Genomic DNA, 144,179 nt, shown 5'->3' on the forward strand with positions numbered 1-144,179 from the left:
TCCCTCACACACACTTTTCCCTTTAAATAATCATATATTTTGTTTTTCTCCCATATTTTACTTACGCTTTTCATCAATTCATATTTCATCGAAAGTCGAAAAAAATTCAAAACCAACAATCTACACACAAAAATAAAATAAAAATCAACAATTATAAAATTCCATCCAACGAGCATGTAACACGTCACCCAGTGCACAACACCTTTTTATAGCCCACCGTACTGGATAGCATGTAACTATCACGACCCAATAGACTCGGCGACTCTATGATTTCCGCTATGGGAATGATGCTCTCATTCACGTGGTATGAAGTTACATAGAGAAGCCCTATATAAGTATAAATCAACCGTTATAGTTATTTTTTGATTTTAATGCATTTATTCCATTATCACGATTGATTTATATTTAGACGGTTGAGATTCTTTTACAAAATTTACATTTAAATGTTTGAAATCTTTTCACAATCTGAACGGTTGAGATCCTTTCATAGGATCTAATATAAATGGGAAAAATGTTTGTCATTTTAAATGACACAAAGTTATGTCATTTTTAATAAAACTACGTTATTTTGGTAAGTTTTTACATTCTCTCTCCTCCATTTTCTTTTTATTTCTAATTTTATAAATTAGAGAAAATGAATAAACACACCAAAACGACATAGTTTCATTAAAAATGACATAAAGTTGTGTCATTTAAAATGACTAAAACTAAACCCAATATAAATATACTATTGAGATCATTCTATAATTTAAACGGCTGAGATCCTTTAACATTACCTAGTATAAATATCAAAGTATGCATTTCCATTTCCCTAGTTATAACCACGCATGTATCTTCTCTAATTCTCCGAGTGGTTTTTGTGGCAGCACAATGCGCATTCTCATCCTTCGTTTTCTGACGGTTTAGGAGTTTGGACTCTTGGCTTTACTCTACATTGCTTGCATGATCAGAATGCTTTTCTGTTTTCTCGGGAAAATATATATAATCCGCTGAGTTTCCGTGTTGTTCAAGGGAAAGGTAACATGCTGTTGATCAAAGTTTTATCGCTTTCGCTGCTCTTACTCTTCTTTGAACTTTTCTTCTGAAGATTCTCCTTCGCCAAATAGCTCTTGAGCTACATGCATTTTCGTTTCCTTTGTTTGATTGTGTATGCAAAACCTCTTTCATTTTTTCTTTCTTTCTTTTATTTTAGTTTCGATTATATCTAATCATTTCGCTTATCAGAAGAACCGAATAATTTTTTAGATGAATGATTTTGGAGTGAATGTGATGCAGGGATGAAGTTTGTTTTGTTATACTTTTTTCTCCCTGAGAAAAATATAATTTCTCATTTTTCATTTTTTTTTATATTTTTATATTTTATTTTTTATGTATATATATTATTTTTTTATTATTTATTTTTTTGTCAGCTAAACGTAAAAAGTTTGAGATTAAAGAAATGATGACGTTGTTATCGAACAATTATATAATATTTATAAAATTGAATAAGGATTATAAAATGTTTTATAATAATCTATAATTTTGTTTAATTTGATTTTGTAAATTAAATAATTTTTACTTTATATAAAAGAATTTATTAGCCGTTTTCTTCTCTTCTAGAAACGCCGTCTCTGTTTTCGAAAAAAAAGAAAAAAGAAACCCCGTCTCAAACCGCGATAATGGTGGTTTGAACCAAATTCTTTTTTCTTTTTACTGTTAGAGAGGTTAGTAATTGTATGGATTGTGCTGGTTTTTGGGGTTTCGTTTTGAGGGGAAATACGTAGCTTCAAACAAAGCAATTTACGGTTACAAGTATAGCACCTTACTGTTTGAAAACGGAACAAATTTTGGTTACAAAAGAGGTGAACCTCCTTGTTGGGGTGGGAAAGAGTGAGATAAAGTGCAGTGAGAGCACCAGTTAAGTTGGCTCAATGGGTAGGATCCAATATCACAAAAAGTTGTTGGGTTTGTCTCCAGTTGCAGACTGGATATTCATTGGAAGGTTATTTGTAAGTATCACTTTAAGTCTCTTTGTTAAGACTTGCCCCAATCTACCTCTCCTGCCCTAAAATTTTACATTCCAAAAAAAAAAAAAAAGCAGTGGAAACAATTTATGAAGAATTTGATTCTAGGATCAATATACATTCTGCCATATCTTACTATATATTGGTTTCTGGAGTTCTGAATCCGAATTTTGAAACCTTTATTTAACTGCTTACTGCAATATATCACTTTGGCACCACTCTTCCGTTGTTTTAATGCAGAACTTGGTCATGAATTGATTTCTGAAGGTACATAAATGCTTTGTTGTAGGACACTTTAAGATATTTTGGTGGATGGAAGCATCGAAAAATTGGGTAAGGCTCTTCTAAATAGGTTTGTCTTTAAAGTGAACAATTAAGGATATATTCTCCCTTGGATTTTAGTGGGTCAAAATCACGAGGTACTTTATATTAAATCGGATGAATCCATTCTCGTGCACTTTAAAGACAGACAAACTTTAAAAAGAGCTTTTTGCCGAAAAAAAAGATGTTCATTAGAGGACTTGACAGATTGGGAGACTAGTAATCAAAATAAGAGATATTTCATAACATTCTAACTACCATGAGTTTTTAACAAAACTCAAATGCAAAAGCTACCAAAAAAGGCCTCTAAGGTAGGCCTTCATATTTGAAGTGTCTAGAATGGCATTGTGTTTAATTTAGTAGCAAATAATAAAAAAAAAACCTTAACAGCAAAATGTTGTGGATTGACTTGACTGAAGTCATGTCAGGTCATTGGGATGGGCAACCAATCTGTACCCAAATGTACCATAGAAATTTGATGTTATTTTGTTTTTTTAAATTCAAGTGTAGCAATGTGTACATCCTGGATACTATATGGGTATGATAGCAATGTAGGAGTAGAATGCATCTTAGGTTCCCTGATTATGTTTTCTTAGATATTTCCAAATCTTTGATTGACATAAATGGAAATGACATGAATGCAAAATGTTGCTATTTTGTATTTCCTTGTATTTATTTTGTTAACATATCTAAATTGAATTATATTGTGCATTTGGAATTTGTTGCTAGTGGGAAAGCTTTCTTCTACAAAGCATGGTTTGCACTTTTTAATTTTTATTTTATTTTATGCAAATACAAATTGAAATAATGCAATAATTAGAATAATATTTTATAAACTTATAATGTTGCTATTTGTATTTCCTTGTATTTATTTTACTAATATATTTAAATTGAATTATACTGTGCATATCAGACTTTGTTGCTTGTGGTAAAGCTTTCTTCTACAAAGCATGTTTTGCACTTTTTACTTTCTTTTTCTTTCTTTTTTAATTTTTTTGAATTTTATGCAAATACGAACGAAAATACTGCAATAATTAAAATAATGACTTTTTTAAACTAATGCTAACTTTTAAAAAATTGATTCTCTCTTTCAATTAAAGATTTGTGCTTTTATGCTAATTCTATACTGATTTTATATGTTACACCATGTCATATCCTGTAATTTAAAAAATTTAATGTGACTTCATATCCCGTATGACATCCATGTCTCGTATCGCATCCGTGGCCCATGTTGTTTTCATGCTTCCTAGGCTTTCTTGTACATCTGATTGGCATGGTAACTAGCAAGCACTGTAGTTGTATCAATCAAAGGTGCGAGCTTGGTTGTGGTGTCATAGTTTAAGGAATTGTTCTTGTTCTTTTTGCAAGCCAAGGTATTGTGACTAGGGTTGGCATTTTGGATTGACATGATACTATACGAATCTGACATAAACACGAATATACTCAACATGAACACAACACAAATTTTAATTCGAGTCAAAATCTTCAATACGAATACAACCTGCAAATTTTGCGGGTTGACACGACACAACGCGAAAAGCACAAGTACAGCTACAATTACAACTTTACAAGGTCAAAATGGTAATTAATCAAAAAATGCAGGTCAAATTCGTGTTTGCAGGTTGATACGCGACACAATACGAATTTTTGCATGTTATATTTTGCCAACATGAGCACGATATGAATTTAAATATGGATCAACTCGAGCACGAATTTTCGTGTCGTGTTGTCACCCCTAATTGTGACAATCACCGAGCCTTTTTGTCTCATTGAAGGCCAAGGTCTGAGGGGTCTTACAATCTATTTATCCCGAACTTGTTTTGGTAAATCCTATTCATTTGAGTTTGTGCAAGACTCATGTCAGTTTGCTTCTTCCTGTTCCTCTTGCTTTTTATTACTTCCTTCTCCTTTGCCTTAAAACGCACTTTGAATTTATTGAATGACATTAGAACATTGATCCCTAACTACGATGCTGGGAAAAGCCTTACAAAAAAAAAAAAACACAGATTTATTTAGTATGTAAGAATTGGAGCACTTTGCTTAAAATGATAGTGTGTGATTCCTCCTATCAACAATTTCCCTTGGTAGAAAATCTGTAAGTACTACTTTTAACCCTCACCAAGACTAATGACTCGCCCTTGCCTTGGAACGCAGTGGCCTAGCCTTCTCCTAGTCTTTTACTTCTCAAAAATGTGTTTTTCCTTTAATTCTCACGTTAATTGTTATTCTGTTTTCTATGTAGAAAGTTGCTAAAATCATGATATTTCAGTGCAGTAGTATTAGATCAACATATATCAATTCACTGAAATAACACCTTAAATTTGTATTATCTTTGATATCATATGTACAGCATATTGAGAAAGATGTCACCTAGCATCTTGTCCTTATTCCTATTCTTTGATGTTTTTCTTTATTTTTATTCTCATATAAATTCTGTTCTAAAATTCTGATAGTAATGTATTTGCTTTTGTTTGTTCTACAATAACTTTCTTTTGAATGCATGGAACCTCTCTAAGGTGTTGTATTCTTATCTCATTTTGCTATATGCAGGAAAAAAAGGTTAATTACCGAGGCATATAAAGTTCAAGTTGATAGTGAGTTTTGGTAGAAGACCATTTGGAGGAGCACAAAGTCTTGCGTAGATGTTGCTGCTTTGTTAGTATTGAATTGTGCGACAAATACATTTGGAACTATCATGGCTCTTAATCCAAGAGTTACTAAGGCCTTCGATGCTATGGGGGCCTTAGGAATTTCTTGTGAAGAGGTGAAGCCAGTGTTGAAAAATTTGTTAAAAGTGTACAATGGAAAGTGGGAACTTATTGAAGAAGACAATTATCGGACACTAATAGACTCATATTTTGAGTTGAAGGAAGATAAGGTCTCTCTAAACATCTTTAACTGTTACAAGCTTATTTATATTTTTAAACACTGATTTGATCAGTTGTCCTTTCAATTGCATGTGTTTTATGCTTATTGACTCTTATTTCTTTTGTCCTTATCTTCCTATAGGGAAGATGAGTTTGCAAGCGAATATTTGCAATTAGTATTTTTTCATTAGTATTTGCAATTGTTTCATTTGAATCTACATGAATCAACTTTGTTCCCTTTTATTTTTCTTTTCTACTTTTTTGCGAATATTCTGTTGTTGATGCCTTGTAACGTTGTTTCTAATAGCTAGTGGAAAGTAAGAGAAAAGCTCCAATAACTTGTCATGATGAAGAAAGACCGACACACAAACTGCACTTGGTAGATGGAGGTGACCAGGTTTCATCAAAAGACTGCTCAAGACAAGCATTGTCTGTAGAAGACAACGCAGTACCTCGGAAGACTATTAAACAGAAAATCAGTAAACCATCTCAAACTTCCATGGGAGATATGAAGCCCAAAACCAGTTCACAAGCATTGCAGACAAGGTTGGGTGAGGTAGAAATGATCTCAAATTTACCTTGCATGGCTGTTACCAATAGAAAATTGTATCCTAAGAAAGCTTCATCTGCCGTGCACTGTGAAAACCCAATTGATGGACCTAGCTCTTCTCATGTCCAGAGGAGAAATTTGTCAAGTGATCATTATCAGGAGGTTGTGACACCAAAAATTAAGAAACCTAAGTTACTTCTTGGACCTAATTCAACCAGTTACAGAGGTAATCATGACAGCCATATAATTAATCTCTTTCATTATTTTTTTATACATCAACCATGATCAAACTTTCTTCTTTCAATTTAAGTCCTGAAATGTATCCCTTTTTTCTAATTTTTTTCTCAGCATAAAAGATAAGAGTGGATATCTAGAAAGGACAGATTTGTGTTTGAGAGATATAAGATAAAACCATTGAAGGCTCATCGCTTACCAGCTTGAGCTTTTAGGTGTAATGATTGCTTAACAATTTGTAATATCAATGCTACCTATATTTCTGCAAAGATTAAAAAAAAATGTCAAACCCTCAAAAGTTAGGCTAAACAAAAAATTAGAATTGAAAAGAGAAACTGTGCTCAATTATGATTATCATAATAATAGAATGTTCGATAACCTGTAATAGAAGCCTTAAGCACATTTTTATATGTCGTTAATTAACCCTAAAAACATAATTAAAATAAAAATACAAAATTATAAAAATGTCATTGGAATAATTTTTTTTTTATTAAAAATCCATTTTAACAACTCCGAAATGCAAACAAATAAAAAAAATTGCTATCATGCACGGTGCACACACTGTTGAGATATATATATAAAATCATTAATGTAGCCTCACCCAACAGCTTAGGTTTTTGGGTTGAATTGGTTCTTTACACACACAAATGATTTTAAGCCAATCTGTGTTTATTACTTATAAACCATAACTATATTATATTCTATCAACTCAAGACATTCTGCTACTGTCTCAGAAAGGCACATGATATTGTACACTTTTTGTTTAAAGTTTTTTCAATATAACTGTTGTTTAGTGAATTTTTACTGGTTTTCTATAGGCCCTTCTCATGCTTCAAATGGAAATCTTTGTGTCAAATCTCTTCATCAGGATATGCACAAGAAAGATAATAACCCAGCATGCAATAATAACACCCGAACCTATAAGGATGGTATTAATATTGCTTCTTCGCCTTTTGGAGAAGTTAAAATTTCATTAAACTGTGATGCTGCCTTGGGACAACCAAACTTCCATATTCCTAATTTGGATTCTGTTATGAGGTCCATGGATGAGAAATACCTGAGTTCTTGCAACACTGTTGAGTCCCAACTTTCTATGGTGAAGTTATTAGATGATTTATGTGAAAGTTATTTGAAGATGGGCTTGAATTTAAATCGAAATGGATCAAATCTTGTGTATGCCAATTCACACAACACGGCATGTCTACCACAACAATTTACTGAAGATGAAAAGAATTCCTTTCATTTTCTCAGTGACATAACAAAGGGTTCAGAAAATGTTAAAATATCATTATTATATGAAATTGGAAGTGAGGACTTGCCAAAGTTTAATTACATACCATATAATATAATATATCAAAGTGCTAATGTAAATATTTCACTTGCTCGGATTGCGGATGAGGGTTGCTGTTCTGATTGTTCAGGCAACTGTCTTTCGTTATCATTTCCTTGTGCATGTGCTCAAGAAACTGGTGGAGAATTTGCTTACACTCCACAAGGTTTGTTGAAAGAAGAATTTTTAACAATTTGTATGTCTATGAAAAATGATCCAAAAGACGAACATTTTGTGTATTGCCAAGAATGCCCACTGGAGAGGTCTAAGAATGGGATCGTGCTTGAACCTTGCAAGGGGCATCTGGTTAGGAAGTTTATAAAGGAATGCTGGAGGAAATGTGGATGTGACATGCAGTGTGGAAACCGGGTAGTGCAACGAGGTTTAAGATGTAAATTGCAGGTAAACTATTCTCTTAATAATCTTGCAATTTATTTGATGAGAGGTTTCTTTCCTTTCATTAATTTTATTTGTTAGGGCTGTTATATGATGTTATAGCAAGTAAGAATCATGTTTAGGAAAAAAAGTTCTGATGTCTTGTTAGTTGTGATTTGATTCTTTCTTTATTATTATTTTTTGATAGCTTATATGTAATGAAGATATCTTAATCAGTACTTTTCTCTTGACGTGCTGAAGATGTCATCTTTTACCGTTTAAATGTCAGACTAATTAGACTAAATGAATTTAAGTTTGCGGAGGTCATCATCTTGTTGAATCAAACTTCCTATTTATTTTTTGAATCACTACAGTACTTAGATTCTATTAGTGCTTCAACTGTCAATTTACTCACCTTGTTGCAAGTGCCCACATTTTATTTAACAAATCCTGCAAAATGTTTATTTGTTACATTTATGTTTTACTAGTACCAGCCTTTATTTTACAGCTATTCTTGACTCGAGAAGGAAAGGGCTGGGGCCTTAGAACACTAGAAGATTTGCCCAAGGGATGCTTTGTATGTGAATATGCTGGGGAAATATTAACCAATACAGAATTATATGAAAGGACTATGCAGAATAGTGGCAATGACAGACATACATATCCTGTAACCCTTGATGCAGACTGGGGCTCAGAAGGGGTGTTAAAGGATGAGGAGGCACTATGCTTAGACGCAACATATAATGGAAATGTTGCAAGGTTTATCAATCATAGGTACTTCTTAAAATTCAATAACCATATTTTCTAATCAAGATAAAATCAAGCTAGTCCAATTACCTTTTGGCCGAAATTGGACCAGCTCAATCACTTCAGGCCAAAATTCTAATATGTTCAGTTTTTTGTGTCAATATCTACTGTCTTCTTTCTCTCTTTTTATGTTGAACAATCAAGCTAGAAGATAGAACTATTTTTGATAATTCCAAGGTCAATATATGATGGAATTGATAAGGATCATAGAGAGAACTATGAAACCGCTTTTATATGTTTGTCATTGTGATGGACTTTTGTTGTTCCTTTTATGTCAGAGGACATCAGAGTCCAACATTTTTTTTTCCTTCTTTTCTTTCGTTTACATGCAAGAGTGCCAGACTCCATTACTTGTGTCATTTATTCTTTCTCCTTCTCTTTGATTCATCATTACATATGTTCTTTATTTTTTTCCTTTCCTTTTCATCTATCAATTTCTAATATGGTTTCTGTGTTCATGATTCCAGATGCATTGACGCAAATCTGATAGACATTCCTGTTGAAGTGGAGACTCCTGATCGCCACTATTATCATGTAAGAATGTGGTTGATTTTATATTCATAGATTTCCATTTTAACAGGTTAATTTACTTAAATTGATGGCAGACTGTGAAAATCAACTTTTGGGCATATATTTATAGTTTGTTTTGTTCCTCTTCTGTAGCTTGCCCTCTTTACCAACAGAGAAGTTAAAGCATATGAGGAGTTGACATGGGTAAGCGGGTTGGACCAATCCAAGATATTTTGCTTTTTATATATTTTATCTACAAACGTTAATTTTAATTGGTTACTTTCAATTGGTTTGCAAAGCATTTTTTGTTTGTGCAAATAGGATTTTCTAGTGTTGACTCCTTAATGTTCTGCGATAAAAAGTCTATGAAGGTGTTTTGTACAGTAAACGTATCTTTATTCTCAAGTATATTGGACACATTGGTATAAATGGCCCAATTGAAAAAAGGAAACATGGATGATCCCATGTTTGATATGTAATTAAAAATTATCAAAGAAATGACACAGCTGATAATTTATGATGTTGGTAAAGGCTTAAACTTGGAGTTGCTATGCAAAGCCTGCAATTTTTATGGAATCATATGCCTGTAAGCATCTTAAATGCAGTGTTATAATCCTATACTTAACACACAAGATACAGGCATGTAACTCAAGTATGTATGCCTTGACGAAGATGATAGTGTACTAAACACCTAAGTTGAACTTTGTACTTGTCAGAAGTTTCTGTGAAGTTGTTTAAGTTTCCTCAAGACTTTGAGAAATTATTTGCATAGTGTACTAAACACCTAAGTTGAACTTTGTACTTATCAGAAGTTTCTGTGAAGTTGTTTGAGTTTCCTCAAGACTTTGAGAAATTATTTGCAGGATTATGGTATTGACTTTGATGATCATGACCATCCTATTAAAGCATTTCAATGTTGTTGTGGAAGTGGCTTGTGCCGTGATAAGAAACAAAAAGGTCAGTAAGATAATTTGGTCTTAATCATGCAATCCCATGTTAGAATTTAACCTTTTTCCTTTTTCTAATGTATTTTCTCGTTGTTATTCTTTTTCAAAGAGTGGTTGTATATATGGTTTTAAAATCACAAATATGGTTTTAAAATCACAAATATGGTAGATTGAAATTTTCCCATTATCCGTTTTAGTTGTTGGATTTAGATGTAAATTCAATGTTAATTGTCCATTTATGTGACCATCTGTAAATATAAATTATTTCTTTTGGAATTGTGAGATTGCTAGGCAGTTGTGGGGTAGATTGATTTTGTCATCCCTTTCTTTAGATTTTATTGTCTGCCTGTTTTTGGGACTTTGGGATAATAGAGGAAAAGCGGGTGTGGAGTTGCACTTTTGTTCTGGCAAGTTGTGGCATTTGGTTAGGCAAGAATTTTTAGATGGTGGACTTTATAGCAGTAAACCTTCCTTGGATTTAATAGTTTTCCTGGCTTCTTTTGTGGTTTTATGCACATAATTTAAGGATGTTTTATTTTCAAATTTGTAAAGGGTTTATATGAGCTCTTTTGATCTAATTTTTTTAATTATTTCTTCTTGTAGAGTTCCTGATCCTCCTGTTCTGCATTCTTAACAATTTCCTCTTTTATTAAAAAATTATTATTCTCTTTCTTTTGTTGCTCCTGCAGGAATATAGAGTTGTAGAGTCTAGGAAACTTGTAAACGAAACACCTAACTTTCCAAAACAAATCGGTTGCTTGGTAGTTAAGAGATACTGCTCTAGCAATAGATTTTTAATTTGAAAATAGGGATATAATTTAACTTTTTTTAACCTTTTTAACCACTCCCCAAAGTGTGGGGGTGAGAGCAATCTTTGTACGCAACCTTATTGCAAAGAGGCTGTTTTTTGGATTTGAATCCGTGATCTTTCAGTCACAAAGAAACAGTTTCAATAGGGATATAATATTATGATTAATTTTTAGAGATAAAAAAAAAGTGATATGTAAAGGCAAATGTAATAATGACTGCAAAAAGGGTATGGGCTTTTATATGAGGTAATTGTCGTTTACATAGCTTTGATCATGCAAATAGGTGGAGTTTGCTTTAGTCGTTTGACAGGCATACCCATAATTTTCCTGTTCTATTTGTAAATTACTTGTGACATGCTTACAGTGTTTAATTTTTTTGGACAGGAACTAGATCAATGAAAACTAAAAAACTCAAGGTTAAGGAGACACATGCATCCAGGAGTAGAAGTTGATATTTTGATTGCTTTTTATTTTATTTTTTCACCCATCGGTTATTTGCATAGAGTAGGCAATCAATATTGGGAAAAGTTCATAAACTCCCCTGTAATTTACTCTTTTATCATTTATACCCCTATGTTTTTTTTTATCAATTATTTCCTGTGTTTTTTTTCATCCAAGTCCACCTACAACACTATTAGTAATAAGATTAACTTGTTTATTTTACCCTTATTTCATGTCCAGGGTTTTGTTTATCACAAATAAAATTTGACCCTAGAAATAATAATGATGACAAAGTGTACTTGATTATGACTAGAAAAAATAACATGTAATTCCAACAAAGCTCGACACAGTTGGTAGATGGTTGGATCTCTTAAGTATGCTGACAGGGGTTAGATACTTGACTGTGTATGAAAAAGTTTTGATGGTAGAGGCAAAATTCACGTCGGTGATCTTTATGCCTCGAAAGGATTAAATCTTGAAGAAAATTCACAGAGGTAATTTATAGTTAGAAGTGACCAAATGAATGAAATCACATTAACTATAAAAAAAAAAAAAACAATCATAGTGCAATGGCCCCAACATTAATATACAAATTAAGGTCTCTTTATCTTTTCCCTCTTATCTATATAATTTAATATTAATATTATATTATGAGAAACGATTTTTATACACTATATTTTTTATATAATTTCTTATACTTTTTTATATTTAAAAATGAAAAAAATATTGAATATATATATAGGTATATGAAAAAATATTTTTCTTGTCATTTGTGGTGAAGTTATCTCTTATAATTTTAAAACTATGTCGCTGTCGTTGTGAGGGTTGATAGAATTAATAAATGTTGTTTTGGTAACTTTGTTTGTTTTTTATTAATTTTTTTTACTAAAATATTCTTTATTAATTCTTCCAACCCCCAAAACAGTATAGTTTTGGGGTTGTAAGAGATAGGAGAAACGATAAACTCATATACATACATATATATGTATATAAGTGGGATCAACGATCAAGATTGAGAGTGTAATTATATTTTTAGTTATACTATATGGGGAATAATCCGTTTATAATTTTTTTTACAAATTACACTAAGTATGACCGGTTGACAGGTCATACATAGTGTAATTTGCAAGAGTTTGTAAACAAAAAATTTGTAAATATAACCTTTCTATATATATATATATATAACTAAAAGTATAGTATAAAATTTAAGAAAATAATATAAGTGATGTGTAAATAATATTGTTATAATAACATAAAAAGAATAAGACGATAGTTGCCTATGTTGCACTGACACGGGACACGATACGACATGTCGATATATTAATTCTAAAAAATGTTATATTTAAACACATTTAATATTTTTAATATATGTAATATAGTTTATATTTAATACATATAACAGCCCATAATAAATCGTATAATCAATCAAATATTCAAATTTTATAACATTAATATAAAGAAAAAATAATTTTTCATGCTTTTCATGTGATATTTCGTAAGTGAAAATATTTGATTTATAAATTAATTTTTTATGTTTAGTTAAAAAGATAAAATAAAATAAAATAAAATTCGGATCTAAAAAAAGTGTCAGAAAACATTGACTTTGTGTCTGAGCGTTGGTCGCTTGTCGAGACACACAATTTTTATAAAAATATGTGTATTGGTGCTTCTTAGATAGTTGCTTGCCAAACAATTTGGAATTGGTTCAAGAATAATAAAAGAAATATCTCTTTGTTTAAAAGTGATTATATTCAAAATTTCGAATTTAACCTTTTTGTGATTTTTTTTAGGGATGTTATGTATATTTTGTGAAACATTTGAACAGGACAGTGTACATGATTGTTCTTCGTGTCTTTATAATTCACCTAAACTTGGCTTATTTATTGCTGGTTCCCAAATTTTTATATCAAATTAATTAACAAGTAAAATAAGAATAAAATAGGCAAGTTAGTTCAATTATTAACAGTGTTAAAGATGAATTTGGATGAAGTAACACATGGGATAATTGATAAGAAAAAAAGTATAGGAATATAAGTGATAAAAAAGTAAATCATAAAATAATTTATGAACTTTTTCCATCAATATTTTCAAGCGATTTATTATTCTTGCAGTCGCTGTAAATGGCAGTCACGTAGATGAGATTTTGTGACAAATTTTTTTTTTTTGGAGTTACCCAATCCTAATTATCTTTTTGAGACGAGTTGGCTCCCTCTGGTATCCCCACGAGCTTCGACTCTTTGAGCCGGCTATGGGACTAATCCGGAGTGCGGGAGAACAGTGATGGCTAAAGGTTCAACCCCCTCCCCAAGAATGCATTCAGCGGGAATCGAACACATATCCAACCCCACTAACTCAGCGCCAAGTTACCAACTGAGCTGCACCCATTGGGTATTTTTGTGACAAATTTATGATAGGAATTCTTGTATACTTCACAAATTTTCGAACAAACTTTTTTAGCAAGTTTTGAGCTGGGAAAATAAAGTTAGGAATGTGAATATCTCTTGGATTACTTATATGTTAAATCCGTAGGGGATATTTGGTAGAGGAAATTTTGTTTTTATTTGGGAATCTCAATTTTCAGAAATATAATTTTTACATTCAATTTACGATAATATCTGAAAATTAAAAATTTAAAAAAATTCAATTTCCCGAGAATCTCCAAGAATCTCGCGTACCAAACGAGCCCTATATACTCTTTTTCTTTCTGGTAAAGTATGTTTTGTATCTTATTTTTATTTTTTATGGATTCTACAAATTATTCAGTTTCTTATTTTGATACACGGTACATGAAATATTATGTTACATGATATTTCTACACACACAATTGAAATGAGAGAAAAGAAAGGAGAAAGAAGAGAGAAAAGTCAAAAGAATAGGCCATATACAATTGTGTGTATAGAAATATGTAACATGATATTTGATTTATGGTTTGATGTAATAAGGCAAAGCCCGAGTAAGAAACAAATGAACAAAACAAGGCCAACAAATTCAGATGCAAGCTCCATCAGCTTGAGTTTTAATGTATCTTCATTAGTTATGATATTCATACAGAGGGAGGATATTCTTACTACTCACATTTTCTACTACTAACTTACTACCTATCTAATCACCATTGAATCAAAGAGAGAGAATGTTAAAAAGTTTTTGAAAAAGGAGAAAATGTTGATCCAATGGTGATTTGATAGGTAGTGAGTTGGTAGTAGAAAATTTTGGTAGTAAGAATATCCCTCTTCGTTCATATAACGTAAACCATTCAATAGTAATGAATTACCTACTGAATAATGCATACCTTTTAGATGACTACTGAAATTATTAATTTGTAAGCCATGATCAATACGAGAACTTTTTCAACTCTATGGATGTACTATGTTTTCGATACATCTTCTCACGAAATATAAAATGTGTTTTACTTTCATCAAATTATTAATAAATAATTTATTTTAAGAGAAAGTTATATGTACTACTATTTTTTTTAGTAGGCTATAAGGGAAAAGTCCAGAAAAAAAAGAAAGACGAAAAGAGATAAAACTACTCTATCCTATACCCCTAGGCAGAGTACCAGTTCTGCAGTCAGCTTGAAGAAGAGTAACAAGAGACCGAGGGGTTCCTGAAGAACGTGACAATCTACAGCTCTGGATAAAGCCTCCTTTGCTAACAAGTCTGCGCATGCATTATAGGAACGTGATGTGATGTGTAGCTGAGCTTAACTATCCGGTCTCTACTCAGCCAAGCTCGAATACGAGTCACCAAATGAGATAGCTTGCTGCGAGTCCCCTTCGATTATAACATTATTGAGGTCGTGCTGCCAGGCCCCTTCGATTATAACATTATTGAGGTCGTGCTGCCAGGCTAGCTCAAGAACTTTAAGGATATATCTCCCAGAGCTCAGCTATAAAGGGCTCACATCTACCAATAAAGCATATAAAACCACCTTTCCATTCCCCATTATGGTCCCTTGCTAGCCCCCCACGGGAAGCTCTTCCATTGTTTTGAGCAACTGCCGCATCAACATTAATCTTCATCCAACCCATCGGTGGGGGGATCCAGCCAACGAGCTGGTTGCCCGTTGGTGTATCTGTCGGTGGACTGAGTTATCCTTTTCAGTTGTATATACTACTATTTTAGTCTTATTATTCTTACTACTTGATTAGTTATCGTCAGATCAATTTAAAATCAACTTTAATAAATTTTTTCTATTTTTTAACCGTGGATTTCAAATTAAATTAACTGTAACTAACCAGGTAGTAAGAGTAGTAAGCCTTATTTTGTCTGGACGACAGAGATGTCTAGTTTAAAGACTAGTGTATTTATGTTGGATTGATTACTCTCTCTAAGATATCTATGAATAAATCACTATAAACCACTGATAACAGCATTAGCTAATGGGGAGATGTATGTGCACAATGATAACATATAGTTCAAGAGAGAGATTACCCATACTTACGGGTGTTAACAGGCCGGGCCGAGCTGAACTTTGGTCTTAAAAAGTTAAGTCTGTGTTTAAATGTGTCAGCATGACCAAACTCGTTACCTGTTATAAATATAATTATAGGTTTGTGGCCTGGTTTATTTACAAAAAAAAAAAAGCTTGGTTTAGCCTGTTTAAAAAAAATAAGACAACAAAAATTTATCCAAACAGAATATATAATCAACAACACTAGTAATTTCATAAATATTCACAAATTCATTGTATACCCAAACAACATAATATAGAACAAAATCGTTTAAAAAGTTTGTTTAACCAAAAAAATAGGATGAAATGGATTGAGGAGAAAGAGAGGGCTATTACAAGTAGTATGGAAAATATAAAATATAAATAAAAAATAATATATTAGGCCAGCCCGATAGGCTCTAAGGCCGAGCTTTTGAATTGGAGCCTAAAGCCTTTTTATTAAACGAGCTTTTATACAAGTTCAAGCCTGATGCCAACAATCAATTTTAGACATGTAAGCTCAGATCTTCACTAGTCGAGTCAAAGACCCCTGGTTCGTTTAGCACCCCTACTCATACTTATAAACCTTACCGCTTATTTATAGAGTATTACCTAGTTATTGAGCTTTTGGACCTTTATTGACCAAAATCCAATTGTATAGCTGTCATGATAGAATCATTATTAATGACTTTTCTTTATTATTACCTTTATTGGACTTTCTAGTCTTTATCAGGTTCATAACAAACTTAAATTAATAGTAACTATAACCGTTTCCTTCTATTTTAACATCAATTGAGAAAGTGATTTGACAAAAAATAAATAAAATAAAACATGTATCATATTGTGAATAGAAGATATTTTGAAAATTTAGTACATCGATAATACTAAATAAATTTTCGATCAGTACATGCTGCAAAGGCTGCATTTATTATTTTTTCAAGTTGGGGAACTAGAAGTATATCTCTTCCATGGGTTAATGATACTATCATTGTTAAGGTCGAAGAAGGTTGTATGTTATTATCCTCGTGGCCCAATGTGTCATTTATGAGATGTTTGCTAAAGGAAAATTTGTTTTTTACACGAAAATCACGATTTTTCAGGAATACGGTGGGAAAATGAGTTTTACGAAAAATGTTATAAAAAAAAGTTATTTAATAGAACAAAATATTTCTGAGAATATTGAGTTAATTTTTTTGATGCTATGTTTGGTTGTGTTAAATTTTTTCTTGCCATGGAAATCCTAGAATACAATCCTCTGGATGGTATTCTTGGATAGTATTTTCAGAAAATTTTATAGACAATAAAATCTTGGGAAAATCAAATTTTCAGAATTTTTTTTTAGAAATCTCATACTAAACGTGAGTAAATAAAATTATCACCCTTAATTTCTCAGGAATTCTAAAAAAAAAAAATTCTACCAAATGCCCCCTTAATGTCAAGACAGCCGAGCCTCACGACAAATTTTAAGTGGAACGGATGTAGGTTCATCTGTCCAAAAATAAATAAATTTATAAGACTTATATGATAATACAAATTAAAAGTTGGGTTTAAATGATTTTTTCTTTAAAAAAAAAGAATACCCAAATCAATGTTATTAAAACCAGCCTAAATAGGCCAGTTTGACTCGGAAACCGGTGTACCGGTTAAGAAGCTGAGCCGAGTAGCACATTCAATCGGTTATGTATGTGAACCGTTGCGAACCGGTTAACTCGGCCGGTTTCTAGAAAACCAGTGACCTGATCCATTATTAAAAGCTGCTCATCTTTTCGAGAGATGCTAACAAACAGAAGTTATCCTGTGCCTGTGTCAGAAGGTTTATAAAGAGCTAGTTTTTTCACATTTTGGTCGATATGGATAACGCTGAATAAATCTGGCGAGACAAACCACCAGTAAACACTGCAACTTTCTACCTTTTCTGGTATGGAAATATAAGCTATCATTGGGTTCCACAAGTATCGTTATATGCTGGAAAATGGATTCTTGAGCTAATGCCCGTTGAAGCAAGATTGCATGAGCATTTTCTATTTTGCTTTCATCTCATATGATATGAGAATGAGATTGTTAATTGGAGTAAATACGTATTTCGTTTTTTAACAAAAGCAGAAGAATTACCGTAAGCGTTACTAGAATTTCATTGATGGGTTTAATTGCATTTAGCCACTTACTGGTTGATCTTGTTATTGGGATTGAAGTATATTATTTTAGAAACAGAAAACAGAAAGAGAGAGTGAAAATTCATATTGTTATTCATTGCATCAGAGCTTTACATGTGAGTGTTGTTATATACACATTCCTACTGAAGGTGGAAAGAAAGAAATGAGAGATAAGTTTGTTACAACTGAATCCAACGTGGCACCTTATACAAGGTTCTAGAATAAAAAATGAAAATATATGGTAATACTCCCCCTCAAGATGGAGAGTAGATATTGAAAACTCCCATCTTGGAAAGAAGTGAATGAAAAGGAGTAGGAGGTAAAGCCTTAGTGAGCAAGTCTGCAAGCTGGCTGGAAGAAGGGACATGAAATGTGCGTAGAGTTCCTTTATGAATGTGCTCCCGTACAAGATGACAATCAATATCAATATGCTTTGTGCGCTCATGAAACACAGAATTTGCAGCAATATGAAGGGCAGCCTTACTGTCACAGAACAGATGTGCAGGACCAGTATGAGCAACATGTAAATCACGTAATAAGGAGAGAAGCCACAACAATTCACAAGTAGTAACAGCCATGGATCTGTATTCCGCCTCAGCCGAAGACCGGGAAATAGTATTTTGCTTCTTGGACTTCCAAGAGATTAAAGAATTACCAAGAAAAACACAAAAACCGGATGTAGACTTGCGGCTATCAGGGCAAGAAGCCCAATCAGAATCACAAAAAGCATTTAATTGCAAAGAAGATGAAGATGAGAAAAAAACACCTTGCCCAACAGTGGATTTGAGATAAGCTAAAACACGATAAACAGCATGTAAATGAGGAATCCTTGGTGATGACATGAATTGACTTAGGTGATTCACCACATAGCAGAGGTCAGGCCGAGATACAGTAAGATAGAGCAGTTGACCAATCAGTCTACAGTATTGCTTTGGATCAGGCAGCAGGTCACCTTTATGCAGGGATAGTTTAAGATTAATATCCATAGGTGTGGTATGCGGTTTGCAGCCGAGTTGCCCTGAATCCTGTAAAATTTGTAAGGCATATTTGCGTTGACAAAGAGAAATGCCCTTTGGAGAACGAGCTATCTCCAATCCAAGAAAATACTTGAGAGCTCCAAGATTTTTGAGTTTAAATTTGCTGTCCAAAACAGAAGTTAACTGCTGCAACTCAGAGGAATCATTAGAAACAACAAGGATATCATCAACATAAACCAACAGGGCAACAAAGAGAGTATCATTCTTCTTGACAAATAAAGAATTTTCAGACTGAGATTGTGTAAAACCAAGAGAAAGAACAGTGTTGGAAAATTTGGCAAACCATTGCCTAGAAGCTTGCTTCAAACCATAAAGAGACTTAGTGAGACGGCAAACAGCATTAGGAGGCAACTCCCCCTTACTAGAATATCCAGGAGGAATTGTCATATATACCTCCTCAAGTAAATCCCCATGCAAAAAAGCATTGTTGACATCCAATTGGAGGAGATGCCAATTATTTATAGCAGCAAGAGCAAGGAGTAATCTGACAGTAGTAATCTTGGCCACAGGAGAAAATGTATCAAAGAAATCAATACCTTCTTGTTGCTTAAAACCTTGAGCAACAAGTCTAGCCTTGAAACGTTCAAGAGAGCCATCTGAATGGTATTTGACACGATAGACCCATTTACAACCTACAACAGGTTTACCAGGAGGCAGTGAAGTAATATGCCAAGTGTTATTAACCTCAAGAGCATGGATTTCAGCACGCATAGCAGTAGTCCACTCGGGTAATTGGGAGGCTTCAGTGTATGTGGTAGGTTCAAAATGTTGAGAAATGGCATTAACAAAGGCTAGGTGTGGTGGGGTTAAGTGATCATAAGAAAGATGATTGGAAATAGGATGAGCTGTGGAGGAAGAGCAAACATAATCCTGAAGGTAGGGAGGTGGTTTAGGCATACGAGTTGGTTTGGATGGTAAAGGGGCAGGTTGTATAGTAGAAGAATAATGGGGAAAAGCAGGGAAAAAAGGTTCTGTTTGTTTGGAAGAGGCAAAAGGAAAAATTGTTTCTGAAAATTGGACATCCCTGGAGATAATGATACGGTTGGAATGAAGATCCAAAAGTTTGTAACCTTTATAGCCAGTAGGATAGCCAATGAACACAGCAGGTAAGGATCTTGGGGAAAATTTATGACGGGTTCTGGACAAGGTGGAGTAATGGCAAAGACACCCAAAAACTCTAAGGTGATCATATTTAGGAGACTTGTGACAAAGAAGTTCAAAAGGGGTTTTATTGTGTAAAAGTGGAGATGGGGTTCGGTTAATGAGATAGATGGATGTGAGGACACACTCAGGCCAATATATCAAAGGTATGTTGGATTGAAAATGCAAGGCTCTTGCTACATTGAGGATATGCTGGTGTTTCCTTTCCACAACTGAATTCTGTTGTGGTTTATCAACACAGGAATGAAAAATTTGGAGACCTTTGGATGAGAAGAAATCAGATAAGTGAAATTCTGGGGCATTGTCACAACGGATTGATTTAATTGGAAGGTTGTACTGTGTGAGCATGAGTGTATAAAACTGAGGAAAAACAGTATGAAAATCAGACTTTTGTTTCAAAAAATAACACCAAGTAAATCGGGTAGCATCATCTACCAAGGTCAAAAAATATTTATAACCATCAACTGAATGAACATGAAAAGGACCCCAGATATCACAATGGATCAAATCAAAAGAAAACTTAGACATTTTGGGATTCAGTATAAAAGGAAATCTTCTTTGTTTAGCAATTGGACAAATCAAGCAAGGAGAAGAGACACAATTGTTATCAGTAAAATGTAAATCTTGTTTCATTGAATGCAAAATGGGATGAGACAAATGACCAAGTCGAAAATGCCAAACAACAGAAGAAGGCATACCAACAGTGGAACAAAGGGATGGGGGGACATTAAAATGGGAAAAAGATAAAGCATCTAAAACATAAAGACCACCAAGTCTCTTAGCAGTCCCAATCACTTTGGCCGATGAAAGGTCCTGAAGAGAACAAGAGGAAGAAAAAAAATTAGCAACAATGGAAGAGTCTCGAGTGAGTGCACTGATGGATAGAAGATTAAATGAAAAAGAAGGTACATATAAGACATTATGTAGTATAATGGAAGGGGAAAGTTTGATGCTACCAATAGATTGAACAAAAACAGAAGTATTGTTGGGTAAAGAAACAACTGAATCAGATGTGTGAGGTGGTGAAATGAAAAATTGAGGTGTGCATGTGACATGATGTGTAGCACCCGTGTCCAGAACCCAAGAGGTCAAAGGAAACGAAGGAGAACACCTACCGCTGAAGCTGGCAACAGAAGGAGAAGCTTCGGTGGCAGGTGGCAGTGTCGTGAAGGATGGGGATGAGGATGACGGAACGGTAGGTGGGAGAAGACTTAAGAGATGGTTGTATTGAGAGGAAGTCAACGTGGGATTAGGTAACTCAGCTATAGTGGGATTAGGGGAGTTAAAAATAGCATGGGCTGATGGAGTTAGTGGATTGGGCCGCACAAACTTGGGCTTGTACCCAGGGGGAAATCCATGAAGCTTAAAACACTTCTCCCTTGTGTGACCAGAATTGTGACAGTAAGTGCACTGAGGGCGAGATCTGCGAAACGGAGCAGAGGATATGGCAGCCATTGGAGCAGAACCAGGAATCGGGGATGAAGCCACAGCAGATGCAGAGTTAAGCAAAGGGGAATCAGGTAACACCGGCAGAGGGCACGTAATTTGACGTTGCCTTTCCTCCTGAAGCACGAGAGAGAAGATCCTTGATAATTGTGGAAGGGGCTCCATGAGCAAAATTTGAGCCCGAACAGAGGAGAAAGAATCGTTCAGTCCCATCAAAAATTGGAGAGCATGATCCTGTTGGTGAGAAGCTGAAATCAGGCGTGAAGCACCACAAGTACAGGCAGGAATGGGAGAGTAATCCTGGAATTCGTCCCAAAGAATCTTAAGACGTGTGTAATATCCATTAACATCAAGACTACCCTGAGTAAGAGACGCTATCTGTTGCTTCAACTGAAATATTTTTGGACCATTGGCTTGAAGAAAACGGTTACGAAGATCCGTCCATATTTCGGATGCAGATGAAAAATAGAGAAGACTGTCAGAAATATCCTTCGAGACAGAGTTCAAGATCCAAGATGTTACCATGGAGTTACAACGATTCCATGACTGAAATAAGAGATCATCAGAAACAGGGCGCGGAAGGGAACCATCAACGAAAAACAATTTGTTTTTCGCTGATAATGCAATCATCATAGCACGGCTCCATGAATGAAAATTAGATCCAAGAAGAACATGAGAAACGAGAGTGAGACCAGGATGATCACCACTGCTCAAAAAATAAGGACTACTTGAATCCTCCATGGATACAGAGGAAGAAGAAGCAGAAGATGTAGTAGCTGGACGAGAACCAGCAGCAGTATTGTTAGTATTAGAGCCACGAGCCATGGAGAAGGCAAGGGCGAAACGTCTACTGATACCATATTATTTTAGAAACAGAAAACAGAAAGAGAGAGTGAAAATTCATATTGTTATTCATTGCATCAGAGCTTTACATGTGAGTGTTGTTATATACACATTCCTACTGAAGGTGGAAAGAAAGAAATGAGAAATAAGTTTGTTACAACTGAATCCAATGTGGCACCTTATACAAGGTTCTAGAATAAAAAATGAAAATATATGGTAATGATAAACTTAAAGGCGATGGGATTTTATGGTTTGAAGATAAGGGATTCGAAATTGAGGTATTTTGATTTTGACTTTTACTTTGAGGATCTACGTGATGGGGTTTGAGGAGGATCTGTTTCAATTTTAAAGTTTATATAAGGATATGACTAAAAAATGTTGTATCTGACAAAAATGAAAGAAAGCGAAAAAGTATCTCACAAACCCATAGACGATACAGCTTGAATAAGGTTGAATCATGTGTGATTTATTATTTTTTATAAGGATAAGATATTGTGACATCTAAGTTATGTTACACTCATGTGACACCCAGTCAATCTCACCGTTAGATCGTTTATGTTGATCCAACGGTTATATTTATTTTCATCTTTGTATGGTCATGATTTCCCAAATTTAATATTTTATATTTATTTCTACCTTTGTATGGTTATGATTTCCCATATTTAATGCTTTCACTTTAAATTTGGGAAATCATGACCATACAAAGATGGAAATAAATATAACCGTTAGATCAACATAAGCGATCTAACGGTGAGATTGACTGGGTGTCACATGGGCGTAACATAACTTGGGTGTCACAATATCCTATCCCTTTTTTATATTAAAATATTAATTGATATATTTTTTTACAAGTATTTGAATATGTTTATAATATAAAGGCTTCGTTTTTTCTACAGTTACTGTAGATAAGTTATCTGCAGTAAGTCAATACGACGTCATTTTGGGGTGAAAATCATGGTATTTTTGTAATTTTAATTTATTTCAGGGTTATAATAGTCTTTATATTTATAATTTTTTAAGATTTCAATACCAAAACGAAGTCATTTTGGAAATAAATGCAGATAACTTATCTGCATTAACTGCAGAAACATTTTTCCCTAATATAAATTATAGATTTATATATATTTATCGGGTAATACGATTGAACTAATAATCTATTGATTAAATCAGTAATCGAATGACTCAGTCAATACCTTAACCGAGTCAAAGATGAAGCCGAATTTAATAACATTTGACACAAATTGGTGCATCAAAAATTTGTCCCAAGCCTCGAAGCATATCTGAACAAAAATTCTCAACCTAGAAATGCAATCATTAAATTTTAAAGAACCCCATTAATTTTTTGTTGTTGTGTCCTTAATTGGATGGCATCATGTACAGATTGTCCAAACTATAATTTTCCTACTATCAATTATTAATATAATATAATTATGTATTCTCCAAAATACATCAAAAACTATTTTATTTTCTCTCTTCAAAAATATTTCAGAAATTATTGACTGAAAAATAATAATAAATTGATAATAAAAACATTTGATAATAGAATATCCTACCTCAAAAAAAAAATGAGTTTTATTATTCTCCTTTATTGTAGAGAGAAAATAAGTGGGTCCCACCATTATAAAAAAAAAATAAAAATAAAAATAATGAGGTGCAGAAATCGAAGTGAGAGAGTAAGAGATAAATAATCTTATGTACAATAAGAGTAATATTTTCCAAAAAAAATATATTACAAGGTTTGAGTTGTTTGGTCTCCAAGTCCTCAGGGACCTTCCTCTCGGCGGTTATTGGTTCCTTCTAGGACCTCGTGGGATGCTTGTAATGTTGCTATCAGTACTATCTCTTTTTAAGGTACCAATGGGAATGAAGTTGGATGAAATTAATCAAAGGTTTTGCTTTGCTGAGTCACATGCCTTTTTATCATGGTTATGACTTTTCGAAAAGTTGCTTTCTATGGCCCTGAATCTGGATAGAGAAGCCTTACGAAGAAAGATGCCTAACAAATTCGTAGGGATTCGCGTGCTTAACTACTTAGTGCTTGTTTGGATATTCTTTTTTAAACTAGAAACTATTTCTAAGCATAAGTTACGCTAAATAAGTTTTGAGAAAAACTCTTATAACAAAAAACTCTTTTTTTTACAATGAAGAAAAAAGCTGAAAACTAAAAGCTCTTAGGATGAGTTTTTTTTTTAAGCTCTTATCTGTTTTTCTTGAATTATGTGTTTTTTTTTAAAATAAAGAGTGATAAAGATAGAGAGAGATAATTTTCTTGAAATATATGATTTTAAGTAATTTTCAAGCTAAAATTTTTATATAATTTCCAAACAGCTTTTAGTTTCCTTTTTTAAGTTCTTATTTTTAACTTTAGTTTATAAGAGCTTCTAGCTTAAAAATAAGAGAATCCAAACAAACTTTTAGTCCAATGAATCTTTTTCCACATTGTTTTGATCTGATTTTGACACATGAATTGTTTGCAATTGTGCTTACATCCATTCATATAAATAATATTTTCTTACTTTAGTATAAAAACCACAAATTATGGATATATTTTAAGAGTTGATAATGAAAGATTATCTTTTAATCTGAATCAATTTGTTCAGCTTTGACAAACCTTCAAATACGATTATTCATTGACGAATTCTTCCTCTCTCTTTTTTCCTCACAAGGAAGCGATAGGTTAATAATAGAGTGAAGGGTGATTTTAGTAAGTATAACGTTATATGTATCGTAATTGGGTTTTTGAAAAACTAGGAATAAGGAATATTCGAAGGAACTCTTATTCAACATATACAGTGTAAGGGGAACTTTCACAGGTAATAAATAGTAAAATTATAATACTAATAGCAAAGGTGGAAATAGAGTACTGGTACGCTAGTTATAATCATTGTTTCCATTCATTTTCGTAGAAGCGCGACCGTAAACTTCACAAAAGAATATACATGATTACAATTTGGACTTTTGTCCAAGTTCATTTCATAACATCAGCAGCCTTTCAAAATCACTAGCAGCCAACATGTATAGTAATACTGATACGTTTAACCTAACCCCATTCATTTCGTCAATTTTATAGATTTGAACCCAATCCAATTACTTTCAATTAATAACAGGCTTAAGATTTAATTAATATGACATTTTAATTAAATTTTTAATTAAAACATTATGAATAGTAAATTATAAAATTTAAAAGATAAAAAATTAAAATTAATATATATATATATATATATATATATATTTGATTTCCTAAGACATCCTTCAGCCGACAACTGAAGACTAATCCTTTCGAGGCGAGAGATCACATTAGGTGGATAAACCTCTCTCAACAAAGTCTTTTTTCATACGCACGGCCAGGAATCGAATCCTGTCAGCATATTTAAACAACCTATGTATCTATATTTTTTTGTGGTAAAATATGTTTCATGATTATCCTCAGCCTTATATAGCAGAGTCAACAAGTTCTAAATTGCTCAACAATCATTGGAACCCCATCATCAGACGGTCCAGATTGAACATTTTGTTGTGCGTGAGGTAGAGCACAACATTTTATATTTTCTCTTATATTTTGCGAAAGAGAATTTCCCACTAAAATCCAATCATAAATGCAAAAGGGGTAGCCTTCGTACGTCCTCTCGTTGGTTTCATGGGACGACAATCCCCAAAACGTATTTTGCATTAAAACTGCTGTTCCTCGTCTTCTGCATTCTTCCTTTCAGGTTCGATCACGGTTTGGTTTTTTCTCAATTCAATTCTGATTTATAGTTAATCTGTTTTGTCTATCCATCCACACTCTGCTTATTAAAGTTTGCAAATTTTTGTAATTCTGTTAGTGGGTTTGATATTTTCTTCTCTGATTTGAATTGAAACGATTACAGTGATGGGGGTCTAAGCAAAAAAAAGCGTCTTGTGTGGTTGGTTCTTTCTCTTTTAATTCGTGATTGAAAAGAGCTTAGTCTGCTTCTTCTGCTGTTTTTTTTCACACGGTGACACTGTCAAGGTTTCGTTTCTTAGTATTATTATTATAATTATTATTATTTAATTTGGGTAGGTGAGGGGGAGTGTGTTGGTGCTGCGGATACCTTGTTCTTCATAGGTGGTGTTTAAGATGGTGATTGCGTAGGGAAAGGTAAATTCCAATTTGATGTCACTTGTGAAATTGGTCAACTTACCCCTCCTTTACCCCGCTCTCCGTTATGGCTTTCACTCTCTAATTTGTATTTTGCAGTTTTGCGTTGACTTTGGTTATGTGAACAGTTAAAAATCAATGTTGTTACACTGCTGCATTCACCTGCATATTTTGGCCTGTTACCATAACTCTTAGGAATATATTATACTCACAAGCATTACTTCTACTGTTTTCTGGTGCTTTTGTAACTTAACTATTTTCTTCTCAGAGGCACCGCAAGCTTAGACGCTTGACTATTGAGATACAAACAAATGACCAATGGAATTACTGTATACTTTGTCTAGTCTCTCATTAATTAATGGTTGAGTCGTTGACATACAACCTACTTTTCATATTGTAATCAGGTCAGACAAAGCTGATTGATTCACTTTGAAGCCTCCAGAGCTATGTCTTCATCATTTCCTGTTCTTCCCTCTTCGTCAGTGTTGGCTGCCTCAATAAATTCCAACATCAGAAGTGTTGGACACATGTTTTCAACCCCTGCTGAATGCCATGATGACATCCCTTTGTCCTGTGTTTCAGAAAAAAATTCTACAACATTCATTTCTCACCCTCAAGAAAGTGATGATATATCCTGGGGACCCGATCCGTTTCAGGATATCCTTCAGTTTCCTGATCATGTTACCGTACAGAATGATCACGTGGAATATAGTGCTTCTTACATGTCTGGTGATGATACCAAAACAACTGATTACCGGGAGTGGGTTGATCAGTTAATGTCAGTTGAGGATTCTCTTCAGCCAAATTGGGGTCAACTTCTCGGTGATGATAATTTAGTAGAACCTAAATTAAAGGTTTGTTTCTTAAGCTGATTTGATATAATGCTGAAAGGTCTTAAAATGCTTGTTCTTACTTGTGAAGTTCACTAGAACATGTAGGTGGCTTCCCATGCCTGTATATGGTCCAAGGACCATGATTTTCCTATATGAACAAGTTGCTATGCAGATGAAAAAGTCAATTAGTATGTCTATAACTCTCTGTAACTATCCAGTTATGGGCATAATCATAAAGCTTGCCATGCAGTTCTCTTATCTTATTTTCCCCTTTCATCCACCACCCTGCATGGGGAGGATGTTTTGGTTCATTTAGTTGCTAGGTTCTTTTTTCAATTTGATTCATTACCATATGCACGTGAGTATGTTTATATAGTCAATTCCCTCTTCGTTCTCACCCTGTACATGTTTCTTAATTAGTTGAAATCTACTATTATTTTGCAATGTAACTTCTTTGCCACGATCTTTTATTTATTTATCTTAGTGTATAAGGTGCAGAAATGTATCCTTCTTTCTTGATGCAGGACACTCAGGTTTCACAGCAGCGGCAGCTTGTACCATCTAGAGAAGTTAATGATCTTCCCATCTCAGTATCGACTGCACCACAAAATAAGCCAAGAATGCGTTGGACTCCTGAACTTCATGAAGCCTTTGTGGAAGCAGTCACTCAGCTTGGTGGTAGTGAGAGTATGTTCAGTTCTCCATAATTTTGTACTTCTTAACATTCTGACTAGCAGAAATATTTCAGGCTTTTGTTTCTTGTCATCTTATGGTGTTAACATGCAGAGGCTACTCCAAAGGGTGTCTTGAATCTGATGAAAGTTGAGAGCCTTACCATCTATCATGTGAAAAGCCACCTACAGGTACATTTTTTATTTTTCTCCTTTTTCACTGGCTTGTCTTTGATATATATATTTGTCTACACTAAATAGCCCTTTTGTGGGTGTGTTTATTTAATCTAAGGTATCTGAATTATTTGTTCTTGTAATTCCAGAAGTATAGAACTGCCAGATGCAAACCTGAGTCATCAGAAGGTATGTGTAAGTTTACATAGCAATTCTACTGTTCATATAACCAGGTTTTCTTATTAATTATATTTATGGTTTATGAGGCTTTTTAAGTCCTCACCCCCTAAAGTTTTAGGAAACATGTTTTGTTTGCGATATAAATAGATCTTTTTGCATGCTTATGTGTTCAATGTTCTTTTCTCTTATTCTCTTTAAGGTTTTATTGCACGTAATAGACACATAATTATGCACCCCTTTTTTTCCAGTAAATCTGAGAATAATAGTGTGAATGACTTTTTCTTCCCTACTTGCAGGAATTCCTGAGAAAAAATTGACTTCAATTGAAGAAATGAAGTCTCTAGACTTAAAAACGTGAGTTCCCCCGTTTAGGTAGAATTTTTTGATTATTCCGTTGATTGTTCGTTTTTGCTGCTGTGGATCATCTCTTGCTGCATGCATAGAGCAGAGTGTAATGTTTGTTCCATGAGAACTGTAGACATAACCATGGCTATGATACAGTTCTCATTTCCAATATGTTCCATTTGCTTTAATTGCATTGAAGTGAATAATTAATGCTCAGAAACATACTTTGGGTTGTGGCTGCAGGACTAAGGGGATTACTGAAGCATTGCAGTTGCAGATGGAACTCCAAAAGCGGCTGCACGAACAGCTTGAGGTACTGTGTTAGTACTCAAGATTCTCTGTCTTTACCATGTAATCCTGGGGTGGAGGAGTTTTGTTTATGTTCCCCTTTTTTGTAAGGAAGATGACAACAGGGAAGCTGTAAGTTTTGTAATGTTCTGATATTATAAATATCATGCAGATTCAAAGAGAGTTGCAGATTCAAATTGAAAAACAAGGGAAGCGTCTTGAGATGATGTTTGAGAAACAGGTCAAATTTGACGAGCCTTCTGCTCCACTATCAAACGTAGTGCTACCTTCTCCTCCAGTTGGCAATTTAGAGACCTCAGATGAAGGTCATGAAAATTTTGGAATCAACAGTAGCACTCCAGAAACCATGCCTGGAGAAAGTTCCCAGGTTGCAAGCACAGAGCAAAAGGAAGATGATGCTAAAGTTACTGAAGAACATGAGCTGGGAGATGAGCAATTTGCTGCACCACCCACAAAACGGTTGAAGAGTTTATGAAAACAGAATAACTCTCTAGTTTATAAGGGCAGCTAGTGTTTCTGCTTCTTGAGATAATATGCTGGAATTTCCCTTTCTGCTAATGACTATGGATTGTTTCCTTAATCAGTGATTTGGTTTCGAGTTTCTATTTCTGATCCTTGGTTTGGAGTAAGTTTTGCAGTGGGAAATTTCACTCTAGATATTTGTTGTATATATTTTCTTGGAAGGGAATATTTAGACACCGTGGAACTTCTTGAAATAGCATTGGATCCAGGGTTGTTTCAACTAGATGATTAGAATATTGTACAAGGTTTGACAAACTGCTGAATGAAGTTTAGAAAATCTTTTCATCCATCGTTATTTATTTCTTTTGTTGTGCTATTGCTGGAGTTAGTTTGATGTAAACAAATGGGGTTAATATGTCCCCTTTGTAAGCCCTTGCTTTAGTTATTGAACTTTTTGTATATTGAGACTTGAGAATTCAGATGGACGTGAGGATCATTTTGGCTCAGACACGGGACGATTTCAGCAGGAGGGGAAGAGAAATTTACAGAAATTGGCAAAAGCATGAATCATAAGGCATAATAACTTTGTCATTTTGGGCCTCACAGTTTGGTATGTCACAAAATGGAGCAAAGTCTTCAATTCTCGTCAAACCACTCAGTAGAATTAGAATTTGCCAAAATAGACTCCAAAACTGGATTCGTAGCACCCAAAAATCATAAAATGGACTACCTATGTTGTAGGAAAACTTGTCGGAATATTCCTTGGTTACCAAAATATTCCCTAACAGAATATTCTCCCGGTCAATGCAATATCCCCTAACAGAATATTCTCTAGTTGATAGAATATTCTCTTGTTAATGGAATATTCCTTAATTGACTGAATATTTCTTGGTCTGCTGGAATATTCTTGCTGAATATTCCTTTGTGAGTTGGAATATTCTTTTCGCATACGTTCAACCTCCATTTAAGTCAATTGACCAATCAAAATAATCCTCTCAACGAGTTGAACAAAACCCGAAGAGTTTCACCTTGTGAAATTGGCTGAAATTTCTAGGATCTTGACCGAAAGATTAGGGTTGCAGTATTTTCAAACTCAGATCTTGTCAAATCCTTCCGTCGAAATAGGAAAATGATTATTCCTATGAGTTTTTCTTGATGAGATCTTCAAATAGACACCTTATTCATTCATACAAAATTACTACTTCGAAATTATTAGAGGTTATGAGTTTAAGATAGAAGAGTTTAGAAATATTTGAAAATATTACAACAGCTTAGAAAAAATCCTAGAATTAATGTAAATTATTGAGCTCCATTCCATATGAACCCAAATATCCTTTCTATGGCTCATTGAATTTATATTTAAGACATATTATTTAAACTATATTATTAATGTAAAGATGTTACTTGCATTAGATTATTAAGAGCAAAGTTATATTTACAAATTTTTGTTTACAAATTAAAATATGTACAAACACTTGAACATGTATTCCCCCAAATAAAAATAAATAGTGTAACTTGTAATAAAAAAATTTTATGGAGAAAAATGTTTGTCATTTTAAATGACACGAATTTGTGTCATTTTTAATGAAACTACGTCGTTTCTGTAAATTTTTACATTATCTCTCCTCTAATTTTTTAATTTTTAATTTTATAAATTAGAGAAAATGACAAAACACATAAAACGACGTAGTTTCATTAAAAATGACACAAAATTGTATCATTTAAAATGAAAAACACTAAACCCAAATTTATAAATAGAAGTTATCCCTATTATTATTAGGAAAAAGTGTGTATAATTTTGAAGGATGTAAAGTTGTGTCATTTTAATAGAGAGAAAGAGATAGATAAAGGAGGAGATAGAGTTGACAAAAAAAAAATAAAGTTGTGGATCTCACCTCTTTGTGAGAGTGAAAGGATATAAGTTGTGTAATTTAAAAGTATAGACACTTTTCCCTTATTATTAATGTATATCCAACGGGTTTCACAGCAGCGGGAGCATGTAGCATCCAGAGAAGTTAATGCTCTTCCTAATTCAGTATAGACTGCTCCACAAACGAAGCCAAGAATGCGTTGGACTCCTGAACTTCATGAATCCTTCGTGGAAGCAGTCAATCAGCTTGGTGGTAGTGAGAGTATGTTTACTTCTCCATAATTTTGTACTTCTTGGCATTCTCACTAGCAGAGATATTTCAGGTTTTTGTTTCTTCTCATCATCATCTTATGATGTTAACATGCAGAGGCTACTCCAAAGGGTCTCTTGAACCTGATGAAAGTTGAGGGCCTTAACGTCTATCATGTTAAAAGCCACCTGCAGGTACATTTTTACTTTTCTTCTTTTTAACTGAATAGCTCTTTTGTCGGTGTGTTTGTTTAATCAAAGGTTTATGAATTATTTGTTCTTGTAATTTCAGAAGTATAGATATGCTAGATGCAAACCTGAGTCATCAGAAGGTATGTGTAAGTTTACATAGCAGTTCTAATGTTCATATAACCCAGGTTTTCTTCTTAATTACATAGCTCTTTTTGCATGCTTCTTTATGTGTTTTATGTTCTTTTCTCCTATTCTCTTCAAGGTTTCATCGCACATGATAAGCACATGAGAATGCACCTTTTTTTGTAAATCTGAGAATAATAGTGTGAATGAATTTTTCTTCCCAACTTGCAGGAATTCGTAAGAAAAAATTGACTTCAACTGAAGAAATGAACTCTCTAGACTTAAAAACGTGAGTTCCCCCCTTTATGGAGTTTTTTTTTCCTTATTGCGCTGATTGTTCTTTTTTGTTGGTCTGGATCATCTCTTGCTGCATGCGTAGGGAAGAGTGTAATGTTCATTCCATGTAACTTTTCTTGATTATCATATATTTGAATTTAAGTGTTAGAGAATAGTATAAACCATTAAAAAACTCTCACTCATCAGCTTAATCTTTTGGGTTAGATTGGTTATTTACATGGTATCAGAGCCTTGTGTCCCGGATTTGATCCTCATCGCATCCACTTTCTCTTATGGAATTTCTTAGCATAGGTAGATGAGCCTGTGCATTGTCCATCCTTCAAGCCCAATGAGCTTTCATGTAAGGGGGCATGTTTGAGAATAATATAAACCATTAAAAAGCCCTCACCCACCATGTTAAACTTTTGGGTTGAATTGATCTTTACATTAAGACATAACCTGATACAGATGTGTGCTAAAAACTAAAAACTGGCCTAGTCAGATCCAATGTTCACTATGGCTATGATATTTACAGTTCTAATTTCCAATATGTTCCATTTGCTTTAATTGCATTGAACTGATTGAAGTGAATAATTAATGCTCAGAAACATACTTTGGATTGTGGCTGCAGGAGTAAGGGGATTTGTGAAGCATTGCAGTTGCAGATGGAACTCCAAAAGCGGATGAACGAACAGCTTGAGGTACTTTATTAGTACCTTAAATTCTGTCTTTACCGTGTAATTTTCCTGCAGTGGAGGAGTTTTGTTTGTTTCCCCTCTTTTGTAAGGAAGATGGCAACAGGGAAGCTGTAAGTTTTGTAATGTTCTGATGTTATAAATGTCATGCAGATTCAAAGAGAGGTGCAGATTCAAATTGAAAACCAGGGGAAGCGTCTTCGAATGATGTTTGAGAAACAGATCAAATTGGAGGAGCCTTCTGCTCCACTATCAAACGTAGTGTTACCTTCTCCTCCACTTGGCAATGTAGAAACCTCAAATGAAGGTCATGAAAAATTTGGAATCAACAGTAGCACTCCAGAAACCATGCCTGGAGAAAGTTCCCAGGTTGCAAGCACAAAGCAAAAGGAAGATGTTGCTAAAGTAACTGATGAACATGAGCTGGGAGATAACCAATTTGCTGCACCACCCACAAAACGGGTGAAGAGTTGATGAAAGCCTTATAATTTTGTAGCTTATAAAGGCATGTAGTGTTTCTGCTCCTAGAGATAATATCCTGGAATTACCTTTTCTGCTTATGACTATGGATGGTTTCCTTAATCAGTGATTAGGGGTAAGTTTTGCAGTGGGAAATTTCACTCTGGATGTTTGTTGTACATATTCTTGGAATGGAATATTTAGACACCGTGGAACTTTTTGAAATGGCGTTGGATCCAGGGATGTTTCAACTAGATGATTAGAAAGGTTCAACAGACTGCTGAATGATGTTTAGAAAATCTTTTCCTGCATTGTTTTATTTTTTTTGTGGGGGGTGCTATTGTTGGAGTTAGTTTGATGCAAAAAATGGGGTTAATTTGTCCTCCTTTGTAAAGGCTTTAGTTATTGAACTTCTTGTACATTGAGACTTGTTTGATTGGATGTGAGCTGCCTCACCAATATTTATTATTTTCTTCTCCGATAGAGCACTCAAATTCAAGGAAAATATAAATAGACTTAGAAACTCTAAGCAAAAGCTATTCATAGACTCAAGCCCAAACTATTAAGTATCGCGGTTCCGTGGACATTTGGCTCTCCCGGACCTCGTTGCTTTTACTGCATCCCGCTAAGAAGAGGATCAAGTTAAAGAAACTGGCACAATATGACCTTGTCATTTTTGGGCGTCAGAGTTTGGTATGTTACAAAACCTGCTTCTAGTTCTAGAGACCACTGTACTTGAAGCCCTTCTTTTTCTTCTTAAGAGGTATGATAGACCGTGTGATTCAGTACTTGTCATGCTCCAATTGCTACCATGGGCGCATTCAAATATTTTATTATTTTGTTGATGACAATTCTCACTATAGTTGGATGTATCTGGCTCAATAGTATCATCTATTTTGGTCGAAGTGATATTTACTTGATCGTTTAGAAAGATCAAAATCTAAGAATGATAATGCTTGAGAATAAGAACTGGCCCTTTTTAACCATTGATAATAGAATTTCATATAATCGTCTTACTTGGTACTCTTATTCTCGGTGTTCCTGAAAATTATGTTACCAAACACAATTGACATAAATTGTTTGTTTTATTCACACTCATCTTAAACTATTCAAGTTGCTACCAATTTACCAAACGCATTGAAAGTTTGAAACTAATTGTTTTTTGGGGCAAGATATACTTACCAAGGTGCACTTACCTAGACTGGTTATTGCACGTGTCTCCAAAATCAAATTTTCTCTGCGCATAGCGATGTTTATGCGGAGATGTTAGACAGTAACAGTAATGTGTCATAAATAATTTTTCTTTCAATATATTTGATATATTTTACATATTGTACAGTTGTCAACTTGTCATAGTACATTTTCTCCATTACTATAATTTAACAAAGGTGATATGTGTATATATTTATAATCTCTATACTACACATGACTTAATGCATAAAAAATTCATTATTTTTTTGGTAAATTTAGAAAAAGTCAGAAATAGATTAAAAAATACAAACATAATAAACGCGCTGACTATGGAGTCGTTTTTTTAACCCTTTATAAGGATTGTATCGAGATCACAATTAAAAATAAAATAAAATGAAAAGGAAAAAGAAATCGAAGTGACGGAAAATTTTAATATGGTTCCAGATCATATTAATTTTTTGTGCTTCCTCTCATATAATTTTTTTATTTTATCCTTATTTTTTTATTTGTTTTTTCATTTTACCCTCTTATTTAACTAAGGAAGCATATCCTCTACGACCACACAATTAATACTCCGAAGTGACATGCAACTTCTTTATCGAGCAGAACTCATTTGTACTCGTGTGAAATTTGATGAACATTTATATCGAGATACAATAACTTTTTTTAATAACATAAGTACATAACTTAATAAAACATTATTATATAAAATTAGGAAAAAAATATATATCATTTTAAAGAATACAAAATTGTATCATTTTAAATGAAAAAAAGAGATAAATCATGAAAGAGAATGTGTTAGAAAGAAAAATTAACTCTTTCTTAGAACAATGATTGTTTAAAGGGAAAAAGATGTGTCATTTTAAATGACACATCTTATATCTTTTTACTCTCACAAAGAGATGAGACCCACATCTTTCAAACTCTTTCTCTCCACTCTCTCATTCATGATTTATCTCTTTCTCTCATTTAAAATGACACAATTTTATATCATTTAAAATGATACACACTTTTTCCTTGTTTAAGTATATTGACATTTTAGGAATAACTTAAATGTGATCGAATTGAGAGAATCTCAAATATAACTCCCCCATATTGTTTGCAACAATATTATAGCTAACTAATATAATTTTTTATTCTATTATACTTGAAAAATTTTATTACATTATTAATAATTTGAAAAAAAAGTATTTTGCTTGATATATATATATATATATAAGAATTATGCACTATCTATTAAATAAATTAAGAGTCATCAAATAAGAAAAACTATAAGGTAGCTAATTTCAAAGAATTTACTTTATATTAGCATAATATATATAGTGGCGGAGCTAGCAAAATTAATGAGGTAGGGCCAAAAAAATTTAACTGGTGTTAATTATTAAATTTTATCCCATCAACTTGGCTATAGTTATTTATCCATATTTAAAATATGGCTAATTTTTAAAAGTTACAAATATATATATATATATATATATATATATATATATATATATATATAATTCAATAAATATATGCATGATTTACTTAATAGCTTTTTAATTTTTGGCAAGTCAATTTATTTAATATGCCGTTCCTTTCACATATTAAACAACTAATTGGATTAAAATCATCATGTGCTAATTCGAGTGGAAGGGTCCAGTAGCTTAAATATATAAATTTGAAATTGATATAGGAATATCAAATTTATATCGGAATTTATATGTATGAAAAAAATATAATTTATATTTATGAAAAAGAATAATTCGACTGCAAAACTGGTCACCGGCCGGCCAGATAACCCAAAGAATCAGTAGATCTAAGAATTGGTCAAACCAATCTAAAATGGGTGGCGAAAAATCAGTTTAAACTAGTTTTTTGTTTTTATTAATTTTTTATTCAACTGTTTTTTTAACAAACAAAGACTCACATATTATTATTATTATTTAATTTTTTAATTATTAAATTTTTTTATCTTACCGGATATAGACAGTATAGTCGTGACTTATTCGATTCTAAAATCAATGGAAAACATTATTGGAAGCAGTCATTGCCTTTCCCATTGATATGGAGTGGAGAGATTAATATATATAAGTTCTCTCAACAACATGGAAAAAAAATTGATTATATTAAAAATGAAAAGGAATCTTTTGACAGAAAAGGTAAGGGGAAAAAAATCTTTAATGTTTAAATAATCCAGGGTTAGTTTTAAATTAACTTAGAAACTATATTCGATTGCAGTGCACAGGGTGGGTGGGGTGGTGATAAAAGTTGGGATAACAACAAAAGAACTATATATATGGATCAGGATAACAGGAGAGATCAAGAGAAAACTGAGGTACTTTCTATGTTACGTAATAAATCAACAGTCATGATTTTATTATTTCTTATTTTAATTTTTTTTCTCTCATTTCTCATTATTTTTGATTTGTTCATAAATAAATAGAATTATCATACATTGATATAACATAATTGAACATTCATTTACATGTTTAATTAGGATGGTTAGTTAGTTTTGTAATTATAAGACTTACATTGAATTTAGTTCTTTTTGGGATTAGAGTGAGGAATAAAAATTAAGCTAACATAATTTTCACAAATTTAGGAACTAATTTGAACACATAAATATTTTGTGAGATAAAACTACGAGCGAAGAATATTCAAGAACTAGATTACTAGTTTATTGGGAGGAAAATACTTACAATCTATTATGTATTATTACTAATATTTCATTTAGGATTCATTTATTTTTAAGTATAAAATGATCAGATATGCAATAAACTCGTCCATAAATTCACGCTAGAAGATTCACATGAATTATTGGGAAAATCAAATATGCAGATAAGCGCAGGACTTACTAATTCTCGTAGAAAATATCAAGTAATTATATGTGACTATCAATGTTGTTAAAATTGAAATTTTAAGTAAAATTGAAAGGAGATTAAAAAATCGTAAAATATAAAATCATAATATAAAAAAATTATAAAAATATAAAAACGTTTGAAATATTGATAAAATTGTTTTGATGAAAAATTCATAAAAATGTAAAATCACAATAATAAATTGAGATTTTAACAATCATTGTGACGATTGTATATCTATTAACGTTGTAATTATATTATGTGAGGGGTGCTTAGCATTGGTATTAACTGTTAAATAAAAGTGTTTTTAAAAAATATAAGTTGTATATAACATTATTCTTCCATAACTCACATACTTTACGTCATCCAATTTATATGTGAATTACACATTATTTGTAAATAATATCGCTCTATTTATTATTATGTGAGGCGTAGATAGCATTAAATTCTCATACACTACATCGTTGACAAAAGGTTTTAATTTTAGTTATTAATGATCATTTATTAATGTTATTATCACTCTGGGTCATCATCACACCTTTTGTAACATGTCTTAACCAGATACCAATTTCCACTAAGCATTTCCCTCACCTAAAAAAATAGCCTTTCATTAACTATGACTGATTAGGAAAAAAATAATTAAAAACGGTGATCCGAAAGATTATGACCTCTTGATTCACTGCGAACTCGGTTAGTACTTGTTTTCCCTATTTTAGAATAATTATTTTTAATGTTTCTAATTATTTTTTGAAAAAAATAATAAAATTATTTTTCTGTTAATATTATTTATGATTTTATCTAATAAAGATATTAAAATTTAAAATTTAACTTCAACAAAAGAAGTCACGTAGGTAACAGTAAACAATGTACGAAGATCTAAAAGGAGGGATTATTTACTGTGATCCGGAATCATCATTTTTTAGGTGATCCCTTAATGTAAATGTAAAGATAAAAATAAAAAAGAGAAAAATTAACAAGAGTAAAAAAAAAAGAAAAAATTGATGTTACGAGAAAGAGCATCGAATTATTAAGTAGTCGTAGAGCATAAAAAATATTACCGTAAAAGGGATATCCATTTGCTTATCCACCAATTCAGCAAATAAATTACAACAACTTTCGCATCTCTAATCTCCAACTCCATTGACATTCCATTTCCCAATAAGAAAAGACCAAACCCTCCAACCAATAATTATTATTTCTAAACACCACACCACACTCACCTCTCTCCGTTTCTCTTACATTACACCACTTTATCCTTAGCCCACGTGTCTAACACAATGGCAATTATTTGACACGAGTTGCTCACTCGCCGCAAATGAGAGTATGCTTAACATTGACATGCCCTCCCATCAATGGATTTGGATTGTTGTTCAAAGCTTTGCCTTACTACCTGCTTAGGGAAGAGTGTTTCTGCTTTCTACTTTTAGGTGGCATCATTTTTCGGGTTTAACGATTCTGTTGATAGATAGATTTATCTTCTAGCCTATATAAAAAGTATATATAATTATGAATTAGTCTTTTCTTATTTTACCCAAGATTCTCGTGTTATATATATAATTAAAATATTCGTTCTTGCAAATAAATTATTTGCAGTAAGTTCAATATAACATCGTTTTGGAACTGAAATTATGGTATTTTTGAAATTTTAATTTATTTCAGGGTTACAATAGTCTTTATATTTATAATTTTTTAAGATTTCAATATCAAAACGACGTCGTTTTAGAAATAGCAGATAACTTATCTGCATTAACTGCAGAAATATTTTTTCCATAATTAAAAGGTAGGTCTCATTTTTATATTTTATCTTTTCACTTTTTTGTAGATTCCACTTATATATTGAGGATGTAGCATGAAAAAAATTTATAATGTAAAATGAAAAAATTAATCCCCTGTATTTATGTGAGATTATATGAATAGAAGATTTTTTTTACGTATATTTATATACGTATATGATATAATTTTATCTTTTGTAATATAAAAAATTATTTTTAAATTTATAAAATGTGCGTTATACTATTTCATTTTTTAATTAAATCAACATGGCTTAAAACGAGACTACGGAGAAGTAGATATTCCCGTTTAACAATTTCAAAGAATAAGTTATCAAGATGAAGCTAGATGAAATGATTCCAAAATAGTTAAAAATTCGTGAATCAAGAATAAAAAATACGTGAATCATCACCATTAGTAAAAAGAGTACAAATGAATACAGTTCCTTACAATGCTGATCTTTTGATAAGATAAAAAAGCTCATGTCAATGTGGTGTATCGCAGTAAGTCCAATTCTTCAAGTATTCATTTAAAAACCTCAATGAAGGTAGTAGCTGTTGGGATTTCAAATCAATATACAGATGTTGTGAATAATATAATTATTGGTGAAATCAAAGAATATTATAAGTTATAACTACTAAACCAAGCGTGAAAGTCTTTCTTTACTCCTTCGATTTCATCATTTATAAAGAAGATTTATTTTAGAGAATTTGTGGGATTGCTGACACAAGTGTTTGTGGAATCTTTCTATTTCAGACTTTTTTTAAGTATTTCAACTCTTCCCTAAAGTAATCTATTTATGAATATAAAAGAAACAAAAGGAAAGTAAGTGATTAAAAAAAAAACACACATGTAGTTAAACGATAAAATAATTTACTTATCATTCATATGATTAAAATAGATAACTTATACAATTCTTTCATCGTATTTAGGTGAATTTGAAAGAAAAAAAATACCATAAAAAACAAATGATTAAAAAAGATAATGGATAAATGATGGTAGAGTAAGCCCTTTAACTTTACTCTAAAAAAATGTTGATGGATAGGCACAGACAACTCATCATGGAATTTTAATTTTTTTTTTCTCACAAATTTTTCTCTGTTGACATTACTACTAATAATATGGTATTCTCTGAAGTGTATTTGTTTATTTAAATTAACAAAGAAAGCAAGCATGGTATGGGTTGGAAAGTTTATGGCTTGTTCTTTCTCCATATTAATGATCACAAATAACAATATTCAAGTCACAACAAGTGGACTGATTCCTTTCTTTTCGGCAGTGAAAACTGAAAATTGAAAATTGAAAATTGAAAATTTCAACTTGAAATAAAAGAAACATAATTGAGCTCGGATTTTTGTTCAATGACAGATAGACATATATATAAAGAGGGGACCACAGATAAAGAGAATATATATATGTGGCAACTGCACCAGATGATCATCTTCTCAATTGGTAGCCACCACCACAGTTATATTCACTGCAACCCCTTCACGTTTCTCAAGTTGTTTTGTTCTGTTCCTTAGCACAAAGGTACTTAACCTGTGTCGTTCCTTTCTTTGTGTGTTTTGCCGGGCAAAATGTCCTATCCTTTTATACCCTTTTTCAAATTTATTTATCATTTCTAATTATAATGTATAGTATTATATTAATATATTATATAAGGTCAGATAAAAAAATGTGTTACTGTTTTTGAGAGGTTCTGGTAAAGCTGTTTCCACATATTCTTATCTTCTTCTTCACTTATTATAACTTTTGTCTTTTTCCTCGCATGTGTGTTGTGTCTTTTTGGTGATGCTTTTCTCTTCCACCTTGCAGTTGCTAGTCTTTTCATAACCAGTCATCAAGGTCATGGCTACCCTTTCCTTCCTTGACAAGGCTTTATTCTTTTCATAACAGTTTTCAAGATTTTTAATTTTAGTCTTTTTTTCTTTTTTCTTTTTTGTGATTAGCTTCAAATGATTAGGAAAGGTTAGACCTTCCTCTGCTTCCAAACTTAAATGACTACCCCATCATTGTATCTCTTTCTTTTTTCTTTTTTGTTGCTATTTTAGTATTAATATTAGTGTGATATGATAATTGTTCAATTGTCAAGAAAACATGTGAATTGTAGGTTTTACCAATTTAATGCAAAATATTTATAACGCATTTTCTTGCTGGTATTCAGATTTCTTTTTATGTCCCTGTGTCCTTTTCTAACTCACTTTCTCTGTTTGAGTGTAGCTTTGATAAATTCTGATGGAAACTTATCATTAATTTTACAGTTGCAAGGATGACAGGGATGGCCCACCAAAGTGTTTAAGGGGACAGGTGCAAATAATTGTGTGATATTTGAGGTTTCTCTGTCCAAAGAGTAGTTTGAGGACTCACAAGTTGAATCTGTGTAACTGTGGATCAGTCACGAGTTTGTAATAGGCTACTAGTCCATGAGGAAAAGGGTCATTCAAGAAGCTTTTTGAATAAAGAATCAAGTGTTTGTTGTAAGATAAAAGTGAAAATGGAGACGCTGAATCATAAGTCTATTGAGAGAGTGGTTTCGCAGAGAGCACTGCAAATGGGTAGTTCATTTCCATGTCAAATTTGTGTGGTGGGATTTCTATGTGGAGTCTGCCTCACCTCTTTGTTCTTGGCTGCTTTGACTTCCTTTGGCACCTTTCAGTTTGGTCCTATTTCATTTTCAACCATGTCAATGGCTAATTCATCAGGGAATTCAACTTCTCATCATAATATCGGTGAGTCAATTTCCTCGTCCTTTGTTTCAACCATTTCATATTTATTCTTTTATTTCTATTTTCTATTAGGAAATGGGGTTCTGGATTCAAGGTGCTTCTGCCTCTTTTACCATTTGACTTTTATTTCATTGATGGAACATGGCCATTTCAAGAACCAATTTTATCTCCCCTTTCTTTTCTTGAAGAAAAAGAATCAGAGTTTATCATGAGTTCCTACTATCTTTTTTTTCAAAGTCTTGGTGTATTCTAGGACGTTTATCCATGAAGTAAACTTGATGAGAACGAGTTAAGCTTGTGCATGAAGCAACTTGAATGATACTTTAATTACTTGCTTTACGTTAAGCACACTCTTATGATCATTCTTTTTGACTTTGACTGCATTTGCCAGAGGATAGTATTAGGGAGAAAGAGAGAGTAAACACATTGTTTTGCATAATTAGTATTACATTATTACAATCTTGTAGTCACTAAATATTTTATAGTACAACGATGCACGTAGAACTGATCACAATGATATTTAGTAACGCAGTAATCAATCTGGTTATTATGGGTGGATTAAATTAAATTAATGATGGAACGTGTTTTCTTTTGTTTTCTTAGGTATGGTTACACGTACGGACTGCAATTTGAAGCTTAAGGAAACTAAGAGATTATGGGATTTGAAGAGCAGTAGAGAGCAAGATAATAGTGACAAAGTCTCATTGCTTTATTCAGCTTGGAGTGCTGTGTTAAATAAATCTACAACTGGGGCAAATGAGTACTTGCAAGAACATGGCATCAACGGGTCAGGTTTGCCTAATGCCCCGCATTTTGAAAACTGCAAGGTGAAAACACAGCTATATGGCCATCTTGATAAGCGTACAGGAAATGAGAGCTTCCCTCCATGGACAATTTGGAAGGGTTTTTTACAGAAGCTCCCTGTTGCTGCATCCAATGAGGAGATCAAAAATTTTAGGCAGCAGGCTGTAACTGAGGGGGCTTATCCACCCTGGGTGTGTTCTTAATTACTTCTTCCCTATTTTGACTCACCATGAATTATTATTTAACTAACAAACATGAATTGTTTAGGTGGTACCAATAATTGATTTATTGTTACCTCCAAATATGCTAGTAAAGTGACTTTAGTTTCCATAACAATCACCTTTTCATAACCCATTATAGTTTTTTGTAGTTTTTTGTTTCTTAAATCCATATCTTTTTCTGAGGGAAGCTAATTAAAGTAGTATTCTCTTCACTAGATTTTCCCTGGTTAAAAACTAAACCCTTTTTTGTTTGAATGCATTATTCCAACATTTACGATATAATTATTAACGGAAAGAACAGCTTATAGATGCTTAAGGAAAATTTATGATCTTCAGTAGAACATAAAAATGACATTTACAATGTTCATGTTTAAAAAAAAAGGTGGAATATTGCAATTATTGGCTGGTTTTTATATAGAAACGTTTGCAGATTGCAGGATCTGATGAAGAGAACTATCCCTTGACTAGAAAAGTGCAGCGTGACATATGGATCCATCAGCATCCTTTAGACTGTAGCAACCCGGATGTCAAGTTCCTTGTTGTTGATTGGGAGAGATTATCTGGATTTGGTATTGGGGCTCAGATTGCTGGGATGTGTGGACTTCTTGCTATTGCAATCAGCGAAGAAAGAGTCCTTGTCACTAACTATTATAACAGGGCTGATCATGACGGTTGCAAAGGTATAACTTCTGTGAGAAAAATCATTCATTACTTACTGTGAATCTGTGTTGAATTCAGTTTTTTAACAACTTATGTACAATGTGAACATCTGTTCTCAATAAGAATAACCTTCAAACATTATGAAAACTAATGTTACTGTTGAGATATATAAAACCATTAATGTAGCCTCACCCAACAGCTTAAGCTTTTGGGTTGAATTGGTTCTTTACATGGTATCAGAGCTTCAGTGACCATGAGGTCACGAGTTCGATCCTCACCGCCCCCACTTGTGGAATTAAATAAAAAAAAAAGCACAAAAAGATAAACCAAAAATTGGGTCTGTGCAATATCCACACTTCAAGCCCAAGGGGCTCTTGTATGAGGAGGTGTATTAGAGAATAATAGAGATCATTAGAAAGGCCCTCACCCAACACCTTAAAGTTTTGGGTTGAAGTGGTTCTTTATGAATCTGATGATGATGATGCTACAAGTGGGAACTCTTCTTTATGCAGGGTCTTCCCGGTCTAGTTGGAGTTGTTACTTCTTTCCAGAAACATCCCTAGAATGCCGTCAGCGTGCATTTGAACTTATGAAAAGTGAAGAGGCAAGGAGTAAAGGAATTCTGACCACAAAAGAAAATTATACATCCAGGCATATATGGGCTGGAACAACTCCTAGGTAACCTCTCACAATTGCAAACAGATATTTATGATTGCTTCCATAATAAGAACCTAAAGGTATAGAAGTTTTATTCTTCCAATGTCAATATATACTGAAGGAAATGGGGGCTTCCATGGAATTATTTGCAACCTACAACTGATATAAATGGGAGTCTGGTGACATCTCATAGAAAAATGGATAGACGGTGGTGGAGAGCACAGGTACTTATTGGACTTGCCAAAAAAAGAGTTATGACATCATTTTAGAAATAGTTCATGATTTAATGTTGTTGCCATAAATATTGTTTTCAGGCTGTACGCTACTTAATGAGGTTCCCAACTGAATACACATGCAATTTAATGAATGAGGCCCGCCATGCTGCCTTTGGAAAACTAGCTGCAAAAATGGTTCTTGAAAGTCTTGCTGGAGACTGGCCCAAGGTAGTTGTTAACTTTCCTCTATTATTCTTATTGGACATTAGAGAATTAAGAGTAGACGTGTATTCTAGCCATGCTTTGCATCTAACCACTAATGGGAAGAGTGAAAATTGGTCCTATTAAAAAATCTACCTAATTTTCCCCTCAAGATAGTTTGCTTGGATGGTTTGATAAATGCAACAGTAGTATTAGATTTTCGTTAGGTTAAAATGTATTTTTGTCCCTATACAATATACTCATTTTTAATTTGGTCCTTATACAAAAAGAAGTTTTAATTTTAATTCCTTTATATATTTAGACACATTCCTTTTTAGTTTTATACTCTCCATATGTAGATTTTATAACAATATCTATTAGAGATTTAGGGTTATAAGCAACTTATAAGTATCAAAAATATATTTAAAAACCTTTGTCATTAAAGTTGGTCTTGAACTTGGATTCATGAAAAAAAAAAGAAAAAAAATTCTTTTGCTCCTTTGCTTCAGGAAAGTAGTGACAAGCCAAGGTCTGATATTGATGAATATGTGTGGTCCAATCACAAGCCATGGGTCCCTAGGCCTCTACTAAGCATGCATGTAAGGATGGGAGACAAAGCATGTGAAATGAAGGTGGCTGAATTTGAAGAATACATGAAGCTTGCTGATCGAACCAGGAAGCACTTCCCAAACCTTAATAGCATTTGGCTGTCCACTGAGATGCAGGTACTGCATATGTTGTCTTAGTTTTAGCTTTCTTAAAAAAAATAAAAATCACTCCTCGTTAAACCCGACTAGCGAGTGTGGGGTGGAGATAATCCTTGTACGCAGCCTTACTCTTGCATAATTGCAAAGAGGCCGTTTCCTGGATTCGAATCTCATGACCTTTTAGTCATGAAAGAACAGCTTTAGCTCCGGTTCGCCCCCTTTAGTTTCAGCTTTCTTATTGCTAATTATTTTTTAGTCATCTTTTAGATGATAGCTTTATTAAGATTCTAATTTGATTCAGGAAGTGATCAACAAAACCAGAGAATATTCTCACTGGAACTTTTACTATACAATGGTAAGGCGTCAAGTTAGGACTAATATGTCAATGGCAGAATATGAAGCCAGCCTGGGTAGGGAGACAAGCACAAATTATCCACTAGTTAATTTCTTGATGGCTGCTGATTCTGATTTCTTTGTTGGGGCATTGGGTTCTACTTGGTCCTTCCTTATAGATGGAATGAGAAATACTGGGGGAAAGGTAATGGCTGGGTACTTGAGTGTCAACAAGGACAGATTTTGGTAGGGTCATCATGTCATGTCTGTAAATTAGATCATTGGTAACTACGATAGTAACATGATTCTTTGTATGTATAATTATTGTACATATTCCAAAACCCCCAAAAATAAAACAGCACAATCTCTAATTCAAAGAGTGATGATAGAATCAAAATACTCGGACCTTGTTCTTCGAGTCCATTATTTTTTTGCCTGGTTCCTTTTGTTCTATTTCATGGGGAGTTCCTTTGTAATTCATCAAAGGCTTTAGGTAGGAATTATTCCATCTTCAAATTTCGCTGTTAAGGATAACAGTGGGCGTGTGTTCTAAGTGATTTAAGCTTGAGCTACATTCAAATTATCCAAATTCTATAACTAATACATACCTTATTCCATCCGAAATTTTTGAAATTCCTACTATGTCTAACACCAAATATATTAATTACATATTTTTTTATGCATGACAACTCCCAAAATTTTAAAATATTGCATGCTATACTATCGAATTTAATCAAAAACTTGACCTGAAATCATTATATATCCGAGTATTTTTTATTTTCATATCCATATCTTTTCTATAGATAATTGGAATTGAGTATCTTTCCTAATGGGTGGGGATTAAGAAAAGAACGGGTAAAATTCCTCAGGTATTTAGAGGGTTATGTTTTCATAAAAACATAACGTGTATTTTTTATTTTTTATTTTTATTTCAACAATGAAAACTATGAAAAAGGAGAATTAGATGACTAAAAAATAATACACGCGTCAAATTTTTATTGAAAAACAACCATTCAAACGCCTAAAAAACTTAAATTTTATCCATTAATCAAGCCTCTCAATTTTATCAGCTGAGTAGTAGACATACACGTACATTAAAATTTAAGAGTTCACAATGTTTTTCTTTAGATAAGGGACTACAAAATGTCTGTAAGGAATTTTGGATAATCCACTTCTTTGAAAAGAAAAGGAAATAAAGAAGATCCAAACTATCAAAGTGAAAAAAGAGGTTCTTGTAATTTAATATTTCAGGTACAAATTTCAACAAATTTTCCTAGGCCATAAGTCAGTCCCAAAGAATAGCCAAAACTTATGAACGAAAAGTGAAAACTGAAATACCACTCACAAAAAATGCAAAATCATAATCATCGATATAGATGCAGTCATGTAGATACAAATATTGGTATCTTGGGGAAATTAGAACGAAGCCAAGCAATTGAAGGCGATATAGACTCTTTCTCTTCAATTTCACTTCACATGACAATACAATAATTTCCAGATAATGAAAGCTCTCTTCTTAATCCAATGTCGCAAATGGGGAAAAACATAGAGGCACCCTTAAAGAGTAAGGATCGCCCAAAGAGTTTCCAATAAATTCTTGGCGACATCATCCAATGTGAAAAGAAAAGTCAGCTGTGCGCAGCTTGTGCACAAAGACTTACACTTTCCTGTTGGGAACGATTATACGATTATCAAGCAGCAATTACAGAGATTCCATGGTATTAGAAGTCTTCCAAATCCTCACTTCCCGGATGTACTCCATCTCCTCCTTCTGCAATAGTCTGCTTCTTATGTTTCCTACTTTTGGCTCTCTTAGACTTCATACGTCGTTTCCTCTCATTGGCATCCACCCATTTGTAGTCTGAAGGTATATTGAAAGGATCGACTTCATCCTTATATCTGTGACTATCAGAGTTGCTGCAGTGTGTGCCACGACTTCCTTTCATCCATGAAATCCATGCAGACCCTTCTGAATCCTTGGATTTGGCATCCTGGAAGTATGCAGGGCTGGAAAGTGGAGTTGAAAACTCCTCTGCTGGCTGAAGCTCCTCAAATTTGGTAAAAGTCACAAGGACCCGTATAGTAGGGACTATAGGGATAGCTACCTGCATAGCAGTAGCATAACCAAAGGCCTATGAAACACATGCATGGATGTAAAGTATGCTGCAACATAGGAACAGCGACACAACAGCATTTCATAAGAGCACAGCAGGAAATAGATATGCATAATAATATGTAATACAAATGAAATGCATGAAATATTAACCAACATATGAAAATATATCCAATTTACATCTGACATCTCTAGAGGGCAAGCCTTAGAGTAATGGTAAGGTTGCTCCTTAGTCTGGGAAACCGCTTCTCTGCAAAAGTGTAAGGATAAGACTATCTACAATCGACCTTTACCCCTATCATCGCAAGTTGGAGAGCCTTGTGCACCGGGTTTTCCCTTTTTTATACATCTAACATGTTTAAACATTTCTCAAAGATGTTAAAAAAGGATAAGACAACCGATTTCAGTAGTTCTCATTCCAGTAATGTAAGTAGAAGCATTGTACTTAGAAGTGTCGTTCTGAGTGTTGATGTCCTTTACATTTAGAACGCCAACATGACTCCACTCTTGAAGTGCTAGCGTTTTCATATCTAGAAGCAAAATCTGGAACCAATAATAGAAAAGAAACAATGTGGTATTTGCTTTGCAAAATATAGTTCTGCATAAATGATGAAGAACTATATATCTTCATACATGTGTCAGCCTAAAGAATGCTGAGTATAAGCCAGGGGCTTGGGACACTTCTCATTCTTTTAACACAACTTCAATGCAAGTGTTCAATTAGGACAAAGATCCAAAGAAAAAATAATCATAAATATCTTAACTAATGATGCTATGAAGTTCAAGTCACATATTTGACAATAGAATCATAATTATATATCTCCAGAGGATGATCATTTTATTCGTCAATTTCTATAAGCCACAATTAACCATCAACATTTGTACCCAGACGAGTGGAAATCAAAGAATTGCTCTTGCATCCAATTTTAACATTAGAAAAAGAATCTGTCACTCGTGCAAAATAAAAGAAAACCCGGTCCCCAAACCCAAAAATAAGAAAAAATGAACTTGCAAGAAGGAGGAAGAATGCGATAGAAACTGATTCGAGATTGAAAGAAAATTCAAGAAAAGAATGAAAGCTTATTGATGTAACCTCTTCCCTAAGGATCTGAATCAAACCCAGAAGTAAGAGACTGGTAGAAGAATTGCAATGAAAGGCAATGATGCACTCGAGCTGACTGACTTGGATTGAGCTCAAATTTGGATAAGTAACTCGAAATTGGCTTCTGAGCAAGACTCGTCGCTTTGCCATGAGTATCAATAGTTTTGGGCATTTCCATAGTTTAGGGCTTTTCAATAATTGTTAGTTAGTTATCTTTTTGTTATTTCTTAGATTATGTTTGAATGTGTGTTGATTGTGTGTTATCTCCTTTGATTGCACATGATTCATTTTGATTATGTTTGATTTTATTTTCATTTATTTTGTTTTGTCTATTTAAGGCTTGAAGAACCCTATTATTATTTGGTTGTTTTTGGTTAATAAAATTCAGAAAAGAGAAATAGTATTTTCTCGCAATCCTTGTTTTTTCAGTCTTTCTTTCTGTTTAGCCAATGGGTTACTACTTCAACATTATTTGGTATCAGAGCTCTGGTTGTCACATAAATGGCTGAACAAAACAATGGTGGTCGAGAACCCTGTCCCTCACTGCACAACTCATCAATTAACTAACTAATTACATTCTCTTTCTCTATTTATATCCTACCTCTGCTACTGCAGATAGAGGGCTAACTAACTATCTCACAACTTTAACTAACAAGGCCTAACTAACAGAGACTGACCCACTTGTTTGGGCCCATCATTGTTTCTTCTATTCTAACATATAATTTTCTAATTAGGGGAATGCTAACAGAATGTTTAGACAAACTGCAACTATTAAAAAACTTAAGAGAAATGAGCGTAACGGAACCCTAATTTAGGGACTAATTTGATGACATTCGCATGATTGCAGGACAAAATTGATGACACTTTGCATTATTAAGGGATTAAATTGTCGCAAGAAGACAAAAGTGATGACACTTTGCACTATTGAGGGACTAAATTACTGAAAAACTCTGGATGACCAAAGTGATGATGTTTGGATCTCTGTGGGACAAAAATAGGGGTTTACTCAAAATCTTCATAACCTTGACATAGACAGAAAAAAAGAGGACTTACATCCAGTCTTATGTATGAAAAAAGGATATGAATAATATCATATGTAACTAGGCTTATAAGAAAAGAAGATACAGGTAATATGAGCACATTGTAACCACAAGAGTGCAAAGCAACAGAGCATAAAAATTTAAGTACTGAAGGTTATGATGGTATTTGTGTTACCTTGACAGGAAAGGTTCCATGAGGAAGTTTAGTTGTCAAAAGTTCTCTGAGTCTCCTAATAGCCTTAACCTTGTTTGCTAAGATGTCGAGTAGAGGCAGAAGCTCATCTGTTTTCAAAGGGAAGTTTGGTGTCAACCACAGGACAGGTCTTAAACCCTTTTTGTACTCACCCTCATTCTTAGACTCGGTAACTGCTCCTTTCTTCTTTTTCTTTTTACTGTTTTTATCCTTTCCCTTCTTCACTTCTCCTGGATCCTCCTTCAGAAACTCAGATTGTGACTTTTGCTGATCACCTGATCTCTGGTTGCCACCTTCTGGGCCCAACATCGAACATTTCTTCATAGTTTTTGAATCCTCAGGTTCGTCACTGCCGCTCTTCAAGTTTTTCTTGTTCCAACCAAACCAGCCCTTCTTCTCTTTGACCACACCATTAGCTTCACAATTCTCATAGGAAGCTGCTGAGCCATTTTCATGACCATCAAAGTCGCCTCCATGTTCCTCATCCTGACAAATACCACCAGATTTCCCCATACGCAGCGCAGAATCCAATTGCATTCTTTCCTCAGCAGTCAACACATCATCATTGTTTTCTCCATTCATCATACTTTCACCATCATCCACAGCAAAAAGCTCTTCATCCGTCATGGCACCTGGAACCCGCCTTGACTTCACACTCACCATCACATTGAGCATGTCATAAACTTTTGCTTTCCAATGCCCGACCGCCTCAGTCTTCTCTTGACGCCTCCAATTCAAATGGGGAACAAGCTCAGCCTGAGTAACATCAATACCAGGTCTATACATATTTGTCTGAGACATCAAAGAAACTTCATGAGCAACCTCGGCATCCGTAGGTTGTGTACTAGCTCCTTCCAAAGCATTGGTGATTTCCTTATCCTTATGAGCAAGAGCAAGCAAAGAACCCGGAGGCAGAGTCAAATTACCATCCTCTGAAACATACCCCTCCCCAAGGAACAAAAAGGTTTGGTCTGACCTTTGTATACGGAAGCCATCAAAACCAGACAGTGTCATATCAGCACGGAGATTAGAACCGCGCTTCCAAATGCGGTAAGTATCCGAAGGGGCAATTCGGCCAATAAAAGGAATAACAGAGCTCTCAAAATGGAAAGATATTTCCATGTAGAAATCACGAATACGAGCAGCGGAAGCAACAATGCGGGGAACTCTACGGCACCATTTAGCCCAAGCCAGAGGCTGATAGTGCCGTGCAATAATCAAAGCAATTGCTTCCTCTCTTGTACACACGGCTTCTTGTAGAGCACTCCAACCATGCTCGTTCTGCAGACTCCAATCCGCACCAGCAGCCATCAAAATCTCAACAGAGACCTGATCCCCGAGACGCACCGCGAGGTGAAGAGGTGTCTCCCTACCAGGAACATCGCGCCGATCAATAACCGCCGACACCTCATCGGCTCGAAGCTCAGCTGCAATAGATTCAGATTCTGTGTTAACCTCACCAGCTTTCGCAAGCCGAGGTATGGTCGAAATGAGATGCCGCAGTGCAGCGTGGTCACGCCTCGCAACTGCCACGTGTGCAGGACTGTGTGCGTATTTAGATATATCCTCCATTATCATCATCAATTCCGTTTCCAAGCAATTTCCATTCTCAAATTGCCAGAAACCTGATTCATAAACAATTAAACAAAAATCAATATTATATATTAAATTTTTTTTTTTCAAATCCTAGTATACAAGCTCATCTTCAGTTCCATTGAAGGTAAGTCGGAGGTCAAATCAAATCAAATCAATGCACAGAAACAACACCAAAGAAAGATTTGGAGCAGAGAATTATTTTTTTAATTAAGAAAAAAAAAAGTAGAGTTAGGTGAACAATGACATAAAGAAACAAAAAAAAAAGTGGAAAATTCGAAAATTCGGATTCCATGTAAAGCGAATTTGTGAGAAGACAGATGTGCATCAATTGTGAAAACAGAAGAAAAAAGAAGAGGCGAAGAGAGTACCTGCGAAAGAAAGGAACGGAAAAGAATTGGAATCGGAAGAGAGAAGAGAGGAATGAGTGGACTTAGGGTTGAATTGAGGTAGAGAGAGATTGGATCTAACAGTGAGTGAGGAAGGTTAATGCTGAGTCCTGCTGCTGACACACACAACTCAAAAAGCACATGAATGCAGCGGAATCCGTCTCACACACTCAGAGATAGATCAGGAGTATGGCTTCGTCGCTCTCTCTACTTATTGTTACTGTTGTGTGTGTGTGTGTGAGCGTGCCCACTTTTGCTTTTGGATTTGGGGTCTTAATTAAGACTTTAATAATATTAATTCGGATAGGATCGCACAATGTTACGATCACATCTTAACCGTTGATTTCCGTCAATCAATGGTTATCATTTATTGCGAATTAATAATTAATTAATGAGTTTGATTTGAAAAATAATAACCGTTGATTGGCGAAAATCAACGGTTAAGATGTGATCGTAACATTATGCGTAACATTATTTGTGTGTCACAATATCCTATCCTATATTAATTAACCATAATAAAAGTTTCTAATGTGCGTCGCTTTTGTGTTAGGAGGACATTCCTAACAGGAATAGGATATTCATAATATATATTGAGGAAGGAACTAAATTAATCAAGTCTAGGGTACTTAGCAATTATCACCTAACCTAAAAAGTGAGCCGGCACTGCCTGGCATTACTGGGTTATTAGTTATTGGCTTTGTAGTTCCTAATTCTCAGTTTTCGCTTGTTTAATTGCATTGTTAGGTTGGCTAAATAACTATTTACCCTTTATCTCACTAGTCACTGTCTTTCACAGTCTTTCATAATCTTTCAAGTTTCAAACACCTCATCTGTTTTTCCTTTCTACGCGGCCCCCAATTTTAACTGCCACTCCCAATTCCCGCTTTTGTTGCAATAAATCGAAATTTAGATAGAGAGATATGGCAATTGGGCAGGCAATATAATACTAACTTAATTCCGATGTATTAGGGGGGTGGTGATATAAAGATACACACACATCCAAGTTTATGAAATGCTTGAGAGGGTCAACGATTTTTTATTGAATATTTTTTTTTTCTTTTCTTTTGGTACAAGAATTTACGATATTTTTAAGAGAGATGTTTGTTGCCACCAATGAATGCTAATGAAATTGACAATACCAAATTTTTTCGCTCAAATGAAACGCCAGCCGGAACTTAATGTTTCAACATCAGGGACGTAACGTTGCAACAACGCGTATCATTAGCCGCCATGATCTTCTAAATCTTTTATATTATTCATAGCTTCAGTTTTATTTTATGAAATATGACCGTAGTTTCCTAAATAGTGACTTTTTTAAATCAAAAGTCAAATACAAATTTATTTGGTGTGATCATTTATTAATAATTAATATATGTTAATATTATTTTAATAAACCGTTAATGACAGTGTCAATTAAATGGAAATACCACCAATAAAAGCCATCAGTCATCATATATTTTTCCTTTTTCGTTTTATCTGTTCTCAAGCAATTTTTGGCAAATACTGTAATATTTTATGTTCAAATTTAACCTACAGCTGTTCATTTTTGGCTAGTTTTGCAGCAACTCTATCACATTCATTAGAAATCATAGAAAAACAAAATGATGGTACTTTAATGACAAAAAAATTCATTAAAAATAAAAGCGCTATATGAAGTCAAGGAAATTCAACTAAAAGTGTCCTAAACCAGAATAATTAAATTAAGGGTTTTATAAGAGTTATGTTGTAGGAAAAATGATTGTGTTATGTTATAGAGATTCGTTTTGCGTGCGGGAGTTTTTTTTTTTTTTTGGTTTCAAAAATTACGGGTCCCACAAAATATTATGTGTGTAGAAAAATTGTTGTGGTCATGTTAAATGATAGATGCAAAACTCTTAAATTAAACGTAAATTTACTAATTGCAGTAAGTGAGACTTTCACAATTGCACCGAAGAGTATGGAATTTCGTCATTTATGAATTATGGTAGCAATATCATCACTCTTTCCTACTTAGTGGCTTCGCAAGGGTCCATTATGAACCAAACCCCCGTTATTAATGTATGTATGCGTACGTTGAAATTCTTCTTTCAAGGTAACTTGAAACATACATCTTATTTACTGGACTTATGCCTGATAATAATGACTACTTAAAAGTATATTTTTCGATTCCTGATATCAAGATTCAATAGCAATGTTATTTAAGAAATGATCCATTTATAAAAAAATTTTACAAATTATATTAAATATGACCGGTCATACACTCTTGATTGAAGTATGACCGATCATACTTAGTGTAATTTGTAAAAATTTGTTAACAAAAAATTTGTAAATATAAACTTCTTATTTAAGTTTAAGAGCGACTTTTTGAGTTTTGAGAGAATATTTGAAGTGCTACATTAGTATTAAGTTTTCAGTGCTACTGCAACTTAAATTATTACGCATATATTATTTGTCCATGTCATTTAGTTCGCATGGCATTCTCTCCCTCTCCATGTAATCTTACCATGCATGTGAGTCTCTCTTCTCAACTCCCACGCCCCAAAACAACTCAGTTTCCTGATCTATATAGCTTACGTCCAATCTCATTGCTGAATATCTTTTATTGTTGCCTTGGAATAGCGCAAGGGTTTCATGGTGGTGTGTGATTCTGAGGCAATGAAAAAAGGTGGAGTGATGAGGTTGGGCATAAACCACATAGATCCGCTGATTGAATTGTCTTGGAGCGTGAGAATTCGAAAGAGAAGCTCATAGAATAAGAGTACATGGAAAGGGAAGAATGCCACCTGAGCTAAATGACGTGGACAAATAATACACATGTCATAATTTACGCTGCAACAATATTGAAAATTCAGTACTACGATAACACTTGAAATATTCTCAATTATTAGATAGACACGGCCTTCTATAAACACTTCATTTAATTATATTAAATATGTGTGTAACGTCTTGTTAAAAATATACCAAATTTCCATGAATCTCTTCAATATATATATATATATATATATATATAGTTCGCTTTTTGTCATGTGACATTACTAGAGCACTTTCCTGCACACACAAATCAAGTGTGGGTCCCACGCTTAAAAAAAAAGTCAAACCAAAATCAGGATACGACGCCGTATCCTTAAGATACGGAAGCAGATCCTTGTTGCAGGAATAAACAATGCCATTCCTGCAACATGATTCTTATATTTCCCATATATATATATATATATATGAGAAATGTTATATTTACAAACTTTTTGTTTACAAACTCTTACAAACTAGATTAAGTATAGCCGGTCATACTTCAAAAAAGTTTGTAAACGGATCCTTCCCATATATATATACTAGTTGATTACCCATGCGATGCACGGAGAAAAAAAATCGGTTTGTTTGTCCCGTAAACGAATTAATAAGAAAATCGATTTGTTCGTATGACATAAACGTGTAACTTTTAAGGTAGGAACAAAAAAAATATATAATAATTTAAACACATTAAATTCCATGGTTGACAGCAAAATCTCCATTAAAAAAATATAAATGTCATGTTGACTGCAATATAATTAGAAATATGCCCAACCGATACTCACAACAGTTGTAAACCATCGTCCGCCATGCACTATTGGTATTTGCTGCTGTTCGAAATGAATCATAAACAATATATAAACAATATTTGGAAAAGAAAAAATTATTGAAGGGAATTATATAGTTTAGGCAGATGAATAATTCAAAATTACAATGAAAAATCTTTGACTCTGAAAAATGACAAGGGAATAATATACTGATTGTGCCTCGAATACTGAATCTGCATAACAATAAAAAATTAGCATAAAAATAGGCATAACAACTAAAGGAAATCAACAAAGAAGATTAAAAAATATTTTCTAATAAAAAATTGAGATCTTACCTGATACCAAACAACAATGTTATCTCTTTGTAGAAATAACCAAGTATCCTACACTAATCTTTGAAATACTTCCTTGTAGACGATGTTAAAGGTAGTATTTGTAACGCAACCATTTTCATCAAGTATCAGCATCTTCAATCCATGTCTGCTCTTTACTCTAGATAGTGCCACATATAATTGCCCATGAGTGAAGACAGACCTAGGAAGATAAATGCCAACATGAGATAGCGACTGTTCTTGACTTTTGTTGATAGTCATCGCAAACGAAACTACCAAGGGGAATTGTCTTCTTTGGAAGTTTACTTGAAATGTATGACCCGATGGGCTGATCGTCATTCTAGGGATTAACACAGTATCTCCTATATTGTTTCCTGTAAGAACAATTACCTCAACAACATGATTCCCCAACTTTGTAATAAGTAATATCGTATCGTTGCATAAACCTCTTGATTGATCAATATTTCTCAATAGCATCACCGGTACTTTAACCTTCAAAGTTAATTTATGATCAGGAATCCCCGAACATGAGAATGTATTTAAGATATCAGGGGAGATTTCGTCATCCTCAAGAGATGAATTACCGTCTTGTTTCAAAACCTTATCTAAACTCAATAATGTCCTTTCTTCACCCGGAATCACAGCCATTAGGTGCTTGTTTAACATGGCAACATCGGACAATTTAGGAGTCAGAATAGAACGTTCTTTAAAGAAAGTAGAAAGCACGTTCCCACCATCCATATTTAAATTCAAAATTTTTAACCATTTCAAATTTTGAATTTTAGATCAGATGACGCATTCCAACATAAAAAGCAATTAAATCAGCTGATTTCTTTTTGGATACCAATGTGATGGGCAGTGGGACATTCAATGTCTTGTCTGCCACCACAAATGGTCATTTAATTATTCGATTTAAAGATTAAAATTCGATTTTTAAAAGAATTTCTTTTCCCACCATCCATATTTAAATTCAAAATTTTAAACTATTTCAAATTTCGAATTTCAGATCAGACGACCAATTCCAACATAAAAAGCAATTAAAACACTTGATTATCCAATTAAAATTTCGAATTTCAAAATCATATTTATTAATTAATTATTCTTTTATATCTGCCACCACAAACGGTCATTTAATTATTCAATTTACAAATTAAAATTCGATTTTTAAAAGAAATTCTTTTCTCACCATCCATATTTAAATTCAAAATTTTAAACCATTTCAAATTTCGAATTTCAGATCAGACGACCAATTCCAACATAAAAAGCAATTAAAACACCTGATTATCTAATTTATTTTGTCTGTCAGCTCTCTTAATTCTTGATTGTTATGAAATTTGAATCAAATATATAACAAAGATAATGTCTTTGTTATATCATTATTGTGTATATATTATTTAAAAAATAACCATAACGAAATTGTTAATTGAATGACAATCAGGTCTTCAACAATTGTGAAATTTGTTTTTGTTTCTATTGATCTCCATGAATAGAGATCGTGAATGCATGTCCGTGAAAAGAGTTTTCTTTTTATTGAATTTAAAATTTCGAATTTCAGATTGTGCAAAATAAATACATAGTTTCGAAATTTAATTGATAAACCATTTAAAATTTAAAATTTCAAATGAGATGACCAATTCCAACATAAAAGCAATTAAAACAGCTGTTTTCTTTTTGGATACCAATGTGATGGGCAGTGGGACATTAAATGCCTTGACTGCCACCACAAATGGTCATTAAATTATTCGATTTAAAGATTAAAATTCGATTTTTAAAAGATATTCTTTTCCCACCATCCATATTTAAATTAAAAATTTTAAATCATTTCAAATTTCGAATTTCAGATCAGACAACCAATTACAACATAAAAAGCAATTAAAACTGTTATCAAAAAAAAAAAAAAAAGAGCAATTAAAACACCTGATTATCCAATTAAAATTTCGAATTTCAAAACCATATTTATTAATTAATTATACTTTTATGTGTGCCACCACAAATGGTCATTTAATTATTCGATTTAAAAATTAAAATTTCATTTTTAAAAGAAATTCTTTTCCAACCATCCATATTTAAATTCAAAATTTTAAACCATTTCAAATTTCGAATTTTAGATCAGATGACCAATTTCAACATAAAAAGCAATTAAAATAGCTGATTTTTTTTTGGATACCAATGTGATGGGCAGTGGGACATTCAATACCTTGTCTGCCACCACAAATGGTCATTAAATTATTCGATTTAAAAAATAAAAATTCGATTTTTAAAAGAATTTTTTTCCCCACCATCTATATTTAAATTGTAAATTTTAAACCATTTCAAATTTCGAGTTTTAGATCAGATGACGCATTCCAACATAAAAAGCAATTAAATCAGCTGATTATACAATTAAAATTTCGAATTTTGAAACTTATTAAACAGCTGATTATCCAATTACAGGATTAACCACATATTTATCATTCCAATAACTCAATTGAAAATATTGTGGAAAATAACTAATGACAAACAGATAAACTTGTATTCCAGAATATGCATAAACATCACTTTGTCTATCCTATTTGAAGTTTAACACGGAGGAAGTGATTACCAAAACACAGCAATAAAAAACTATAATTATATTGTTCAATCCCAAACAATCTCCAAAACAAAAAACAAAAAACTTTCAAGTGACGTTGTTCCAGCTTCCAAGTGACATTGTTCCAGCTACGCGTCTTTCAGAACAGCATCAAATCTAAACAGAAACAAAAAAATAACGACGTATTAACAGACACATCACACTCACGATTATAAATAAAAAAAGCTACACAAAGAAAAAAAATAATGGGTAAGTACTCAACTCTTTCTCTAGCTTAATCTTCTTAGGAGGACAGTCAACTAATGAATTAAAATCGTCTTGAAGGGGATCATTAGGATTCATTAACAGCGTAAGCATTGATAGCGAAATATCACCAACGTCTGCACTATCACACGTCTGACTTTCCACATCCTTGTCAGAAACAAATATTGTTTGAAATTAACTTATGTTTTGCAATAAAACTGCATGCAACATTTTTTTGATTAATTCATAAGCAATAATTTCGAGATACCGTAGCTCTTTCCGGTTCTGCTGATGCAACGACACTGTCGCAAGCCTTGTCAAATAATCCTTCATCCTGCATTTAAAACAAATATTTTGAAAAAAATCAAATCCATTGAAACGCAGAATGAGAACAGAAAAACCTAAATAGAAATAATAATGTTAATAAAAAAATAACTCACATTCGTATCTATAACAGTCTTAAGGAAGGATGTGGTTACAGGTTCGCTTATACATACTTTAGAAATCTGATACCTAGGCTCACTGTATGAGTCCAAATTATTTTTTTTCACATTCACTTTAAACAACATGAATTTATCAATAAGAACATTAAGTTCCTTAGGATAGTGCTCGAAATCATCACCCTGCAAAAAAAATATTAATGAAATTTTAATAAGAACTTTAAATGAATAAAAAAATGAGTGGAATAAAAAAATGAGTGGAATAAGAACACAAACCCTTTTGAAATGCTGCTCACGTAAATCCGCAGCACTCATGTCCAACAAAGCAACACAGTCTCTATCAAACAGAATGAAAGATGCAGAATCAGTGTGATCCACAACTCTCAACTGCACACAAAATCTGCAACACATGACCACCGATTGTGTTATTTATAAATAAAATGAACGATCTAATAATAACAACAACAAAAATAGATATAAAATCTTACTTTGGATAATAATCATCAAATATTTTTGGCAGTTTTTACAATACCATCTCTCGAAATCTTCATAAACAGAATATGAACATTTATTACACGACTTGTACCACCATTTATATTTGCTCTCAATCGATTTTATGGTTCCATAAGTAATGCAAGTAGTAACCTCACTGCAATTCTTAACATCACTGATACACTTCCTTTCCGTGTCTTTCAGGAAATCATTCTCAAAAGAATATGAGGACTGACTTGATAACTGAGACAACGTGTAACCGCTATCAATGACATCAGACGAAAGCCTAAAAAACAACAACATAAAAAGCAATTAAAACAACTGATTTTTTTCGGATACCAATGTGATGGGCAGTGGGACATTCAATGCCTTGTCTGCAACTATTATTCGATTTAAAAATTAAAATTCAATTTTTAAAAGAGTTTTTTTTTCCAATTTACCCAATAAAGAAAGTTTGTATATAACCAAATTGTAGAATTAACCAGGGAGTGACACTTGGCAAAACTTTTCAGCAGTGAACTCTCCTTTATATATATATAGATATATATATATATATATATATATATATATATATATATAAGCTTAAATTAATATCGATGAGATATCACAAACAAAATAAATTTTTTAAAGAATTTGAGATATTTTATTTAATTTATATTTTTTCATCTTCATATCATGTCATAGGAAAGAAACAACTGTTTTGTGTTTATTCTTGTCTAACAATAGAATAAGGCTTTTTATACAGAAAATTTAAATTGCAAAAAAAGTAAAAAGTCCAATCTAAACAATTTTTAGCTACTTCTAATGTTGAAGGACCCAATCTCCAACAATGGCACCAAAAACTTGTTGCGACTCGGTAGGTGCACTGATCGTAAAAGTAATAAAAGTGGACGGAGTACGAGATCGTTCCCATGAGGATTGGTTTTCAAGCACTAGTTCGCTAACAACGATTTAGTTGGACAATCGAATTTGAGATGAAAAGAATTGAAATTAAAAACAAGCAATAACATTCAATTTCAGAATTAAAAGCAAGAAAGTAAAAAGATGAATGTTTTGAAAATCAAGAAAGAGCGTAGTTAAGGTTTCGTCTTCTCCCAATTTCCTCTTTATGCTATGAATTAAATAGTCAAGAATTTGATCTTAATATAATGCCAATCAATTCTTTCTAAGTTAATTAAGGCTTAATTCCTTGTTATTCTAATTCTATGTGATCTTAGATAAACCCTAGTTCCCCGGTTGTTCATCGAGAAAACATGCATTAAAATCAAGAATTCAAAGTTTGCACAATTGCTCTATGTCTATCACTAGATCATAAGGATTATAATGAATTTATCAAATCAAGGTTCATGCACCAACATCCCTATTGTCATACAATTCTCCTAAATCAATCTATAAGGAGCAAACTCATAGAAAACATTAAAAACAGATAAATTCATTCAAATATATAAAAGAGAAGAATTCATAAACAAATTAATTCCTAACATAAAGATTCAATTGGGTTTCATCTATCCCTAACTACATAAAAACTTAGCCTAGCATATTAAATTCAAAAACAATTGGAAAGAAAATAATTCCCCAAGACTCCATTGATGTGATGTTGTCTTTACTCTTCAGTGCTCCAATGCTCCGCAACAGGATTCCTCCCCCTGATTCTTCAAACGCTCTCCCCAAAACTCTTCGTTGAATGCCAAGGCCCTTTATTTATAGAGAAGAACATCTCTTTTAATTTCCGTTCATCACATCTTCATGAAATCTTTTCTCAGCTCTTGATTCAGATACAAAATCTAATATGGGCCTGAAGTTGGACGTATCAGCGCATTTTAGCGCTCATTAGAGCGCTAAAACGCTTTCATAGGATAATTCTGTCTGCCTTAGAGTGTTTTAACGCTCATAAAGGCGCTAAAACGCTCTCTTCGAGAGAAACTTTTGTTGTTGCCAGCGCATTTTAACACTCTGTTACGCGTTAAAACGTGCTCTTCCAGTGAATTTTTGCTATTTTGCTTTATTAGCGCGCTTTAGTGCGCTGTTAGGTGCTAAAACGCTCTCTATTAGCATGTGAATTGCTTGTAACTTGCTTTCTTTGGACTTTCTTTGGTATTCAAACATCTCCTTTCATTCCTTTGCTCCATTAAGCATTTTTTTATGTCAAAATACCTTTAAAAGAAACAAAATTACAACATGTTAACTAGAAATCCAATCTTTATGATTTTATAATGTAAAACCTTAATTTCCATGCAATCCACTATGTAATTCTTGTATAAATTAGCCTAAAAATATGGTAAACCAAGGGTTTATCACAGTCCAATATGGATAGGGCTGTAGGTAGTACTTTAGTGGGCTGATGTTGTTCCTTGCATAAATCACGGTTGTCGTGCTTCACAGGTGCAATGAAACTGACTGGGGGTACTTGCAAAGACACTCCGGCGCTCATGTCGATATCAATGCTAGGCTCATGTTATGATTTTAATGGAATCATATTATCATACCTGGGTTTGGACCTTTCGTATATATAGCAAGTCTTATGTCGTCTTTGGTAGACGACATGTCTTCTTATTGGTTGTTTATGGGTTGCAGACTTATCTGTCTCAGCTGGTGCCTTTCTGGCTATAAGTCTATATATTTGTCTATCTTCTTAGAGTGGTGGCAAGCTGGAGTTGTCTATCATGTGTTGGTCTATAAGCGCGGTGGGTCTTAGCTTGTTATAGGATCCTTCCTTAGCCTTTAAGTTACATTAGGTGATTCTGCGCAATAAAACCATTGCGCTTCATGGTTCTTCTGCGCGATGCTTGTATCGCGTGTTATGGGGCCTGTATAGTGTTTGGGCCCTTTCTAGGCTTTAACCCTTGTGGGCCTATGTATTTATCCAGATCAATTTCGAAGTTATTTTATAACTAATTTTAACTTTAAACCCGGTTTAGTAATTTTTTTTAAAAAAACAATTCTTATCTAATCTATTTTTTTATTTATTTAGATTCGAAAAAATTGACATGCTTATTGATAATTAATAATGTGTAATTTTCAATTATATTTTATCTGATGACTACCCTTAATTTAGGAGGGAAGAGGTAAAAATGAAAATAAAGATATATAATACAAAAAATTTGGATTAGATGAAAAATATCTTTGAAATGTTATTTTCTCCTCAAAACTAAGTGTATCTCAAATCTCGTTTATATAAGAATTAATTTTAAAATTTTTAAGTAATTACAAGCAACTTATATTTAATAATTAGCACGCACTTTAAATATCCAAAATTTTGAAGTTACCCCATAATATATGTCTGGACTTGTCAAATTTCGACTAACGGCGGTTTAAGCTAAGCACCAATCTACGCTTTGAGAGGTTGATCGTGTGAGCGAGAGTCTGGTACGAGTTTTCTATAAATAATTTATGATCACGCTTTATTTGACGGTGGATTTTACCATTTCATACAATGTTATGTAGTCAAACTTATATAATAATTAATGACAAAAGCATAAGCATTTCATAATTTTGTCTCCTTGGATTTTTCCCATGACATTAACTTGAAACTTGCAATATTAAAACTAATAACTATTCTCGATGTTACACGGTCAAAATGGTAAGACGGATAAATAAGGAACATGTTGAAGTTTTCCTATAAGCTTTATTTCTTCTACTAATATTTATATTATTGTGCCCATTCTTATTAGGGATAAGATATTTTACCTACCGTTTTTTTTATCTATTTTTGTCTACCACTTTTCAACATCATTAGATCAGAATATCAACAAAAGAGAAAAATATAAATGTTAGTTATGGGCCCAATACAATAGGGAAATGACCAAGGTCCATTCCCCCAACTTTGTGTGCCGCGGCATTGAAGATCTTCTGGTCGGTCAGGCCTATAGATCAATGTAATACAAAATCAAATACATTTCATCGGTTTAACTTTTTTATAAATTACTTATCAATTTAATATGAGTGAAATGTATATGAGGAGCGTACACATTATGGTAGACAAAGGTAAGTAAAATAACTTATCCCCTTCTTATTATGTTCTATACATTGACATACAAAGTTTAAACATGTAAGCTACTTTCTTTGAAATGCTTGGTGTAATTATTTCTTGTCTTTAATTGGATTGCTTTTTATTTATTTATTTTCCTTTGAGACCCTGAACCCTGGAAATAATTTTTTTGACCAAAGTTCTTAATGCAAAGAAAGGATGGGCCCAATACAATAGGGAAATGACCAAGGTCCATTCCCCCAACTTTGTGTGCCGCGGCATTGAAGATCTTCTGGTCGGTCAGGCCTATAGATCAATGTAATACAAAATCAAATACATTTCATCGGTTTAACTTTTTTATAAATTACTTATCAATTTAATATGAGTGAAATGTATATGAGGAGCGTACACATTTAAGTCACACATCATCTCTATATGTAATTTGTATAAAATTTAGCAAAATGCAAAAAGCATATCCAGGCAATGCGCATTCAAAATTCACAGGCCCTCCAAAGACAGCTTATAAAGGCCAAAGTAGTGGTATAGACAATCAATGTGGTACTTGTAACATTGCCACCTCTTTTAAGGGCCGATGTCCAAAGACAGCTTAATCCAGCCAATAGGTAGAGTCTTTTCCGTGGTTACAACTCTCAATAAAAGCACCAATGTTACGAATCTTGAGATCACCACTCCAAAAGCTAGCTCATATGGTGAGAGTGCCCAAGACCTTATAAACTCCACATTAGTAGTATAGGCAACTAATGTGAAACTTGTAACACGCCTTGCAGAGCTAACATATGGCAGGACATTTGGTATTTGCATAAATAGCGCATGGGGCCATGGGGGTGATGCGCGACTTAAACGCACATATTCTTCATACGCATTTCAATCGTATTAGATTTGTAAATAATTTGTCAAAAGAATTAAACTGATAAAATATCTCTGATTATCAAAAAAACCAGTAGCTCAACGTGATTGCTCTTTTCCAATATTATGTTTGTATTAATATGACGGAAATAAAATAAAAAAGACAATAATTGTTATTATCCAAATTATTTAAAATAGAGTGAAATAAAATTAAATTTGATAAAAAAATATTTCATTTTATTTTATCTAATGATTTTTGTTTTCTTTTTTAAAATCAGTTTAAAAGATATGAGATGTGACTAACTTGTTATTTTATAATTCCTTTTTCATTTCAATCACTTTTAAATAACAAACATAAAATTTATTTCATTCCATCACAAAATATTCAAATAATAAACTATAATTTTATTTTTTTCTCTCCTCTCGTTATGTTTTATTTTATTTCATCATTATTAAATATAAAATAAAGTATTAGGTCCACGTACACATGAAGCCTGCTTGTAAGATTCTCAATTGACACAACTTCTTTGTTGCTTTGTCTTAGAAAGATTCTCCTTTGTTGACAGGGCATGATTTCAAGCTTTCCTGTATATGATTTTACTGATTTAGAAGAATCATGGCGCTCCTTGATCTTTTGTACTACAAACAAACTGCATTAATAGTTTGAAGGGGACGATTTGAACAACAATGGAAACAAGGACAGCTGTTACAACATGTGCCACCAGTTTTGCCAGCACTTAATGAGGTAAAATACGATCCTGAAGAAGACAACCTGGAATCTGATTAATTAACAGGGCCAAGCATGTCTCTTCCTTCCGAGGCCAATCTCCTTTCAACTAACAACACAGCAATTAAAGGTTACAGCTATTGTTATATGATTAATGTCCTAGTTTACGTTGCTTTGCCAATTTTGTGACTCTTATATTAAAGTCTTTCAGTTGCAGGTTTTGTGTTAATGATCGATTTATTTTTCCTGCCAAAATTACTGAAGATTACCGCTACTAGAAAAGTCAATTTTTTCGACGGAAAAATTCTGTCGAAAATGGTAAAAATTCCGTCGAAAACAAAATTTTCGACGGAATACAGGCCGTCGAATTTTTCTTCGTTGATAACAAATTTTTCGACAGAATTTTAGATTCCGTCAAAAAAATTTGACAGAATTTATTTCCGTCAAAAAATTTCGACGAAAAATCAATGATATTCCGTCGAAAATTGTTGTGATGGTTTTCTACGAAAAACAGATTCCCTCGAAAATTTTCGACAGAAAATCAATGAATTTCGTCGAAAATTGTTGTAATGGTTTTCGACGGAAAATGGATTCCATCGAAAGTTTTCGACGGAAAATCAATGAATTTCCGTCGAAAAATTTTTGAATTTTTTTTTAAAAAATTTAGAATTAATTTTTTTAATTTTAGAATTTTTTTTTTAATTTATCTCTACAAAATTAATTCCAATTTTACGTATCACACATGATAAAAATATATAATCAAAATAAACAACACATCAATATCAAATCTCCTTAATCAATACATTATTTGAGTCATGGATCATAGTCTACACTCCAGAGAAGTGTAAATCATTCCATATGTTTCAAATTTCGCAATACCAATTCTTTAATATTTTTGTGATACTGTGAACAAGATACTGCTAGTTAAGTTCTAAACATGGATAAATTAACATGAATTGTTTAGTGTACCAATAGGGTGTTTTTAATAAAAGGAAAACAAAAATATTGAAAATAAAAATATTGAAAACAAAAATATAATAGAAGCTTTGGAGGGTAGACTATTTGATACCTCATTTCCAAAGTAAATATCTGGTCCATAGAAAAATTTTATGCTAGGATAAGAGCATTTAAGCTTCCTTCCACATGGTATCCATGAAATGGTAGAGCCCTCTTCTCTTCTTTGAGCCTTTCATTTAACACTTTCTATTTCTTAAATGTGCTCTTCTCTAGGCTAATCAATATCAGGATGAATCATACCTGTCAAAATTTAAGACATGCCCGATTAGAGAAATAAAGGGTTTCTTTCTAGATGTATACATGCATTGTCCTTTACTAACTTCAACCAAAATCCGGTTATTTCGCTAAAGTTTGGCTTCCTTCGTCTTACAATAGTTCCAATGATTACAAAAAAAATTTCCCCCTGATTAATGGGATTGCTTTTGAGTTTTGCAGTGGTGGTCAAATTCAATGCTGGTGGATCATAAGTGTGAAATATACTATGCTTTTAAATAATAATTAATATAATTAAAAATATAGTGTTAATTAATAAAATATTAAAAGTTAGTAAAATGCCAACAAATATATAAGATCCTAATTTTTTTTTTATTGTTTCATGTTGTTTCATACTAGGAATAACAAATTACTAACATGATGAAGATGAGAAAGCAGTTGGCACGGCGAAAATATAAAAGAAAAATCAGAAAATAAAAATTGGAAAAAGATTCGGTCACGCTCGCTATCTTGCTTGCTTCAGCGAGCAAGTGAGCGAGAAGCATAATTAAGCTCGCTCTACTGCTCGCTTCAGCGAGCAAGTGAACGAGGAGCAGGAATTGTCTCACTGAGCAGCTCGCTTATGGAGACGCGAAGAAAAGGAGAACTCAGAGACGCGAAGAACGCGAGTAAAACTGTAAAGGCACTTCTGGAGATGCGAAGAAAAGGAGAACTCAGAGACGAAGACGAAGGCAGTAGCAGAGGAGGAATACTGGAGCGGTGCAGAGGAGAAAGAGAAGATCAAATCTACATCCTTGATCATCATTAACCAAGTTTCATCATGAACTTTATTTACTTTACAGTAGTTTTTAATTCTGTTTTTATATTATGCATAGCTAAATTCCTTAAGTAGTTAGGGCGAGACGGAACCATGAGTTCTTAAACATTGTTTGCTTTTCTTACGATGTTCTTGATTTATAGTTATGCAATCAATCTGTTATTTATGCTTAGTTTTATTTATGACTTGATCACTCGTAGATAAACATATGAGTTGTGCATGACAATAGGGATGTTAGTGTATGATTCTGATTGGTTGATTGCTGGAATTTGTATGATCTAGGAATAGACTTATGAATTCTATAACCGTGTGTTCTTGCGTTAATGCTTACTTTATGAAAAAGTACTAAAGGGTTAGACTTTTGAGTGGAGTAAAGGATTGGATTATCAAGGGATTGAGATTTAATCGAAATTAAAAAGAACTGTTAATAACTGAATCTTGAATGTGATTATAAGAATAAGTAAACTAGTTTGGAAACCATTGAGGAAGTTAAGTCCTTGCTACATCTTTTATAAAAACTTAAAATCAATTTCTAGCATTCTAAATTCTGAATTTAATTTTTTAAATATTAAAAACCAAAAATAAATAGTTAAATTCTTGTTTTAATTTAATTAAAATATTCTCCAAGAAATTCATTCACGATCGATCCCACTTTAGTTAAATAGATAAATTAATGCTTGGTCATTAGTTCTCGTGACAACTTATTCTTATCACTTTATTACTTGTACGATTGGTGTATTTGTCGAAATCATAATGGAAGTGTAGAATTGGGATACAAATATATAGTAATTTAGGTCCTTAAATAATTATACCCTTGAAGGCATAATCAACAAAGTAAAAAAGCGGATCTTTTTGCATACTAGAGTCAACCTTGGTTATGATGGTTATGAAATCTTATAATACTCTAATTTTCCAACATTCTGCTTTGTAAAACCACTCCCGTTCATTTTTTCTTTTCATTAGTTTCACATGCCGACACACTATTGCATGTGTCTAAAACATTGTTATAACGCTATTCAACCACATGTTTAGAAAAATACACATGACATCATGAACGGGCTTCTTTAATTACCATACTGCGCCTTTCCGATCAGTGATTTTCCTTGGAGTTTGTACTTTCTTTTTTCACAGCTTCTTTCTTCATAATTCTACTTATTTTTTTTAATTAATTCAATTCTAATTATTTTTTTGAGACAAATTGATTTCCTTATATTTTCACAAATTTTAACTCTTTTAGCCGGCTACGAGACTAATTTGACAAAGGCGGAGTCACGTTGGTACTAGCAGGTACTTTGGTACTGGCTAATTTAGCCACGTTTCAAACGTAGCTAAATTAACATAGCAAATCATGTTTCAAATTTTTTGAAAATTAGCCACGTTTTAGATGTAGCTATATAACCGTAACTATTTTGGCACCAGCTACAATATTTGACAATGGCTAAAATACTTTACTGACTCTACCAATGTAATTCGAAGTATGGGAGGATCAAGAGATGAAATATTTAAACACCTCTAAAAAATAATATGTAAATATCAACCACTGGTCGGAAAGGCGCAATATGGAAATTAAAGAAGCCCGTGCATGATGTCGTGTGTATTTTTCTAAACATGTGGTTGAGTAGCGTTGTAGCAATGTTTTAGACACATGCAATAGTGTGTCGGCATGTGAAAACTAATGAAAAGAAAATAAAAAATGAACGGGAGTGGATTTACAAAGCAGAATGTTGGAAAATGTATTGTAAGATTTCATAACCATCATAACCAAGGTTGACTCTAGTATGCAAAATTAAATTGGACCCATTAAAAAAAAAGAATCTCGCCCATTTTTGTACATGCATGAGACAATTTTGTCTGACTTATTTCTCATAAAATAATGTTTACATGTTTCTTTGGTGGCCCATCTCTGAAGTGAATTTGTGATCAGACAACCATATGTTAAATTCCAAATGTGCGTGCTTTTAAGATAGAAAACAGGAAATGGAAAACCAATAGAAGGAATAGTATCAAGTACTTTTTTGAAAACCATGCAGTTTATTTGGACTAAATCTACATTTCCACCAACATAGACGATCATATTGTTGTGTACGGTGAGAGCAGCTCAGCTGTGAAGATGGTGAGAACTCCTTGTTGTGAGAAGAAGGGACCTTGGACACCGGAAGAAGATCATGTATTGATTTCTCATATTCAACGAAATGGCCATGGAAACTGGCGGGCCCTTCCAAAACAAGCTGGTTTGAGCAACTTTAACTCCTTTTATTCTATTTCATAATTAATTGTTCAATTCTAGTGATTAAAGACTGGGATTTTTCTATAAATCAACGACGATTCCTTTAATTTATATATATATATATATGATTGTTCAGGTTTGTTAAGGTGTGGCAAGAGTTGTAGGCTTCGTTGGATAAATTACCTGAGGCCAGGTATTAAACGTGGGAAATTCAGCAAGGAAGAAGAAGAGACCATCCTCACACTACATGGAATTCTTGGAAATAGGTGGGTACATTTATAAAGATGCCATATAACTCATATATCATACAGTAGTTTTTTTTTTTTTTTTTTCAAAGTATTCTCCAACCGACAGCTAGTTGAATACTAATCATTTCGATTCGAGACAGAAGATTACATTAAGTGGACAAATCTCTTCTAACAAAGTCTTTTCCATACGCACTGTCAGAAATCAAACCTCTGTTAGCATGTTTGCTTAAGGAACCAGCTATCTACAGTGCTGGGCTTTGTTAGTCATACCCTAGTTTTAATATAAGATATGATTGAGTTTGCTGAAGTAAATAAATGATGAAATTAATTTCTTAATGAAACCCTTGATGCTCACAGATGGTCTGCTATTGCGGCAAGATTACCAGGACGAACGGATAACGAAATAAAGAATTTTTGGCACACCCATTTGAAGAAGAGGCTTGAGAGAAGTACTGATCAAGAGGCACAAGCAATAACTTGTAGTTCAGGGGCTTTAATAAATATGCCACGGGTAGCGGTGGATGCATCAGGTGCTATTACTTCTAGTGTTACCAATGATAGTTCGCCCTCAAGGAGAAATCTACCTATTGTGGGTCTAGGAATTTACGGTGCAGTTTCTTCTGATATTTCAGGAGAAACAAATGAGATCCATGAACAAATGGAATTTTGGTATAATCTATTCATCAAAACAGGACAATCATCCCAAGGGCATGAAATTATATAGGACAGATTTCATGAATATATATATCTGCCTTTGCCCTTTCTTTAAGGTTTTTATTGAAAATCATTTCAGCTTTGTGTTGTGTTTGTGTGCAAAATTTAAATTCTAGTTTAAATTAGCAAAGGAAAAAGAAAGGTGAGCGAAAAAAGAATTGTAATGAATGCTTATATGATAATTCAGACCTCTACTTGTATTTACAATTTGAGTTGAATTCATTCGTCACGTTTGTTTATGAGTATTGAGTGGTATTTCACTTCATTTTTGTATCCTGAGTTCACATGTATTCTTAAAAATATATATAAATTTATCGAGACATTCATCGTGCTTATTTGAAGATGACATTTTAGTAAATATTTTGTCCATCAACGATGCAATGCAACCCTTGCTTTTCTCCGAATAAATATGGCGTTAGGACACCACTTTGCATGCCACTTTTTATTTTTTATTTTTTTACCTCTCATTATCTCATAATTTTATTATTTTCAGAGTAGACTTTCAATTAGTCAAAAATATAAAAAAAGAAAAAGACTTGGATGGTATAAATTCTAGCAATCTTATTTGATCAGGAAAAAAATATAATAGACCCACTAAGGGTTAAAATCCAAAGATCAAGGCCCAAACATACAGGGCCCATACAATGCGCGATATTTCCATCGCGCATAAAAAATCAAGGGTGTGATGGCTTCATCGCGCCTAAATCGCCTAAGACATGACTTCAGAACTAAGGAAGAAGTCTATAACATAGCAGGATGTCACCGCGCCATGAGCCAATACTTTAAAGACAACATCAGTTTTCCACAACTCTACAAAGGTAGCTTGACATATAAAGGTATAGCCACAAAGGCACCAGCTGAGAACAGATAAACTTGCAGCCCATAAACGACCAATTAGAAGACATACCGACTACTAAAGGCAGTATCAGATTTACTAAATAAACAAGGAATATACACTCAGGTACAACAATCTAATTCAGTAAGAATACAACATAAGCCTAGTTTTGATACTGACTTGAGCATTAGAGTGTCTTTGCAGGTACCCTAAGTCAGAATCATCGCGCCAAGAGAGACCATCATTGATCCATCTCATTGCTATCATCTCTAACCCAAGAAACATACTACCCAACCGAAAGTCTTAACTCTTCAACCGTGTATGATTAGGCCCAATACATATTGGCCCGTCCAATAGCGGACCCAGAAAATTTTATTTATGCCTGCACATTTAGTAGCGCTGAATTTTTTTTTCAAAATTTTTTAAATACATTAAAAAACAAAAAAATATAAACAATAAAAGAAAAAATAACTTCAACTTAACATAAAATAATAATAATCAAGAGTCAACTAAACTATCATAATTTCAAGCAATGATTATTTGTTAAGTTTTTTATTTGTATAGCGATGCAAAATAATCTTGTCCTATTTTTATTATTATTTTAATATTGAATATAATTATATATCACAAGTGAGGGTAAAATTTTTTACATTATAAGTTGTACAACATTTCATAGAAACTCCAATAAATTTTAATATTTTTAGTTGTAAAGCCAACTTTATACCTAAAAGGTGCATGACTAGACATTTCTAACAGCACACTAGCCAACTTTTTCATGTGTCTTTAACACTAATTTTAACCTAGGAATATTTTATATTATAAATTGTTCAAATCACCCCTTAATTCTTTACAAAAAAAAAAACTTCCCACAAAAATTTATGTCTGCAAGTGCCCACAGCAATAGTGTGGGTCCACCATTAGGCCCGCTCATATTGTACTGGTCCGATCATTATTCATGTTACGTCCTTTCCTTTTAGGTGTTTATTCATATGAAAAATATATAAACAGGTATATCCGTATAGTTAATACTTCCACTTGCATTTATAGGGTGAGTTCAATTAATTTGTCATGTTTATTTGCGAGTATTGAATGACGTTTTATTTCATTTTTGTATCTTTGTGATTCATAATTATGGGGTCACAAAAAAGGATAAGTCTTCCAGAGTCCAGACCTTCAAGTTAAAGTCAAACATCGTTCACGGTGGGACTCGAACCCACAATCTCCCGCTCCGGAGGCGAGCGCCTTATCCATTAGGCCACGCGAACTTGTCGCTGATTGTAGATTCCCTTTATAATGGATAAATCAAATAACTTATTTATGGAGAGTGCAGAATTATCAATTAACATATAATTATATTGACTTTTTTGTAATATAAGTACACGAAGTTATTTTTATAATAAAATTTTAACTAAATAAAATATGTATAGGTTTAGAATTTCTTCGATCATAAAAAATGAAATTATTTCTGTTAACCCCATGTCAACGTAGTTTTGGATTTAAATTAATATAGTAAGAAAAAAAGCAAATTGTTTTGAAATATTATATATTTTTTCTAAAACCCAAAATAATATTGATAATATCGTAAGAGAAGTATTTTTTCCAATATGTATATACATTAAATAATCAATTAGTAAATTTAAAAATTTCCCTATATTTTTTTATTCTTTTCCTGATTTTAATTTTTTAAAGGATTCACGAAGCTCTTTGCATGAAATTATATTATTGTATATTTAAGTTTATGATAAACCGTATATATAATATCATATCGATCATTAAGTATTATAATATGTATATATTTTTATAATTTTAAACTGTATTTCAAAAATAAATAAAGGGTTCATTTTTTCTAAAGTTATTTTATATAACTTATCTAATGTTCACCAAAGCGATGTCATTTTGGGACAAAAGTTATGATATGTTTGTAATTTTTATTTATTTCAAGGATATAATAATTTTTTATTATTCAAATTTTTAAATTTTTTAATCCCAAAATAATGTGTTTCGGTGAACATTAATTAGATAAAATTATCTAAAGTAACATTAGATATTTTTGTCATAAATATATTATCACGTATCATAGATTCATAACTGTAATATTGTAACCAAAAAAAAAATATTAACTCTAATATTTTTTTTTTTATAACAATTAACTCTAATATTTGGATTTTGTAAAGTTTGATAAAGCCTGACATTGAGATTTGAGAGGGTTAACTCGTGTACGCGTACATCAGTGTATGGGCCATATTGATTGGGCTCTTCTCATCTGACTCGGTGTTGGGTTTATGTTGGAATAGAAGATTCTATATGTTGTTATGATTTGCTGTGATATGTTGTAACCTGTAGTTTGTTAGGATATGTATAACTGAGTCCTATTGTAATTAGGTATAGTTACTTATCTTTAGGAAGTTGTTTTACTATTTGGTAACAGACTGTTTGGTAACAGCCGTAACAGTATATTCTATTTAAGATACATTGATGTACAGTTTTAAATCAATGAAAATACTATCAATTGATACCATTTATCAGTTTAATAAAAAAATGAAGAAGACGGGTATTCTTTTCATTACATGTAAGAGAGGAAAACTAACAATATGGTTGCTAAGTTAAGGATCATCACTATAAGTTATAACTAGTACTAATAACCACTAGTGCAGAGTCATGTAAAAGCATAAACTTGAATCAAAATCTATAATTTTCCTCTCGAAAACACATCAGTTTAGAAACAGTGAGTTGAGTGTCTCATTAATGATCATACAAGACGCTCAACTCACATAGTGTCGTTGTGATTGTCCTATGTAGGGATGCCTCCCAATCAGGGGTATGTCATGAAAAATTGGATTATCTTAGGATTTCTTCAGTCAAATCATAGTTACGAGCGTCCCTGCACATTCAATTGAATGGGTGTCTTCAATTGGATTATCTTAAGGAGTCACTTTCACATCATAGTACGTTTTGTCTCCCTATTGGCCCCACTATATGACTTGTTATGTATAATCCAATTGAAGCTAATGTGGAATGGGTGTCGGGCATTTTCATCTTTTATATACATCAGAGAATTTTTCAGAATATACATCAGTGTTGTAACTGGATAGTCTTGGCTATTAATACAGTTAGTTAAATTTGGATGGAAAATAAATAAGTGGTTAATTGATTATAAATCAAATCACAAGGATGATAAAAAAAAAAATACTTAAAGAAAGTAAATGATTTAAAACACACTTCAGGGAATTTATGAAATTTTTTCTAATAAATATTTTTGTTTACAGTCAGTCGGATTAGCTTTCCACTTGTCTCTGTCACACCAAGACACATTCACCTACTGTAGTAGACTCAAGCATGCATATTGTAGTTAAGTACGTAAGTCACTTGCGTATCATCATCCCATAGGTTACATTTTTCCGAAAAAACCAATTATCCATCTGACGGTCACCCTCACCCCTTTTGTCTTGGCTCAAGTATATATATTCCGTGGGAATTAGCATGAACATAAAATATTTGTCCATGCATGAGTTCTTTAGGTGCCATTTGGTAGAGTAGAATTTTTTTTTTTTTTTCAGGAATCTCAATTTTCAAAAATATGATTTTTATATTCAGTTTATGATAATATCCGAAAATTTAAAATTTAGAAAAATTCAGTTTCCCGGAAATCTTGGAAAATAACGCGTACCAAACATCCCCTTATTATTATTTAGTGCTAAACAGTGGTACCTACCTACAATTTCTATATAAAGGATGACATATTCTTCTGGGCAACTCACCTCCCTATCTCTCATATCCAAGCTCACCTCTGCTTCCCTTTCTCAACACTCTCAGACCAGAGCCCTAATCACAATCGTTTGTCAATGAACGAAATTAGATGTGATTTTCTCACGGAGGCTGAGAATGGAATGTTAGAGAAAAGAGAAGGCGCTAAAGGACAACTTGTTGGTGTTGAAGTGACGGTGTTGGATCCATGTCTTAGGGAATATCCTCTGATATTGAAGAAGTAGAAAATGACGAGGACCAGCATCTACGCTCTCATCAAAAACTGGAAAATTGTTGTTTCAGATAATAATTTAGAAGAAGGCCATCAACTCAAAATATGGTCTTTTAGAGTTGATGCCAAATTATATTTTGTTTTAAACAAAATTTGAAAGCTAGACGTGGCATAGAGGGAGACAGGATTAGTTAGTTGTTTGTAATATTGGCGACAATGAAAAGAAAAAGGATACAAAAAAAAAGTTCTCGTAGTTTGTTTACAGGGTTAATCTTTTCTATGTTACCCGAGAAAAGATTTTTTCAATTAACCAACCCCTTTATACTATTTTATTTTATTGTAACAATTTAACATATTAGGTAATTTTAAGATAAAATTACCCTCGTTTTCAACCTTTTATATTTTTGGAGATGGAACATAATTTCGACAATCTGTCAAAAACCATCTCAACAACTCAAAACCTTAATCGCCGTTGATGACAATACTGACCATGTTCGCCGTAGTAACCCAAATACCATCATTTGTCCTCAACCTTCCACAAAGAGAGATTCTCCATCCCTCAAATTCCAGCATGGTTGAGCTCTGCATTCAAGCTTGACGGCCCAAGGAAGCGACAAATCGCAAAGCTTGTCCCTTTCGAGCACTCTGATGCTGTCGTGGTGAATGGAAGCTGCCACGGTTCATCTATGTCTATGGTTGAATTTGATTACCGTGTTAATGGTAATAGAGAAAGCAGATATGATTGTTGTAAAAGATAACATTTTTATGTAACGGGTCTTCCAAAAATTAGTTCTAAATGTCGAGAAGAACTCCTACGGTCCTACCTATACCACAGCAGTCGTAGCTTCAAGGATATACAACAAATGTTGATGGTTACATGACCCATTTTGTCACTGTGTGTAACCAACGAAAGTAATTGTGAAAAAAGAAAATAATAATAATAATTTTTCACCCTCTTTATTTTCAACATTTTTTCTAATTCCATTTGCATGGATTTTTTAGTAGTATTGGTGTTTGGGTTAGTACAGCGGACTTGACCAATTTGTAATCAATGGCAACAGCAAGTGATTGTCAGAAATTATGTGCAATCCCCAAAAATATAGAAGGTTGAAGATGAGAGTAATTTTGTCTTAAAATTAATTAATATGATAAATTGTTATAATAAAATAGTATCAGGGGGTTAATTGATTTAATTCAAAGTGTAAGATGATTTTTTGAAAGAACACTTAAATAAAAAGTGTCTTTATGTAATTTGCCCAACTAAAAATAAAAAAAAATGGGGATACGAATTTCTATCGATATGTGGAAGAACATTTTTCTGTCAGATAACATGATAAAAGATTAACCTTATTTATATTTTCCTTTTTCCAAAAACTTTCCGCATCGATGCAGGTACACCCGTACAGTACCCAAAAGTTTTTGTAAATAATTTTGGGATACACCACCCAAAAGGGGTGGGAGTGTCCAAGGCCTTATAAACTTCACATTAGTTGCTCATATAACCAAAGTGAGACTTATATATCTCAACACGTCCCCTCACACAAGAGCCCATTGGGCTTGAAGAGTGGATGATACAACAGGCCCAGTCCCCTCACACAAGAGTCCATTGAGCTTGAAGAGTGGATGATACAACAGGCTCAGTCTACCTGTGCTAAGAAATTCCACAAGAGAAAGTGGATGGCGGCGAGGTTTGAACCCGGGACACGAGACTCTGATACCATGTAAAGCTTGAAGAGTGGATGATGCAACAGGCCCAGCAAGCCCAACCTACATGTGCTAAGAAATTCCACAAGAGAAAGTGGGGGGCGGCGAGGTTTGAACCTGGGACACGAGGCTCTAATATCAATGTGGGACTTATATATCTCAACACGCCCCCTCACACAAGAGCCCATTGAACTTGAAGAGTGGATGATACAACAAGCACAGCTCCCTCACACAAGAGCCGCCCATTGAGCTTGAAGAGTGAATGATACAACAGGAGCCCATTGAGCTTGAAGAGGGGATGATACAACAGGTCCAGCCCCCTCACACAAGAGCGGCTCTGATAACATAACATGTAAAGAACCGTCACCCAAAAGCTAGCTCAAAGAGTGAGAGTGCCTAAAACCTTATAAACTCCACATTAGTTGCTCGTACAACCAACGTGGAACTTATATATCTCTCAACAGTTTTCGAAGTGTACCATGTTAAACAACAGAAAAGCATGGCAGGTTATGTGGGGCACCACAAACATTAAAATAGTTTGTTGAACAGCCAACTTGTATAGGAGAAAATCTAGACCATAGTTCCCGTGGAGGATTCATGAGGATACCCCCATCTGTTAATTTTTCATAATAAATCTGTTAATTTTTCATAAAAAAAAAAAAAAAAAATACAGCATGTAATCCTAACTTAAGTATACGTCGCAATAGTATTCGAAAATATAATTGGCATTCAACCCGAATCAGTGTATCAATGCTTTTGCAGTCAAGGGATAGAATGCACTTTGATTGGAGAGGCATTGAGGCAACTTCCATTGCAGGCTCCTTATGTCCTATTAAATTTAAAGGAATGGTGCATCGAACGAATCTTATGCAAACAGTTTTTGGAATGAAAAAAAGAAGATTAATGGTTGGCAGTAAATATCAATTGCAGCCTCCTTATGTCGTATCCTCCATGTGTGCTAGTTTCAAAGGCAGTCAATATCAAGAACGTTGTAACAAATTGAATTTCACAATCTCAAGAAATTTCATGAAAAAAGTATTCAAAGCACCTGATACTATATTACTCATAAACACTTGTGATATGTATTTCCAAAAGCTATGATCTTTGGCAAACATACATTCCTGATATGGAGCTTTATCATCTTCATCAACTCGCATTCATTTTCTTTTTAATCACTAAAATCTACCTACATATTCACAAAATGAATCTTATAAGAAACCACACATCAAATATTCAATGTCAAAAATATAACCCAAGTGTTAGCCCACAGGTCAAAAGACACCTGACTTGGGACCGCACCACTTTTTAAGAAAGTGGTTACAATCTTTTCAAGATTTGCGGCCTCGTTCTTATTCAAATAAGAGGCTCCACTTGCACTTATCTCTTGTCCCATCTAAAAGAGTGAGCATGTTTGCAAAGAAAATTATGTATATACATTAATTACGATTCGAAGTTTAAATTACGACATAGTATAAGCTTTTAAATAAAATAAAATAAAACAACATATTAAATACCTTCTTTTAAAAAAAAAAAAAACTTCAAACGACCAGTTCTTCAACATTTTCATTGGTTCTCTGCTACTTTTAACAATCTATTTTATAGGTTATATAGGTAAAACACTTTATTGGATCAACGAAAAATTAGTGGATTCGTTTTGTAGGGAGCCTTTTTAAAAGTTGTTTGAAGGAAATTTTGAAAGAGAATGATGCATTCAGTATTGAACCTGATTACATGCCAATAGTTCGATGATTATAAAAGTAAAGGATCACAACAATTGCATTGTAATCAAAGCCATCACTGAAAAAATGAGTTCCTGCTCCACTGCAAAAAATAAAAAAAAAATAGAGGGAATTGACAAAGTATGTATTAGCTAATAGGAAGGCCTACCAATATCTAAAACCAAACACGTAATTTCAATAACGCAAAAGATTGAAGAAATATTACAACAAAATACAAGGTGGAACACATAAAATTAACTATACTGCCATAAATTATTTTATAGCACAATTTGTGGGAAATTATTATTATTTGGGGTTTTCGAGTGCCGCAGAAGGCTCAATTATACTAAATCCCACCCCCATCCCCTGTGGACCGTGTGGTACTCATTTAATTTTTTATTCAAACCCAATTGCACCCCACCTCCACGGCAAATATGTAATTTTTTTTTTCATTTAGTTCCGCGGTACTCACGGGGAATTGAATTTTTTATTTATTTATTCAAGTCCCCTCGAAGTGGCATGATCCCAGCCATCCGAGTGTCCTATAAATGCACCAAAAAATAAGCTGAAGTACCAAACGGTGGTAGCTCAGTTGGCGCATGGGAGCTAAGTAGGTAGGGATGAGAATATATGTTCGAATCTCCCCAGTATCATCTTTGGGAGGAGTTTAAAGCCTTAATCCTGGACCCGCCCCAAATCGGATTAATTGCGAAGCAATGAACCGATTGGAATATTTTCAAAAAAAATAAAATAAGCTGAAGCTCTTTCATCCATATTTAAATCCGAAAACTCTCTCTCAAATTCTACTACCTCACTCTCCTTTTGTTCTAAATCTACAAACTCTCCTCACCCAACATGCACCCTTTTTCTTCCAAATGCAGCAAAGCAAAGTCTTCCTCTTCCAACAAAGCAGCGAGAATACGGATGTCACTTTTCACCAACTTTTTTAGCTAAATGCTACGCGAACATTGCTATTTTCCAATCTGCCACGGGGGAAGTTCGCTACAGCGGGTAACGAACTCGGTTTGCTGACGTGTCACATTTCTAGTGGTTAACAAGTACCAAGTGAAAAAAAAAGATGTGAAAAGATATGAAGTTCGCTACCCCGTGTAGCGAACTTGGTGTCCACTAAACACGTGACACGTCAGCAAACCGAGTTCGCTACACCGGGTAACGAACTTGCTCCCGTGGCAGATTAGGAAATAACACTGTTCGCGTAGCATTTAAATAAAAAAGTTGGTGAACAGTGACAATTTGGTCACTGTTCCCGAGAATACACCAAGGCAAGTTAACATGTTTTTTTCTTTTTTTTTTCTTTTAGTAATTATTAACTTCGTTTAATTTTTTTAATTATATTCAGATATTTCGATATTTGACATAGTATTTACAATACAGTAATTTAGTTTTTCTAATACAAGCATGTGCAATTAATTATATTTAGATATTTGACATAATAATTAGTCATTGATGAGTAGTATTCATTATTTTAATAATGTAATTTAGAATAATTAATTTGTGATTAATATTTAGGGTTTCTAATAATTGTTATAATTTTTTAAATTAATTCCTTTATATTATCCTAATATAGGCATGTGTAAGTAATAATATATAGAGATTTTATATAATAATTAATTTTTTATATTCATGTGTAATTAATTATATTTAAATATTTGACATAATAATTAGTCATTGATGAATAATGTTTAGTATTTTAATAATGTAACTTAGATAATTAATTTGTGATTAATATTTTGGGTTTCTTTTAATTAATGAATTGTTTTTATAATTTTTTAAATTAATTCTTCTGTGTTATCCTAGCATAGGCATGTTTAATTAATAATTATTCAAACAACACAACTAACAACATCACCTATTTTTTTAGTAAAACACCTAAACTAAGATTAGGTTTGAAGATGCTATATATAAAGGGTAAAAGGGAAGTGCAGATGAAAATAATAACCTTTACCATCCCAAAAGATCAATATAAAAAAGATTTATATATATATGTGTGTTAAAAAGTAAAAAGGTTTATGACTAATTACTCAAACCAGAAAACTAAAAGAATTTAAAAATCAATTTTGATTCACTAACACAAGTTACAGAACCAATTGGAGCAATATATTGGTTTGATTTTGATAAAAAAAAAAGTACTCACCCATTTTGAATAAAAAAAGTACTCACCACTTTTGACCTTCACGTTGAAATCAGGGGCGGACCGAGGGGGGTGCTAGGGTAGGCAGCTGCCCCCCTCAAAATTTGAATAAAAATTTTTTTGGTACATAGAAGAAATTTTTTAACATAAGTATAATGCAAGAAATCTCTATTTTTTCTCTCCATTAATGTGAAGTAGTTTTCTCCCACCACAGAGAGTTTATAGAGCTTCTTTATATTCTCAGGTCCTATATCTATTGAAACCCCTCTAACTCTGATTGCATTTTTTCTCCCTCCAAGAAAGTTAACAAAATGAACAAAACAAAAAAAGAATGAGAAAGAGTGCAGTACCATGATTGGCAATTTCTTGTCTTTTTTTGCTTTAACAAAAAATAGGTTTATTTAAGATTACATCATGTTGGGAGTATCAATCACCACCAATAGAGCTACATGGTTTCTCTTAGTTCAAATTCTTTTAGCTACGTGGTACTTGTTTGTTGGCATAGACCTGGTGGTAACAATTAGCATATGGAATTAGCATTAAATTATGGGGAAAGATCTGTTTACAAATTTTTTTTTACAAATTACATTAAGTATGACCAATCATACACTCTTGATTAAAGTATGACGGTCAGACACAGTGTAATTTGTAAGAGTTTCTAAAGAAAAAGTTTGTAAATATAATTTTCCCCTTAAATTATAGTTTAAACCTCGTCTTGAAACTTACAGTTTCAACTTTTATTATGCTTAGATGTTAGCACAAATATTCCCATTCATGAATAAAAATAAGAAGTCCGAGAGTCTTATGAAAGAATGAACCTTATTCTTTCGATCCCTCTCCTTTTATGATGATTCGTGACAGAGAGGGAAGTCAAGGGCAGAATGGTTTTGGTCATTGTGCTTCTTGGCAATTTGTCTCTTCTGATTTATCTTTGACTTTTTTTTCTTGTTGGGCTAACATTGAGTAAATAGAAAAAGAGGTTAAGAAATGAGAGTGGTCTGCTTTGAATTATCTATTTAGATTATAGTAATTAGTACATATTTTTTGTGAAATCTAAATATTTGCTCTCTTCTCTTTTTCTTTGTTTTCTTTGCATAAAAAATGTTTATTTTAGGGGTTGAAAAGGTGTAGTTTTTTCAAATTGATAGTAGATTTTACTGTGACATCTTCCACCTCTCTCTCTCTGTCTCCTTCTTTCTCTCTATAACAAGTTAAAAGAGGTATTTATGAGTTATGTTTTCTGAATTGGTGTTTCGGCCTCTCACATATTGTGGTTGAAGAGAGGAACAAATATTTAATTTTTCGTATTTTGGCCTCTCATATATTATATTTGAAGAGAGAAACAAATGTTTAATTTTTAGCCCCCCACAGGAAAAATTCCTGGGTCCGCCACTGGTCGAAATGCATCAGATTTTGATCCAAGTTTCATCAATGCCATATATTCAGTTTGCGTGAATAATAGAAAGTCCAAGTGGAAAGCATGTGAAAGAATAGATGAGAATAGAGTGCAAAAAATTTACCTTGTCAAATGCAGAAGACCCCACACCAGCTTGGCTGGAAAAAAAATTTACTCCTTTGTCAAATGCAGTGCTGAAAGAAGCCCGCGGCTAGGGGTGTAAATGGGTCAAGCCAGCCTACAGGGGCCTATGGCTTGGCCTACGAAAAGTCTGGCCTGTCCTGGCCTACGAGGTAAGAATAGTAGGTTAAGGCTTGTATATGAGCCTGTTCAGAAACAAGGCCGTAGGCTAAACATAAAATGCCTGGCCTTTTAGCCTGTAGGCCGGCCTGCTTAATATTTAAATAAAAAAAATATTTTATATATTTATTTATTTATTCTAAAAGTTAGATAACCTAATTGTTTTTGTTTTAGTATGCCAAGAAAAATTCAATCTTTGTTGTCATGAATTTTATAATATGTGTTCTTGTTAAAAAATCTGTTGTAGAATTTTAATAATTTGGACACATGCTAGAAATATTGTTTAATGAATAAGATATTTCATTTTTTTTTAAATTTAATATGCAATATGGTAGGCCTAAAAGGCCTCATAGGCCATGTAGGCTTTTTATTTTTTAATAACAGAGCAGGCTTGGCCTTTAAACTAAGCCTTTGATAGGCTCATAGGCCAGATAGGCTCAACATTTTTGTGTGTAGGCCTAGGCCAGGAAGGCCAAAGCCTGCCCTGCCCTGGCCTATTTACACCCCTACCTGCGGCCAACAGAGAAAATTTGATAAGAAAGAGATTTGAATATGGTAGACAAACATGGGATAAAAAAATTCAGTATGTTGCCATACTTGGACGGCTGGGAATGTGCCACTTGGCACACCGTCCGAGTTCCCCAGGGAGGGGGCAACACTTAACCAAAAAATAATATTTAAATGAGTATCGTAGGGCGTGTTTTGCGAAACTGAATGAAATAAAAATTTGAATTTTACACAAGTGTTGTGGGGGGTGGGGCGGAATTGGGTTAAAAAAATTTAATATGTGTCGCGACGGGTATAATGCTCGACGACTTGCAAGGATCCATAAACTAACACAAAAATTTTCAGCGTACTTTGTCCTCACTCACACACTTCCTGGGAAAACTTTCCAGGAGGTCACCCATCCCAGAATTGCTCCAAGTCAAGCACGCTTAACTATAGAGTTCTTCAATTCTGGGCTACCGAAAAGTATATGCATCTTATTAGTATAAATAGTGTCAATTAATTCTTATAAGCTATCCTTAACTGTACCATCTATGGAATCCCTTTTTTTATATACATTGTTCTTACCCAATGATGATACATTGTTTTGTTTCTATTTTAACAAGTATTCATTTTATTTCTCAGCTTTCACGTTTTTCCCTTGTCTTGCTTCTTCTCCATTAGACTAGTGTATGTAGCTGCCTCTCCTCTCCTCTATTTTTTCCTAGCATGTTTTAGAATTGGAACAGATGAAATACAGAGGTTGCAACACAGGGGTTGCTGATTGAATATTTCAATGTCTTTGATAAATATTTAAGGTTATGTTAGAAAAAAATATCTGAGTTGTGAGAAAACTTTTTCTTGACTTTGTGAATTCTTGTAACTTAAAGCAATGGATGATATATGAAGGCAATGCAGATTTAGTGAATTCATTTTTTATTGATGATGATGATGATGGAGATCTTCCATCTCCTCCTATGGATGAATTTCTCTTTGCAACTGAAATAGGTTCAATTGAACTTTCCAAGGTATTTACATCTCCTTATCCCTTTTCTTCTATTGATTTTTCGCATGTTAGTGTTACTTAGATACTAACTTCACTTTTTTTGGATGATACATAGTCCTTAGATGACATAGATGATGATGAAAGTGAATCTGAAGATGTAAATGAATTTAGGAATATGTATGCTACTGATGAGTTAGAGTCATTCGAGAGAAGAGACAATGAATACCCGCAACACAATGATTTTAGAGAAGATAACGCAAATGAGGGAAACATTGATTGACACTTGGTATGAAATTTGCAAATGCTGATGAATTTAGAGAGGCTTTAAAGGAATGGTCCATTTCTCAAGGGTTTAAATACACATGTATGAAAAATGAAAAAAAATGAAAAAGAAAAAGAATAAGAATAAGAATAAGAGCAATTTGTAAGGTGTCTAAAGATTGTCTCTTTCTAGTACACGCATCATTAGTTATGGGAGAGAGCACATTTCAGATTAAAACGTGGAAACCCAAGCATACATGTCCCAGACAAGCAACAAATAGCCTTATTAATTCCAATTACGTAGCAAAAAAATTTGTTGGAGGATTTTAGATCCAATCCAAAGGAACAAATGATTGGAATGAGAAATAGAGTGAATAAAATTATTGGTTATGATATCGGGATGTAGCGTCTGTAATGGGGGAAAAAAGGCAATGAAGACTATAAGTGGGGATCTTGTTCACAATTTGAAGCTTCTCGTGCTTATTGTGAAACTATTCTAAACATAAATCTTAGAAGCTTACTTAAGCATAGATTTTGTCTATACCACTTGCTTGAAAACTATAAGAAGCAATTTAAGGGAAAATTATAGTTTAAACATAAACACTGTTAGTTGAATTTGGATGAAAAATAAGTAGAGGGGGATAAATGATTATGAATCAAAGTACGAGGGGGTAAATGATAAAAAAATACTTCAATGGTTAAATGATTTAGGAACAAATCCCAATGGGGTTTATGAAATTTTCTCTATTTATTAATTAGAAAACCTATTTTAAAGAAAAATGAAATTTATACATTAAAATTTTTATATCATTTTCACACTATGATGCTTGGAAAAAAGTTAAAGGAATATATGTATTAAAAAAAAAGTTAAAGGAATATTATATTAGAATGTATGTTTTTCTTATTTTTTTATCTGGAAAAATATTATATGAAAAAAAAGTATACACAAATATCATTTATACCGTCGAAATATCGTTGACAATAAAAATCATTTTTTTGACGGAATGTAAGCAAACTATGACCTGTCTATATTTTTGACGAAATTTTTCTGTTACAAATTATGAAAATTCCATTGAAAAATTATTTTTCCACAGAATTTTCGACGAAATTCTTCCATTGGATAACACTTCGCTGAAAGGCAACGAAAATTGTTTTTCCGTTGAAAATTGCAACGGAATTTTTTGTTGTTGAAAATTCGACGGAAATTGTTAAATATTTTCTGTCAAAAACCTTATTTTTTTGTCAATAAATAAAGTCATTGCATAATATTAAAATAATAAATTCCGTTCAAATTTTCAACGGAAAATATTTTCGTCGAAAAATTCTGTCTCAATTTGCAACGAAATTTAACAACAATTTCGTCAGAACATTCCAATTCCGTTGACGTAGTATTTTCACCTGTCAATAGATGAAATTAGGCCACGCGAACATGCCTGGACGTAGCTTCCCTTTTAATTTTATAGAGTAGGGTTATATTGACAAACTTTTTTTTTACAAATTACACTATGTGTGACCGGTAATACTCTACTCAAGAGTGTATTACCGGTCAGACATAGTGTAGTTTGTAAGAGTTTGTAAATAAAAAGTTTGTAAATATAACCTTTCCCAATTTTATAATTCAAAAAAAGATAAGTACGGGTACTCTTTGGTAATTATCAATTAACATACAATTATACTAACTTTTTTGAAATATAAATGCAAGGAGTTATTTTTGTAATAAAATATACATGGGCTTAGTATTTTTCCTATGATAAGAGATAAAATTATCTACTGTAACCTCACACCAATGTTGTTTTGGAGTTTGGATTCATGTCATAAGAGAAAAATAACATTTCTAATATATTTTATATTTTTTTCTTCAAACCCCAAAATAAATTGTTGGAGATAATTTTATTTCTTGAATCAAGAAAATTCTTTTCTCAATATTAATAATCAATTATTACATTAAAAAAAATTCCCTAATATATCATTCTTTTCCTAGTTTACATTTTTTTAAGGAGACGTTTTATAGAGGAGAATTTATTTTATCCGAAAATCACGATTACTAGGAATGTGATGGGAAAATAAGATTTTCGGGAATGTGACCAAAAAGTTGTTTGATGGGCCAAAATTTTACCGGGAATATTGGGTGAAATTTACTGAATCCATGTTTGGTTGATTATAAAATATTACTGAGAATTTGGTGTGATATTACAAATATACTTCCAATTTGACATTTTCTTTTTGTCAAAGGGTTAAATCACTTTCTTGAAAAGAGGGCTATTTTTGTCAAAAATTTCACACCACTTTTTCTAATTTTCCAGGAATACAACAATACCACCCTCTGAGTGGTATTATTAACCGTAATTTTCATCCTTCATTTACATATAACATGGATTACCAGCTAAATCACTTTACTAGGTAATTTTTTTGAAAAGTGATACCAAACATGGTATTCTTAAAAATCCACCCTCACTTTCATGGGTATCCAAAAAAAACCACTACCAAACCCCCCCTAAAGCCTAAAAAGGATTTATGACACTATTCGTATGAAATCATATATTTGTATATTTAAGTTAATGATAAACTCTAATATATAATATCATATCGATCATTAAGTATTATAATACGTATGTATTTATAATTTTAAATTATATTTGAAACAATACATATATTATCACGTATCAACATTAACTCTAATATTTGGGTTTTATAAAGTTCGATATGATGGCGTTGCCTAGGGGTTTCAAAATGAGTCAACATAATATGACATGAATTTGACACGATACGAATACACACAACACAAATATAATATGGATTTTTATTCGTATCAGAATCTTTAACACGAACACGATACAAATTTTGTATTGGTTCACACGATACAATACACACAAACTATGGGTCAAAAACGATAATTGACAAAAAAAATATAGATCGAATTCGTGTTGATAGGATACGACGCACGACATGACATGAATTTTTTGAGTGTCATTTTTTCCAACACAAACATGACACGAATTTTTTTATGGGTCAACCAGAACATAAATTTTCACGTCGTGTCATAGGTCGACCTTCGTATTATATTCTGTTTTGACATCCCTGAAATTTGCCTTACACTAGAGCTTGTTTGGCATCTCTTTTTTTAAGTTAAAAGTTATTTTTAAGTTAAAGTTACAAAAAAGAACTTTAAAAATAAGGTTATAAGTTGTTTGATATTTATATAAAAAATTTAGTTTAAAAGTTGTTCATTTCAAAAAAAAAAAAAAAAAACACACACATTGCAATAAAAGTTGATAAACTTAAAAAAAGCCCCTCCTCCTATGAGCTTTTGGCTTTTGATTTTTTTCTTCGTTATAAAAAAAATACATTTTATTGTAAAAGATTTTGTACAAATGTGTTTGGTCTATCTTTTACTTATAAGAAGAAGATAAGCTTAAAAAAACACCTCTCAAACAGGCACTGAGAGGGATAACTCTGTGACATTGATTGTACTACCACGAATTTATATATAATTTATCAAAATGCCACGGGATTGAAATATTTTTTAAATTGCCACGACATCATAGTTGCTGAGGTATCTAGCAACTATGAATAAGACACTCATGACGTCTCCAATGACTGAGGCTTGGTGGAGCCAAGTGAACCAAAGTCGCTTCCCTCTACAGCGACTATACCCTAGTAAATCTGCCTCCTCCCTAGCCGCGTACAGAGTTCAGAATGGTGCAAAGTTGCATATAAAGTTTTGAATACCAAGTGTGTGAACACCTTATTCTAGAATACTCAAGGACGATTCTCTTCTCTAGTAAGGTTAAAACTGAAGATGGTCCACATCCAATTCAAATCTCTTATAAATTAGAGTAAATATCTTTTTTGGTTCTCAGCAAATTTTATGAACCGATATAGTCCCTAGCAAATAAAAAGGTCTATTGTGGTCCTTAAGAAATTCAAAATGCACTACTAAAAAAAGCTCTATTATCGACGGAATTTATCAACGAAAAATATTCCATCCAAAATAGTAACGAAATTTTTGACGAAAATTCAATTCCGTTGGAAATAGAGACGGAAAAAATTTCCGTTGAATTTTGAGACGGAAATTTCCAACGGAAAATAAATTCCGTCAAAAATTTTAACGGAAATTAAATTTCGTTGAAATTTTCTGTCAAAAATTTATCACATAATTATTTTTAATCGAAAAATAGCGACGGACAACAAATTCTGTTGATAATTACAACGGAATAATATTCCGTTTAAAATTTCAACGGAAATTTTCCGTTGAAAATTGCAACGGCATAGTTTTCCGTTGAAAATTGCAACGGAATTTTGGTCCGTTGAAACTTTCAACGGAATTTTGGTCTTTTTCCGTCGAAAATTTCAACGGAGTTTTTTTCCGTTGATAATTTTCAAATCATCACAACCATTATCAAAAACTCTAAATTTCTTTTAGGAAAGTATGCTGTCATTTATAATTGTTTATGGTGTTGTGCATATATATTGAAACATTTACATGAGAATGCAAGTAGTGACTATCCACGTCTGGAAGTGTTGAAGAAGTGGGTGAAGTTATAAGTATACTAAAATGATGCTCGGATGTACTCACATGATAAAGGATGTGAAACTACGTAAATATTTTGCTAACAAATCTCTGTAATCTTTATTATACTCAGATCAATATCATATATGTTGATAATTGCATATCACTCATGTTGTGTTTGTTTTCGTTGATTGCATTTTTTATATTGTTTAAGTTTACTATTGATGGCTTCCAGCAGGTCTGTGCTTAGGAGGTTTTGTCCCTCATCTTGCAATGGCGTGTGTGTCATTTATACGATCAATTCTTTCAAGGCTTGTTTCAATAAAGATTAAAGAGATTTGTTAGCAACATATTTACGTATTTTCATATCCATTATCATTTGAGTACATCTTAGTATCATTTTTGCATACTCATAACTTCACCCACTCTTTCAACACTTGTAGTTGTGGATAGTCATGACTACTTGCATTCTCATGTGAATGTTTCAATATGTATGCACAATAACATAAACAATTATGAATGATAGCATTCTTGCACAAAAGAAATTTATGGCTTTTCATAATGCTTGTGATTACTTGAAGAGCAAAATGAAGGAGAAAAATTCAGTCAAAATTACTTTATGGAAAAAAAAGTCCATTGAAATTTTCAACGGAAAATAATTCCGTTGAAATTTTTGACGGAAAAAGTCCAAAATTCCGTTGGAATTTTCAACGGAAAATTATTCCGTTGCAATTTTCGACGGAAAAAGTCCAAAATTCCGTTGGAATTTTAAACAGAAAATTATTCCGTTGCAATTTTAAACGGAAATAATTCTGTTGAAATTTTCGACGGAAAAGGTTCAAAATTCCGTTGGAATTTTCAACGGAGAATTATTCCGTTGCAATTTTCGACGGAAAAAGTCCAAAATTCCATTGGAATTTTCAACGAAAAATTATTCTGTTGCAATTTTCAACGAAAATAATTCCGTTGTAATTTTTTACGGAAAAAATTCCGTTGCAATATTCGATGAAAAAAACCAAAAGCCTTTGAAATTTTCAACACTAATAAGTTTATATATTTTATTATCTAATTGCAATTTAATTTATATATTTTTAATTAATAATAATACAAATAAACAAAAGAAAATCACTTTTGGGCTTAGGCCCGTTTCCTTGACGGGTTCGGGTGACCCGAACTTTCCTCTTCTAAACTCCCAATTACTCTAAAACCCTAGACTCACCAGTAGAAGAAGAAGCCGTTATTATTCTTCTTCTTATGAGCATTGACAACCTCGTATGCACGGACACACAATTTTTTTAAAAATTTGCGTGTCGGACGCGTGTCCGACACGTGGTCAACATTTGGGGACACGCGGTCAACTCTCCGACACGTTCCGAGACGCGGTCAATATTTGGGGACACGCAGTCAACATTTGGGGAAACGAAAAATTATTTATGTTTATATTTATGTTATGAAATTTATATATTTGATTGGTTATATGACTTATTATGGACTCTTATATGTATTAAATATAAAAGTGTGTCCCAACGTGTCGAAATATCATATTTTTTAGAATTAATGTGTCGGTGTGTCGTGTCGTGTCCCGTGTCCGTGTCCGTGCATCATAGTTGACAACTTCTATTTTTGCAAGGATTCCATTCATATCTCATTTATCTTAGGACTAACGGTTTGCCGTATTTAATAATCTAATTGGCAACTCATTATTAACATCAACAATTACATAGTAAATGACTTATTCCTAATAGTATAATTAATTACTGCTATTTACATTAACTATTAAAAGACTCATCGTAATATAATTAATTTGTGTTTTCAAAAAGTTTACATGGCATTTGAAATGAAGTTTAATTTTAAAATAAGAAATTTAATTTACAAAAATTTAAAACTAATTTAAAGGATATATACGAATTTGTTTGATTGGATATCAAATTAATAAAATTATTTTTTATAATATCTAAATATTTCCTTAAAAAAATATAATTTCATAATTTAATTTTAAATATTGAAATTTGAAACCTTTCAAATTGAAAAAGAGAAATACTTTTTAAAGGAAAAATCAAATGCATTAAAATCAAATTTGAAACCTAATGAGTTTCCCCTTTTCCCACTTCCCTCCCAAAGTTTCCCACTTCCCTCCCAAATACTCAGGGTCTCCCTTTGTTTGCTTTGAAAATCTTTTAGGCCCACAAAATCAAACTATGAAATTTTTTTTTTAAATAGTAAAAAGATGGAATGAGGAAGGGTTTAGGGCAAAGAAGAAATAGTTTGGTTTCCTCAGATCTCAAAAACAGAGACGAAAGAAGAATGAATGGAAGACGATGAGATAACAGAGGGGTCATTCCCTGCTGTTCGAGTTGATGAAGTGAGACGATGAAAGATCTGGAAGATTCTCAGCAACCAGATCGGGCATATTTATTCTGCGAAGCTCGTCCATCTGAGAAGCTTATTGTTTTATTTTTGGACTCAACTGGTCACCGATGAGGTGAGACACTCAACGTAGTCCATCAAAATAGAGAGCTTATTGTTTTTTCTTTGGACTCAGCTGACATTTATTCTTATTTTTCTTTTTACTTCTGATTTTTCTTATAGTTTGTTTCACCACTACGGTTTGTGCATATTTATTCTGAGAAGCTCGTCCATCTTCCCCATTGCTACTTTGTAAATGATTACAAACAGGTTTTTTTTAACTCAGAAGGGAGAACTTTTTGGATTCAATTCATTGATTCGTGTGTTGTTTGTTGTGTATTTAGATGCATGGCATTGATTTTATTCTTGTGCTGCATAATTTGTTTGCTCAGAAAAATCAGGACGTTTTATATCCAAAATGCCAGCACAAACGATCATACTATGGTTTACCTGAAGATAAATTTTTATTTGCATGCTTCAATCAACTGTACAAGATGGATCCCGAAATCTTTAATACATGGTAATGTCAGCATTCTCTTTATCGCTTGGCTAGATAAAAAATGATTGCTCAACTATTTCTTTTCATGTCTTTCATAAAAAACCAAGCTTTATCCCACTTGTCAGGGTTGGCTGCATGGATCAATAACACTATTGTGCTATATCAAAAGAGAAATTCTTGTATAGATACTGTCTGTGTACTAAACCAATCAATAATTGGGAAATTATCACTTTAAATGTAAAATAATTGTGTGGCACAAGAATTTATGTAATAATTTAATATAAAATGATGTGTTAATTGTTAAATTGTTTAGTCTCCACAACTTGTGTGGATGAGGTCTAAGAATTTCTCCTATTTGAAACCATCTTTTTCATGTATTCTATTTTTCCCCAAAATTCGGCATTTTCATATTTACATGTCTGCCTATGGTTGTCTGCTCTTAGGTGCAATATTCTTAAACGAGTACCCAATAGTGCACTTTGGCTCGTGAGATTTCCTGCAGCAGGTGAAATAAGACTGAGGGCATGTACGTGGGTTTGTTTAATGACCTGCTTTTGTAAAAGTTATGTGATTGGTGTTGTCTGGTTCATTTTTATTATTGCTCCAATGGGCATTGGGCATTGGCCTTGCGGATGCTCATGGCACCTTTTACTATCTCTTTTTTTATTTTATTTGCTGCATAATTGTAGTACTTAGTGTAGCAGCTTTTGGTGAAAAATTTTCCTCCATTTTGGTCCTCCTTTCTGATTAGTGGACTTCCTTTAGATGCTGCTGCACAAGGGGTATGGCCAAATCAGATTTTTTCACTGATGTTGCAATGAAGAATGAACACATAAGGCGAAGTGCTCTAGCAGACTTATTTCTTGACACGTAATTTCATCTCTACTTTTTGTCTCGCTTCTTTACATTTGCTGATTCTCCCTCCCCCTTATTTTTCTGTTGTAGTTTTAGTCGTTTACTTTATTTTTTTACCTTTTAATATCCTGGTTATGTTTTCTTTTAGGCCTTTATGCCATGCACATACAACAGGAACAGATATATTATGGGCAGGTTTGCCGATGGTGACTCTTCCTCTTGAGAAAATGGCTACTAGAGTTGCTGGGTCACTGAGGAGAAACTAGCTTTTTGCAAGGGAATCAGAGCTGGTGTGGGCATCAATTACAAAACAGAGGACTATGTTACGAGGGTAAAGGAAGAAACCGGTGGTCAAGGTATTATTATATATAGGAAGCACGATGTAATTTCTCAGAATACCTCAGTGTTAAACAATATATTTAGTACACCTTGATGTGTGTTTTTACTGGTTGTATAGAGAAGCATGATGTATTATTGTGATTGATGTGTGGTGGCAGGTGTTGATGTTATTCTCGATTGTATGGGAGCATCCTACTATCAAAGAAATCTTGACAGCTTAAATTTTGATGGAAGGCTTTTTATTATCGGTTTTCAAGAAAGAGGGAGGGGGTAGATCTCCGCTCTTTACTTGCCAAGCGTCTTACTGTGGTAGTCTTTGAAAATCTTTGTACTTGGCAGCTATATATAACACTATGAGATGGTGTAAATATCTGTGTAGAACTACTGCCCTTGGGTTCCAAAATATTGCTATTATTTTTGGTTCTTACCTGAAGTTTTTTAAGATCTTGACCCTTATACGCTTGATTATTTTATAGCATAATCATTTCAGGTATTAATGTGCAAGCTTTGAATCCTATCAGATACACGTTTACTTCAAAAGGTAAAACACATAAAAATCAATAATTTAAACCATTATATCATCATTTTTATGTTTTCTGGATTTTTTTTATAAATTTCTACTTCTATGTATTTTTTTATCAGCATTATTTTTTTTCTTCTATTTATGTTTTCTGGGTTTTTTTTTATAAATTTGCTCTAAATATAGATTGTCTTTTTTATATATATATATAACCTTATACATAGATAGATAAGTAGCGTTATAGATATAGATACGCATATATACGTAGACTTTTTTTTTATATATATTTTACTTTTTTGTTAATAATACTTTAGCTTCAAATAGCTACACGCATATAATAGTTTTTATAGTTAGATTTTTTTGTTGTTGTAATTTATTTATTTTTTGGTGTAATAGAGAAATATTTGTAAAACTAGTTTGTATTTTTTATTATATGTAATTTTTTTTAATAAAGTTGTCATATCTTTTGTCCAAAGAAAAAGTTTAATGGCTGGTTATTCCGTTGGTTGAGAAAATCGATTCCAAATCATGCAGATGGATATAATGCCCCCATATCCGTAGGCAGTTTTCAAGATGACGTCAGTATTTATGCTGGCAGTTTAAAATGCCATCAATATTTGTTGAATTAAAATTCATATGAATTTAATTATTTTTTTTAAATTAAAAATATTTTTTTGACGGAATTCTATGAACATTCCGTTGTAAACTGTTAAGAATTTTCAACGGAATTCAATTCCGTTGAAATTTTCAACGGAGTTATAGATAAATTCCGTTGCAAGCTGTTACATAACTTTTGGGTGAAACTTTTTCCTGTTGAAATTTACAATGGAATATTTTGACAGAATTATTTTCCGTTGAAATTATAGACGGAATTGTAGATAAATTCCGTTGAATTTTACAACGGAATTTTCTCACGGAGATTTTTTCTGTTGCAATTATCGATGGAATTATAGTTAAATTACGTAAAAAATTATGACAGAATTTTCAACGGAAATTAATTTCGTCAAAAATTTCAACGAAAATTTTGTTAAATTCTGTTGTAAATGGAGACAAAATTTTTTGACGGATATATTTCCGTTGAAATTTTCGACGGAATTTATTATTTTAATATTATTTCATGACTTTATTTATTGACGGAAAGGTAAGGCTTCCAACGGAATACATTCCGGAATTTTTCAACGGAAAAATATTCCGTTGTAAATTGCAACGGAAAATAAAATTCCGTTGCCTTTCGACGAAGGATTATCCAACAGCAGAATTCCGTCGAAAATTCCGTTGAAAAATGATTTTTCAAGGGAATTTTCATAATTTTCAACAGAAAAATTCTGTTGAAAATATTAATATTTCTAGTAGTGGTTGGAGAAAAAGTTTATTTAAACATATTTGCATGTGGTAATTGTTAGGAAATTATATTTTCTAATAATTATTGTGGGTCACATATTATATTAATAATTATATTGTGTTATTTATATATATTGGGTAAATTAAAGTGATCAGTTAAATATTTCCAAATAGATTCCTAAGTGAGTATGGGCTGAATGAGTGGATACTGCTGTTGGGCCAACTAGGTATAATGAGAGCTTATTGACCCAACAATAAAGATAAAAACACTATATAAGGGTTATGGTCCCCAATACGTAAAAATGAACAACCCTAGTTTCTCTTCTTCCCCATCAAGAGAGAGACGGCACACTAAAGAATTCGGTTTTAAGGTGATTTGAATGAGGAAGACTACAAACCCCAAGAGACAAGATCAAAGTTATTCCGCTGCAATGGAGACAGGTATTCCTCCACCTTTATGTTGTTCTTATTTTTCTTTATGATTTGGTATGATGAATCTTGGCTTGTAGGTGATAGTTATCACCATAAAGTTTAGAGGAATTAAAAATTCCAACAATTGGTATCAGAGCCATCGTCATATTGAATTATGAGGAAATTAAGTTTTGTGATTTTTATATATGATTAATCATGAAAAGTTTTGCTTTATTGTCTTTTGGCATAAAGTTTATTATTTTTTGAACGTGGGTTCCATCTTATGTATTTTGTATTAGCTATGTAGTGTTATTTTTGTTCCCTGACGGTGATTTTTTGGTTTTGGAACAAAAGCTACATTTTTTAGAAAAAACTAGGATTCACAGTTTAATAAGGGTTTATTATTTAAATTTTGAATCTGTGAATAGATGGAATGTTTGAAAGAATTTTGGCTTTATAATCGATGAGGTTTTGTTGTTTGAATTTTTTGAATAAACAATGAATTCTCTTAGAAAATTTTGGACTTACGGTTTGAAAGAAATCAAGTGTTTAAGGTCTTTGGTTTTGGGGTTTTCCTTATATTTGATATTCTTTGTTAAAAGCTAAATATAATTTTTTTTTGGGTATTATGCATCATTTTCAAGCTTTCATTTGAAAAGGCTTACATGTGCGACGATTGTGCATTAATTTTTAAGCCTTATAATGAAAAGGTATTTATTGTATGCATCATTTTCAAGCATTCATTTGAAAAGGCTTACATGTGCGTTGTTTCTGCATCATTTTTTAAGCCTTATAATGAAAAGATATTTATTGTTAATGGTATAATGATATAGTATGTATGTATATACATTGAGGATTGATAAAGACTAATTTTCTTTATTGTTGTTATTTTATTTTTAAATGGGTTTATTATCCCTAAAGGTTTCTATTTGAAATTAAATATGATAGATTTGTTAGCCGCCACAGTGGCCAAATTTATAAAGGTTAATTTGATTTCAAATAGGTTGGTCATATAAATATATTTTATTTATGCAAATAATAATCGGCCCACAGGAAGGTTATTGTTTGGCCAAATAACATATGTTGTGTGATCATGTGTGTGTTTATTGCTTATGCGGATAGTGATCGGCCCACAGGAAGGTTATTATTTGGCCAAGTAACAAACATACCTCTGGTAATAAATATATGACAATTATCAAGAATTCTCCATGTAATTCATAGTCGGCCCACAGGAAGGCTATGATTTGACAGGACTTATTGTCTTTGGTTTTGGGGTTTTCCTTATATTTGATATTCTTTGTTAAAAGCTAAATATAATTTTTTTTTGGGTATTATGCATCATTTTCAAGCTTTCATTTGAAAAGGCTTACATGTGCGTCGATTGTGCATTAATTTTTAAGCCTTATAATGAAAAGGTATTTATTGTATGCATCATTTTCAAGCATTCATTTGAAAAGGCTTACATGTGCGTTGTTTCTGCATCATTTTTTAAGCCTTATAATGAAAAGATATTTATTGTTAATGGTATAATGATATAGTATGTATGTATATACATTGAGGATTGATAAAGACTAATTTTCTTTATTGTTGTTATTTTATTTTTAAATGGGTTTATTATCCCTAAATGTTTCTATTTGAAATTAAATATGATAGATTTGTTAGCCGCCACAGTGGCCAAATTTATAAAGGTTAATTTGATTTCAAATAGGTTGGTCATATAAATATATTTTATTTATGCAAATAATAATCGGCCCACAGGAAGGTTATTGTTTGGCCAAATAACATATGTTGTGTGATCATGTGTGTGTTTATTGCTTATGCGGATAGTGATCGGCCCACAGGAAGGTTATTATTTGGCCAAGTAACAAACATACCTCTGGTAATAAATATATGACAATTATCAAGAATTCTCCATGTAATTCATAGTCGGCCCACAGGAAGGCTATGATTTGACAGGACTTATTGTCAATGTTTGATTACTACATTAAGAGTACCACTTACAAGTTGATATTTTTGTCCACAGACTAAATATTAATGTTGTGCTAGGTATCTTATAATAAACTCATTTTACTTCGGATTATTTGTATGTTATCTTTTTTGTTCTCTGTATAGTTTCTACTACCGCTGCCAATTATGTTGCTCAAATGAATATGCTTCCAATGCTTAATGGGGCAAATTTCAAGCTGTGGAAAGAGAATGTGGAAATTTTTCTCGGCTGCATGGATCTCGACAATGCGCTAAGGACTGAGAAACCCACTTCTACTCAGGAAAATCCAAACACTGATAAAATTGAGAAGTGGGAACGCTCAAATCGCATGTGTCTGGTGATCATGAAACGTTTCGTTCCGGAGGCGTTTAGGGGCTCGATTGTTGAGACTACTAATGCCAAGTTGTTTCTTAAGGAACTCGAGCAATACTTTGCTCGAAATGAAAAGGCTAAAATTGGTCAAACCTTGTCCAAACTCATAAACATGAGGTATAAAGGAAAGGGAAACATAAGGGAGTACATTATGGAAATGTCTAATCTTGCTGGAAAACTAAAGGCATTAAAGTTAGAGCTGCCCTCTGAGATGCTCATGTACTTAGTTATTATCTCTCTTCTTGTACAATACGGTCAATTTGTGGTGAGTTATAACACTCAAAAGGAAAAATGGACTCTTAATGAGCTCATTTCTCACTGCGTGCAAGAGGAAGAGAGGTTACAGCGAGAGAAGACTGATAGTGCTCACTCTGCATCAACCTCTCAAGACAAGAAGAGAAAGAGAGCTAAGGATAATGCAGATGCTTTGCCAAAGAAGCAAAAGAAGCAGGATCAGGAATTCACCTGCTTCTTTTGTAAGAAATCTGGACACATGAGTGTTCCAAATACAAGGCATGGCGCGAAAAGAAGGGTATGACTCTCACTTTAGTTTGTTTTGAAATTAATTTAGCTACTGTACCTATTGATACTTGGTGGGTAGATTCTGGTGCTACTACTCACATTAGTATGTCTATGCAGGGTTGCCTTTGGAGCCGACCGCCAAGTGATGTTGAGAGATACATCTTTGTGGGCGATGGCAAAAAGGTTGCAGTTCAAGCTATTGGGAATTTTAGATTATTGTTAAAAACTGGTGTTTATTTGGATTTGATTGAGACATTTGTTGCACCGTCATTTAGATGGAATTTAATTTCTATTTCTAGTTTGGAAAAATCTGGTTATTCTTGTTCATTTGGAAATAATAAATTTTGTCTTTCGCTTAATTCAAATATTGTTGGTACTGGTTCTTTGATTGATAATCTTTACATGCTTGATACTGTTTCTACTGATAATGAAATATTGCACTCGAGTGCAAATGGTACAAAGCGAAAGTTAAAAGAGAATTCTGCCATTCTATGGCACAAGCGTTTAGGTCATATCTCTAAACAGAGAATTCAGAGGCTTGTGACTGATGGAATTCTTGAACCCCTTGATCTGGATGATTTTGAGGTGTGCATTGAATGCATAAAGGGGAAACAGACAAACATAAGGAAAATAGGTTCCAACAGAGCTTCAGACGTCTTAGAATTGATTCATACGGATATTTGTGGACCATTTCCTATAGCCTCTTGGAATGGTCAACAATATTTTATCACATTCATAGACGACTATTCAAGATTTGGATACCTATATTTGATTAGAGAGAAGTCACAATCATTGGATGCGTTCAAAGAATTTAAAGCTGAAGTTGAACTTCAGTTAGGCAAGAAAATTAAGGCCATTAGATCTGATTGTGGTGGTGAATACTATGGTAGATCTGAAGGATCAGGTGAACAACGTCCAGGGCCCTTTGCGATCTTCCTAAAGGAGTGTGGAATCGTCCCGCAATACACAATGCCAGGTAAACCTAGCATGAATGGTGTTGCGGAAAGGCGAAACCAGACTCTTAAAGACATGGTGAGGAGTATGCTTAGTCATTCTTCATTGCCAGAATCACTTTGGGGAGAAGCACTAAAGACTGCAGTTTATATCCTTAATAGGGTTCCCAGCAAAGCAGTGACAAAAACCCCTTATGAGCTATGGAATGGAAAGAAACCTAGCATAAGGCATTTACACATTTGGGGTTGTCCAGCAGAAGCAAGGCCTTATAGGCCAAATGAAAGAAAGTTGGACTCAAGAACAATCAGCTGCTATTTTGTTGGATATGTTGAACGCTCTTGGGGCTTTAAGTTTTATAATCCCACTACAAGATCCTTTTTGGAGACGGGAAATGCCAGATTCCTTGAGGATGTTGAGTTTGGGGGGGAAGATAAAATAAGGAATGTTGTCTTTGATGAGGAAGAAAATAATATTTCTCTTCCTAATATTGTCATCATTCAAGATGCAATTACAGAACTAGCAATTAATGATCAGGTCCCTGCTCATGACATTGTTATGGAACAGGCTTTGGTCCCTGACATTGTTTTGGGTCAAGACAATAATGAATCACCCCCTATGCCACCTATAGAACAAACTCAACAAACTCAAGAAGTGTCATTAAGGAGATCCACTAGGGAAAGGAGAAATGGAATTCCGGATGATTATATTGTGTTTCTTCAAGAGCATGAAAATATTTTAATCTTGAAGGAAGATGATCCAATCAACTTCCAACAAGTCTTAGAAAGCTCTAATGCTCATAAATGGATTGATGCCATGAAAGATGAGATGCAATCTATGAAAGACAACGACGTTTGGGATCTTATTGAGTTGCCTAAAGGTGCGAAACCCATTGGTTGTAAATGGATATTTAAAACCAAAAGGGATTCAAATGGCAACATCGAAAGATATAAGGCACGTCTAGTTGCTAGAGGTTTCACTCAGAAAGAAGACATAGACTATAAAGAGACTTTCTCTCCGATTTCTACGAAGGACTCCTTTAAGACAATAATGGCGCTTGTGGCTCGTTTGGATTTGGAGCTACATCAGATGGACGTAAAGACATCGTTTCTCAATGGCAACATTGATGAGACAATTTATATGGTGCAACCAGAAAACTTTGTATTGGGAGATTCAAAGTCCATGGTTTGCAAATTGAAAAAGTCCATCTATGGCCTTAAGCAAGCTTCTCGTCAATGGTACCACAAATTCCATCAGGTTATTATCTCTTATGGCTTTGAGGTGAACTTAGTGGAAGATTGTGTGTATCACAAGTTCAGTGGGAGTAAATTCATATTCCTGATACTATATGTTGATGATATCTTACTTGCCAGTAGCGATATAGGCTTATTGCATGAAACCAAGAAACTTCTCAGTAAAGATTTTGAGATGAAGGACCTTGGTGATGCATCTTTTGTCTTAGGAATACAGATACTTCGAGATCGCGCTCAAGATATCCTACGGTTATCACAAAAGGCCTACATTGAAAAGATTTTGGATAGATTTGGCATGAAGGATTGTACGTCAGGAGATACGCCCATATCTAGAGGAGACAAGTTTAGTCTCGCCCAATGCTCTAAAGGTAAGCTTGAGATGATAGAAATGACAAAGGTACCTTATGCTTCGGCAGTAGGAAGCCTTGTGTATGCCCAGGTTTGTACTCGCCCTGATATAGCATTTATAGTGGGAGTGTTAGGAAGATACTTGAGCAATCCAGGAATGGATCATTGGAAAGCAGCCAAGAGGGTTATGCGGTATTTAAAGAGAACTAAAGATTATATGCTTACATATCGGAGGTCAGATGAATTGGAGATCGTCGGATATACTGACTCTGATTTTGCTGGATGCCAAGATAGTAAAAGATCCACGTCAGGTTATGTCTACATGTTGGCTGGAGGAGCTATTTCTTGGAAGAGTGTTAAACAGACACTCGTAGCTTCCTCTACTATGGCCGCTGAATTTGTAGCTTGTTTTGAGGCATCCAACCATGGGGTATGGCTGCGAAACTTTGTCACAGGGCTGCATATAGTGAGTGGTGTTGAAAGGTCACTGAAGATTTATTGTGACAATAGGTCAGCAGTGTTGTACTCCAACAACAACAGAAGCTCTTCAAAATCGAAGCACATCGATATAAAGTTTCTGGTTGTTAAAGAAAGAGTTCAGAGTGGTCAGATTTCCATAGAACACATAGGGACGAACTCCATGCTTGCGGATCCGCTTACTAAAGGCTTAGTGCCTAAGGTCTTTCATGAGCATACTGCTCATAAGGGTGTTGTTTTGTTCGATGACACTACGGTTTAGTGGGAGTTCTTTATGTTGGTGTTCTATGTAAATAAATAAATGAAATATTCTTATGTTTGTTTTCTGCAGAATAAAGAATTCAATGATATTTTCCCTCTGAATGTATTATATTTTGTGCTTGTGTTTCTGCTTTGTGTATGCAGAAAATTTAGGATTGATCTCATAAAGATTAAAGTATGACCAGTTGGAAATAGGCATGGTAAGATCACATTGCATGTAATTTCCATGCCACTCATCCATACTTGATCTATGTTATTGAATATATTGGTGCGATGACCATGGAAGGTTTAGTTACGCTTGAAAGTGACAAAAGCCGCAATGATCTCATATTGATATAGGAGGTGGACCAGATTGTATCTAAGTAGGAATCTAAAGAAAAATAGCATACAGTTGCGCACTAAAGATATACGATATAATTATCTCAAGTTAATATGTGGCCCAAGTGGGAGATTGTTAGGAAATTATATTTTCTAATAATTATTGTGGGTCACATATTATATTAATAATTATATTGTGCTATTTATATATATTGGGTAAATTAAAGTGATCAGTTAAATATTCCCAAATAGATTCCTAAGTGAGTATGGGCTGAATAAGTGGATACCGATGTTGGGCCAACTAGGTATAATGAGAGCTTATTGGCCCAACAATAAAGATAAAAACACTATATAAGGGTTATGGTCCCCAATACGTAAAAATGAACAACCCTAGTTTCTCTTCCCCATCAAGAGAGAGACGGCACACTAAGGAATTCGATTTTAGGGTAATTTGACTGAGGAAGACTACAAACCCCAAGAGACAAGATCAAAGTTATTCCACTGCAATGGAGACAGGTATTCCTCCACCTTTATGTTGTTCTTATTTTTCTTTATGATTTGGTATGATGGATCTTAGCTTGTAGGTGATAGTTATCATCATAAAATTTAGAGGAATTAAAAATTCCAACAGTAATAAACCACAATGTGCTTTTGTTGTATAACATATGCTACAGGAATAACTAAATTAAAACTGGAGAGCATTGACTATTAAATCATATATCTTCTTGACTAAAGGGCTGCTAACTATTAATTAAAGGCAAGAAGATAATACAAATGCACATGGTGGTGTGAGCACAGGGATTTTCTATTATTGTCCCGTTATATATATGTTTATTATTTCACCGGGCATGCGCTATCTTTCCTAAAACAAGTTGGGTACAATATTTTAAAAGAGAAGACATAGAGCTTTACATATTAACAAACAAATAAATATACATTCTTTTCTTTTGAACCTCATCCCAAGAAATGGGTAACTTATTATCATATATTCATAGGACAATTTAAATTATGTTCTTGCAAGGATAATTCGATAATATCCTTTTTTCCAATAAGCTCCTATCAACTGATAAAAATCAAAATAAATTCTAAAAGAATTTTTTAAAAAAAAAAATTCGTACTTTGAAAATATTACTTGTGTAATTGTAAGTTTTCATATTTTTCTCTTTATATATATGGCCGTATATATTTATTTTAATACATTGATGTAAAATTTTAAAATAATTATTTATATTTTCCCCCAATCTTCTTTTTTGGATCAGGTAGTGAACATGAATGCCATAGAAAGTCAATTAAATTGGAGATAAAGCACTTAATAATGTTATTTAAAAAAGAACCAACAAGTAAAGATCCTGTCATGAGTGAAGCCATGGATCCAAAATTCCCAGGGATAACCCATGGGATGGCACTACTCACTTCATAATGATCACTGATTATCTTTTTCGCGGCTAGATTTCTGAAGAATCTCTACAACTTTGCTCATGGTGGGCCTCTTGTCCTTCTCTTTCTCCACACATTGCAAAGCCACTCTCGCCAAAGCTTCCATCTTACTTTCCTCGTAACCTCCTTGTATCGTGCGGTCTAAGATTTCATTAACCCATGCCGAACCTTTATTCTGTTTCTCTTTCAGCCACGTGACCAGGCTGAGACGCTGCCTCTCTAATCCATAAGAGGTATGAATGTCCATTGTTGCGCTCTTTCCCGTGACCATTTCCAAGATAACAATCCCGTAGCTATAAACATCAACTTTGGAGGTGATTGGTTGATTTAAAACCCACTCAGGAGCCATGTAACCTCTGGTTCCTCGTATCCTTGAAAAACTAGAGTATTTAGTTTCATTTCTGCTCCGCAGCTTTGACAGCCCAAAATCTGCAACCTTTGGCTGATAATTAGAATCAAGAAGTATGTTGTGGGGCTTTACATCACAGTGCAGAATCCACTCCAAGCACTCCTCATGGATATAAGCAAGACCTTTTGCCATGCCTAAGGCAATGTCAAACCTTTTTGTCCAATCCAATCTATCAGATTTGATATTTTCTGCTAGAGATCCATGCTCCATGTACTCGTACACAAGTAGCCTGTGTTTTCCCTCAGCACAATATCCCCACATCTCAATCAAGTTCATGTGGTTAAGCCTTCCGATGATGCTTACTTCCGCGAGGAAATCTTCTTCTCCTTGATTAGCTTCCTTCAGTCTCTTTACTGCTGCGACTCGTTGATCAGACAAGACACCTTTGTATACAATCCCTCCTCCACCCCTTCCGATCTCTTTACTAAAACCTTCGGTGGCTTCTTTCAGCTCAGAATAACTGAATTTTCTAAAGCCAGCTAACGCCAGACTATAGTCTCGTGCAGCGGCAGAATATTGCCCTGTTCTTAACAAAAAATACCAAACCACAAATACGCCCAAAATTTCGAGTACCCCCACTCCGGCTACAAACCAGAGCATGAACTTAACATATATGTTTCCATGGTCTATGGCATACGCTCTTTCGAGTTGTTTTATTTTTGAATTCGGGGAACAAGAAAGACTGTACTCATCTACGGACTCCTCGTCATAAGAATATGAACTGCTTGCTGGCAGTCTCAAGTACAGATCACCATTAAAATCTGGTGTACGATACCCATTCTGCAACTTCAACTTCGGATAACAGGTATAAGTGCCAGTACCATATTCATAGCTATACTGGATGCCTTTACAGTCGCACAATTGCAGGCATAACTCCTTACACTGATCAAGTGTGAAATTTGTCATGTACCCGGAGTCATAGCCATATAACTCCACGTTGGTTATAGTTAGAAAGCGAGACTCGGTTTTGTTGCAAGTAAAAGAGAATTTTGGTTCACACCCATATGCCCAATCGCCATCATTCGTCATCTTATAGCCTGGAAGACAAGTGCATTTGATACCAGAAATAGCATTATATAAGCACAAACTGTTTGGGCCACAGATGCCATGAATCCTGCATGGTCTTGACGTGGATTGCCATGTAATAGACCATTTCTCTCCTCCGTGTCTCCGACTGTAAACACGGATATTTCCATCATAATCAACAGTGACTCTTCTTTGGATCACGGTCCCATAATCAGATGTCATAAAGGTGAGTTCATCTGATGAACTAAAATTGCCAAGGCTATCCATCACTGCAACTCTACTGTTGTTGTAAACAGCCCTATTAGCCTGCCAAGAGAGCAGCCAAGGATCTGGCCAGTAAAGGGCTGAAACTTCAGGACCATCATAGAGAAGACGAAGAATATTATCACTGTCGAAAAACAGTGAATAGAAACCCGAGGACTTGTTAGTGTCACTTCTTGAAGAGACTAGTTTTGCATATCTGGTGAACACTTGTTGTGGAACAAGTGTATCTGTAGGGAAATCAAAGCTTTGCCACAGGATGACACCATCACCATCACCCTCCCCGACACGCAGAACAAGGTTACCAACATCGTCAAGAGACAGATGTACGGAGGACGATGAAACAGTATTTGTGGACCAAACGAGGGATCCATCTGCATCCATTAAGGCGAGATTACCATTGTCAAGTAGGGAAAGCTTTGAACCCTTCCCGTTGACAGGCTGGTCACGGTTTGCCATCCATACCGCCGTAGCGTTTTGGGTTTGGTCATTGGATTCGGAAAACCAAATGGCAAAGGAATAGGCATTGTCACCAACAGCATAGAAGCCAGCAGAGAACATGCCATTTGGTGAGAGCATGACATCTTCTGGTTCCTCCACTGAGAGGGATGAACCTTGACTGATAGTATCCACTGCTGAAGATGAAAGCTGTAGACACAAAACAAAATGGAAGAGGAACAACCATAAGGTCGATATAATACCCATGGAATCTCTTAAACATGCAATATCTAATTTTGCAAGCTAGCATGATCCCACATGTAACTCACACTGTCAGCATCAGTATAAATACTGTACAAATGTCTTCTTTGAGAATTGCCTACAAATTAAAGTTGCGTTTCATATAAATTACTACTCCATGCATGCGTTGACCATACCTAAACATATAAACTAGGCTTCGATGTTCTGTCACTTACAAAGTACTACTTTGCTTCTGCAAGACTGTTTGTTTAAAGGAATTTTGTTTGACAAGCACTTTTTTGTTTTGTTGGTTTGCGTTGACATGGACTTTGTTTTATCGATTATCATCTTTTATAATTATCTTCTTCTTTTTTTGTGAGGATTATAATTATCTTTAATATTGAAAGTGTAGGAATTAATTTTAAATTAATTATTTGAGTAAAGTACTTTTTTAGGGTCTTAATAAAAATTATGGGCCCAATTTAATCCTTTAGAAGAAAAAAAAAGTCGACTCATAGTCTCTCTGAATTTTAAAAAAGACCCATGTTAGTCCTTTTTAGGGACTAACGTGAGTCTTCTTTGAATTTCAGAGGGATCACGATTTCGATTAACTAGGTCTATTTTGAAATTTAGAGGACCACGAGTTGACTTTTTTTTCTAAAAGATTAAATTGGGCCCCGAGATTTTTGGTGAGGACCCAGAAGTGCTTTACTCTAATTTTTTTTATGAATACGAAATTTGATTTGAAAAGATGTGTCCTTTCATCAACATCAGGATGTGTTGCTTCATCCCTAACAAATGTGTTGTTTCATCCTAACAGACGTGTTGTTTCATCCTTGAACGGGTATCTTTACAATCGTGACCTTATGTTTTCAATTAATAGATAGACAATCAGAATTTTAAGTAGAGTTTTTTCTTTACATTTGCAATCTTCTACTCTAGTTCGATTGGTTAGGCATAGGTTGAGTTCGATGAGGCTATTCAATGTGGAAGTGACGCCACAAGAATAGAGGTAATATGTTCTATCTCGGGAGATATTTGTCCACGAATCTTTGGCACTATAGAGAGGGCAAAATTGTCTTGAGGACACATTGTCTAATACTTGGCTCGAATTTTTCCTTGTTGCATTCAAATACTTTCGTACTATACGTTTTACCTATGTATTATTACATGTTTCAATTTCTTATGTGCATTTCATAGAACTGTAAATATTGTTGAAATGATTTTTCTAACACAAATTATCCCTTCTTAATAATTTTAACATCATTTTGGATAACAGAAAGTTGTTAGAGATATATAAAATCAATTAATATAGCCTAATTCATCATCTAAACCTTTTAGGTTGAATAGGTATCAATATCGTAATGAGAAATAAATTCTGATTCGTGCATACTCGATGGATCTAATGCCTGCCAGTGATAAAAAAAAATTTCAAAAATCATGTTGTCCTCTCGGTCTCCTGTATTTCTTCCATAAACATCATTATGGCATTGTTTTAAGTTCTTAACCACCTTCCCAGCAACCAGTCAAGTCTTCAGTCATTGTCAACCACCATGGCGGAGAATTTTTTTCGCGAGCCACTCATCGATGCGTTTTACTCATATTTTTCTCGTTTCTCTCTTATTTAACATGGTATAAAGTCTCGGTGTCACGAGTTTGATCATTATTGTCCCTCATTTAATTAATAATTGATGAAGTATTGTGGAGTTTCTTAGTACATGTAGATGGACCTATGCATTGTTCACCTTTTAAGCCCAATGAGATCTCATATGAGGGGTACGTGATAGAGATATATAAAAATTATTAATGTAGCATAGTCCATCAACTTAAGCTTTTTGATTGTATTGGTTTTTTACAAAAATCTTTTGTTTTCTAGAATAGGATAGCAATTCCAATGGTGAACCAAACCTAACATAAACGGAAATGGATCCTCTCATATTTAAAAAAAATATGGCATGGTCATGGGACAATCATAATTATGCAAAGATGAATCAACGATTATGATTTAGTGACTACATATTTTAATATATTTTTCTCTCTCCTCTTTTATCACCATTAATCTACCTTTGTATGGTTATTATTGTCCACATAATCATCTCATGTCTTTTTCGACACCAAAGCATCCACTCCCAAGAGAAACTATTCCACAAGAATTTACGAACTGATAAAAGAATTACATTATTGCACTTTTTTATGTGTGGATCTAATACATCCTCCGCAACTACCTATTTGGTATAAAAATAAAAAAAAATTATATTCAATTTTGATTATTAATGTACTTGTATCCAATGGCTTATATAATTAAAGAATTAGAGTAGTTAGATATAAATAAAATTAATGAACAGGATTAAAAATATAATTTATATACCTACATATATATATATATATATATATAATTTATACTAATATAAAATTATTCTAACTCTATATAAAATATATGAAAGCATGATGTTATGAATTAAGAACTGATAAAGTGAGTTTAATATTGACAAATTTTTTATTGTTTTTAACCAGACATCTTTTTTATTAGGTATATACATTCTCAACAACTAATTAGTGAATACCTTACCTCAGTTATACCTGTATGATAGGTACATTGGCATTATCAACTCAACAACTAATTAGTGCATTATTTATTTTTTAAAAGTTTTTTACTATTAAATTAACTTTTAAAAAAATCTAATACATCACCACATTCATCTTAATGGAAGACTAAAATAATAAAAAAAAAAATTAGTTATTATTTTGTATATTTAAAAAAAAATATTTGGTCACAAAAATCTTTATAAAGTTAATAATCAATAATATTTAAAGAGCTGATGCAAATCAAAGCACCCCCATCGGCTCAAATTCGAGTCCTGTTTTGATATTTAAAATTTTAATTAAGAGGAATGATGTATTCTTAATTATCTCCTTAATTTGAGTCCTGTTTTGATGATTTAATTAATTTGGAGAGATTTGTCCTTAGTATTCTTAATTAAATTAAGTTTATGTTGGTAGATCTATTTTTATAACTGCCGGGGTTTGTATTGTCAAATATCACACTAAGATCCAATTTAAGGATTTACGCTTAATTCAGTAAATTTTTTTATCAAAGTCTAGTTTTATCAATTAGATTTAGATATTGAGGATAATAGCATGTGAAATTGAATTGTATCACACATAAAAATATCATCAGGTTTAACATTTATTATTTCTCTCTCATATATTGATTTTAATGGATACCACTACCCTCGTTCAAGTCAAAGATTGAAGAATTCTATTATTCTAGAATATTCCCGAGGCAAAAATATAATTAGTACTTTTTCGCAAGGAAATATATAAAATAATGAATTATTGCTCTAAGAATTATGTAAATTACTTCATTGAAATGTAATGAAGAAGAGGGACGGCATGTGGCTGTTGAATAATATCTCGTATTGCCCAACCGTAAAGAGTGAGGCGTGAACGCAACAGTAGCTTTCCAATTTTCAATTTATTCAGTCACCTTTCCCCGCAACATGTTATTTAAAAAAACAAAATAAAAAAAAAAACTCACCTTTCGGCAGCCCTGGGGCCCATAACCCCTTCTCTAACATGAATTGAAATCAATTCTTCGTACGCAAGAAAAAATGAAAATGAAAATAAAAATTAAGCATTAGATACAATACTGCTATTAAAAAAAGGAACTGTGAAAGAAACCAATCAACACAAAGCGCCGGCGTTACACAACCAAAAACTAATAAATCGAACACAAATTATACTGTCATCAATAGAATTTGTTTGTCAAAGCGTTGAGATCACTATGAAATCACAAGACTATAATAAATTTCAGAAATACAACTGAAATTTAAAAATTATGGTCGATAGCATATTTCATTCATAGATATGATCTCTCTGCATAGGGTTCCCAAGACTACGGGTAACACTCAACAAATATAAATTCACAACATTTTCATCTGTAAGTAAACTGCAATTATGACAAACATTCTATATCGGCACGGCTCTTTGGTATTATGTACAATGCAAAATCAATTGCTTTGTAGTCCCCAAGCCTAGTCACCTTGTTTGTTGGTGCTATTCTCTATCTTCTGGGACATGATAGGTAGAAAGGAAAAATATGCTCTGATTTTTCTGCAAGAACCTGCACCAGAACATGGATAGTTAGTTACACAACATAATTTATTAATTTATTCATAAAATGTCAAAAGGAAAATTATTTTCCCCATTTAAATTCTTCAATAACGACTATATTTTACGTAAAACTAGGATGATAACATTGAGACCTGAGAAAATAATGAAATTGTGACTGAAGTTCTTTCAATGTCTCCTCTTCCAGGCTAGCATGAAACAATAACTCGGGCAACTTAACTACACATCCATAAAAACATGTAACAGTAATTAGAATAAAAAAGTATTAGAATTACGAATAATAAAACTATACGAAATGAAAACTTTAACAAAACTATGAGCTCATAGCAATCAATAAACCCACAAGTAAGGCTGAGTAAGGGCAAGCATTTTGCTGTCCAATATGGGGCAGAACAACCCCACTAGTTCTAGGGTTGTGTAAAATAACTCAAAGTACTGAACTCTTGTAAGGTGCACTGCACTCAAAAAAACTGATTTTTTATTAACAACTTATGAACTAAACTGGTTTTTTAAAATAATTCATGAATTGAACTGGTTTTTAAAAATCAATTCATGAACCGAATTGGTTTTTCTTTTTCATCTTCTACTCTTTCTTTTTTTGGATAACCAATCCTAAATACCTCTTTGAGGCAAATCAGATTCCCTCGGTGTCCCCACGAGTTCGACTCTCTGAGCCGCCTATAGGACTAATCCGGAGTTCAGGACCGCGGCCTGGCATTACGGTATTTCTTGCCCCTCCCCAATGTGGCATTTGGTGGGACTAGATCCGTGGTTCTTGTCCTCCCCTTGCTCAGTCCCCCTGCAACCAACTGAGCTACCGCACTTAGGTTCCTTCTACACTGTTTTTCTTTTTCCATTATTTCTTTAACTTTTTCTTTTTCTCTTATGTATTTTTATCTCTTATTTATCTTTATTTTCACTTTATTTTATTTTCTTTTTCTTTTTAACTTTTTTTTGTTTTTTATTTCTAGTATCATTTTTTTATTTTTTTATTTATATTACTTTTTTTTCCTCAATATTTTCATACTTTTCATTTTGGTTCATCTGCACCGACCCCAATTAATTTGGAATGAAAGTGTTGTTGATGAACCAAACTAGTTTTTTATGCTATATTATGCTCATTTTTTTATCATATACAAATGCTTCAATTAACATATTTATTGTGAAAAACCTTTATACAAGTTGTAACATTGATAACCCAGGATATTTTGACATGTTAGTGTATTTGATTCAATTTATAGGACTATAATTCTTCAATCTATTGTTCATACATGAACCAGTTCTGAATTGGTACAACAATCAGTTCTGAACTGATTCCAAAAAATAAATCAGTTCAGTTCTCCGAACTGAATTGTTTTCTCTAGTTCAATTCCCTCCACTAATTTTTTTTTTCTAGTTCAGTTCGGTTCGGCCCAAAAAACCGAACCGAAACAGTGCACATCCCTACCCACTGTCATTTATATTTCTATTACAACTTAGTGTCACGACAGACTACCAAAAACTTAATCTTAAGACACTTCTGACTACCTTCCAATGCAAAAAAAAAAAAAAATGTATAGTTCTAGATCATATAATAAGCTCGTCTCTGGCAGACAAATGAGCATACCGAAAAGACGTAACAAATGCTCAGCACCATATATAGCAGAAGGAAAGACATTATTCGGACAAGCTTCTTGGTACTGTTGACGCTCATTCTTGTACAAGAGCATAACCGGCAGTGCTTTGTCAAAGTAACAACACAATCCTTTCATAATTTCTTCAACTGAATCAGTTACCCTATATCAGACATAGCATTAAACAATAAAAATAAGCACCATGAGTAAAAAGTATGAAGGAGGTATCAAAAGTGAATTCAAGATACTAACAAGTCAAAAACCCCAATAAAATAGATTAAGACACTAAGATGCAGATTTTCGGTACAGAATAATCATAATGGAACTTTCTACTTGGACAAGGTATTGATCAAATGGAAAAACTAAATTATAGTTCAAATAAAAATAAGCAAATAATATGTGAAAAGATTATGAGGCAGAGGTTTATTTTTAATCATAAATAACATTGATGAAAAAAAAATTACTGCTTAAGGTGCCCGTGTATGGGGAGTTTTTCCCCCAATTATTCTAAAATATATTCAAAACAATTCAATATATGATTTATTTCCCAAAACAGAAAAAGTTTAACATGAAGCTTAAAAATGGAGAATGCCTCAGCCTGAACTTACAGGCCACATTTCTGGAATAGGTGATCAAAATAGTTCTTCAATATATCCTTCACATTAGGAGTACGAGGAAGTTTAATGAGCTGCAGATAAATTCAACAATTTTTAAAATGACAAGAAGTTTTTCTTCTTTGAAGTAAGACCGTGCACTGTAACAAGCTATATCAACTTGCTGATAAAGGAAATGAGGCACTGAATTACCTTTATAAGTAATAATAATATATTAAAAAATGATATCACTACCTTGCCCAGATGTGTAATAAACTCACAATCATCAACTAATTGCTTCTTTAAAGTTGTTGGAATCTGAATGTTGACAAGCTTGCCAGAATGAACAGTAAGCTCTCCCTAGTTTTAAGCAAACAATAAAATCAGTTAAAATATACCATACAGCAACAACAACAAAAAGTTGTGAAGAATCATCCCTTCACCTTGTCCCTAAGACAAAACATGAGCCCGGATGTTTGAAATATTTCCTTCACAATTGTCCAACTAATTTGTTTAACAGTTTATATAAATGCATGAACTTCAAAGATGTTTGGGTGCACAACAAATGCCTTATACAAATTAAAATTTAAAATGAGAGAGTACCTTAATCAGAGATTCATTCTTTCGTTTCCTGCCTCTTGTCACTGCATTACATTTTTCCCATAATGACTCAGAGATACTAGGGGCACATAATGGAGTAAAAGTTGATCTCAACATATAAGTTCTTTTGATGTACAACTACAAGAATAGTTAAATTAAAACAGGAATGCATTGAGGATTGTATCTGTATATCTTCTTGACCAAATGGCTGCCAACTTTTAATTAAAGGGAAGAAGTGATCCACTTTTTTTTCTTTTTTTGATACATTCGGGGGCTAAAAGCCCCACAACAAAGAAAGAAAAAACAGAAACAAACAACAGCAACAGAAAACAAAAAACCGAAACAGAGAAAAATCAAGAGCTGCCAGAAGAGTCTCCAGGGTCCCAAATTCAGATTCCATGAGCTGTAACAGCTTCTGATGAGGAGAAGTGATAGCATAGAAACCCCAGTTCTTGTTGAGAGCCTCTTTTGCTAACCAGTCAGCACATCTATTGATAGATCTAGGAACCTGAGAAAAGAAAATAGTCCAATCCTTCTTCACACAATCCCCAATCTTGGCAACCAGGGGAAGCCTTCGAGAGTCATTACCAGAAAAGGGAAGAAAGCTGATAACTTGAGAAGAGTCACTTTCAACCATGATTTTCCTCCAACCCTTATTCTACGCAAAGGTTAGACCATGGTAAATAGCCAACAATTTAGCCCAAAGAGGCGTGCAAGTACCCAGGAAAGAAGAAAAGCCACCAATCCAAGATCCAAGGGAGTTTCTAAAGATGCCACCACAAGCAGCTTTGTCTCCCGAAACAGCCCCATCCACATTTAATTTAAGAAAATCATGATCTGGCCAAGTTCAGCAAGGGGGAGACTGGGGGGTAGAGCTGTTTAGAAATCTATAAGAAAGATTAAGCCTAGAGGAAGCAAGTGGTGGAGAAATTTATTATCAGGTCTTTTAAACTCATTATCAAAAATATCCTTATTTCTCCAATTCCAGAGTAAATAGCACACAACAAAAAAGATAACCCTCCAAAATGCAGGGTGAATTTAATAAGATCCTTTGCTCCCCACTCTTTCGTGTAAATTTATTATCCACAGTTATTGGAGAAATATCTAATAAAATCAAAATCAATTCAAAGAGAAAAATTTTCTTACTTTAAAAATATAAAAACTTGTTTAATCATAACACTGAACATGAATTTCCATAAAAAGTTAAATTGGAGATAAAGCACACAATAATGTTATTAAAAAAATTAGTTATGGTCCTATTGTGAGAGAAGACGGATGACCCCCAACTACACATATAACTATCAAGTAATATCAATTAAACCCCCATAAAGTTAAATTATGTGAGGTTTCCGGTTCCTGAACATGGTGAAGTTGCAACAATTGTTTCTTACCATGCATATTCAATAGGTATGCCTCTAGAAGATGAATACAAGTGCAATACTTCAAGAACCGTATGCCTTCTAATCCAACAAAGAAACAAATGCGCAAATATAAAAATATTCTCCTCCCCATCCCTGTCACCTCAACAGACATAGAGCACATACTGCACACCAAGAAAACTATGATGAATCTTTTTTGTTGGATTCCTAAATGGCAAATCAGACAACATCAACATCTACCCTATAGTTGAGAACAAGATACACTCAAAGTGAATTCCTCTGTTATGCCACTAATTTGGCTTTTGGATAGTAACCTAGCTCTGTCGTCTATACTAGGCCATAAATGACAAGAAAGGTGAAGTTTATGTCATCTCTCAACCATAGCACTCAAGGAAAGTGAAAATTGCTGAGAATTTCTCTGGTGATTACAGCAAGTCATTGGTAATGAACTAATTAATTAAAGTGCAGAAATGATATATCTGACCGTTGGAAATCTTAGTATTCTTGTCATTGCCATATTTCTCATCAAGGGCAAGCTTTTTGCACATATTTTCCTCCGTGTATTTCATCAAACGATCAATAACAACCCATTCATCCCACCTGCAGTAAAACACAAATGCTAAAAAATTGAGCACGCAGCCCTTAACAGAATGTTGAATAAGACCACGTCATGCTTACCTTTTCTTCCAACCCTGAAAAGATTAAAATTTAAGAAAAAAAATTATTTTAAATAAATAAATAACATTGAGAAAATGAGAAGGCGCATGATTGTAGAGCAGTGACAGAAATGTAGACATGCTTACAGGATAATGAACAAAGAACCACCATCCATCATCCCTGTACTGAACTTGATTAACCTTTTAAACAAGAAAGATGTTTCAGTTTCACAATAATTTTATAATTGGGGAATAGAAGGGAAATGAAGGATAAATATACCGAAAAAAACAACAACAAAAAATAAAATTGAAAGCATTGTTATTAGGAGAGAAACCTTGGCTTCATAAAGACAAGTATTGTGATAGGCGAGGACCTTCTCTCCTTCGGCGTAGGGAGCAGCGGAATCAGTTTCTGTTTCAGTGTGAGTGCTGCTAATGCTATTGCTATTGGAATTGTGGGTAACCCCAGTGATTGTCTTCGAACTCCCCATTTTCTTTCTTTACTATTATGTGATTGTCTTTCTCCTTACTCTTCCAACTACTCAGATTTTGCTCTCATCACTATTCACAAACAGTCAATTTCTCCCCCAAAACCAACAAACACGTATCTTCCCATTTTCTTCTCTTCGGTCAAATGGAAGAAGATGACCTCACCTTAATGTAAATAAATAAAGAGACTTAAGCTAAATAGTCAAGCGAAAGAAGCCCGCATTCCCACTCTTCTTTCCCCCTATCGCTAAGGGCCTCGCCGCTTTCCCAACCAGAATAGAATGCAGCTCGACCCGGCTGAAAACCTATAATCTGATACTAATGCCTTTGTTGGTTGGGCCTTTGCCTTTGATGCCTCACCACTTTCAGAATCAAGTGCTAGTTTTCTTACCTTACAATGTCGATCGGGCATTCATCGTTTAATATTTTGTGGGACTCGTATTTTTTTAAACAAAAAAATAAAAAAAAATCTACGACACGAAAAATGAATCTCTATAATATAACACAATCATTTTTCCTATAACATAATTTTTATAAAACCCATAAATAAATTATGAAAAAAATATTTCTGCAGATAAGTTATCTGCATTTATTTCAAAAACGACGACGTTTTGGTATTAAAATCTTAAAAAATTATAAATATAAACACTATTATAACCCTATAATAAATTAAAATTACAAAAAACCACGATTTCTGCCCAAAACAATGTCGTATTGAACTTACTGCAGATAACTTATCTACCGTAATTGCAGAAAAAGTGAACTCATAAATTATCTACCAAAATAAGTAAATAAAGTGAAGAGATATATTTATCACCAATTAAGTTTATCATTTCTTATATTTTATTTGTTGATTTTTATCAATATGAAAATTATAATTTATTGAGAATTAATAATTAATTAATAAATATCATCAATAAATTATAACCATCGTATTAACAAAAAAACAATAATGAATATTTGGTGGTAAAAAATAATAAACTTAATTAATAATGATTGAATTACTACCCATAAATAAATACTTTATATCTGTCATTGTAAAATTAATAAAATATCCCTTCGAAAATTAGAATATTGCAAGATAAATTTTAAAAAAACGATAGTCTATCAAATATTATAGTCTTATTCTCTAAATTTTTAGATATATTTTAGGGGTTTGCATTTGTTATTTAACATGACACAACAAACTTATTTACACATATAATATTTTGTGGGGCCCACACTTTTAGAAGAAAAAAGAAAAAAGAAATTATGGCACGCAAAACGAATCTCTATAACATTACACAATCACTTTTTCTGCAACATAACTTTTATAAAACCCTATATTTTATCGTATTAATTCTTTTAAGATATACAATTGATAACAGTTATGTATCTTTGAGGTGATATTAAAAAAAAAAACATTAAGGACTAATACGATGGAATTTTAATTTTTAAGAAACTAATTTGATAATAAAAATGAAAAAGTGTTTATCCTTTAAAATAACATAATTTGTGTAATTTCACTGTCACGAAGAGGACAAAGAGGTGGAACTCATATCTTTATTTTATTTTTGTTCACTCTCTCTTCTCCTTTATCTGTATTTTTCTCTCACTTAAAATGACATAACTTTACATCCTTTAATATGATACACATATTTCCAATAAAAATATTTAGAGGTCTACCGAGTACCGTGACAATATCCCAAGGGAGCGTTTGATATAGGAGATATTTTTTTTATCGGTAAAAAAAGATTGTTGGAGATTTGGTAGGGACTTTTTATCCCGGGTAAGTTACGAAAATGGCGTTTGATTGGCCAAAATTTTGCCGGAAAAATTGGGTTAATTTTATTAATGCTATGTTTGTTTGATGGTAAAATATTTATAGAAATGTGAATCAAAATTACCAAAATACTCTTAATTTTCTGAATATGAAAATGTGAATCATCATCAAACATTCCTTTTTTTTTAGGAAAAAGTGAATCAAACGTTCATTTTTCAGAATCCAAGACCATGGGCAAAAAATATATATATCAATGACTAAGTGGGATAATTTTTTGCCTTTGTGTAATTCAAAAGAAAAATATTGGGGGGAAAAAATTGCTGGCATTTTGTTTATAATATATTAATATCCATAGCAAACATGGTAAATAAATATTATCCACCTCACTTTTTCATCATTTTATACCAAATATTCATACCAAACACTCCAAATCTTTAGAGAATCAAATCGAGAATATATTCATTAATTAATCATTACATCACTGAAGTAAATTCAGTTTTTAATTGTCTTTAAACAAAATTAATATAGTTTTGCATATTTCTTTCTTAAAATCACCCATTTATGCACAATAATAAATAACCCCGTTAGACTCAGCAATAGGGATACGAATGGGTAAAGATTCAACTTCAACGAGTCTGACATATTTTTCATATCCAAATCACTAACCAAAAAATAAATAAATAAAAAAATCTCAAGATAAAGATATCATAATTCGATCTCAGTGTATTTTATTTTTATTTTATTTTTGAATTTCCTCAAAGTATTGACAGTCGAAGACTAATTCTTTCGAAGCGTAAAGATCATCGAAGTAGATTTTACATCTAACAACATAACATTTTTCATACATACCTTCAGGAATCGAACCCCTGTTAACTTATTTAAAGGATCCAATCATCTACAATTGTGTTGGACTTTATTGGTATCCCAATATATTTTTATCAAAGAGTTGTGCGGACAAGATTATCTCCCAGCAAAGAAAAATAAGGGGAGTGCGATACGAAATAATTTAATTTTTATTGCTAGCAAGTGAATTTACACTATTACTATCAGTTTTTCCCATATGCATTGATAATTCGTGGACAAACTTCATAACTTAAAAGAAACTCAGTATTTCCTTATTGCATTAGGTAAAAAAAATTATTTGGTTTTTTGGTTGCGTTAGGTAAAATTTATTAGTGCGAAAATGGGTTAATCAAAGACTAGTGACCCATCTTCTCCATCCAAGGTTTTGGTGGAGTTTGTTTGAAGCAAACCTGGGGAATTGGGTGGATAAAAATTTGCGTAAGCAAACGGGCCATGAGGAGCATTCTACTTGGAACCTACAATTCGGCTTTAACTTTTTCATTGGTGTGGATTAACCAAAACACTTTGGTGTTTGAAGGATACAGTGGGAGTTTGGATAATCTGTTGTTTCTTGCTAAGCACAAAGCCCTAGAGATGGAGCACGTTCCTCTTTCCTCTTTGCACGGATTCACTTGCGTGAATAAGTACCATGTGGCTTCTATTGGTTGAGTGTTTCTTGATTGGAGTTGAATAGAGTGTAACGTAGGCGATTCTTTGTAAGCTAGCTACCTCATGCTGCTTGTGAAGGTATCGTTTTTTACTCTTCCAGTGCACGATTGGCGGAGTATGCTTGTATTCTTGGTTCATCGAGAGTTTTAATGGCTAAGTTGTTCAGTCATTCTTAATAGCTATTTCAGTCATTTGAATTTCATCTTGAAGGGTTGTGGACCAACCCATCCATGTGTTCCCACCCATGGTAACTTATATCAAGGACATGCTCTCCGATATGTGAAATGCTTATGTTACTCATGCCTAGAGAGAAAGGAACATAGCTGTTCCTAGGTGACCAAATCAATTTTGCACACGCTATGAAAATTGGTTTGCATTATTTGCATTCTTGAACGTTCCTTAGTTGAGTTTATAGCCAGAGTTTCTTTTCTTAATAGTCTTGAAGTGTATCCTATAGACCTTGCCCCCTCCTTATAACCCCCTCGAAAAAAATGGTGAAGAGAGAAAAGGCTCAAATTGGTGGAGGGGTGAATAAAAACAAAAACAATATATTCGTCCAAGAGAGTCAGTCCTTGTTCGTTGATCTAATTCCTAAAGAGTGTTCAGTATATGAAACGAATAATAGGGATCCCACAAGCGACAAATATCGTCCCTTAACAAAAATTTGGCTTTTGCGGAACAATGGAAGACGAAGTCATCTCTGTGTCCTTTAGCCATTGGGAGGAAGTAAGGGCCAGAAAAATCAACAGTACCATACATTTATTACAAGAATAAGACCTTAGCGTCTGTCTCCATTCTTGTGTGTATTCGGAAAAGACACGCTCGTGGCCTCCAATCACTCTCTTCCCCGATTCAGCATCTCATCCCCACCAAACCCGTTTCTTATTCAGCACCGGATGAGATCCCTTTTTTTAACCCAGATCCAAACGCTAATCTATTTAACAAACCCCCCCAAAATAAGCAATTAAATCTCAAGATAAAGGTATCATAATTCGATCCCAATATATATATTTATCAAAGTACATACAACAGATCCCTTAAGCAATTCCTTTCATCACAATTTACAAAAACAGCTTAGCCTAATTGCCCTAAATAAAAAGCAGATCTGATAACTGAAATCCAAAAATTGCACAAAATAAAAACGAAAAAGAAGAATTCCAAAGCCGAAATCATGTTGTGGAAGAGAGAAAGACAAAACGGAAGCACAATTAGATTTTAGAACATTTCATTCATCTGCTCGTGTTATTGAAATTCATCTTCTCATAGTAGCGAATAGAGAGGAGTGACAGGGAGAGATGAACCTCGTCTTTCCCCAAACGAGGTAGCGGCTTCGACCGAATAACCTGCGGGATGGGACCCCAAGAAGAAGAAGAAGAAGAAGACGAGGACGAGGAACATGTTTGAGGCCTCGAAAGAGGTAAGAGATAAAGCGAGTGGAGACGACGGAACCCACCAAGGGCAAGGACCACGGATCGTAGCTGTTGCTCTCCACACCCAGTGTTAGCCCACTGCTTCGTGCAGATCAGCTCCCAAAGTCTCTCGTCATGTGCAGTCTTGTGCCACTGCTTGTTCACGCAACCCGCCATAGCTAGCGTCCTCGCATCCACGTGCTTCAACACCTCGAACAGCAGATTGTCATCGAAATACGAAACGCCATGAGTCTTCCCATCATCGCCCTCTTCGTCGCTTTCTACCGCCTTCACCTTTTTCATCTTCCTATCCTCGCCGCTTGCCGAGGGAAGTGGACGCTTCATCGCAATAATGCTTGAATTGAAATTACAAGTGAAGAACCAATTACCCTTTTGTCGTTTCTCTCTACCGCAACCAAAAGGATAGGATCTTTGGTGGAGGGTGAAGAAGAGGAAAGAATCACGATCAGAGAGGCGTTGTTCTGCAAAACTAGTTGCATAAAGGGTCAATAAATAAAATATGTTGGGGAAGAGGAGAGAGACAGAGAGAGAGAGAGAGAGAGAGAGAGGGAGGATGGGGATAATGGTAACGAAATTGGGTCGGTAATGTATGTATGTGTAATTCTGAGATTGATAAAATAAAATTGCGAGGGTTTTTGGTGGAAAAGATAGATAATGGGGCAGGTGTAGTAAAGGTTAAGGTTAGGGGGGTGCACCTGTTTTTTATGGTTATCGAAGACGACAAGGAGTGAAATGAATGCGCTTCGATTCTTTTCTTTGATTGACGATTTTGTCCTTATCCTTCTGGCCTTGTATTACTGATGCTATTCCCCCTTCTCTTCATTCTTACCGGGAAATGGGAATGGTGGGTATGGGTACGTATGGGTATGTTTTATTAATTTCCACCGTCACGTTTCCCCAGGGAGTAGTTGTCTTTTACTGCACTCTAAAACATCATCTCATATTAAAACAATTGCTTGATTAAACAGTCCACACAACAACCAAAAAAAAAAAACTACTCGAAAATAACGTGTTTTCTCGTCCTTATACGGACTGTTTAGGTTGTTTTTTGTATTTTAAATCCAACCGTCTGTAATAATTTTGAGCAATTTTTTTTTTCAAGAGTTGTTTGGTTTGAAAAGTTTATCTGATAATTTGAATGTCTCGTATTGTTAACTACTTAAATTGATTGAATAAATAATAAAGTAACTTTTGTAATAATTTGGAGAATCGTCTCTCTTAGGAGGTATTTGGTAGGGAATTTTGATGAAGATAACCAGGCAACTTCTAGTGGCATTTTAGCATAACTATGTTTGGTAGAAGTTTTAAGAAAATTTAACCATGCAAATACTTTACCCAGCCATTGTAATTTGTTTACAAAATTTGATAAAAAACACTGTTTTAAAAAACTATTGAGAATGTGGTATTTTCATTTGATAGGAAAAGAAAAAATGGATCTCAAATTTGGAGACTAAAATCCCCTGGTTTACTTTTGGAAAAAGTGGAGTCTCTTCCAAAAAAAAGATGGTATTTTCTTTTCAATCTATTTTTTCATCAATATTTCATCTTCAATCAAATATAGATTCAGAAAATTTAACTTTATTTTTTCAATAATATTTCAGTCTACTAAATAATTTTTTTTTAACTTTTTTACTATATTCTTAGTAATTATATTTTCCTAATAAAAAAAACTTTTCATCTGCCAAACATCCCGGCATAGCTAATTTTGTTATTGAGTTAGGCTAAGGCTGTTTTTAATTCTAACCAGATGGAGAGTTCGGCATATTTCACATTCCAAATAGTAGTGTTGAGATCTCATTAATTGAGTAAATGAACAAAGTACTTAAACAATCATATCCTCTTAAAGTAGCTTTCTTGAGCTAAGTCAGGTCAAATTTGTTCTTACCTTCAAATTTTAATACATGTTTTTTTTTAAATATCTTTCAAAATTTTATTTATATACATTTTAAGTATAAGTCCTATTTGTAATAAACTATAAAATAAATCCAATCTGATAAAGAAAATTATCAAATATTTTTAGAAAATAATTTGAGTTTAACTATTTGCGTTTATTATATATGCATAAGAAACTATGATATTAATAATATATAACACATTATAATTAACGTTTTTTTTTTTAAATTCCTCATGCAGAAGCACTGGAAACTTAATGATTATTTATAAGTTCATATAAAAATATAATACCAGATACATTTATAACTTAATGGTTAACATTTTTGTTATGAATATTTTCTAAATCATGTAAATTTTTTTTTAGCTGTGGGCCAACAATTGAAAATAAAATTAAGGCCCAATTTGCTATTGCATTCAGTTTTGGCCTTATTTGCTAACTGAGACGCTGTGTTTTGCTTTGCTGAGTAATATGACAAATATCCTTGTGCTTGGAAATCAAAACATGGCATATTCCAAAAAGCAAGAATCAGATTTGGGTTTATTTGGTTTTCGTTGAAGTTCTCTAAAGAAAGAAATCTTAGGGTTTCTTTGAGAGCTTGAGAGGCATACTTGAGAGTGTTAAACTGAGAATCTCATCTCGGTGATGTTGAGAGAAATGTTCCTCTTGCCAAGACGCTCAGATTGATCGGTGCAATTTTGAAGGAATCATCCAACACTAAAGAAAATGGAGCATGGTGGCGTTCCTTGTTGGTAAAGACGGGTTCGCATACTTTGGGAGCTGAAGGCACCTGGTTCTTGGTGTTTGCTCTGAGATTTGGTGACATCTTTCCTTTATTTGTTTTACTGTTGCTGATTTCATCATCTGGTTATATGTGCGTTGTAATCTTGGTTTTTCTTTCTCTGTTATATGCCTTGTATATACTGTATTGGTAGAGTTACATGTTTTGGATCTTGAACTCTTTGTACCTGTTATCTGTTTCTGAATAAGAGTGCATGCTTGAGGGCGTTTGACCCTCACTGGCCAACTTGGATGTAGGAAATTCTTTTACAAAGAATTTCTGAACCAAGTATAAATTCTGGCGTTGTTCTTTATGTTTTGTGTTTATGTAAGTCAGTTTTCTGGAGTGATTCTTGGTAGCTCTATACCAAGAACTATAACAATTTTACATTTTTTGTCTTGATTTCTCATTATATATTGAGTAAAACAAACACAAAATTAGAGTATTTTGAGCGTTTTTAGAGTGTGTACAACTTAACTGTATTCGCGTTGGAATTTGATTTTTTCTAAAATAGGAGATGCATTGAAACTAAAACTCAAATAAACAGACAATAAATTAAGGGAAGAACATTTGTTCTTTTAAATGATATAAATTTGTATCATTTTAAATAAAATGATATTGTTTTTAAGGGGAAGGATATTGTAACAGCCAAGTTGTGTTACTACCAAGTGACTACCAATCAATCTCACCGTTAGATCGATTATGTTGATCCAACGGTTATATTTATTTCCATCTTTGTATGGTCATGATTCCCCATATTTAAAGTGAAAGCATTAAATATGAGAAATCATAACCATACAAAGGTGAAAATAAATATAAAGTATTAAATTTGGGGAATCATGACCATACAAAGATGAAAATAAATATAACCATTAGATCAATATAATCGATCTAACGGTAAGATTGATTGGTAGTCATTTGGTAGTAACACAACTTAGTTGTCACAATATTCTTCCCCGTTTTAATGTATAATTAGTTAATTTTTATATCCTCTTCCTTTACTTTCTCTTTCTTTCTAGTTTTATGGAGAAGAGATAATTTAAAAAATATTAATTATGTACCAAAATAATGTTATTTCATCTAAAATGATATAAAGTTATATCCTTTAAAATAATAAATATTTTTTTATTAATTAAACTGTGCTTTGTTTCTTTGGGTATATTTAATATACTATAAAATGATACTCTTAATCACTACCTCGTTTTTATTTTTTTAATATCATTATTAATTTTAATTTATTTCAAAGTATAACTTATTTTAATTTTACACCCAAACATCACAAACACAATTATCAAGGTAAGTTGTATTATATTAAAGACTTTAATAGATTGAATATTTTGATTATTTTTTTATTTAATCACTCTAGCAGCAAAAATATTATTAGCGGAATCAAACATGTATAACAACTACGTTCTTTGACCTAAAGGGGATTTTTAAACACTTAGAAAGCGTTTGGAGCACGGCTTATCTGAGAAATCTCGGGAAAGCCGAGAAGGAGAAAAAATTAAGCAATGTTTGGTATGTGAAATTTGCAAAATTTCCCAAGCCACGTGTCTTTCCGGGAAAGTGCTTTCATGTGTTAACTCAAGTACGGATGGAGAAATCAGATATCCCAAAATTTTGTGGAATTGTTTGCAACCCGGGGAAGACAAAAGTAAAGCGTGAAAAATTTGACAAGAATGACCCCGTGTTTGTACGGTATGTAGATGTGATCTAAGCAAAAGGTAAAAGATGGGGTTATTTTGGTAAAACAACCTCACATTTTCACTAATATTTCATAACCAACCAAACACAAACTCAGTAAAATTAACATCATTTTTCCTAGAAAATATGAGTCTACCAAACAACTTTTTATTAATATTCCAGTAAAATATATTTTCTACTACATTCCGGTAATAATTATTTCCTGGATACAAAAAAAATTTCTTATACCAAACGCCCCCTTAATGTACCAGTTTAGTATCTAGTTGGCATATTTTACCAATGTGAGTCTTCAAGTTCCGCAGGGGCAGCGGGTTGAGTCTCGCACATCCTCCCCTGCGGAATTCACACGGACGTGCCAAGTGGCATAATCTCATTAATGTAGATTGTCTCGTTACCATAAAATGTCAGAAGACCATAACTTTTGACACGGGTATCCAAATTAGATGATTTTCTTTTTGATTTCATATAACTTTTTGAGATCTACGCAGTGACACTTTGATTGGCATAATTTATCTCTCACAAACTTAGTTTCAATTGGTAACAATGGTATCATAATCATAAGAGCGTTTAAATCCATAATACTAAACATTACTCATTAATCGGCAAAAGCACATTTATAAGATTGTTGGGCAAAAGAATTGCCCAATTAAAGCTGATTGGATAATCAAACACGTCGTTGTACTAACGGGACTAGTTCCATCAATGATCTTTACGGGACTAATGTCATGTCAACGACACGTAGGCAGTCACGTTAACGTAAAACTTCAGAAGATCATAACTTTTGACTCAGGCATCCAAATCAGATGATTTTATTTTATTTCACATAACTTTTCAATATCTACGCAGTGACATCTCATTTGACATATTTTATCTTCCACAAACATAGTTCAAATTTGCAAAAATAGTTCCACAATCACAAGAGCGTTTAGCCTCTCAACCAACGATTTTTTCAGCAACAACATCAGTACTTTAGGGCTTTCCATAAGAAGAAATGTTATTATCTGTTGTTGCCCGTGTGTGTTAATGGAGAGGAAACCACTGTCATTATTTATTATTGTTGGATAGTTGAAAAATAAAAAATGAATTAAATAACATCATTCACATAGATAAAATGTGTCAATCGATGACATGTGTTGTAGCTCATTGTGTTAATTCGGAAAGAACTCGGGGGTTTCTGGATTTAAACACTCTTGTGATTATGGTATCATTAACACTACAAAAAAACAGGCATTTAGCAGCGGTTCATTTTTGGTATACGCGACGGTTACAACCGCCCCAAATTGCAAAAATGCATTTCGCGAGGGTTGTAACTGTCGCGTATACCAAAAATGAACCGCCGTAAAATGCCTATTTTTTTTGTAGTGTGTTACAAATTTGAACTATGTTTGTGAAAGATAAAATATGTCAAATGAGGTATTATTGCGTAGATATCAAAAAGTTATGTGAAATAAAACAAATCATCTGATTTTGATGCCCGAGTCAAAATTATGGCATTCTGAATTTTTACGATAACGGGGCTGCCTACGATAACAAGATTGTGTCAATTGGTACACCCGTGTGAGTTCCCCAAGGGAGGTCGCAACACTCACCTGGGAAAAAAATGTGAGTTATGCGGGGGAAGGGGTATAGGACTCTAATCCACTAGGCCCCCACGAAACTTGAATACCCTCATTGATAAAATATGCCAATCAGATATCAAATTGGTACATTTAAAAGTCAAGTACCACTATTTGGTCAAACAACCATAACAACTATCCTCTTATTATACTTTTGTGAATCATTTCCAATTTGGAATTATTGTAACTCTTGAGTTTGAGTTTTTAAGTGGTCACTTGAACCATCCATTATCTTAAAAAAATAATGATATTTGTGCAAATACTAATCATATATTATTGTGTAAATTATTACATAATATTTTGGTTCTTGATATAATTCCTTTTGAATAATGGGTATCATGGATATATTTTATATGATAAATAATAATTATACTTTCTTTAAACAGAATGATATATGTTTACTAACAAAATGAAGTATAACTTTAGAGCTACCAAACCTCGTTCCATTAGGTCTTAATCCATGCTGGTTAGGGTCAAAAAGCCGACAAGGCCAAAAGGCTCACAATAATAAAAATTTACACGAACCAAAGGCCCTAAAAGTTGCGGCCAACAAGCGAGACATCTAAAGTTATAATTTCAAAATAATTAATTTCGTTTATCTAATTTAATGTATTCGAAATTATTTTAATAATTAAATATTCAACACTTTCATTTAATACAAATTATTAATTTTTTATGATTTAATTTTTTTTAATACAATTATATTTGCACGCAAATATACAAGTAAAATATTAGTAAAATTTGTCTACCAAAAAAAAATATTAGTAAAATTTTAATTATTTTCCTATTAATCTTTGAATAGTTGGTTCTATATAAAATAATATTTGAATCCTCACTTCTTATTATATAATGAAATAATGATATTTATTATTAAGTAATACCTACGACAAAAATTTGTGTTATTTAGAAAAAAATTCAATACAAGCAAACAATTTAACAGTTTGATTTTTATTAAAAATTAGTTAATTTTTTTTTATATAGCCCTCTCAACTTTGTTGTATTAGCAATTAATGGTCAACGATCAATAATTAGTTTAAATATATTTTCATTTTCATTTTATAATTTTCATTAGTGAAAATGTGACCATGATCTATTATTGAATGGAAGAGATTTATCAGATGAATCATCATGTTAAAATTAGATTTAAGAGGATCCATTTCCATAGGACTTATCTCCACATGCAATATTAATTATTAATTATCAGACAAATAATTTTTTTTAATATTTCAGATTATTAGATTCAAATTTGGATGACCAGACAATATTAATCTATATTTTAATACAAATTTATCTCTTTTATATTAGTTAAATTTCGATAAAAGTGTATTTTTAAGCATTTGATTTAAATACATTTTAATTTTAAAATTAATTTTATTTATCATATATATTCTATAAAATTATATATGTAAAGTATATTTTTATTATTATATTATATTTATAATTTATTATATAATTATAAATTTTTACATTATATATAATGAAATTTTGATAAAGAAAATAAATTTAACCAATGAATCAATTTCAATCCATCAGCTAAATCATAAAACTTTAGGGGTTATGCATTAAAAAGGCCATACAAATGATTGAGTTTAACGAATTATGTTTGGAAACTAACCTGCGAGCTACAATCCATTTTGACAGTTATACATATTTTATTCAACTACATTTAAAAACAAAAACACACACGCACATTTATTCAGGATATATTGTCCATTTGTCCTCTTTTCTCATAAAGATAGTTACTATTGCTCAATTTGGCGACGTTATTTAGAGTAGAGTTGCTAATTTTAACATACTCGACCTATTCAAGTTCAATAAATTATGAACTGGTTTATTATCGGCTGACTTTTAATAAGTTAAATCTAATTTTTTATATAAATTGTTAGTCTAATTTTTTTTAATGACAATTGCGGGTTAGTAGGACCGGTCTATTAATTACATTTACTATTTGTTTATATGGAATATAGTCTAAAAAAATTAATTTCAACAAATTTATTTAATTAAATTATTTGACATAAAAATAAGAAATTGATTATCACTCAAATAGATGAATAATTATTTTAAAATAATATTTAAATAAACTTAATAAATCTATACTTGATTGTAATATTTTTTTAATTTACGAGCTAGACAATATATGATTGGATCAAATCAAGTTAACCCAAAATGAGTCAAAGTCTTCCTAACTTTTTTTTCTAAATTTTTTATTTTATTAGATTATTTGAACAGGTTATTTATTTTATTGGATTATTTCAATCGATCAGTGAAACTGTATCTTTTTTAACAACCTTACTCTTATTTCACCACCACCATATTTTGGGCCAACTAGAAAAAAATTAGCAAATTCAGTGGTTTGGACTTTGGACCAATTCTACGTTGGAGGTAGTAATGTGCTTGCCTTTCACCAAAAAATAATAAAAATAAGTAGTAATGTGCTTGCCGTCATGTGTAAAGGTCAATGGTTCTCAAATCAATACAAAAGTTGGAAGCAATATTTGGAGAATCACTTTTGAAAACGACTTCTTTGGCATTTCCTCAGCCCTTTTAGCATCAACTGCATCTTTATTCGGTTCGCTCAATTTAAATCTTTGATATTCTCTGCTTCATCATATATGTTTTAAGGGATAGGATCCGTTTACAATTTTTTTTTACAAATTACATTAAGTATGACCGGTCGTATACATTAAAGTATTACCGGTCGTAATTATTGTAGTTTGTAAAAATTTGTAAACAAAAAAGTTTATAAATATAACTTCCCGTGTTTTAAAGAAATAAAACTGTCTTCCACCATCTGCAACTTGCCACCGGTTTGTATGCACCGCACCAATCGCTGACAGAATTCAAAAACTTTATTGAGTCTAACAACAATTTTATATATGATTTATGGAAAATAAAAATAAAAATTCATAATAATTAGTGAAGACAATTTTTATACTAAACGAATATATATATATATATATATATATATATATATATAAAAGGATATACCAGTGTAAAAGTAATAAATCTCATATTCAATTTTAGCTGTTGATATATGTCTATCAAATGTTTGCAATTGACTTTGTTATTTTCATTAATTAATTATTAATTTACAATACATAAGATAAATTTATCTTCTCTAACTCTAAAAGGACATCATTTTGAGATTGAGAAAATATATATAATTAAAAAAACTAATATGACACCAAAATAAATTAGAATTATAAGAATACATTTCTTTCAACCTATAAATAATATAGTTTTGAGATTACAGAAAATAAATTATCTCCTTTGAGAAGAGAAACGTACATATCATTTATATTGATTGATATTTGAGGGTGATTTTTGTTTCATAAAGTTAAGATAAGAGCAATTTTTATGAAAAAGCTTATTCGTGTATTTTGTTTTGAAATTCCGGGAAATGCCAAACTTACTATTTATATATTAGAATGTTTTGGGTACACTAACTTCGGACTATAGGAAGTATTTCGATATGTATTATCTAGTATCCTCAAATTAGCACTTACAAGTGCGAATCTGTATAAATTATTTCTGAAATATAAATTATTTTATTATTTAAGAAGTGAATAAAATAATTCCTAAAAAAGCACCACTAGGGTTAGCCTAGTGGTGTGGGGTGTGTGTGTTAGGAGTGTGTGTAGTGTAGGGTGTTGTGTTCAATTCCTTGTAACCTAAAATAATTCCTAAAAATAAATTAGTTATATTTCAATTCCTAATTCAATATAAGAAAAATAAGCATATTAAGAAAACGAGATGAAAAAATATTCATTTAATTTCATTCCGTTCTGTCTTTTATAAATTATAGTCACCAATATCAATCAATTCTATCATCATATAATTATTTTACTTCTTTTCATTAATCCAAATATATCATTAGTTTTTATTGCTTTTATCTTTTTTCTTGGGCCGCCAACCCTTTCCTTTCTGCGTACCCAAAAGAACGTGAAAGAAGTAAGATGAGATTGAAATATACATAAAACAAATACTAGGTCCGCCATGGCCCGAACTCTTTTGTTTATTGCTGATTTGAGGAAACTTGAGAGTTTGGGCCTCTTATAACATGGGCTTTTCCATGTCTACTGGCCCTTCATCGCATAGGTAAATAATTGACCCAAGTAAAAATCATTAAATAATAGTCATAAAGGCGGTGAAATAATCACATTATCCCAATATAAATAAACTTTTTTTTTTTATATGTATATTGGGACGGTGACAAATCCATGTAGAGTGATTACAGCCTGTTCGAAATTTTAACTTCTGGGTCGGGATTCCAACAAAAATACAGATGTTCATATAAAACGACCTACGATCATCTTTTGATTAAATTATTATTATTTATTGAATCAAAGTGAATCGCCATTTGACTTTAAATATTCATTTTAAACTAACAGAATTACTTTTTTTTTTTTTAAGTTAGAAGTTACTTATAAATTAAAGTTAAAAAAAAAGAGCTTAAAAAAAATTAAAAGTTATTTGGTAATTACATAAAAAATTTAGTTTAAAAATTACTTAAAAACACATATTTCAAGAAAATTATCTTTCTATATCTTTATAACTTTTCATTTAAAAAAAAAACACATAATTCAAAAAAAATAGATAAGAGCTTAAAAAAAACTCCTCTTAGGAGCTTTTGGGTTTCAGCTTTTTTCTTTTCTATAAAAAAAAAAAGAAATTTTCATTTTAAAAGCTTTCTTCAAAATCTGTTTGGCTTAATTTATGCTTATAAGTAACTTCTAGCTTAAAAAAGAAATGATCTAAAGCGGCACTAAATTTAATTTTTTATAAGTTTGGTTTATAATTATACATTTTATTGAATAAATAATGTAATAAAATTTAGTCAACAATTAATCTTAAATTATCAGTAAAATAAATAAAATTAATTACTGTTTTAGAAATTAACAGTATCAGTCTTGGGACACGATCTAACTAATAATTTTCTCTTGATTGGGCAATTCATTGGACTCTCACGATAAACTTGCATATTTAATTTTCGGAGTGAATCCTCTCATCTGCTAATTAACATGATTATGTCATGTGGAATAATCATAATTATATATGGGTGGGTTAATGATGATAAAAGAGGAAAGAAAAAAAAATAAGAATAAGAAGTTACACAATTATTATCATTGATTTAATTATTAATAGTTAAGATCCTTTCACATAACATGATTATGTTAAATTACAAACGAGACAGTGCATTTCCTTTAATTTTAGATTTGACGTGCGCGCATTTGTTTTCATAAATTTGTCTCATTAGCATTCTTTACTTTGTTTTTTGATTGCTATCCATATATTAGATGCAGATGCAACTTTGTCTGGCTTATTTTAATTTAAAGATTTGAATTTTTTAATAATTTATATAACTAAAATTTTAGACTTTTCTAAAAATCGAAAATCAATCTAATTATTGGTGAAAGGACACACCAATTGTAAAGAATTTTGTGATACACCATCCTAAAAGTTAGCTTAAAGGGTGAGAGTGCTCAAAGTTTTATAAACTTCACATTAGTTGGACATACAACTGATGTGAGACTATATATCTCAACTCGCTCCCTCACACGAGAGCCTATTGGGCTAGAAGCGTGGATATTGCACGGACTCAATTTTTGGTTTACCTTTTTATGCTTTTATTTTAATTTCACTTTAAAGTGGGGCGGTGAGGATCGAACTTGTGACCTTATACCATGTAAGAAGCCTTGGGATACACCATCCCAAAAGCTAGCTCAAAAGGTGAGAGTGTTCAAGGCCTTATAAACTCCACATTAGTTGCACATACAACCAATATGGAACTATATATCTCAACACCAATACAAGGGCTTGCAATCTTCAATGGCTCTTTATTAAAAAATTTACCAACATACAATTTCCAAATATTCCCAAATCCCGATTAAACAAATGACAGCTATCATTAAGGATGATAAATGTGAAATATTACAGTTCATGATCAGCATATAATGTGCTCATCAACAAGCATATATTGCTCCAGAAGATAATTAAGATTGAAAACAAAAGGAAGAAATAATCAATTCATATGTCTGAAGTACGCAAAACCTTTAAGGATTAGTTAATGACCCATTCCCCTTCGACTAGGACCAGAATATGCTTGAGCCATCATGAAACGATTGGAGGGAAAGGAAACTGGTAAATGCTGATGTTGTACTGTACTCAATCCTTCCACATGCCATGATAAGAAGCAAAATAATTTAAGGAGCAAGATAATGCCTGAGAGAGCATTCTGCAGGGTGAACATTACACTCTGACATTTCATCTCTAGATTTGGCTCTTAACAGAAAGTAGCTATAATTAATTTGCGTGTACTAGTTCCTTGGGGGCATCATTTATACCGTAGGCTTTTCAGAAGGAATGTGTTTTAAGAATTATTTATTAGTATATATATATATATATATATATATATATATATATATATATATATATATATATATATATATATAGTGGTACGATCCTTTGACACCGGTGTCAAATTTCAATTTTGACACCTCATCTGAGAGCCGTTAGATAAAAAAAAATCAACGACTCTGATTTGCAAGCACGTGACACCATTGATCTTTTTTGATCTAACGGTTCTCAGATGAAGTGTCAAAATTGAAATTTGACACCGGTGTCAAAGGATCCTACCTCATATATATATATATATATATGAGATAGGATCCTTTGACACATCATCTAAGAGCCATTAGATCAAGAAAAATCAACGGCTCTGATTTCTAAGCATGTGACGCCATTGAATTTTTTTTATCTAAGGGCTCTAAGGTAAGGTGTCAAAATTCAAATTTGACACTGGTGTCAAATGATCCTATCTCTCTCTCTCTATATATATGGGTTTTATAAGAGTTATGTTGTAGGAAAAGTGATTGTGTTATGTTATAGAGATTCGTTTTGCGTGCCGAAGTTTTTTTTTTTTTTTTTGCTGCGGACCCCACAAAATGTTGTGTGTGTAGGAAAATTTTTGTGGTCATGTTAAATGATAGATGATAAACTCTCTCTCTCTCTCTCTATATATATATATATATGGGAAAACATTTTCTCATGTTGTGACCCTTCGATTTGCGTGAAAAGATTTTTTTTTTCTAATAAATGTGGGACCCACCGCTAGTTGAGTCACAATATGAGAATTGAATTCTCATGCAACATGAGTAAATCAAATCCCTATATATATATATATATATATATATATATATTTGTTACACACACATAAAAATAAGTGGATTCCATCATGACCAGAAGATAGAGAAAAATTAGTGAGATATAATGGGACTCATTCACTTTTCTATAAATGTGGTAGAAAAAAGTTTTTTTGCTGCAAAAGGATAAATACTTTTTTTCATATATATATATATATATATATATATATATATATATATATATATATATATATATATGAGATAAGATATTGTACCTATCTTTTTTTATGTCTACTTTATCTACTCATCTACAACATCGTTAAATCAGAATCTCCATTAACTTTTACTATTTCTCTTTTTTCTTGAGATTTGATCCAATGATGTTAGAGATAAGCAGGTAGAATTGGTGTAATATCATATTTCTCTCTCTATGTGTGTGTAAGACATACTCCTAAATTTTGATAGTTTATCCCACGTATATTTGTTGATTTTAATTTTTTTAATAACGTGAATTATTGAATACAAGTAAAATAATGAAAAAAATAAGTATAAGTTATTTTATTCTTGCTATAAAAATATAATATATTATTGCGAGGGATTCCAGACAAGGGCGCCGTGCCTTTGGGAATAAATTTTGGTATAGTGGATCGCCAGGAAGAGTACAGAGAAAATGATCCACCTGATTACATCATATTTTACTTTCTCTGCTTATTTAAATAATATGGATAATAGTAATTAGGAGATTACAATTTGTAAGTCAGATTAGGTATGGCTTCCGGCCTTCCGGGAGTTGCTAATTTCCCAATTAGATGGAAATAGAATACATTTTTCCTAACCGCTTCTCAGCGACTAATCAAATATTTGGTTCAATATTAAAATATCAATATGGAATATTGGAAAACCTTTTTCTAATAATAATTCTCGGTGTTTCCACATTTTGTGGTTTGTTAGTTTGTGAACGATAATATTATACCTTGGAAGACATATTCTAAAGTAATTATCTATGATTATATGAAGATCACGAGATTGGATGGACTGCAATAAGAGATATGTAGGGAAAAAAATATCCCAAAAGAATTTCAGCTAATTAGGAGTACAAGAATTATACATTGCGTTGACATTTCATGAACTTCGTCTTTTATAAGCGACAAACAAGAGATAATAGCAAACTTTTTTTTGTCAACCTCATGGTTCACAAGGACATTGGTTCACGTGATTGAAGAATGAAGATTATAGCAGATTATAAGATTTATATTGTTATGAATTTAGTTTTTTTTTTTTAAAAAGATACTTGCATAAATTAGGTGAAGTACGTCTACAATTTAGCCCATCTCAAAAAAAAGTTATAGAGAGCATTAGGTATTATTTAAGGGTTGTTGGAAAAAAATTATGTCATACAAAAAATAACAATTATATATTACGAGTAATACATAGTTATAATGGTAAAAAAAAAAAAAAAAATCTCTGTCATGTCAGCCGACAATGTTTGAGGAGAGAGAAAAACAAAGTAGCTTTAATATTATAACTATGTACTACTCAAAATACATAAAAAAAAATTGCATGAGATAATTTTTTTAAGCAACGTAAGAAAATGATTTTCGATTGTTTAATAGGTTATATCACAAAATATGTGTAAATTTATAAAGAATCAAATCAACTCAAAAACTTAACCTAGTAAGTAATGAGTCTTCAGTGATTTTATTTTATATTATATCTCTCTAATACATTCCATCATGCAAAAGCCCTTTCGGCTTGAAAGATAAATATTGAATTGGCCTATTTTTGGATTTTATCTTGTACTGACTTAATTACATAGAGAGTGGGAGTGGGGAGGATCAAACTTGTGACCCGTAATTACTGAAGCTTTAATATCATATAAAGAATCAATTCAACCCAAAATCTTATGTGAGAGTATAATATAAACTATTAAAAATGCCATCATCCAACACTTTAAAATTTTGGGTTGAATTTGTTCTTAACATGATATTAGAGAGCCCACTTGTGAAAATAAATAAGCATAAGATAAACAAAAAAAATAAATAAAAAAATAGGGCTGTGCAATATTCATGTTTCAAGTTCAAAGGGCTCTTACGTAAGGGGGTGTTAGAGAATAATATAAACCATTAAAAATGTCATTACCCAACATATTAAGATTTTAGGTTGAGTTAGTTTTTTACACCTTAAGCTAGTAAGTGATAGGTCTTCAATAATTTTATATTATATCTATCTAATAAAATTTATGGTACTCATTTAACAAATAGCTAGAAAAAAAAATGAGATCCCGAGTTCGGGAGCAAATAAACAATAATTGAAACTAATATTTTTATTCTAAACACAGGGATATAGGACTTGACCAGTTGCCAATATACCTAATAAGATTTCCCGATCTAACATACATTTGATCCGTGATCATATTAATTCTTAAGTTGCAACCGAAACCAAGTGGGTTTTCGTTCAAAAGCTTAAATTGATTTGGTCTAGTTGCATTCCCATGCAGAAAACATTATAGCAAAAATAAATTATTTTTTTCGAGTATTTTCTTATTTGGTAAGTGAAAAATTAGTTTATTGGATACGATTAGGCACTAAAGAGGAAGATTTATTTCCAACTGTATTTTTTTATACATATAAATTTCGAAATTAGATTGAAGACCACATGCTTAGAGATCTGAGTTTCTTTCACAGGAACCAACATACATTGATAAGTGAAATATTATTTTAAAGTAAACTTCTGTCTAAAATTAATAAGTATAAATGTATTCATCCTTAATATTATTTTAATTCATTAATTATTTCTTGTTAAAAAAATATAATCCTATTTTTCTTCTATCAAGTGGCATGTCTGAAAGAGCATTGATGACTTTTTTGTGACGTGAAGCATCTACTATTGAGCTGTGTTTTGTGTAATTCAAAAGTCATAGAGACCGAAATTGAGACCATTAGGTGCCTGATTGCTCCTAACAAACAACAATCCAATCGACTGAATGATCTTCGTATTAAGGATAACATTCGGCGCAGTATATACATTTATGTCAACTGTGAAATTATAGCGTCTATTAATAACATGGTTAATAAGACAATTCGAGTACTTTTTCCGATTTTAGATCGCGCTTTCGTAAATAATAGGAGTGCGATCGGATGAGGGAATTAATTATATTATATCTTATTTTTATCATGAATTTTTTCGTGTCTTAACATTCATCATGTCATGTGAAAAATTTCTTATTCATTAATAATCAATAATTGGCAATTGAAATAATCAATTTTTTTTATCCTTTTAAAATTAAGATATGAGAGAAAGAGAACATTCATTCTCATCCATTCTCCTAACGAGAAAAATCAGGTGGCTGCTCCTAATTTTTTTGTGGGGAGCGCGTGGGGTTAATAATTATGCAACGGAAATTGAAAGATAAAAGACAGAACCTTGTTCAAATCTTGCTGCACAGGAATGTAGGCAGTTAGATACTTAGATTTCATACCCAAGTCGTTACTCTTTGTAGTCGGTGCTTTCACAGCTGTCTGTGCGATACCAAATCCCAAGAGTATTCCTCCCAAAAGGTTCGGATTGGAAATATTGCTCATTTTCATCATTGCTACATGGAAAATTTGTTTCTGAGTAAAAAGTTCTAAATAAACAAAACCTATAAAGCAGCTAAGCAGAAAGACCTTAGACACCTAAGATGAAAATGCAAATTGTTATAAAATATGTGGGAAGCTGGTCACCGCATCATGGTAATATATGTACGTGGATTGCGTTTTGATGCGCATGCTTTTGATGGGATGGGCCACACTGTCAAATGCACCGTCTTGTACTCAAAAAGAGGCGACATTTCAACCAAATGTGTATTCTTTCTCAATTGAGAGGTAGACAGTAAATTTCAAGATAACCACCTTTTTTTTTTTCCCTCGAGATATTCTCCTGTTGAAGATTAATCCTTTCAAAAATGAAAATTATATTGAGTAGGTAAATCTCTTTCACAAAATCTTTTCTATAATATGTTCAGAGATCAAATTTTTGTCAATATACTTAGGGGGTGTTTGGTTCAAGTTTTTGGTGAGGATTATCGGTAATCCTTCTTTGGTAAATGTAATTACCACGTTTGGTAGAAGGAATAAATTACGATTCCCAGATATCCAAGGATTACCGGTAATTTGATTTATAAAGAAAAGTCACTATTCAGATTACCAAAAATAATATGGTAATTCGGAATACCAATCAGAATACCAAGTAAAGGGAAAGCACAACAATAAATTTTGAGACAAAAATACCCCAATACACATAAAAATCTAGACCCAATCTATCAATTACAAAAGTAAAAATAGTTTGGGGTTATTTTTGTAAAATAACCTCATATTCCAAGTCATATTTCGTTCTAAACCAAATATGGAATCAGTAATTTTTACCCAGTATTCCCGGTAATATTTTGGCGAACCAAACACATCTTTCGTAAGATTCCAAGTAAACTCAATTTCTACTGAATTCTCATTAATCATGATTCCCGGTCACCAAAAAATTTCTCCTGTACCAAACACACCCTTAAGGAACTAAGCTATCAATCACCTGTGTTGCACTTTGTCGGTAAAGTAACTTTTTTTTTTTTTGATATAAAAAGTAACCTTCTTTTTGTTGTTAACTTAGTGTGACATGGAATAAAGGAGCATAAATATTAAAAATATTGAATATATAAAATGAGCACGCACCGCGTAACAGATTGCAACCACAAGCATCGAGTCAAAAAACCGTGTGAAACTAACGGGTTGAACGTGAACATTCAAAAGCATACCCATGAGTTGTAGACTTGAGAGTTCACTAACCTTAATTCCTTTCGCATTCTTTAGTTGTCAATCTTTCATTTGTTGTCATCCTTCGTCAGTGGTGACATGGACTAGCATGTTACTTATTCGCTTTTAAGTAGTATTATACGGTCAAATTCTAACAACACTGGAACAATTTCAAAGCAAGAAAAAACGCAAGTGAGAAACCAGCAGAAGGCTAGTATCCCCACACAGGCTCCACCACATTCCTTCAAAATAATGTTACTCAAAAGAAACAGTGTAGAATGGTTAAAATCAAATCAGCATGCAGCTTTTAATGACCCACTTGTAAAGCGTATCACCGTCCTAAGCAGAAAATTTTTGTATATAAACCAAGTAGTGGCTCCTCGTTTAGCCCAAAACAAATGCAACAGCTTGAAATACAAATATATAATAACAGGCCATTAAAAACAAGGAATATTGTCAAAGGGAACAGTGGGTTTTGAGAAAGAAAGATGCCGATGAAGAAGAGCCTTTGGATTGTGTTGGTTATCATAATGCTTGTGTTGTCATCACAGTTCTGTTCTGTGCAAAGCCGAGTTCTTCGAGCGGAGCCGTTAAAGACACGGGTTTCTGAAGATTCGTCTCTTGGGATGGCGTCTTTTGCTGTTTCTTCTAACAACTCCAACACTCGTCCTTCAAAACGCAGCTTGGAATTTAGACTAGCTTCCGGACCGAGCAGAAAAGGCCCTGGACATTAACTGCTTTAAATTCAGTCTCTTCCATTTTGGTTTTTACAAATGCTACTCTCTCTTTTTTTTTTAATTTCTAGATTATAAATATTGAGTCTCCACACTCCACACTCCACGGTTCTTTTTTTTCTTTTTTTGACTTCTCCAACAGACACTGATCTGATATGTGTATGTAGTTTGTAGATCGTTTGCTCATTGTAAAAACTAATTAAGGTGTGACACAGGTTTGAATACAATTACGTTTAATGTCTTCATTTTTATCTTGACTATATACAAAATGCATTTGAGTATTTAAATTATTCAATATTTTATTCTTTAAATAATTAAAGGAGACTAGGAAATTGATAGAGACATTGAATTTTTCCAATGCAGTTATATGCCATCCGCTTGCGTTCTTAATCTTCAACTTATTGTACACTAAATATGATGTACGTTATGAGCTTTGTATCTATATATGATCGGCAATTACAATTACGGAAATGATTATTTCACAAGACATAACACAGGACACAAAAATCCAGCTTGGGCTATTGACTGTGATGGGAAAAAAAAGGCGAGAGAAATAAAAAGCAGAACAGAAGGTAGTGATATAACTTTTACCAACATAAGCATTACAATTATGATCAACTTTTGAGATCCGTTTTCAACTAGAAATGTCAAAGTGCGTGTCCCTGGGTTACAGACAATTTACACACCTCACAAAAGTTCCTGAATTCAGTCAAGGATAAGATTATCTCTGTCTGAATGATAGCCCCCGCCTGAAAACGTTGACCTGCCCAGCTGCTTCCTCGGAGTACAATCTCACCCGGGACATTATTTGGTTTTACATTGGGTAGGGATATGACAGAAACTTTCCTTCAAGATCAACGTAAAATTTGACATAAGAGAGAATGGATAAACAAGATATAAAGAGGAGAAAATTGAACGGTTTTGATTTTCATCAATGGTCAGTTACTAGTGAAGACGGTGATGTTAGAGTTAAGTAACTTCTCATTATCAATCTCTCTTTTTTTAGGGGAAAAAATTCTACCAAGCCAATTATCATCGCAAATTTTTACATTTTTTTATCTTAACGTCTTGTACAATTAAACGTTTGAAATGAGTCGAACTGGCAAATTCAAATACAAATGAATACTACTAACCCTTGGCTTTATGGACGGTTTTCTTAGTTGCCAATGATGCAACGTTTACCAAAAACCAAGCATCCTATTACACGGCATCAGGGTTCTTAGCTCTCTTTATTTTTATGTAAATTAACAATTTTTTATCCAAATAGCTTCTAAATTTATCTAAGAGTTTGATATATGGTAACCCAACGTGTAACTCAGTTGACCCATGTAGCTGATGAATTTATAGGTTCGATTCCTATAAAAAACACTTTAGGGGCTAGTGGTAAAATCTGTTACGCTCTGAGTTTACTCAAAAAGTTTGATATATGATATATAAGAGTAAATTTTAGTAACATTATCTTTCAATCAAATATTGTCACATCATTAAAAGTAACTTTTAAACTAGTCGTTATTAGAGACAAAGACAATACATAATTAAAGAATAATATAAATAATTTTTACATTGATAATATATTAAAATTATGTCCTTAATCTAATATAGAAATCCGTATCACAATGAGTCAGAATGAAGATCAAGAACTGCCTGTAACGCTGAAAGTCGTGACAGAGTTAGAAATATTGGGTGCGAGGAGTCTTCAGAGTCCAATTATATAAAGGATTCACACGCGTAGACAGACCGACCCAATAACGTTGGCTGCCAATGTCGCCGTGGAAGGAAGAGCAACTCTCTCTCAACATTCCGTCCGCATGTAAACTTGCATTGACGCTAGTTCAACCACCTTCACCTATCTCTCAAACCCAAGATGCAGTCATGAAATTAAACAGCTTTTACTTTAGCTATTAATTCTGAGGGTTTACAAAATTGTGTCCAGGTACTATTGTCAATTCATTGTCAAAAAATTATAAAAAGGGCTTTAACCAGATTATTTTGGTTATAACACTCCAACGTTTTTTAGGTTACGGTACCATTTAAAGTTCTTAGAAAAAATATCAGTTTATTTGCACTTTCACTATTTTACTTTTCAAGTACATGCATTAATCAGATTTTTAACAATGTAATCAAAATTTAGTATCACTTCCAACCATGGTTCGTTCAAGTAACAAAAAACTCACATTTTCGTTAATATTTTTAGTTCGAGTCTTGTGAATATAAAAAGTAAGAGAAATGTTGTTCTCTTTTTACACAAGAGAAAATTTGATTCCTACACATAGATAGAATTTCGTGTCAAGTTTTTGTTTTTTTTCTTCTTTTTTTTCTAATTGATGGCCTCATTTTTTTTGTCTCAGTAGGAGACAATTCTTCTCTTATATAAAAGGAGAAAAACATTTTTCAAAAAATAAATACCGAGAGAGTTTTACCTTCCTAAATGAATCCATCCTGAATTTGAATTAATCAAACATAAAGAAACTTCTGAATATCAGAGTCTATGACAAAAGAGTTAATACCACTTAAACTATAATCACCTAATTGAAACTTCAAATGATGCACATTTTGTTAAAAAATGATTTCAACGGATGTATGAAAAAGATGTGTAAGGGGGAAAAAGAAGGGAAATAACATCTTTTTCTTTAAGTCGAATGTATGAGAGAGATGTGTACGGGAAAAACGTATAAACCCTTGTCTTTATTAATGGAACGGGCATTATTTATAAATTTTTATTTGGAAACATTTAATTAAATATAAATTTTAGAAGTGCAATTATAAAAAATCAATAATAAATATAAATAAATGAGTGGAAAAACCTATCTCAATTTTTAACTAACTGTGCTTAACGTGGGTTAACAAAAAACGCAAAATAATGAGCATTTCTATAGTACAAATATTCTATGTTATATGCAGTTGAGGGGTTGGCATCTCTGATTATGCCCAATTATTATAATAAATTCTACTCAAATATGACTGACATTTATCATGTGAATCACTTATGAAAGAACAAATTCATTTTAATTAAAAGAACCATTTAGTCAAATTATACGCAACAACCGCTTCAGAGCGTGCTTACAGCCAATTCATTACAGTCACCATCAAGAATACTTTTACTCCAAATTAATTGAAATCAATAGTAGATAAACCCAAATCAAAAGTTACGAAGGAATAAAAATAAAATAATAATAATATATAAAATAAAAATGGAGTGTAAAAATAAATAAATAAATAAAAAGAAAAAGAAAAAAGATGGGAAAGGGCAAAAGAGATAAAGGAAAAGAAGGGAAAAATGAAGAGAAAAAAGACTAAAAAAGAACCATCTTGAACATAAGAATAACACGGGTCTAACCCTTCAACCATGCTAATAGCTTTTCTTCATTCCATCCTAAGGCATACCGTCCGCCAATCTATATCCACTACCTTTCCCAAGTAAGTTTCGATCTACTTCTACCTTTCTTTGTGTTGAGCTATCGGAAACAAACTTCTATTCTAACGGGAACATCCAGGAGCCTTCTCATTACGCGCCAAACCACCTCAATCTATATTTTTCTAATCTATTTAGCCATCGGTAGTAATCCTACCTTACGTTGAAAATCTTCATTTCTTATCTTATCCATTCTCGTATAACCACACATTTATCTTAACATTCTCATCTCTGCTACTCCTATTTTATGTTCATGTTGCCTATGTGCTGACAAACATTCAGCTCCATATAACATTGCAGGCCTTACTGCTGTTTTATAGAATTTTTCTTTTAACTTAAGGAAAATTTTGCGGTCACATAAAAACCCAAAAACACTACGTCATTTCATCCACCTTGCTCTGGTTCTATAATTTACATCTTCATCAATCTCTCTGCCTTTTTGAAAAAATGAATCCCAGGTATCTAAAACTATCTTTCTTGGGTACCTCTTGACCAAGTAGATGAATGAAATCTTGATCTACATCTCTTATCACGAAATCTTGATCTACATCTCTTATCAGAGAAAACTCTGATTCTATACTCAGTTTTGCTCTGGCTTAACACGAATCCTTTAGACTCCAACGTGCTTCTTCCCAATTCAAGTTTTCTATTAACACCATCTTTGGTCTCATTAATAAGCACAATATCATCTATAAAAAACATACACCATGACACTTTCTCTTGAATATCTTTTCTTAGTTCATCGATAATTAAGGTAAAGAGATAAAAACTTAGAGCCAAACCTTGATGTACACCTACTGTGATAAACAAAAGAAATACGATAAACAGAAAAATCAATTATCAACTTTCTAATACTTCAATAGTAGCTGGGGTAACAACCATTCTCAATTAAGAAAGAGGACAACGCAAAATCAAGACAAAGACTACTCCTAACCAAGTCCTAAGCCGTATATCCTCGGACGGCAAAAACGCGTATAAAAATTCACATAAAAGTAAAACATGTAAAAGATACGAAGGAATGGAAAGCTAAATCTGGAACATACTATCATGGATATGAGCACGGATAACAGCTTTGCACAAGTATTCAACTGCATCTCACCATAAATTGCAATATAGAAAAGGAGAAAGATTACCTAAAGGAGAGACGGAGCACTCAAAAATTTGACCTATTATTAAATGAATTGATTTTCCAATGAAACTTCATTGTTGGTTATTGATTAAAAAATAAAAGTAGGAATCTCAAGGCGTACCTTCTCATAGCCAAAAGGCACAAACTCTACCTTTACATAGAATTACCCAAAACCAAGGTAAGAGGTAGCACATCGCTACTGGCTGACAGAAAAGAGGCATGGAATCAGAATTCAAACACAAAACAAATAGGATAGGAATCAAGCTGTTTTCATTTAAGTATTAAACAACCTAGAGAAATAGTTTTCTCAGCTTTTCAGACAGAGGGGTGTAAGTAACTCTACAGTTTCCAAGCAAAGCGAAGAGAACATGAAAACCCACACAATTATCGGGGTAAAAAGGGCCATAGCAAACCAACACTTCCCATAAACTTAAATCCTTGATCATAAAACCCTATCGTCTAAGAATCGAAGTTGAAAATATCATTCTACAAGAGAGGGTGATAGAATGGAACCTTATGCCCGAAAAATACTAGACCCAAAAAATACACAATCATGTTTTATAAGACATAAACAAGGGTTGTCTATGCTATGATGTTCAGCCAAGAAAAACAGAACAAGGCATAATGAATACCTTGAATTACTAGTATGCAGACAAGTGTGCTGCTCCTCATGACTGCTTCAAAACTATCTTTCATCATAGAAAAAGAAAAAAAAATGAAACAATAAAGGATATGAAGCAATTACACCAACTGTTACTCACCACCCAATGATATATTTCAGCTAAAGAATCAAGACTAAATGCTAATTGATGATATACATTCCACTATGTTAGAACCCATTCAATAATGGGAGTGGATCCTCTCATGTTTTGATTAACATGATCATATCATGTGAAATGATCCTATAGGTGAATCAACGGTGATAATTTTGTTATTCAAATATTTTTCTCTCTCATCTCTCATCACCACTAATTTTCCCATGAATGGTTAGGATCCTCTCACATGTCATGATCATGTTAACTAACACAAGAGGATTCATTCCCTTCCATAATAGAGGATCTTGAAGAGGACTTAAAAAAAAAACAGAACTGATTAATATGACTGATTCAAGGTGAATTCAGCTTTCACAGTACAATCCTAATCAGGGATAGAAACTTCCAATGGAACAACTAATTACAAGACAAATACCAGAAATAGACGATAAGTCTCAGAGCAATTACAGAGGCTATGAATTCTCTCCAAGCCTAGCCCAAGTCCCAACCTGCTTCTCACCCATCAGTCATTCTCTATTAAACCTCATAATTCCTCTCTAACCATGTGATCTACCATGTTGCTAACAGAGTTCCCCTGCCCCACCTGAAGATTATTCCCCCTCTCTCTTTGCTGACTTGTCATGAGTTATTAATCATCTCTATCGTTTTCTA

General features: G+C 32.9%; 10 protein-coding genes, 1 long non-coding RNA gene, 1 other non-coding gene and 1 pseudogene across 16 annotated transcripts; 7 read left to right on the forward strand and 6 right to left on the reverse strand.

The window, feature by feature from the left end:
* Positions 1-1,677: 1,677 nt before the first annotated feature.
* Positions 1,678-11,371, forward strand: LOC133313939 (probable inactive histone-lysine N-methyltransferase SUVR2). The gene is made up of 10 exons (XM_061515364.1): positions 1,678-1,988; positions 2,293-2,336; positions 4,875-5,202; positions 5,499-5,967; positions 6,794-7,707; positions 8,189-8,454; positions 8,955-9,021; positions 9,151-9,201; positions 9,861-9,954; positions 11,138-11,371. Exons 3-10 carry the CDS (start codon positions 5,020-5,022, stop codon positions 11,203-11,205), a joined length of 2,112 nt encoding a protein of 703 aa, XP_061371348.1. The 5' UTR covers positions 1,678-1,988; positions 2,293-2,336; positions 4,875-5,019; the 3' UTR covers positions 11,206-11,371.
* Positions 11,372-25,865: 14,494 nt separating this feature from the next.
* Positions 25,866-29,706, forward strand: LOC133313931 (protein PHR1-LIKE 1-like). The gene is made up of 9 exons (XM_061515353.1): positions 25,866-25,976; positions 26,309-26,386; positions 26,791-27,240; positions 27,744-27,906; positions 28,006-28,082; positions 28,214-28,253; positions 28,541-28,598; positions 28,833-28,902; positions 29,050-29,706. The coding sequence occupies exons 3-9, from the start codon at positions 26,833-26,835 to the stop codon at positions 29,371-29,373; spliced, it is 1,140 nt and encodes a 379-aa protein (XP_061371337.1). The 5' UTR covers positions 25,866-25,976; positions 26,309-26,386; positions 26,791-26,832; the 3' UTR covers positions 29,374-29,706.
* Positions 29,707-31,323: 1,617 nt separating this feature from the next.
* On the forward strand, positions 31,324-33,239 carry LOC133313945 (protein PHOSPHATE STARVATION RESPONSE 1-like; annotated as a pseudogene).
* Positions 33,240-40,476: 7,237 nt separating this feature from the next.
* On the forward strand, positions 40,477-45,964 carry LOC133313930 (uncharacterized). Of its 4 annotated transcripts, none has more exons than XM_061515350.1 (9): positions 40,477-40,555; positions 41,287-41,754; positions 42,355-42,746; positions 43,207-43,456; positions 43,949-44,114; positions 44,215-44,317; positions 44,408-44,539; positions 45,019-45,234; positions 45,518-45,964. In XM_061515350.1, exons 2-9 carry the CDS (start codon positions 41,520-41,522, stop codon positions 45,797-45,799), a joined length of 1,776 nt encoding a protein of 591 aa, XP_061371334.1. In that variant the 5' UTR covers positions 40,477-40,555; positions 41,287-41,519; the 3' UTR covers positions 45,800-45,964. The 4 variants fall into 4 exon arrangements, with proteins under 4 accessions (XP_061371334.1, XP_061371333.1, XP_061371336.1 ...); XM_061515349.1 differs by lacking the exon at positions 40,477-40,555 and adding an exon at positions 40,804-40,870; XM_061515352.1 differs by lacking the exon at positions 40,477-40,555 and adding an exon at positions 40,806-40,870 and having other exon boundaries at positions 44,408-44,536.
* An 868-nt stretch (positions 45,965-46,832) lies between these two features.
* Positions 46,833-52,216, reverse strand: LOC133313928 (uncharacterized). Of its 2 annotated transcripts, none has more exons than XM_061515345.1 (3): positions 51,962-52,216; positions 49,980-51,622; positions 46,833-47,654 (listed from the first exon to the last, which is right to left on the reverse strand). In XM_061515345.1, the coding sequence occupies exons 2-3, from the start codon at positions 51,576-51,578 to the stop codon at positions 47,271-47,273; spliced, it is 1,983 nt and encodes a 660-aa protein (XP_061371329.1). In that variant the 5' UTR covers positions 51,579-51,622; positions 51,962-52,216; the 3' UTR covers positions 46,833-47,270. The 2 variants fall into 2 exon arrangements, with proteins under 2 accessions (XP_061371329.1, XP_061371330.1); XM_061515346.1 differs by lacking the exon at positions 46,833-47,654 and adding an exon at positions 47,686-48,205.
* Positions 52,217-55,673: 3,457 nt separating this feature from the next.
* LOC133313946 (uncharacterized) lies at positions 55,674-56,585 on the reverse strand. The gene is made up of 2 exons (XM_061515371.1): positions 55,917-56,585; positions 55,674-55,745 (listed from the first exon to the last, which is right to left on the reverse strand). The coding sequence occupies exons 1-2, from the start codon at positions 56,583-56,585 to the stop codon at positions 55,674-55,676; spliced, it is 741 nt and encodes a 246-aa protein (XP_061371355.1).
* A 12,721-nt stretch (positions 56,586-69,306) lies between these two features.
* On the forward strand, positions 69,307-70,395 carry LOC133313947 (transcription factor MYB4-like). Its single transcript, XM_061515372.1, has 3 exons — positions 69,307-69,427; positions 69,560-69,689; positions 70,029-70,395. Exons 1-3 carry the CDS (start codon positions 69,307-69,309, stop codon positions 70,393-70,395), a joined length of 618 nt encoding a protein of 205 aa, XP_061371356.1.
* A 2,017-nt stretch (positions 70,396-72,412) lies between these two features.
* Positions 72,413-72,485, reverse strand: TRNAR-CCG (transfer RNA arginine (anticodon CCG)). Its single transcript has one exon. It is a non-coding gene; the product is annotated as a tRNA-Arg (tRNA).
* Positions 72,486-92,443: 19,958 nt separating this feature from the next.
* LOC133313926 (uncharacterized) lies at positions 92,444-93,085 on the forward strand. The gene is made up of 3 exons (XR_009751877.1): positions 92,444-92,504; positions 92,638-92,845; positions 92,987-93,085. It is a non-coding gene; the product is annotated as an uncharacterized LOC133313926 (long non-coding RNA).
* Positions 93,086-97,244: 4,159 nt separating this feature from the next.
* Positions 97,245-98,204, forward strand: LOC133313949 (uncharacterized). The gene is made up of 2 exons (XM_061515373.1): positions 97,245-97,678; positions 98,099-98,204. Exons 1-2 carry the CDS (start codon positions 97,245-97,247, stop codon positions 98,202-98,204), a joined length of 540 nt encoding a protein of 179 aa, XP_061371357.1.
* Positions 98,205-103,012: 4,808 nt separating this feature from the next.
* On the reverse strand, positions 103,013-105,361 carry LOC133313950 (putative receptor protein kinase ZmPK1). Its single transcript, XM_061515374.1, has one exon. It carries the CDS (start codon positions 105,299-105,301, stop codon positions 103,013-103,015), a length of 2,289 nt encoding a protein of 762 aa, XP_061371358.1. The 5' UTR covers positions 105,302-105,361.
* A 3,884-nt stretch (positions 105,362-109,245) lies between these two features.
* Positions 109,246-115,118, reverse strand: LOC133313938 (protein MRG2-like). Its single transcript, XM_061515363.1, is given in 11 exon segments — positions 109,246-109,465; positions 109,467-109,523; positions 109,666-109,750; positions 111,138-111,307; positions 111,753-111,832; positions 111,993-112,097; positions 112,341-112,381; positions 114,201-114,316; positions 114,395-114,408; positions 114,520-114,573; positions 114,708-115,118. Coding segments are annotated over 11 exon segments (909 nt in total). The 5' UTR covers positions 114,864-115,118; the 3' UTR covers positions 109,246-109,434.
* A 3,981-nt stretch (positions 115,119-119,099) lies between these two features.
* On the reverse strand, positions 119,100-120,226 carry LOC133313940 (F-box protein GID2-like). Its single transcript, XM_061515365.1, has one exon. The coding sequence runs from the start codon at positions 119,887-119,889 to the stop codon at positions 119,365-119,367; it is 525 nt and encodes a 174-aa protein (XP_061371349.1). The 5' UTR covers positions 119,890-120,226; the 3' UTR covers positions 119,100-119,364.
* Positions 120,227-144,179: the final 23,953 nt, after the last annotated feature.

The sequence above is a fragment of the Gastrolobium bilobum genome, unplaced genomic scaffold (genome assembly GCF_033153095.1).
Source record: "Gastrolobium bilobum isolate Gb01-03AN ecotype WA unplaced genomic scaffold, APGP_CSIRO_Gbil_v1 utg436, whole genome shotgun sequence".
Lineage (NCBI taxonomy): Eukaryota > Viridiplantae > Streptophyta > Magnoliopsida > Fabales > Fabaceae > Gastrolobium > Gastrolobium bilobum.

What these genes read in the sequence shown, in the direction of transcription:
- LOC133313939 (XM_061515364.1), top strand. Translation starts at nt 5,020, where the DNA reads ATGGCTCTTAATCCAAGAGTTACTAAGGCCTTCGATGCTATGGGGGCC. An exon ending in CTGATCGCCACTATTATCAT is followed by an intron (nt 9,022 to 9,150) that starts GTAAGAATGTGG and finishes CCTCTTCTGTAG; the next exon opens with CTTGCCCTCTTTACCAACAG. An exon ending in CATATGAGGAGTTGACATGG is followed by an intron (nt 9,202 to 9,860) that starts GTAAGCGGGTTG and finishes AATTATTTGCAG; the next exon opens with GATTATGGTATTGACTTTGA.
- LOC133313931 (XM_061515353.1), top strand. Translation starts at nt 26,833, where the DNA reads ATGTCTTCATCATTTCCTGTTCTTCCCTCTTCGTCAGTGTTGGCTGCC. An exon ending in TCAGCTTGGTGGTAGTGAGA is followed by an intron (nt 27,907 to 28,005) that starts GTATGTTCAGTT and finishes GTTAACATGCAG; the next exon opens with AGGCTACTCCAAAGGGTGTC. An exon ending in CAAACCTGAGTCATCAGAAG is followed by an intron (nt 28,254 to 28,540) that starts GTATGTGTAAGT and finishes CCCTACTTGCAG; the next exon opens with GAATTCCTGAGAAAAAATTG.
- LOC133313930 (XM_061515350.1), top strand. Translation starts at nt 41,520, where the DNA reads ATGGAGACGCTGAATCATAAGTCTATTGAGAGAGTGGTTTCGCAGAGA. An exon ending in TGATCATGACGGTTGCAAAG is followed by an intron (nt 43,457 to 43,948) that starts GTATAACTTCTG and finishes TTCTTTATGCAG; the next exon opens with GGTCTTCCCGGTCTAGTTGG. An exon ending in GGCTGTCCACTGAGATGCAG is followed by an intron (nt 45,235 to 45,517) that starts GTACTGCATATG and finishes AATTTGATTCAG; the next exon opens with GAAGTGATCAACAAAACCAG.
- LOC133313928 (XM_061515345.1), bottom strand. Translation starts at nt 51,578, where the DNA reads ATGATGATAATGGAGGATATATCTAAATACGCACACAGTCCTGCACAC. An exon ending in ATGGAACCTTTCCTGTCAAG is followed by an intron (nt 47,655 to 49,979) that starts GTAACACAAATA and finishes ACTGCTATGCAG; the next exon opens with GTAGCTATCCCTATAGTCCC.
- LOC133313946 (XM_061515371.1), bottom strand. Translation starts at nt 56,585, where the DNA reads ATGGATGGTGGGAACGTGCTTTCTACTTTCTTTAAAGAACGTTCTATT. An exon ending in TTAACATCGTCTACAAGGAA is followed by an intron (nt 55,746 to 55,916) that starts GTATTTCAAAGA and finishes ATTGTTATGCAG; the next exon opens with ATTCAGTATTCGAGGCACAA.
- LOC133313947 (XM_061515372.1), top strand. Translation starts at nt 69,307, where the DNA reads ATGGTGAGAACTCCTTGTTGTGAGAAGAAGGGACCTTGGACACCGGAA. An exon ending in GGCCCTTCCAAAACAAGCTG is followed by an intron (nt 69,428 to 69,559) that starts GTTTGAGCAACT and finishes ATGATTGTTCAG; the next exon opens with GTTTGTTAAGGTGTGGCAAG. An exon ending in CATGGAATTCTTGGAAATAG is followed by an intron (nt 69,690 to 70,028) that starts GTGGGTACATTT and finishes TGATGCTCACAG; the next exon opens with ATGGTCTGCTATTGCGGCAA.
- LOC133313949 (XM_061515373.1), top strand. Translation starts at nt 97,245, where the DNA reads ATGAATATGCTTCCAATGCTTAATGGGGCAAATTTCAAGCTGTGGAAA. An exon ending in CTGCCCTCTGAGATGCTCAT is followed by an intron (nt 97,679 to 98,098) that starts GTACTTAGTTAT and finishes ATGTCTATGCAG; the next exon opens with GGTTGCCTTTGGAGCCGACC.
- LOC133313950 (XM_061515374.1), bottom strand. Translation starts at nt 105,301, where the DNA reads ATGCTCTCACCAAATGGCATGTTCTCTGCTGGCTTCTATGCTGTTGGT.
- LOC133313940 (XM_061515365.1), bottom strand. Translation starts at nt 119,889, where the DNA reads ATGAAGCGTCCACTTCCCTCGGCAAGCGGCGAGGATAGGAAGATGAAA.